At 35.7% G+C, this 141971-nt stretch overlaps 14 protein-coding genes across 17 annotated transcripts; 11 read left to right on the top strand and 3 right to left on the bottom strand.

Annotated features, from left to right (window-relative positions):
- Window positions 1-11966: 11966 nt before the first annotated feature.
- LOC110377138 (pro-corazonin) lies at window positions 11967-22090 on the bottom strand. Its single transcript, XM_021335843.3, has 3 exons — window positions 21953-22090; window positions 13512-13738; window positions 11967-12663 (listed from the first exon to the last, which is right to left on the bottom strand). The coding sequence occupies exons 2-3, from the start codon at window positions 13728-13730 to the stop codon at window positions 12571-12573; spliced, it is 312 nt and encodes a 103-aa protein (XP_021191518.1). The 5' UTR covers window positions 13731-13738; window positions 21953-22090; the 3' UTR covers window positions 11967-12570.
- A 13246-nt stretch (window positions 22091-35336) lies between these two features.
- On the top strand, window positions 35337-77311 carry LOC110377121 (lateral signaling target protein 2 homolog). Of its 3 annotated transcripts, XM_064040059.1 has the most exons (14): window positions 35337-35576; window positions 52273-52413; window positions 63431-63568; window positions 66076-66266; window positions 68120-68267; window positions 68765-68870; window positions 69288-69443; window positions 70090-70198; window positions 70420-72006; window positions 72321-72425; window positions 72891-73093; window positions 73637-73838; window positions 74266-74390; window positions 74869-77311. In XM_064040059.1, exons 1-14 carry the CDS (start codon window positions 35514-35516, stop codon window positions 75009-75011), a joined length of 3417 nt encoding a protein of 1138 aa, XP_063896129.1. In that variant the 5' UTR covers window positions 35337-35513; the 3' UTR covers window positions 75012-77311. The 3 variants fall into 3 exon arrangements, with proteins under 3 accessions (XP_063896129.1, XP_063896130.1, XP_049705082.2); XM_064040060.1 differs by lacking the exons at window positions 35337-35576; window positions 52273-52413; window positions 63431-63568; window positions 66076-66266 and adding an exon at window positions 66656-66858; XM_049849125.2 differs by lacking the exons at window positions 35337-35576; window positions 52273-52413; window positions 63431-63568; window positions 66076-66266 and adding an exon at window positions 67006-67154.
- A 165-nt stretch (window positions 77312-77476) lies between these two features.
- LOC110377150 (uncharacterized) lies at window positions 77477-82920 on the top strand. Of its 2 annotated transcripts, none has more exons than XM_064040192.1 (8): window positions 77477-77658; window positions 77733-77794; window positions 78191-78419; window positions 80563-80786; window positions 81124-81360; window positions 81497-81649; window positions 82116-82300; window positions 82542-82920. In XM_064040192.1, exons 1-8 carry the CDS (start codon window positions 77607-77609, stop codon window positions 82687-82689), a joined length of 1290 nt encoding a protein of 429 aa, XP_063896262.1. In that variant the 5' UTR covers window positions 77477-77606; the 3' UTR covers window positions 82690-82920. The 2 variants fall into 2 exon arrangements, with proteins under 2 accessions (XP_063896262.1, XP_063896263.1); XM_064040193.1 differs by having other exon boundaries at window positions 82128-82300; window positions 82542-82917.
- On the top strand, window positions 79008-79786 carry LOC110377156 (glutathione S-transferase 1). Its single transcript, XM_021335859.3, has one exon. It carries the CDS (start codon window positions 79101-79103, stop codon window positions 79746-79748), a length of 648 nt encoding a protein of 215 aa, XP_021191534.3. The 5' UTR covers window positions 79008-79100; the 3' UTR covers window positions 79749-79786.
- Window positions 82921-83199: 279 nt separating the features above from the next.
- LOC110377133 (uncharacterized) lies at window positions 83200-88611 on the top strand. Its single transcript, XM_049849141.2, has 9 exons — window positions 83200-83532; window positions 83686-83747; window positions 84093-84321; window positions 84719-84915; window positions 85170-85370; window positions 85653-85811; window positions 87438-87610; window positions 87837-87932; window positions 88434-88611. Exons 5-9 carry the CDS (start codon window positions 85206-85208, stop codon window positions 88504-88506), a joined length of 666 nt encoding a protein of 221 aa, XP_049705098.2. The 5' UTR covers window positions 83200-83532; window positions 83686-83747; window positions 84093-84321; window positions 84719-84915; window positions 85170-85205; the 3' UTR covers window positions 88507-88611.
- A 354-nt stretch (window positions 88612-88965) lies between these two features.
- On the bottom strand, window positions 88966-94077 carry LOC110377159 (uncharacterized). Its single transcript, XM_021335863.3, has 9 exons — window positions 93671-94077; window positions 93337-93392; window positions 92862-93090; window positions 92476-92684; window positions 92183-92395; window positions 91706-91798; window positions 91359-91531; window positions 89410-91263; window positions 88966-89217 (listed from the first exon to the last, which is right to left on the bottom strand). Exons 1-9 carry the CDS (start codon window positions 93714-93716, stop codon window positions 89133-89135), a joined length of 2958 nt encoding a protein of 985 aa, XP_021191538.3. The 5' UTR covers window positions 93717-94077; the 3' UTR covers window positions 88966-89132.
- A 553-nt stretch (window positions 94078-94630) lies between these two features.
- LOC110377136 (uncharacterized) lies at window positions 94631-98348 on the bottom strand. The gene is made up of 9 exons (XM_021335840.3): window positions 98213-98348; window positions 98013-98074; window positions 97695-97923; window positions 97323-97543; window positions 97004-97240; window positions 96770-96841; window positions 96023-96183; window positions 95387-95485; window positions 94631-94773 (listed from the first exon to the last, which is right to left on the bottom strand). The coding sequence occupies exons 1-9, from the start codon at window positions 98259-98261 to the stop codon at window positions 94668-94670; spliced, it is 1236 nt and encodes a 411-aa protein (XP_021191515.3). The 5' UTR covers window positions 98262-98348; the 3' UTR covers window positions 94631-94667.
- A 628-nt stretch (window positions 98349-98976) lies between these two features.
- On the top strand, window positions 98977-102969 carry LOC110377137 (uncharacterized). Its single transcript, XM_021335841.3, has 9 exons — window positions 98977-99137; window positions 99329-99390; window positions 99472-99700; window positions 99930-100144; window positions 100235-100483; window positions 100978-101130; window positions 101504-101691; window positions 101875-101976; window positions 102239-102969. Exons 1-9 carry the CDS (start codon window positions 99089-99091, stop codon window positions 102804-102806), a joined length of 1815 nt encoding a protein of 604 aa, XP_021191516.3. The 5' UTR covers window positions 98977-99088; the 3' UTR covers window positions 102807-102969.
- Window positions 102970-103401: 432 nt separating this feature from the next.
- LOC110377142 (uncharacterized) lies at window positions 103402-108335 on the top strand. Its single transcript, XM_049849129.2, has 9 exons — window positions 103402-103524; window positions 103621-103688; window positions 104633-104861; window positions 105048-105262; window positions 105467-105709; window positions 105942-106091; window positions 106958-107154; window positions 107670-107756; window positions 107859-108335. The coding sequence occupies exons 1-9, from the start codon at window positions 103464-103466 to the stop codon at window positions 108166-108168; spliced, it is 1560 nt and encodes a 519-aa protein (XP_049705086.2). The 5' UTR covers window positions 103402-103463; the 3' UTR covers window positions 108169-108335.
- A 301-nt stretch (window positions 108336-108636) lies between these two features.
- On the top strand, window positions 108637-112622 carry LOC110377129 (uncharacterized). The gene is made up of 9 exons (XM_021335831.3): window positions 108637-108738; window positions 109152-109213; window positions 109626-109854; window positions 110113-110327; window positions 110513-110761; window positions 110982-111200; window positions 111356-111564; window positions 111666-111749; window positions 111883-112622. Exons 1-9 carry the CDS (start codon window positions 108690-108692, stop codon window positions 112580-112582), a joined length of 2016 nt encoding a protein of 671 aa, XP_021191506.3. The 5' UTR covers window positions 108637-108689; the 3' UTR covers window positions 112583-112622.
- A 635-nt stretch (window positions 112623-113257) lies between these two features.
- On the top strand, window positions 113258-122177 carry LOC110377135 (uncharacterized). Its single transcript, XM_064039953.1, has 9 exons — window positions 113258-113379; window positions 113495-113556; window positions 117887-118115; window positions 118342-118556; window positions 118996-119268; window positions 119721-119945; window positions 120274-120479; window positions 121142-121228; window positions 121464-122177. Exons 1-9 carry the CDS (start codon window positions 113331-113333, stop codon window positions 122149-122151), a joined length of 2034 nt encoding a protein of 677 aa, XP_063896023.1. The 5' UTR covers window positions 113258-113330; the 3' UTR covers window positions 122152-122177.
- Window positions 122178-122350: 173 nt separating this feature from the next.
- On the top strand, window positions 122351-126849 carry LOC110377139 (uncharacterized). The gene is made up of 9 exons (XM_021335844.3): window positions 122351-122479; window positions 122863-122924; window positions 123199-123427; window positions 123914-124128; window positions 124446-124709; window positions 124930-125040; window positions 125560-125747; window positions 126107-126190; window positions 126621-126849. Exons 1-9 carry the CDS (start codon window positions 122431-122433, stop codon window positions 126796-126798), a joined length of 1380 nt encoding a protein of 459 aa, XP_021191519.3. The 5' UTR covers window positions 122351-122430; the 3' UTR covers window positions 126799-126849.
- Window positions 126850-128191: 1342 nt separating this feature from the next.
- Window positions 128192-132295, top strand: LOC110377131 (uncharacterized). The gene is made up of 9 exons (XM_021335834.3): window positions 128192-128280; window positions 128496-128548; window positions 128688-128916; window positions 128992-129206; window positions 129504-129767; window positions 130026-130187; window positions 130787-130977; window positions 131142-131225; window positions 131844-132295. Exons 1-9 carry the CDS (start codon window positions 128232-128234, stop codon window positions 132001-132003), a joined length of 1407 nt encoding a protein of 468 aa, XP_021191509.3. The 5' UTR covers window positions 128192-128231; the 3' UTR covers window positions 132004-132295.
- Window positions 132296-133100: 805 nt separating this feature from the next.
- On the top strand, window positions 133101-138866 carry LOC110377158 (uncharacterized). Its single transcript, XM_064040251.1, has 9 exons — window positions 133101-133214; window positions 133941-134002; window positions 134856-135084; window positions 135480-135694; window positions 136099-136347; window positions 136509-136811; window positions 137006-137193; window positions 137298-137372; window positions 137663-138866. The coding sequence occupies exons 1-9, from the start codon at window positions 133166-133168 to the stop codon at window positions 138795-138797; spliced, it is 2505 nt and encodes an 834-aa protein (XP_063896321.1). The 5' UTR covers window positions 133101-133165; the 3' UTR covers window positions 138798-138866.
- The last annotated feature ends 3105 nt before the right edge of the window (window positions 138867-141971 follow it).

Below are 141971 nucleotides of genomic sequence, written 5' to 3'. Positions count from 1 at the left end.
CTCGGTCTAGTAATAGTGCTAAATTTAATACTGCTATTAATAGCAAGCACTACAGTTAATTACTTGAGCGTTATTGTGTTGGTGTTGTATCATCGAGTGCTGAATGCAGGGTGCTGTTGTGTTATGGAATATAGGCTGTGTTATGGTGGGTTATGGAATTATTACGATGATTTTTGAATGCTGTTATTGGTCTCACGGTAGTGACGGATTGTCAAAGAAATCCTTCACTAAGGAATGGCTTAAGTAACCATTCAATGTGTCTGAGCGCGGGGGTCTGACTTAAAAACACTTGAAACATGTTCAAATGATAGCTGGTCCTAGTTCCGAAATACGAAGAAAGCCGCCATGTCATACTTTACACCGATCCAAGGACACACAGTAATATGGTAATATCAATAAAAAAAAATGTCTTTTGAAAGCAAAAGAAGGAATGTATTTTAATCTAAACATTATCAAACTACTACCTAAATAATCACCACATACATCTTCTATCTAAAACAATAAACATTCAGTAAGTACCTTCACCATAAAACCGAATAAACATATTGTAAACACAGAGAACTTCAATATTAATATTCCATTTCTCGACGCCAAGACACTTCGAAGATATAAGCAGAGAATAAATTTGTCCGCCCAAATAAAATTTGAAATAACATCTTTCCCTAACACTCCCACTCTAGACGATAGTCATATAAAATCAGGGTACCAATAAAGTGCACGAAAAACCCCTCGGTTCCAAGCACGTACGGAACCAATCGAAATCACTGCATCGGTGTTCTCATCAAAATTTCATACATCGATATTGCAACTGAATATCAATTCGGTATTAGTATTCTATTCTAGAATATTTTGTGGGTCTGCGCTAGTTTAATGGGATTGGACAAATACATATTTATAATGCCTATGATGTATTTTAAGCTATTGTTAATCAAATTCAAAAAGAATTTCAGTCGGAAAAAACAGTACATACCTACAATGATCGATTTATTTGGGATATTTTAGGGTATGACATTTTATAGTGGAGGTTATGTATAAACTCTGTAACTTACTATGATGCGGGGATGCTGGCATACTAAGTACTCCAGAAGAAACATGGATGTGTATTAGTCAGTAAGAGTCTGATACTGCGTCCACTGCGTCCCTGCAACTGTTTGTATTACATTGCGTTAGTTAAAAAGTCCTGCTGTACCAATAGAAAGCTGCATTACTCGTAAGTGTCATAAGGCTGTATTTCATACGAGTACGGGAAGCAGTTTTGTCAAGATCGGATACATTATATTTTAACTAAATTAATATGACTTGACCCTATCAAAGAACACCTTAAGCAAACTACAAGCAAACATACAACAAAACCATCCAATTGCTATAAAACCCGGCTTCCGAAAGCTTCAAAGAACCATGTAACTACCTACATCGCATAAGGAATGGTTACCGCATGCTCATAAACGTGCCTGACAAATTACATAACAATAAGAACCGCACGCGATCCGGATCCGAGCCGTTTGTAAACCGGTCACGTTCCTATTGCGTTTCGGATGGTGGTTCTACGGTGGGCGGTTTTGATACTTGCGATGTTCAACTTTTTATGTAGGTAGTATGCTTTTGTATGTAAGTAAGAAGTGGTAAACTGTCATGGTATATCAAAGTTCGAAAGCTCTAAAGATTAATTTGTTTAAGGAATAGGGCAAAATTATGCATCAATATCAAAAGCCATACATATGTAATAAGAATTTAAGTTTAAAATTTTAATTCCATATTTAAGAATTAAGCAATACTTACTTACTTAAAATTGTCACTCTCAACTAAGTCTACATAATCAAATAGGTATATTTAAGTACACAAATTCAGTCGATCAGAAGAATTTCAAAAAAACTACAACACTAGAGCTCATTAGATAATTAACCCTGCAACTCACTCCATAAAGAAAAGTAGTTCAAAAATAATAGACCAAAAAGTATCAAAACCACACCATCCTCATACGAAGAAAGATGAGAGATCTCATAAAAATTATATCGAAGTGGGCACCGCGTTTGTACGAATGTCATATCGATATTGAACAGCGCTCCACTATTCTGTGCTATTGCGTCAGTATAGCAAATATACGGAGAAAAATATATCGATAGAGTGGGCAAAAGTTACGAAGAAGTGATGGAATGTGAAAACAAAAGAATAGTAGGTTTGAAATCGCTTAAAAACAGTTGAATTGAGAACCTTCGAAATTCGAAATTTGAAAACGGTTAAAAATTGGATTTGCATACCTAGATGATTTTTGAACAATAGATTGGGTAACAAAATATATCGATGATGTAAAGATATCTAGAGAACATACCTTTAGGGACACAGGACTCACAAGTATAGTAAAGTATTTATGTTTTCTAAAGAAACGGCAGGAAAAAATTAGATATGAATAAGGGATAGATTTAAAAGTTAGATATAAAGAAGGGATAGATATAAACCCTTATTTATTTGTAACTTTTTCCTGCGGTAGAAGAAAGAAAAACTACGACAAAAAGTTACCAATTTATAAATATTTTTTCAGAATCCTTTAAAGTAGTCCTTTCTACATAACCATTTATTAACAAAAGAGGAATTAATGGAATGCAAAATAATACCGCAAGGGAGTTATGTAAGTAATTATTCTGTCTTAATAGTTATTTCAAAGAAGACATTCAACCAGTTAGTAAATAGAAAACATCACTTCACAAAATGGAACACGAACAAAATCATAAACAACCACAAAACCTACTAATCTGACGACAAAAAAATGATTCTATTTAATACGTCCAATTAATTACAAGTTTATAACAATTTTATCAAGACTCTTATCCAACTTAAAAGGTTTTAAAACATTCAATATGTGCGGGTTGCCCTCACAAATCACTTGGGCTTTACGGAATGTATTAAGTGCATACGACAATATGGGTTCTGTAGAAAAGATTTTTAGGAAAAACGAAAAATAAAATTTTACCATTAACCTTATTATTGTAATGAAATCATTGGCTATAACGAGTCATTCAATTTGCATGTTAAGCATAAAAATATAAATGGAAATATATATGGGTGAAACTTTGAGATTAAGGTTTGGATTAGAAGCCTTTCTGCCTCATTGTACAATACTAGACTAACTACTTACTGATAGAATATTTACGACCTGAAGTTTTGCTATATTAATGCTTAGGTACGTTAATTAAAAGAAAACACAACCTCTAGAACGGTAAAAAGAATTAGAACTATTTTCCAAAAAAAAAAAATCTAGAATCTAATATTTTATAAGCCTCTTTACACACAAAAAACTTTTTCCCTATACTAGAATCACAGAAAAGGGATTTCCCATCCAATCCCGACGACCAACGACAGCCACCAACCAAGATTTTCAAACCCTTTCGAAATTCGAACGCAGAAAAAAAATGACGCTCAAACTCCTTTCGCGAAACAATGTAACCTTTTTTTCGCCACAGATCCCAAAAGATGGCATAAAAAAAGAAAAAAGGAAAAAGGTAAAGATAAAGAGGCAGAAAGGTAAACATTGAACACGTAGACGACTAAATATAAATGTCTCGGGAGAACATTAAGATAGCAAGTGGAATGTTAAAAGCTATTTAATATTATGTTCTGGTCGAACTTTATTATCGAGTTTTGTTTGGTGTGTGGAAAGTACTGCGAGTGAGGAAAAAAAATTGTAACTTTCTTAAATTTTTTGAGCGTCAAAAATCTGTTCGTGTGAAACCGTATTTAATCATATAGTTAATGGTATTTTTTTTTAATGTATGTCTAGTTTGCTATTTCTGCATAGAGTGTTACTTGAGAGATGACATCATATAACAAAGTGTGGAGGACGCTGAGATGCTGCACTAACTCGAAATAATAAATCGAGGTAAGTACAGAGGAATGATAATGTCTAGTTTTAAAGTAGTGAATATATAAAATGAAGCATAACGCATTTCTAAGACCCAGTTGCACAGTTTTAACTGTAATGATTAACAAACCAAAACCAGCCATTGGTCAAATCGTCAGTTTGACAACTGAAAATGGTTCGTCGCAATTCACCGTATGAATGGCAGAACTAAAACGATAATGTAATATGTAGACAATTAATGATCACCTTGATATAAATATTTTTGCTTTTAGCTTTGCTTTTAGCTTTTAGCTTCTTTTTGCTTTTATTCATCCCCCTTAAAATGAAACTAACACTAACTCAATTTTTTTCTTTAAATAATCAGACATCAGTACTTTCGTACACCCATACTGGGGTCGTCTTTTACAAGACGAAGGCATTTAAATGAAAGCGCGATAAACGGCCCTGTATTAATGAATGTGCTTTGAGCACTCCTACACTCGTGTAGTACTTGTAACATACTATATTATACTTAGTGAATGCATAGTGATCATGTGGGATATTGTGTTTCTAACTTTAAGAGTTGTGGATTCTTTTGTTTCTGTAACTTAGAAAAATAATGATATTAAATGAAAGCGCGATAAACGGCCCTGTATTAATGAATGTGCTTTGAGCACCACTCCTACACTCGTGTAGTACTTGTAACATACTATATCTATACTTGCTTATACATGGTGAATGTATGTATAGTGATCATATGGGATATTATATCTCTAAGCTGTGGGTTTTTAGAGGATAGGGATTCTTTTGTTTCTATAAGTTTCTATAAATTGACAAAATAATGATATTAAATGAAAGCGCGATAAACGGCCCTGTATTAATGAATGTGCTTTGAGCACGACTCCTACACTCGTGTAGTACTTGTAACACACTATATCTATACTTAGTGAATGTATAGTATGGAATAGGGATCATGTGGGATATTGTAAATTGTTTAGAGGTTTCATGGATTCTTTTGATTCTGTAATTTAGAAAAATGAGGACCAATCCTACTCTAGTGTGGTACTTGTAAAACACTATACTATACTTGCTTATACATATAGTGAATGTATAGTGATCATGTGGGATTTAGGGTTTAGGTATAGGTATTCTTTTGTTTGTGTATCTTAGAAAATAATGATATTAAATGAAAGCGCGATAAACGGCCCTGTATTAATGAATGTGCTTTGAGCACCACTCCTACACTCGTGTAGTACTTGTAACATACTATATATATGTATACTTAGTATAGTGATCATGTGGGATATTATATTTCTAATCTTTAGGGTTAAGAGTTTACACGGATTTTTGTCTCTGTAACTTATAAAATTAAGAAAATTATTATATTAATGTAAGCGCGATAGACGACCTTTACTTGCCCCCGCTTGCTTGTACATAATAGTGAATGTATAGTGATAATATGGGATATTGTATTTCTAACTTAGAAATTTATATGGATTCTCTTGTTTCTGTAACTTAAAAAAATAATGATATTAAATGAAAGCGCGATAAACGGCCCTGTATTAATGAATGTGCTTTGAGCACCACTCCTACACTCGTGTAGTACTTGTGACATATTATATTATACTTAGTGAATGTATAGTATGGAATAGGGATCATGTGGGATATTGTATCTCTAAACATTAGGGGTAACTTAGAAAAATCTGATAAAATATATGGTATATATGTATTTATATGTACGGACTATGGGCTGTTTTAATGTCTTTTTTTATTTGTGCTGCTTGCATTAGAACATTTCTTTGAAGTGAAAATGACCATGATTGATTTACAGGTGACAATTATTCGCATAAAACTCTAAAACAAACGAAGACCATTTTTTGTGCTTTTTTTTCGGTAATGACAAATGTTTAATTATGAAAAATACTGATTTCGGTTTTGTCTCCCCACTAAGACCCACCATGTTCCTTCTTAAGCCCTTTACGTACCAGGGCTCTTTTTCGAACGATCCCACTGCCCAGTGACGTCGGTAACATGCAGTAGGAAAATAAAAAAAGGCTTAAGATGATGTTAATGAATGACAAGCTTATCAAGCGATTAGTTAAGCACTAAGTATATCTATCTAGGTACTAATACTAACATCCTATGGGGGTGCTTTTTTTACTCACTATCCAGGTACCTATTTAAGTGGTTTGCACACCTTGTCTTCACTTACCTGATAGTTAGATATAGATCCTATTAACAGATGTGTAATTTCCACTTATCCTATCTACCACTAGCGTTTTCTCGCGGATTCTCCTGCTTTCTGAGGTCATTAATTGCTGAAATAGGGACAGATACAGACATCAGATTAGCCTACTTCAATTTAACCTTCTTCAATAGATTTTCAACCTTATCACAATTGTGGAAAGTTAATGTTTGATTGGTGAAATTCTAATTTTCAGCAGGGGAGCCTATCCGGATCGGTCTTTAGATTCGGATAGGCTGCATCCTGGCTCTATACTGGTAGAAATTCCTTTCTACAAAATAGCCTAATAAACAAAACCATACAACAAAAAACAAGGAAGAATTTACAAAAACAAAATCCAATAGCATCAAAAGTCATAGAGATTGTTGGCAAGCCGACTCAATCTGAGGCGTACACGTTCAATTCAGATTAGCTATCTGCGACATTGTGGAATAAATCGCAGGACTCGTCGCAGAATAAAGTCGTCACTATATCGTATCGGTATCGCTGCGCCCACGGGGTCTTACGACTGGTATACGGTCCTCGCGACGGTAAAGTTTGAGGTGTAGTAAGTGATTTTTGTGCCTTCTCACCTATCAGTTATTTGTATGTGCCTTCTCATCTATAAGTTATATGTTAATTTTATAAATTGCTCCTTAGTTCTAAAATCAAAATTCTGGTCAAGAACAAGAATAATTATTATTTTAATTAGTGTTTTCCAAATTAATATAGAGACATGTTACTTGTTTCAGATATCAGCAAAAGCTGACATACCTACATATTTTGCTGTGATCTCACGTGCCTCCATAATCCAAACATGTAAAATTTTGGTTGGGCATCAATACAGTCAACTTCAGGTCAGTGGTAACAGTTTTATAGGAAAATCGTACTTATTACTATTGAGTTAAGGTGCATGACAGTTACCACGGATGTGCGGTCTACCGTACAATCCTCTAATCTTCGGTTTTTTCCTAAAAGAACTTTCTCAACTTCTGAAAAATAGTCACAATTAGGTACTTACCTCTAAAACCATCTATGGCCAACATTAAAAACTAGGCTTTTCAACACTTCACGCTTAAAAATTGCTCTTCCTAACTCAGTGTGCCCCAGCCCTAACCGTCAACGTCTGTATTCAAGTTATCCGGCGAGGTAAGTTAGGCGCAAGTTCACGGCGACGCGTATCTCGCTAAAATAAATTGCGCAAGTAATCAAATGTTAGAGCGAATTGTTACGGCTTGTATCACAGGCCCTGTATTGTTCCAATGACATTCTACAAGTTTAAGTAGGAGCTCAAAGTTGTTGGGTGACATTTGTACCCAGTAAAAAAAGAATTAAAGTAAGGTTTGAATTTAAGTGTGTTGTTTCCAGATAACTAGGTACAACCTGGGAGTCTTCATAACCCAAGAGTAAATTAATTTCTAGGTGAGTGTGCTAGTGGTCAAAACGTGTGCCAATATAGATAGATAGATAGATAAGATAGATTAAACCTTTATTTAGACAAACCAAAAGATACCACAAAAATACACAATAAGAAAAATAAAACAAAACAAGAAGTGGGTAGAAAGAGAAACATGAAATACAATCAGAGATTAACGGCGCGCAGTGTCTTACGTTTGCACCGAATGGGAGTCCAACTCAGCATGTGTCAGGTAGAATACCTGACGCTGGTATTCTGCTGGATCCCTAAAAATGACGCACGGACGTCGAGTAGACTATTGGTGTGTGTGCACAGTGCTGTGTGTATTTGAAGTAAGTGTTTTATGTTCTGTGTGTGTGTTGTGTTTGTGTTACCGAAACGGAATCTAAAATCTTCGATTAACTTACCTATTTCAGCCCTAGTAACCATTTCAAGCCTCAACCTCAACAACCAAGTGTCGGTAACTCGGTAACGCAACTGACCAATCAGACAGTCAGTAACCGTTACCGAAATCACCAAATTACCGAATGTCGTGCGACAGGGTGTCACGGTAAACGGTACTAACTAGCTCGGTGTCATTAACTGGGCTTGTATCGATTGAGTGGGGGTTTCAGTTGACCGGTATTGTGAGTTCTTGAGGTATTTTAGAGGTAACTATTTAAAGATGTAGCTTTTTAAGGTCTGGTGCTAAAAGGGCGTTAGAAGTTTGATAGCTAAGTAGGTATGTGTGTCTGTCCGTGGCACCGTAGGTATATCTTAAATAGATGAATCAATCACTCAATCGTTAAAACGATTCAAAGTTTCGCTCAATCGTTTTAACGAAACTTTAAAAAGTTAGGTATTAGCTATTCCGTTCGGAATTCTATCTATCTGGGCCCGGTGATTTATCCAGTTTTAGCTGTTTATGGCTACTTCTACTTCCCGTTTTAATATTTCTGGTACTTCTTTCATATCTCATGGTTTCACTGTCTTGGTCTTCTTTCAGGTGACAATTGGTTTCGCTGCTTTGAATATAACAGGCGATAGTAATCTGTAGCTATGTTCTGTATTGAGCTCCGTTTATTGATCGGCTGTCCATTGTTTTTTTTTATGCTATTCCATCAATGGAGTTGTAAGGATCTTTTATTTATGCTGAATTTCAGAAATGCTGATCAAGACTTTAATTAGGTACTTACAAACATTGTAATTGGCTTACTGTTTTATTTAGGTAACAAAGTAGATAGGTAGATACCTATTGTAGAAACTTCTATGTATTTCATTTTTGAGCTCATAATATTAGCACCAATAATTACAACACACCCACATTTCATCAAAACACTCATAACAAGCCCCAAAGCAAACATTACCAAGAACTGGAAATTATTCTATGTAAATCTATATTCTTGAAAGGCCAGAAATTACATGCTTATAACTGGCATAACCTTTAACTTTTTTAGGACTGCGTAGGTACAGAGTTCAAAGACATTACTTGTGGGTAGAAACCTAAATAGAATGATTAAAAATATATCTAAGTTCAATTAAGTCGTTATTTCCTCGTATTTTAGTACTTAAATCCTTAGAAAATAAGAAACACGTTACCACTTAACAATTGAAAAGTAACTCGTCGGAGTCAGTCTCATGCCAAAAAGTACTGGACCGATTTAAATGACATTCGGTGCAAAGATAGTCTGAACCGTGAGGAAAACATAAGATACTTTTTATCCGGATGCGGAAAGCGGCTGTCTGAGGACCCGGATGGAACTGCGGGGAACGACAAATTTATGATAAGTTAAATTCTAAAGGCTCATAAATAAATGCAAAGTCTCTTAGTTAGACCTCTGCCTAAGTAAGATTGACACAATCTATTCCCATCTTCAGCCATTAAATATTCACGAATATAACGCGCCGATTATTCCCTTAATAGAATTTGACGTTACAGAAATGTGCATAAAATAAAAACCCTTTATAATATTTTACAGCGTCCATTTCAGTCACAGCGAAATAAAATTAGATAAATTGACAGAAAAATCTGACACTTCTGCATAAATGGAACGGCACAATAAAAACTTATTTGCAATCGAACGCTGCATTAAATTCTCAAAATTAGAATATCCAAACTGGCAACACAACGTCTATAAATAAAAAAAAGCTCGACGAATTTTTAAAAATAACGTGCAAAATCAAAAGTCATTAATGTCCAATAAGTTAAAAAGTTGTGAGACGGCTGTAATAAATCATTTTGTATTACATCTCTGTACCAATTTTTCCTAGTCTTTTTTCATCAATTTAACACGAGCAAAAAGTGGCACTCAATTGTAAGGTTTACGCTGCGATACATTTTTTTCTTTTTTATTATGAGCAACCCGTTTAATATTTTGGGCCAATTAGCGGCGGCGGTTGGCGGTCGAACAACGCCCTCCGCGCACACTATTGGTCGGTTCACGGTACGGATTGTGCGATGGCGGGAAACGGATTTAAGTCTATGGCATCTCATTCTTACAATCGACAGGGCAGTGGGGCAGATTTGGTATCGATATCGATTTTTCTAACTCAATTAAAAAGTTTGGTTAACCATTGAATAGGCTTTACGTCGTCGATGTGTACGATTTATTGTTTAAATTATTTATTAACCCAATTTGAATAGTTATTTTTAATTTGAATTGTTCAGTAATGGAGAATGTTTGGATTATAAAATTATCTTTAGATTATTAATTTAAAAAAATGTTGATTCTTTCAGAACTTTTTATAGAAAACAACTAAGTAATGTATGTAAATAATTATCTACTTATTGACGTATCGTCATAATACATGGAATGACACACCATGTAAAATGAAACGTAGGAATATATAGCCTTCATCATCATCATCATCATCATCAGCTTATCGCAGTCCACTGCTGGACATAGGCCTCTCCAAGTATCTCTATAGCCTTAAGGATACCCAAATAATTTCAGTTATTCTTTTAAGGACTTCATCTTCTCATTACCGAAATAATCTAATTCAAACAAACGTACTTAACTCACTCATACTTAGGTACTAAATTCATCGACAGACCCCCATCACTAGCTTATAAACGTCTCAACGTTCGTCTTCACGCAGACGACCAATTTCATCAGGCATACATTGTGGCCATCATTACTCGCTCGTTGAGGCCGAATCGACGTAATTTACTTGTAATCACGCATAACATCGGAACGTAATTGGATCTCAAGTAATTATGGTTTAAGTAGTTTTGTACTAAATAGGTTTTGATGTGCGGGATGGTTTTTATAGATATGTGTATTTTATAGATTATGTACCTACTTAGTTGTAGTTTTATTGGGTCTATGTGTCCTGTATTAATAGGTAGATAGTGTATTTATGATTTTATTTAATAAAATTACTGCTCATAAAAAGTGGGTACGTCTGGAAAAAATAAAATGTTATTTCGCCCTTAATAAACATTGATTCTAATTTATAACGAATTTTAGTGTGTTTGAATGACTAGAGGACTTATTTGTTCCGAAAGCTAGAAAAAGCCTTTACTTACGCGCGAATAAATATTATTTAAGTGAAAAAAAAAATGGTTCTTACCATAATCCAATGTTTTAATTTTAAAACATCTAGTGTGCCATATGCCTAACATTATAGCATACATAAAGTTTCTGTATCTAATCGTTAATGTAAAAATAATACCAATGCAATTACAATGGACGTTAGTTGGAGTTAATTTACTTTTAAATGATTCCACACGATTTGTTGCCCACTAAAGTCTAATGATACTTGTTAAACTACGAATGATAGATGAACCACAAAATTGCCGTAAAGTGTAGACAATTTTGGACCTTGTTACTATTAATTTTAAGTCCATTTTTGTAGGGGAACAGGTTTTCTTGAAAACCTAACAACTGAGTACGTAGGTAGGGTAATACTATTTACGAAAGTACCTAGATAACCGAAGACCTAGGTTACTACTTAACGGTACCACATAAAAATAAACATTATCTAAAACCATAACTTCGCAACAAAAATTTTAAAATAAAGAGATTTACGAAAGTTAATTGAATCTTTTCATTACTCGTATGAAGTGTATTTTAAACATGTTTTGCCACCTAGCGGCCAATGGCAGAACTAAGTTACAAAGTTGTCCTTTACGTATTGTAGTAATATCGCTACTCCTCCCTAGATGGCGCTGGTTTAAATTTCGAAACGTATGACTTTTAGTTACTCACTCGGAGTATAGATGGCGTTTAATATTTATTTGAAGAGAAAATGTATTGAACCAATTATTTTTCTGTTGTTTTGCCTAGCACAACATATTTTTTCTAGCATGCCTCAGGGAGGTTTATGTTTGCTAATTTGATTGTTTCTCCTTAGTTGAGTTTTTCGGTAATCACAGATAGGTAGGTATCTAATGAAATCTTTGGAAGTATTTTTCTTTCATTTTGAATGTACTATTCTAGAGTTTGAAACTTGAAACAGTAGGTAACTATTTTGAGAACTAAATAATATAGGGAATCAAACCAGATACATCAATTTCCACCTTTTTATTTATAATATAAGTTACAATACAATATTGTTGTCAACATTTTTAACATTGTTATACGTTATTCTATAATTTAGTTTCATTTTTTAAGGTCTGCACCTCAAAATAGCACAAATTACATTTATTAAGCCAAATAGGTATCTTGAAATCACTATACATACATACATAATTATACTTTTAATTTTGTTATAACTATTTTATACTATCAAAAACATAAGAAAATTCTTTTGCATTAAATCTTCCATATTATGAAGAGTCTTAACCATTAATTGTTTTATTTCGAGACAGGGATAGGGCCACTATTCTCTTCTCAGAACAAAACTTTTTTACGGTCAGAGCTATTCACAATATGAATTACAGAGCAGAAAAAAAACAAAAACATTTTTGGTATAATCTGACTATGAGTAGTAATGCACTTATCCAGCCATGAATGCATTACATAAAATAAATTACTTACAAACATTTAATTAACAATATTACAATAATAAAATCTATCAAAATGGTCCTTGTATCACCTAACTATAAAATAAAATATAATTTAATCTCATTTTCTGTTGGCACATTATAATTAGACAATTAAATTAGAACTTTCAGTGAAATGCTTCGACGAGCGCGTCCAGGGTTCGTTCGGTGTATCTTTTTGGAGATTCTTCGTCGTCTAAGATGTCGCACGGCACCAGCAGCTGCGAAAATAATTGTAATTAGAAAATCATTTATATCTGCAGTAGGTATCATCATGCATCATTGTAGAACGCATCCAGTATATATTACAGATATGTGTTACGTGGCTTTGTTACTCAGAGGGCTTCAAAAGGAACAAAGATGAATTTTGATTTCCCAAAAGCTTCAAATAAAGTATGAAGAATTTTTGAACCGGGATAGAATTGAACACAACAAAACTTGTAGGTATAGACAAACTGGCCAGCAGCTTTTCGACTAAGAGTGAGTACAGATCGTATTCTAAACTTCATGGAAACCACTTCTGTCATCTTTGAGAACAAGACGATTGTGTTTTCTTTTATGTGTTTGGCAAACACATTCAACTTTTACTAGAATATGCGTAACTACAACGTGCGTGCTTTGCTAACGGAGGCTATATTTATGTTATATGTTATTCTTACATCAGGCTGGAAAATTGTCGTATACTGAATTCAGACAAACGACACACAGGAGTTTACGGAATAGTGTAGAACTTACATAGCCTATCCTGCGTGATGTTTTTTTATAACACACGAGTTTTTCGGTTTTTGATCTGAATCTAAATTAGACAGCCATAACAACATTAAAATATTTCTTCCGTTAATCCAGTAAAGCAAGTCAATCGAAAAAGGGAAGAAGATGACATACTTAACCGTGGATTGATAGGTACAAAGTGAGTGTCACGCTTTAACTAACTAAACATGACCTAACTAACGAAACAGTCATGCTTAGAGTTACTTAGTGGTTACCCTTTTTAACAGTCTCGTACACTTAACATTACAAAAACCCAGTTTTCAAGCCCACATCAACATTCAAACTGATAGGCACGTACCTTTTCAGTAACCGGCTTTCCTTCCAACAGATACTTGAGCTTGTTAATCTGGCACGGCGAGAGGAACTTGTCGATATTCATGGCTATCTCCCTGATGTCATCAGTTCTCTTGTGGCCGTCTCTCTTGCCATTCGTCCAGCCTCGGGAGTACTGGAAGGTCTGTGCCGTGACTGATGCTATGGTCACGAAGATCAGGAGTAGTGTCGTGTTGGTTACCATTGTGGTGGCTGGAACAAGGGATTGGTTGTTAGGCTTCATTTGGAGTATTTGTAATGGTAGTCCATATCATCATAATCTGAGCCTTTTCCTAACTATGTTGGGGTCGGCTTCCAGTCTAACCGGATGTAATGGTAGTCCATATAAACTTCTATATTGAAGTCATACGATTTCGTGCCTAAGGGACAGTGGCTATCAGAATAGAGAAGACATAATATGTCTATCAGAAAAAAAATCTTCTGAGCTTTACGTGGTATTACGCAGCATTTGGTAAGAATGATTCCATAGTTGGAAAAAATATGTCAATCAGATACCTGACATTATTATTCAAAAATAATATATAGGTTCAGTTATTTTTATTTGATTATGGCGATCTAAGAACTGAATAGCTAGTTACCTAGGTATTGCTAAATAATTAAGTGTAATGTAAAATCATTCTGTCTGGTTGTATTCGAACTCATTGAAGCTCCTGAACAGTTTTATAGATGTCAGCTGCACTCGGATTTTATTGACGCAATTTAAAGACGTTTAATTCATTTTATTGCACTTTTTTAAGTCTGGACGCGGTATTATAACCCATCTACGCCTTCACTTGCACTTTTGGGTTTGTTCTCAAAGAGGAAAAACAAAAGAACATTCAAGCGATGTTATTTTGTTATCTTTATTCAAATCTTCATCCGCAGTAGTCCAAAAAGTTCCTTTGATGCAAAATCAAGATTAAAGACTTGAACTTGCATAAAAAACATTTTATCCTTTTCAAGTGTTAGTTGATATCGAGAATAATAAAGTGCGTGTTTTATAATCCTCATAACAAATACTTTGCAACAGTATAAACGGCAGTTCGACGCATAAAGTCTGATATCTACTGCATGCTATTTCACAGCCCATAGACGACTACTAAGCTAGAAAATCAAGTACTAGGGCATTAGGTAAAGTGCATACTACCAATCTATTTGCAACCTTGAAACGAAGAGCTGAAAGTTAAAATTTCAATGATGAGAAAAAGTACTTGAAATTGATGGATTGTCGTTACGACCGTGGGAAGTTAGAAGACATGTAAACTGTGTTTGATGTATTAAGAATGTTATAGTCTAAATATGAAAGAGCATTGACTGACATTAAAATTAGGCTTTTTTCTAAGTGATAATTTGTTGAGTAAGAAGAACGAAAGAACATATCATATAGTCTCATTTTTTGTGTGATGTGACTAGAAGAAGGTTCAGCGTAATCAAGTATTAGGTATATCCCAGAATGTTTACCAAAAATGACCATTGTTGATTTCAAGTAAATTATTGAGGGAAGGAAGAAGGATCTTGCAAGGCAAAGATATTTGTGCAAGACTATCAACACCTGCTTTCTAAGCATAAACACACCCACAATATCAACTTACGTGATGAAAAGTTTAATTTTGAAATGAACTCAAGTACATATTTTTCTTCCATATACGTTTCATATTATGCCGTCGAACGAGTTATGTGCATATTGCCACCTGATCCAAATCATCATAAATGATAAAGTAAAATGTCATGTAAAAGTAGGACTAGGTACATTTTCTTAATCAATCAATATGCACCTACCTATAGAAAATACCATGGTGGTAACGCAAAAACCTTGAAAACAATGAAATGCTTGGTATAAATAAATAATTTTCAAAACAATGTGTATGATGGTTAATGAAAAAACTTTTTGATTTATTTCTCGTGTGCTGGCAACCCTATGGGGATGCACTAGCTTGATTAATTAAGGGTACCTATGCAATGAGTAAAGTTAAACTTATTTTAAGTGATTTTGACTTTTTAACTTTAGCTTAAGATTTTCAACTTTAAGTGTTAACAATAAAATTATATTGAAAGTCATCTGGAAGCTATGTGAACATTTCAATAGGCTTAACTATCTCTCACTTTCAAGATAGTTGAGATGTTATATCAATTATCACCGTCCTTTTGGGCAACAGTGTTAACACCAATTTAGCATACATAATAAACTTAACTCAAAATCAAGCAAGCATCCTTTTACCTATACAATATTACTTCTCAGTCATTATGAAGCCCTCTATACCAATACCTAGTAATCACTATGAAGTCAGTAAATACTTCACAACTATTATCGTACATCGCTAATACTCTTAACTTTAGTTGATGGCTAATAATCATGATCAGCCAAAAATATAAGCTCTTGAACGAAACTATGACACTCTGATCCTGTGTCTAATAACTTTCAGAGCAATTCGTCACTAGACTTAGTGACTCAATTTATAGGAAAAGTGAGAATATTGCTTTTCACAGGCTTTTACAAGTTAGCTTTTGCTTGTGGTTTCATAAACCTACAGTTTTTTTTTCAAGCCATGATATTGGCTACACGCACATTCCCAAAACAATATAAAGAAAGACTCATATTATTTATTAATTTCTAAATTAAAATAAATTTTAACAGTTAACTATCAATAACAATAAGAGGGTTATGTCACGGGTGTAACAAAAACTATATTGTACGTAGTACAAATCTAGTCAGCTGTCTAGCCGAATAATAAAAAGTAAATAAGTTTATTATATGAATCCTATCTTCTGCACAAAAATGCCAATATGTAAGGTTGGCAGACATGACGTGTGTTTATATAATGTGTCTAGGTGTTTACGCTTATTGCAACGAACTATTCTTAGTTTTACCTTATTATGCGAAAGTATCTCTGTCTGGCTTTTACGCCAAAACTACTGAACTGATTTGAATTTAAGATACACAGACAGGTGCGGGAATTAGTTTCCTCGAGATGAGGGAATGTGTATTTAATTTTATGTTATTCTACAAACTACTAAAGGTATAGGCAAAGCCTTTAAAACACTTGGGGATACTTATAATATCTTATGTATTCCGGGAAGAATAGTCTTGGGGATAGCCTTTAGGTCCCTTGAATGAATATCCCTCTTAATCGGATTACTAAGATCTTGTAATACAATTAGGATGTCACATCAAAAGTGGGAAACAAATTATAAATAGTCAGCAAAAAATCTTGCTGATATAAAGAACGCCAGATTTACCAAGGGGTACCTACCTACTATATCGTGTAGCCCACTTTGGGTTGAGATACTCCGATGGGCAGTAAAACTTTGATCCTCAGCCGCTACAAAAACCGGAAGCTGATGCCAACATACATAGTTGGGAAAAGGCTAGGCAGAAGATGATAAGTTAGTTTCAAAAGGCATGTTAAATACCTTCCCAATGACCAGAATGAGAATTAAGAAGGACACCACTAGATAGACCATCACGTCTTCCCAAAATCTTGCATTTAGCAAATTCTTGCAGTGTAGAAGACTGCAGTTCAGACGTTGATACATCAACCATTTGGGCAGTAAAATTAAGCAATGGCTGCCTGTGTGCCTGTGAGCAATGTGTAAAGTTAAATTGCAGAAGGACTTGACAGTCGTCGTCAAATCTCACACATGGAATTTTGTAGATGTTACTCAAGTTTGTAGGATTCTTGATATCACAATTTTGACTTAGAGACAGGTTGCAAAGAGCACGTTCTAGTAAATATTATTAAGAAAAGAAAGACATGATTTGCCACGTCAGAAAGGTTAAACTACTTCGCCGAATTAAAAATCTTAGTATTTCCACCAATTTTTGAATAGTCACGTCTGTCTACAAAGCAACATGTTGTTAATATGAAAATTCAGTTTGTGCATGAGCACATATATTCATGTATAGTTTTGCATTTATTTTCATAAAACTCAGGGTTGCTGAAGGAAATCAGTCTGATATTAGAAACGTGTAAGTTTGACTGGATTTACCTATATGCAAGTTTGATAATAACGCCACCGAATCACGGGAAGGAAATAACTTATTCGGTATATTGATCCAACTTTAAAGACACTTGATTCCGACACAAAGTTTGAATTGTCTGTAAATCATCATGGACCATCAACAACATATCTACATGGACATAACCTAGTATTCTAGTCTGTCTAACTAAAATTGCTAAAGTGACTCTGACTTTCTGTTCGTCACGCTAAAACTGCTGACCCGAAACAAATAAAACTCGGTATGCGGATAGTCCAGAGGCTGAGAAAGGATATACCAAAAGGGCAACCGACAAACCGAGGGGCAGCTAATAGTACAATAATTAAAACATTCACAAACTATTTCTCGTCAAATAGAAACTCGGTCACGTTAAGTTACATAACCACTATAACCAGCCGAAATGTAATTAATGTTCACTTTTATACGGCAAAAACTAAAACTGAATGAATCTCGATTAACCTTTACGACGGACTGACATATTTACTTTTTGAGTTTCGTTTAATCAAACAAAATCAATAATCATGGGGCAAAAATAAATATTGTTCAAAAGTTTGCTTTGGGTTCCGATCAAATAATATAAACGACAATATTATATACTGACTTTAACTATAAGTTAAATTAAACTAATATCTGCAATGGATTTTCATTTTAAAGAACCTCATGTGATGACGCCCTACCCTTTTGCCATTATGTTCCGTCATTGACTATGCTTGTTCATAATTTTATTATAATCCTCGAATTAATACATAGACTGGTCTATGACAATTTTAAACCCACAAAACTATTTCGGCCCGACCAAGGACTCGAACCCGTGATCCCAAAAACGGCAGTCGCTCTTTCGATCACTGCTACCGAGGCATTAAAGAAAACACATACCTACATGGATTTGTAACCAACTTATTTTACCAATATATATATTTATGATATCTTCCGTATATTTACTTGTTGCTTTAAAACAAATTAGTTAACAATCATTGTTTTGGTCGGTCCCTTTCCGTCTTCCTATAATTGTGTATCCTTTTGTCTACTACAATTGTTTAGACAGTAATTGTCCTGTAGAAAACGTAAATACAAATTACATAATGCTCCTGCTATTAAGTTACCTCATAATGATAAATAATTTTGTTAGAAGCTGGTTGTGTTACACACCCGTTTGGGTAAAGTCGGTATCTCTGAATGCTACTCAGCAGCAGTCGTTGTTACAATTCCACGTCAGAGGCCGTCAGGCGGATTTGGGAAAACTTTGACACAAGAGCTTGTAAGGTGATGAAACCTACAGCTCGTTCTATAAGAAGACGTGTTTTCTATGCCTTAATGTAAACTACCACCGTGATTGCAAAACGTGGTTTGATAAAAGCTTACGTACATTGTTTGTGACTTTAAAAGACTTTGCAAGACTTCCGTCAAACCGCATATGGTAATTAGTACCTTGAAAGAACGTGTACCTTGTTTGTGACTTAGAGTATAAATATATGTGTGCATACATATCAAGGCAATATTATATGGACATCAACATTAACAAGCGGATAACATTTTAAATGATAAAAGCCTATTTACGTAAACTATGTAATCAAAACTTTCAGCAACATTTAACATAGCCAGGAACATGACATTTAAAACAACTGATCCTAAACTTCATAAATAACAACAGTCGGGTTGAGTCGCAATACTTTAATTAAACTATAACAATAACCGAATCTAAACCAGACGTATTCTTGCCGTCCATTGGTCAAATCGGTGATTTGACAACTGAAAATGGTTCGGTTATCGTAAGGGTCCGTTCAAACAGACTGGCTCGGAAAGCATCGTCGCGCATTTTTCTGGTGTCAAACGTCAAGAAAAAATACAGGATCGGAGCCGGTCGGCTCCTCTTATTATTTCACACCGAGCGCCTTCGAGCATTCTTAATGACAAAAGCAGTGCACATCCAAAAATAAATCTTACTACAAATACTAAATACTCGATTTTCAACGTATTAAGAATTTGCTCTTCTCTCCGAGCCGGTCTGTCTGAACGGACCCTTAAATGGTGCAACTCACCGTAAAACAAATGAAAACTCCGTACAAGAGTACAGCATATAATTAGTTCACAGGTTACGCAGTTAATTTCTTCCGGACATCTAAGGCGCAATGAAGTGATCAAGTTTCCAACCAGGAAAGAAAAGGGCTAAGGATTAAACGTACTCACGGAGCAAGAAAAGATGTCATATTGCAGGTAGGTCAGGCGGCTTTCTTCTGGGTGAAATAGGTATGGCGACCATAACCAAAATACCAGTGATGAGTAAACTAACGACGCTTTCAGATTCTTTGAGACATCTGTCAACGATATTTGGTATCACAAAAAAAAAATATTGTCCAAAGAAGATGCTTAAGGACAAAAACAGTCACGTTGCTCGTCCCCCGCGAGATTTTCCGTTATGGCACCTCCGCTAGTCATTTTATTCTCCATGAGCGTACTATGCTGTACGTACGTATTGTACTGAATGTTAGGTTGTGTGGTGAATAGTTCTTTATTATTAGCTGGCAATCCTAACCCTTAATGGTTGTATGGAATGTGATCTTCAGCAGGATATTTCTTATGTGGGAGTTGTGACATCATAACTTTTATTTTTTTTCTAGATGGCACAAATTTTCACCTGCCTTATAACGAGTTTCAGAAATTCAAAGTTCATTCGGCATGCGGCAGTCAGCTCTTCAGAGATTTTTTATTTATACCAAAAATGAATGGGATGATTGGCTATGATTGTTGGAGCTCTACGTTCAGCTAAGACGGCAATGGGCTGATATGATGATGACGATGATATCACAAAGGGGATGCTTATGAGAATTTGTATTAGAATATGTCGTTGATGAAATACTGGCAATTTCTGAAGTACGAAAAATAATAGTTGTTGCAAACTAGAATCTGAACATTTTGCTCGCGGAGTACTTAATATAAATGTGCGTCACTCACTTACATGTTTTTATTAAATGCAAATCTTAGATACTGCTACTAATACTTCAATGTTTTTTGGAATACTATTAAATGATCACTCAGCTACACAAAAATTGGCAGCAATACAGCTACTATCTAATAAATTATTCATTTTCAATCACTTCATGAATGTATTTTTTATGGTAACTGGTTAAATTGGCGATTACTAATACAAAAAGAATTGAAGTAGGTACTTTCGATTAAAGAGTCAAATATACAGGTGGCTCGAACAGACCTTTAACAGAGGCTCCGGGTAAAATACCCGATTACGGATAGTGGTTCTTCCGGGATGTTGGTAAAACCCCAGGGAACAAATACTACAAAAACTACTTATCATAAAAAAGTCAGTGACGGATCTATTTATTTAACTCTTGTTTAACTCGAACTAAAATATAAATTCAATGCGTTCTGAGAGCGGAAAATTACTACCCGTACTTAGTAAAATATCATACTCTATTTGTAACGCGACTGGGCAGAGTTGTGCTAACTCTTATAAATGACCGCTCCAATATAAACTAGTGGTGATGTACATGAATATTAGATTTACAACTAATGTTTAAAGTTACTACTAACTGTCCCCCATGTTTCGCGTAGCGCTACGAACTACGAGATTTTATGAAAGTATGCTACACTACGCAAATACATTCGTAGCGTCCGTAGTAGGTGCTACGAGAATTGTAGCTTTGAGTTTTTGAGTTCATGGTGGTTTAATACTTATCAAATGTATGGAAAACTAATTTGATATTTAACTGTATACGTAATTAAAATAGTCATTGGAATTGTCCACGATATTATATTGCTTGCGGACATTTTGTCATTTTCATTAATATTGGATCAGATGATGAAGTTTTGAACTGATCAAATAAATGAACAGTGGACCAATGTATTTTGGTAGATAAGTTATATGTACGGTTAGCATAAAAATTGACTAGTACCTAATGTAAAGATTTTGTATTAAATTATTTATTTTCTGTTTAGACTGATGATTTTAATAGTCAAAATTGTTGATGGTTAATTCATAGTTTGTTTATTTCTCCATCCCGATGTAAATTATAATGTTTTCGTTGCGTTAAAATTGCCGAATGCAAATATTTAAATTGGCTTCGGATCAGTGGCATGTAATACATTTCCTCTGGTTATTACAATGCAACGAAATATCTTTACTTTGTTTTTTTTAACTAGAACTTATTTTGTAAAAAAAGAATGATTAACATTAAGTAAAAGTATCAATAAGATATCTTTTGCTATAATTATTAGATTTTCAGGGATATAAAGTAATTTAAAAAAAATTAAACGATAATAAACTTTACAAAATATTCATGAAATAATTCGAATTCAATTTTTCAAAAAAAATTTTTTTTTTTTAAATCCCTACCTTCCAAAATAAAAGGTCCAAAATAGACCACAACTAAAATTAATTACTGAAATAATACCTTTGATCTAAAAAAAAAACTCACCGTTCAATGACTGGCCAATCAGAACTCTCTACGTCACAAACTCCACAGAATGGAATGTAATTTAAAAAAACAATTGATGTGTTCCAAAAAATCAAAATTGATTGAGACTTCGACCTGATTCCTCGGAAGGTATGGCTTGACTACGGTCCTCGCTGTTCTGTCATCCCCTTATATATGAAGCGGGGCGTTATACAATGAGCGTAGGTTGCTTATAATTTGACTGTGAATTTTACACGTTTTCAGTTTATGACTCCTGTTTGGATTATAGTAATGGTTTATTGAAATAATATGTTAATTTTGCTAGATATTGAATGTATTATTTTTTAAATTAGAGAATAGTTTTTAATTATGCTTTACATTTCGTTTTTTCAACTAAAAGATTGAGACTCATTATACTCATAGGATGACTTAAGATATAATTGCAAAACTTTTTTTTATTTAGGATTGCTTTGAAATATTAGTATGGAAATGTTTAGTACGCATTCGTTGTCAAGGCTAAACCTTTTTAATTTAATGAACTCTATAAAGAAGTGCACCAGAAATGTTTCATTCCATGACTCAATACTTTAACTTTAAAGGATCGTAACTTAATTTACGATAGTTCTTTTGAACTTGTCAACCTTCAAGCAAACTATTTTGTTTTGGGTATAATTTAGGCGGTCACCAAAAATATTTTTAAGAATCTAAGCTGAAGCACCAAATAAAATAAACAACACCAAAAAAAATAAATTGACTTTATTAAAAGGGCACTAAAGTATATAATACACTCTTTTGCAAAAAAAACGGGCACCTATGCGAAATCTTAGTTTTAAGGACTTTACGTGTATTTCAAAGGGTTTTAATGATTGTAATATGTTTATAGCATCAAAAGAGTTAGCCGAGCATGCGTGAGAGTGTATTCTAAATTTGAATTTTGTACAATTGCTAAGAAATTGGTTAAACCTTGTTTTGGACTAATTGCTAGCAGAAAGTTCGTCGGTGTTTTGAACAGTTTTTGATGTGATTTTCAGAAAAATGAAAATGCAGTTTTAATTAATGATTAATGTACTTTTTTGTTAGATCAAAACATTTTTGAAAAACTATGCTTATTTGATAAAATTTTCACCTGCTCTAAATGGGCTATACTGATGATTGATGGCAATGTTAAGAGTTTCGGTATTTTAGTGTAAAGCGTTCTATTGTTTAGATATTGTACCCACGTGTTTTAAAATATCGCTTTTTCATAAATAAACACTATTTAGAAGAGTATCAGTACCTTTGGCTGCGACAAAACCAATTTAAATTAAGCAGTGCCGATCACAAATCGTCTTCTATCGAACTTTGACATTTAAAAAATACCAAATTTTGTGATAAATGTTAAAATTAACCACATGAAAAATGATAAGGAGGGTTAAAGCTATCTAAAATGTCAAATTATTGCCGCGTTCAAGCTCTCGATAACTCCATAGGTATCGGGTTACTAAACGACGATTTAGCTGAAAGGGAGTCAAGAATTCAAAATTATTGGCCAAACGCATGGTTCTTAAGAAATGAGCAGATAGCCAATTATTGATATGATTTAAGCAAGAAAGTGCTGTAGATGCTAGAAAATCTCATTGTAGGCAAGTTTATTTAATAAAATGTCCGTGGGATGAAAACACGCTATTTGAACGCTCAGACTCTTACATCTTCAGAAGTCTACGGAGTTTCCCAAGAGACGAGATTGTTTAAAAATCAGTGATTACGAGACCTTAAGACCTCGTGCTCACAGTCTATGCGCTATTTTCTGTATTTTGTAGAATTTCAAGAATTTTAAAAATGTCAAAGTCTGATAGGAGACGATTTGTGATCGGCACTGCTTAATTTAAATTGGTTTTGTCGCAGCCAAAGGTACTGATACTCTTCTAAATAGTGTTTATTTATGAAAAAGCGATATTTTAAAACACGTGGGTACAATATCTAAACAATAGAACGCTTTACATTAAAATACCGAAACTCTTAACATTGCCATCAATCATCAGTATAGCCCATTTAGAGCAGGTGAAAATTTTATCAAATAAGCATAGTTTTTCAAAAATGTTTTGATCTAACAAAAAAGTACATTAATCATTAATTAAAACTGCATTTTCATTTTTCTGAAAATCACATCAAAAACTTTTCAAAACACCGACGAACTTTCTGCTAGCAATTAGTCCAAAACAAGGTTTAACCAATTTCTTAGCAATTGTACAAAATTCAAATTTAGAATACACTCTCACGCATGCTCGGCTAACTCTTTTGATGCTATAAACATATTACAATCATTAAAACCCTTTGAAATACACGGAAAGTCCTTAAAACTAAGATTTCGCATAGGTGCCCGTTTTTTTTGCAAAAGAGTTTATTATGATCCAAAAAAAAATAAAATAACATCAGAAAAATCGCAAATCTCGCACAAATATTATTTTTGGTTCCCAAAATGGATTAATGGTCACCAAATTCTATCCAACTAAAAGATTAATATTACAACCAAAAATCAAAGTCAGTGACGAAAACGAATCGCTGCAAAACCGACTCCACGTAGTCTTGTCTGCCCTACCCCTAGAGTGCAATTCAAAACCGCGTAGGCGCGGAGGGGCGAGGCGGCCTGCGAGCTGAGGCGCAGGTAGTTTAAGGCTCGCCGCCGCGGCTGAGGCTGGCCGGCCGAGCCGGCCAGCAAGCCGAAGCTGCGGTGGTGAGCGTGAAAACCATCTGCGACGATAAGCTCGCATGGGACCGCCGGAGCCCCGCAGCGCCGGAGCCGTGACAAAAGCCATGCTTGCTGCATGTTGCGTGCTTACATTTTAAACATACTGAGTTACACACAAATTCTTATAACAACAAGCGACGTACGTTTGGGAACCCCAGTATATTAATTGGTATTTGGGAAATATTCTAGCGATCGTTAGCTTTTTTAGTCTAACAAAAATGACCAAATTAGGAGTCATGGTATTACATAATTGGTTACATCTAAGTAGTGACAATATATAATATTTGGTCTAAAGTGTATTTTAAAGGCGTCCATATATTTTTTTAGTAGTCAATAATACGAAAAAATGGTTTTATGTAATAATATTTTTGGAAACGTTATTTGGTGACCATTTATCCATTTTGGTAACCGTTTAGAATTTTTTTGGTAGTAAAATATGTACTTTTTGGGTGGTGTTTAAACACAAGCCTTTTGTTTTACGTTCATACTTTATTTTGCGTTTTTGTGATATGTTGGAATCATTAATGTATGCATTTTTATATATAGTGCTAATTTTATTGAATAAGCCACCTAAGCTAGATGAATGACATATAGGTATTATTTGTCAAGAAAAAAGTTATTGAAAACCAACGAAAAGTAGCATACCCCATAACACTTTCCTCACATAAGCCTACAACAAGGTAATAAAAATATTAGAAAAGCAATATTAAGACGCATAAAAAAGTACACAAACTGATCTTATAGGCTACATAGTACGTGCAGGAAAAACAATTTAATATAACAATATTAGTGCGTTTTATGACACCACTGTGGAACGCGTCGCGAGTACGCGGTGATCGCCATACTACGCGCCCAAACGTGAAATAATAATTCGTATTAAAACTGATTAAACACTTTTATCTTAAAAATATTAAAAAAGGAATATGTAAAACCTTATTTCCTTAAAACACTAATATAGGCAACTGGCCAGTTTGAAGTGTTAAGTTGGGTTTGAGTTCAAAAATTCATGCATTCATCATCTTAATACTAATTTTAGAGCGATTAGAAAAGATAAGATATATGTATTCGTGATTTATTTGATCTGATCAAAACAGTTATTTTGCGTATATTACTTATTCTATTGTTGTTCTAGGCCTATGTGTACATCAGAATGGCTGTCACGCCTCCTTACTTCGGTCAAAATATATTTTAACATAACGCAAACACCATTGTAACATTTCAAAATTAAGCAAAGGTTGACGTTAATAAAAATAATACCTGTTTAAAATTATTTTCTTTTCGTCCCTTAATGCATTTTTATTACAGATCAAATTACCAAAAATAAGGAAGAATGAACGAAATATTCTTAACAGGACATCCGGGACTTTTAACATGGACCCATTAATTTAAAACCTTCAACCAACAGTTGAATGAACGAAATGATATGAATGAATGATTAAAGTAGATCAGTAAGTGGTGTTAATAACTTTACTCTTACGCTCAATAAATAAGCAATTTTCCGCAAATTTTCTTCGTTATAAATAAGTTATACGTATTTATACAAAATAATAATGTTTACTTGATACCCAATTTTACTCTTGTTTTTATTTATATGTATAAATAAAAGGGAATTCGTCATGCTGACTTTTAAATTAGTATGCGTATATTTTAAACTTGCAAATAAGTGAATAACTTAAAGTTATGCAAAATATTTTTTGTACTTTTTCATCTTTCTCTTTTAACAAACTATATTTTTTTGTTTTTTAGTGTCGTTCTCTAATTTAAGAAAAATATAAAACAAAAGATGTCCTTTGCAGCAGTTGTACATTTGCCTAATGAAGGGAAATTGGTCCCTTCCAAAATTAGGGGTGACCAACTTTTTGAAATGATCCCTCTGTGATGATATGTATAATCAGGCATAATGTTCGCGCTCTAGTGAGTCAGATACAGATTCTTGGTATAGTGCAGTAGTTTTGCATCACAGATTCTAGATATGCATATAGATGCTTAGGTACCTACTAATGGTAACTCACATATTTATTTGACACACTTATCGTAATTTACTAAGGGTGTTTAGTTCTCTATACTCGATTTAAATATCAGTGTATGCTTTAAAAAGTAAGTACCCATATGTATTTCTTAAGTAAATATATGCAGGTATCTTAAACACCCTTGGTTGAAGGAAAACATCTTGAGGAAACTTGGATTTTTTTTTCTAAACGAAGTTAAAAATCATCAAATGAATCCCGCTATGGGTTAGCAGCTATGAGGGAGTGTCAGACTCTTACTGACTAAAAACCGTCGTGTTCCGTCATAGGCCTTTTATGTACCAGGGCCGCGGTATCTCTTTCGAACAACCCGCAGCCCCGGAGGAAACTTGGAATTGAGCAATGATTTCACACCATTCTTTCTCTGTGTGAGATGAGACCTGATTTCTTTGAAATTTTGCTTCTGTTCAGCTTTGCAATAAAAATGTTTTGTATGTAAAAGTAGCAACAAATTAAATTAAAGTAAGTGGTTTACAAGCCGTGACATGGTATTTTGGACTGTTGTCAATATTCTCTTGTGTTGTCATACATAACATTGTAAGTTGATCTTCTGTCGCTTTACATATCCCACGCAAATGGCTTGAAATAGTTCAGCAAACTGTGGAAATGTTGAATTTGATGATTCCGTTTTTGAAACAAAGTTAGTGGTTCTATTGTTGAATAAAAAAGGATTGAGAATGTCCCTGGTCCGCATTGAGCAAGCGTGGTGATTAACGCTCATACTTTCTCAGTGTGAGACGGGCCATGTGATCAGCAATGGGACAATAAGAAAGGCCGATGATGATGAAATAAAGCCATTGTCTATTTGGTTGTCTTATTTGGCTTTCAGGAGTATATTTTGTTACATAGCTTGTGTTACTTGCAATGTAAATTAAGTGCAGTGCGTTTAGAACTTAATTCTCTTGTATTTTATAGCCAATAGGAAAAAGAGGAAAATGATGTCTTTTCCATTTGAGTTTTATACATGTGTTCCTGAAAAACCTGAAAAGCTTTTGGTATTTTTGCCTCAAATGAAGACTATATTTGTTGTATAAAGTGCAACAGGTTACGTCCCAAAGAAAATACGTTGCAAACCAAAACGTAGGTGTTTTATCTTCTGTTTATTTTCAGATAGTAACATGTAGATGCACGCTTTTCATTATTGCAAAACTGCATGCGTCATCGACATGATTCAGTTGCGAATGAGCATCCTATTAGCACCAATATTGAGAAAAGTAACATGTATTATGTATTCTTCTTAGCTGAGGTAGAATAATCTGACGAGAAAAGTATTTTTGAAAAACCCTCCCACATAAATACGTAGTTTATTTTAAGAAACGTCTTTAAACGTCGTATCTTTAAACGTCTGGGCGGTACTCAAACACAGCTTTGCGGAAACCAAGATGTTTATGCGTTTTTTGTGATACTTTATATTGTAAAGTGAATGAATCAATCGTTTGGCAGTATTCAAATGAAGGATATTTATCAATCGTGGAAAGAAAAATGGATACATATGTCACGGTTTTCTTATTTTTCTTTGAGTTTTACATAACTTTGATGCAACAGTGAATGTATAAGTAGAATTTAACGACTCTGTCTGTTGGTCTGTCGCGCTTCCACGCCGAAACTACTAAACTAATTTAAATGATATTTGGTACACAGATAGTTAAGAGCCTAAGAAAGGGCGCAGGTTACTTCTTATCTTAGTATGCGAAGCAATTCCCTTGTGACGTAGGTGAAACCTCGAAAAACTATTGCTGTTCTAACTAGATCATAGCTAGAATAGCCGACTGGTTCAAAATATTTTGACATCCTAATTTCTTAATTTTTGCGAGAAACATTAGTTTTTGAAATCCGCTTAGTCAAGAACACGTACACGAATGTTTTTGTTTAATTTCCAGATTAACATGAAGAATCTTACCTTGAAATTAACAAGAAGAAAACACACATTAAAACCTGAAATAAATACTTAATTTTTTTCAGGGACTTTAAAATTCTGTGCTTAGGTTTATTTTACTAGTCTAATTAACTATGTGGATCCTAGACTGGTTTTAACTGAAAGAAAGAAAGAAAACCACGCTAGCTCAATTAGGGTTGGTGATTTCCGACTTTATAGTCCAGGTTTCCTCAAGATGTTTTCCTTCACCTTTTTATCAGCCATCGGTGTAAACATACATATCTGTGTGTCGAATGTATCCTGTCTCTTACACGCCTCTACAAATTCAATGGGGTAGTCATACATGAGCATAAGTACATTTTCTGCAACACCACAAAATGTGAACTAAATTCAGTTACTTTCAATCAACTATTACGAAGAATAAACGTGCCGTAGTGCATGTATGTAGTTTTAATTAGACCACCTGTTTCTAGTAGAAGCCTTATTATGGCTGCACCAATTATCGAGTCGGTCCAATGTGTTACGTAGGTCTGTTACAAGCATAAATGAGTACCCATAGTGCACTCATTTGCCGTCTACGACCCATAAAGCGTGATGTATTTTTTGTAGACGTGTTTTGAATTTTGAAAGTGGAAGACACTTTTGTTTAACTTTTTTGTTTTGCAATCATTTTTTTGGTATTATACCTAAGGTATTTGTAATGTTGTTTGGACCAGTAATCCGAATGTCTGCCTTCCTTTGTATTTACTCTACGATACTATCACCTAATATACTAGCTTCCGCCAGCGGTTTCACCCTTGTCCAGAGCGAACTAGGTACTTGACGCATCCGGATAAAGAGTAGCCTAGGTATACCATTCCTTAGTAAAATGGGCAGTCTTTTGTTTAAATCCAAATCTTCAGCTTTATAATATTAGTGTAGATTTGAACACTGCATCTTTTAGATAACACTATCAATTTAATTATTCAATTACGTACATACCTACCTACTTATGATTCGCCCACGTCATAACTCCTTAAAATAATTAATTAGTTTCATGAAAGGGATCTAAATTAATACACTGAGCAAACTATAACTCTCCCTTATAATTATTTATTCTCATGGAATTGATAATAACATAGATGTTATTATCATTCTGGATTTCTTGGATATGTATAGGGGTGACACGGATGTATATGCAAACAAAATGTGGCAGTAATAATTTTAGTGGGAATTACTTGATGATGTGATCTGCATGACACTGTCTAGTCTGACACACTAGTGTCAGACTAGACAGTGCGGGCAACCCAACACCCCTTGGTTAGACTACTAACCAAGGGGTGTTGGGTTGCCCGGGTAACTGGGTTGAGGAGATCAGATAGGGCAGTCGCTCCTTGTAAAGCGCTGGTACTCAGCTACAGCTCAGGTGAGACTGGAAGCCGACCCCAACATAGTTGGGAAAAAGGCTCGGAGGATGATGACTTGATCTGCATGACACTATGTTACTGAAGTGATACACGAAGCTAGTTTTTCAAGCTAGAGTGGCGAACTGCTATCTGTATTAGTAAGCTACTAGGGTACTTATTTAGTAACTACAGTACTATACACCGCGATTATCTGTGGTAACTGTTACCCTAATCCCACGCTGGTTAAGCCCACACATTTGAAGATTTATGTTTAAATAAAAGCACAAAACTTTTGAAATTTAAATAAATATATGGACATACATTTTACTTTACAACCGGTAATGGAAGATTCGAAAACTTTATCTGTTAACCTGGGCACCTCGATACTCATTGGTAAAGACTTGTGGTCTTAGTTTCTGGTTTCTGACTCCCCGTATCGACAGCTAATGATGATCAAGTGTCATTTGATCATCATGTCATGTTAGCATGACAAGGTAAATAGATGATAGTGCGTTTCGCAGACTGTGATGCTGTCCCTTCTAGAACCTTCTATATCAATATGAAGAGAGTTGTTAATGATCTGTAGGGACGGCTACTAATCTTCTAATCATTCCGCAGTGTATAATTTGTGACATTGTACGCGTTATATTAATTAATAACTGTGCGTGTCGGGGTTGATATCTCTTCAGAGAATACGCAAGAAGCTGGGAATTACTTTAAAGTTGAGTTGTGGCCACATCTTACGTCTGTACACTGCTTGAGTTGCAAGTTTTGGGCTGAATGCTGTCACTGGCCTATTTGAGTAAGTAGAGTTATGTATACTGGAGTAAATTAAGGAGCTGTTGCCCTGCATTTAAAGACACACCAACTGCCATCAGCGGTTTTACCCGGGTCCTGTAGTAACTACATATCGCTATCGGATATAGATAAAATAGTCTTCCTCGGTAAATGGAGTATTTAACACTGAGATATTTTTTTCAAATCGGTACGCAGTTCCTGAGACTCTTCTTTCAAACTTTTCAGCTTCATGATTTAATATTATTACCCATAGATTATTTTTCCATACAAAAAAGGTCATAACTGAACATAAAAGTACCTATTGAATGCCTTGTGTAGGCCACCCTTCATAAATAAACTGGCGTAGGTATAAGTTGTCTTAAAGAATTAAATAATAATTCAGCGATTATGGATCAAAATTCACTCTTCTCGAAAGATAACCAAAAGTTACTTGTAGGAAAAGAAACGTTCTGCAACGGAAAAGTATTTTTGAGACGTTTCCTCAAATGGATTTAAAGGGTAGGTTAGGGTCGCAGCCTAACTTTCCTCTCAAATAATTATTTTGGCGAATTACGTACTTATGTAGATAATAAATTAAATAAATTTTAGTTTTCACTGTGCCTACCTAGTACCTACTTAAAATTTTAAATGCCCCAAAATTATGGATTAGGTAAATGACCGATAAATCAAACTATGTGGCACCCTACCACCCTACCCACTTCATATTTGTGTTTAGAATAAATTGCTTAGATTTTGACATAAAAAAACATTTGAATTTAGAACGGAAAGGGTTCAACGCCACTTCTGAAATAACTAACAACAGGTGAGTAATGCATTAAATTACCACTTCAATGAACAACTCTTCGAGAACACACGATGGCAGTTACAAACTTCTCTAACGACAACCTTAAAACATAACACCTTACTAAAACTTTTCCATTTATCACCTCCAGGGAAACAGAACTTTTCGCAGTATACCATAGCTAATTTAATTTCATTTAGGAGCACCCACGTGGCATTCGAATTTTAAAAACGATGAAAGAAAAAAAAATAACGTTCGTCCTCTAGCGAATTGCCCCTCTAGATGGTCGATCAATTTACATTGAAATTCGGCTCATCTTTTAACTGTTATTGTTGTTTTAATCCTTGAGGGCTGGTTCGTCACTTTGTGCCGCCAAAGGTCTCTTATTATTCATAATTATGCCCTGAGCAAATTATCTGACATCTTTTAGGAAAGTACGTCTATTACGCCGTTAGTTCCTAGGTTTGTATTTGTTAAATTTGCTTAACTAGGCCACTAAACATGACATGCGTAGGTATTCAAATCAAATCAAATACCTTTATTTTCAGGCTGCATTGGCCCATAGATATATACCTTAATGACTTACATACATAATTATTATATTATACAAAAATATTGATATGTATAGGTATTAATTTCTCATTACGATTAACACTACATGATAGCTACAATATTGTAATTTGTATCAGACTGATCTTTATGTTATTATATTTAGTCTTATCGTTTAAGTATATTATTGTTATATTGTTAACAAATGCATAACACCTATCGATCTACCTATCTAATTAGAAGATATCAAAGTAATACAAATCTTTTAAATACACTAAGCACAATTTACTCTAGGCTTTTCTTTGAACATTCTCAAAACTTAACCACGAAGGTAAGAAACAATTTGGCAATAAAAAAAAAGTAAAAAAAAAAAACATAGACGCGACAAACGAGCGACACAATCTTCTATTTGAAATAGATACGGCTGTGCCGATCAAAGGAGAATTGTATCTCTAGGTTTCGGCATTGGTTGAACCTATTGTCATTATTTTGGCATTACCCACCTACGATGTAGTGGGTAACTAAATATCCAGTAACATATACCTACTACATACAGCCCTTAAAATAGTAAAACGTAAAAAAAAATTGTAATTGCGTAAGCCTTAATGGTATTCTCAAGTGTCAATTAATTTTAAAGTTATGTTATCTATACTAATATTATAAAGCTGAAGAGTTTGTTTGTTTGAGCGCGCTAATCTCAGGAACTACTGGTCCGATTTGAAAATGTACTTATTAAGTTCTTTCAGTGTTAGATAGCCCATTTATCGAGGATGGCTATAGGCTACGGTTTTTATCACGGCACGGGAAGTAGTTCCCACGGGATGCGGGGGAAACCGCTGGCAGAAGCTAGTCTATGATAATAATTACACTCTCCTTTGTTTTTATTTTTATAGATCAAAAGAAGGTCAAACAGCACGTTAAATTGGCAAATAAACTATTGACTGTGAAAAAAAAAACTTTAGCATTATAAAAAGGAGGACATTAAAATTCTATTTGCACATTCTCATTATTAATTTATACCATTTAAAACAATTATGATTGCTCCTTCAGTACTATTTAGAATAGTCCCTTGATACGCATTTATACTGTACATCCCCGATGAGAAGTTAATCTTTCATACGAAGTTTGACCGCCAAACTTTGCTTATGTAGGTGGGTGGTAATATCAACTCGTTAAATACGGACGTCATGTGAGATCGACTAGTCTTTTTATTTAAATAGATATTTACAGCACTATAAATAGTTACAAGAAAACTGAAAAATATCTACTATTAAATCCTAGTTAAAAGCTGCCTGTCTGTGTTTCGGATGGCACGTTAAACTGTAGGTCCGGGCTGTCATTGAACAATGAACATCCTTGGCAGTCGTTGCGGGTAGTCAGAAGCCATTAAGTCTGACACCAGTCTAACGAAGAGGTATTGCGTTGCCCTGGTAACTGGGTTGAGGGGGTCAGATAGGGCAGTCGCTCCTTGTAAAGCACTGGTACTCAGCTACATCCAGTTAGACTGGAAGCCAACCCCAACATAGTTGGTTGGGAAAAAGGCTCGGAGGATGTGAAATCCTACTTAAAAGCTGAAACTAAAAAGAGCCAAAAAATCAACCCCATTGCTATCGATTAGCGTGCCAAAGACTATGACGTCACTATTTTATGCCAACTTCTAAATGATTATTTTTCATTTTTACAAATGAATACTTTTTAATGAACAACAAAGGCACGCCGGATATCTAACCAAAAGAATAAAGACAGTTGGTAGAATAATAAAATCCAGGTTTAGGAATTTCGGTCTCATGACGTCATTTTGTCGTCCTTTTGGAATTGAATCTTTTGTTACTAAATAAAAGATATAATCGTTCTTTTCGTTAATTTTGAAAGCAAAGAGATTGTCTTTGACTTTGTAGTACGGCCTACGTAAAAAGAGGCCGATTGCAAAAGGGGTGAATAAGGTGATTTTATATTCGATATAATAGACAATATTCTTCTCCCACATAGCTAAACTTACTAAGTAGTATACCTCAAAGGAGGTACTATAGTCCGTATGGAAATGTATGGAACACACACATGGATCTTCATAATTGTTTCCACAATTTAAGTGGTCGAAAAGACATCAACCCTTTTCGAACTTCTAAGTGATTGAAATTATCTGCTAGGTACATTTTGAACCCTTTAAAAGGTTGCCCAGCTTCTAGGCAGGTGTTTTGGAAGGCGCTATAAATTGTTGAGTCCCGGCTGTCTCTAATTTTTTATCGTTATGGGTAGTCAGAAGCCAGGAAGCCAAAACCAGTCTTATCAACGGTTGCCCGGGTAACTCGGTTGAGGAGGTCAGATAATCAGTCTCTATATGTACCTAAAACACTGATACTCATCTGCATGCGGTGCAGATTGACAGCCGAGTGCAACATAGTTCGGAAAAGGTTAGGCAGATGATGATGATGATGACCTTTTTCAGGTTGCCAAATTATAAGTACCTTAGGTATATTATTAAGAGATAATTATATTAGCGTAGAGTATAAGTACATACTAGGTATTACATTAAAAATATTACAGCGTAGGTAGCCGCTAACATAGCAGAACCAAGAACGCATAAGTCCACTACGACGACGCAAGATAGCAAGCATTCTACAAAGTCTAATTCTGTCTAGTTCAACCATATCGTAAGAGATGGCGCCACACGTACTAAATTGAGTAAACGAGTTGTGTTTCATGTTTATTTTTCTCATTTACGCAACGTTGAAAGTTTACGAAATATGTTCAGAAATAAGTGAAGAATAATTTATCCCGTTCTAAATCCCGTTTTAGGTGTTTTGAAAGATCATTTTTAAAATTAAATTGCTGTCCGAATGTACATGGTACAATGCAAAATCATGAGCTTATTAGATTATGCAATTAGGTCCTTATACTTTGAAAACACCGTACGCGAAAGAATCTTTTATCATTTTCATATATAACTTGAAATGAGTTCAAGTAAGTATAGAGGTCAGTGGTTCAAGTTCGTCCCGCCATAAACAAAAGACTCATTCATCACAAACAATTATCGATTCTAAAAATCGACTATTTGTAATGAGATCATATCTACTACAGAGATAAAAATTGTTTACCTGATGAATAAATCACCGAATTTATTTAAGGGCAAAATTATAATATTTTTTGAGCTAGAATATTATCTTAATCTTAGTCTTTCTATAACACACATTCAATAAAAGAATGAATGGAGTGATCTTTTGCCCAACACTATTATTTCGTTCGGTCGCATCGCCCAATCGTCATAATCATTCACTCATTCCGTAACGTGAACGGAACGCGGATAGTGGAAACATGTCTGCCGTTTGTGTTATTTGACGTAAATATTGACGAAAATCAAGTTTCTGTTTTCATATGCGTAGTGATTATCGGTGCTATTTCATTTTTATAATGTGTGTGGATGTGCAGTGATCCGTTCATATGAGGCTGCTATACAAAACAGGTCCAATGGAGTCACTAAGAAAGTGGTTCTATAAACCGAAGGTACGTCAACATGATATTTTGATAATTATCCTTGTAACTGTGCTAATTTCCTCGTCAAATTCAACTTTAAAACATTACAAAGGATATTAAAAGATAAACAGACGATGTATATCTGTTTCGTAGGTGTGGTATTTATGATTCGCCTAGAAGTTGTCATTCTTTGTTGGCATATATTGGGATGATTCAGGCGATGTTTCTGTTTGATTTTCCTACTACCTACCATTGTTCTGATTGTTAACGTGTTCAGTACAATTTCCTATTACTATAGTGGTCATATTAAATCGCTAGGGTATGATTGTTGTGCCTTACGTCATAAAGTACAAGTTTTGTATTGTCTGGTCAGTCATGCAAATTACTGTTCAAATAGTAAATATTTTAGTATGAAAATGTAATGTAGCGAGCGCCTCGGTGGTCGCGTTTAATGTGATGCTGTTGCAAACATAGAGTTGTTATGTTAAATAGTTGCTTAAAGATTAGCTGGTCATACTGGTTTGTTTTGCGATGTCTCTTGTTGTTTAAACGTCGTCATTAATTTGTCTGCATACATTTTCGTGTTGTGATTGCCAGCTGTCAGGTTCATAATATATTTTAAGTCTATTGAGCAAAGTATTAACATTTTAATGTTTTTCTTTGTGTTCTTTATCACAATACAACAAATGAAGGTCATGTACTGTGTGATAATATTACCCAAAGAGCTAACTATCAGTCATTTGATAATGTTAGCATATGATTAAACTGTAGCGTTCGAAGACTTCCTATTCTTATCAATAATAATCAAAATACAATAGTCTGACTCAATGTTATCAGTTTCACAGCAAAAACTAAAATAATCTATCATTTGTTTTTTTTCTTCTATTGCTGTCTCATGTTATTTTGATATATCAGACAGAGAGGCGTTCATTGAGTAATCAATTTCGGTAGTTTTAAGAAATGAAGGTTACAATACTTTTTGGTCCCCGTTATTATTTAAATACTTCACACTCCCAGAGAAAATGGATAATTGTGCTATTGAATTATTTTTGGAATCTATTCAGTATGAAATATGTAGACTGTTTGTTTGAATCTACTAATGTCAAGAACATTAGCAAGTTCAAACAAATAAATTCTTCAGCTTTATTGTTATTCTTATAGACACATGTATTAGGAATTTCCAAACTAAATATTGTCATTATCGTATGTAAACTGCTATTTATAATAAATTAAATGTTGTAATGTCTTGTGCTAACAAACTTTGGGATTTCCTAATCACCATCCCTATACTAAATAATGTATGTTTTATGTTGGAAATACTAACAACATTAACTTATATTTAAATGATTTATAGGCCTCGGTAAGTAATTCTACGAATGGTCAGTGCTTAAGAGTATTCCTGTGCGTAATGCATAATAACAAAAAATGCATTCATCCATATTTCACATAATTTGCAAGAAAATAGAATATCAATATATTGCTAGTAAAAGTCATTCAATAATGTCCATTGGTTAACACAGGTACAAAAACACCTTCACATTTTATAGCATGTTAATAAACTAATTAGACATTCAAATGAACGGTCATTGATTTGACAATTCAGATCATGCACAAGAATTAATTTACAATACACGAACATAGCTCGCTTTATACTTACATATGTGTTGACTGACTAGTTGTGTCTTATGGTCATCTGTAATGTTACTGAGACCCCCGGTTTTGGTCACAGGCACTCATTCTATTCAAAATTTAATCTATACTTCTGCACTGGGCTTAATAAAGAGTTTTTTTGCTCTCTAGATGCTCTGAAACTACTGGGTCGATTAAACCAAAAAAATATTTAGAGCTAGATTATCCCTGAGTTACATAGGCTATATTTTATTTGGGCATGGACAGTAGTTCTCACGGGACACAGGTGATACTGTAGGAAAATGGGTAAAATTTAAAACAATGTGTAGAGTAAAAACATACTTTAATACATATTAGTGCCTGTGTATATTGGCATCCCAACATACATGATTCCCGCACCATCTCACTGTCTTAGTTTTGATTTTCCATTTCTGGCTGCAGATATCTCAACTAATTCATCATCATCCTCTAAGCCTTTTTCCCAACTATATTGGCGCCTGCTTCCAGTCTAACCGGATTTAGCTGAGTACTAGTGGTTTACAAGGAGCGACTGCCCTACCTGACCCCCTTAACCCAGTTACCCGGGAAACCCATTACCCCTTGCTTAGACTGGTGTCAGGCTTACTGGCTTCTGACTACCTGTAACGACTGCCAAGGATGTTCAGTGACAGCCGGGACCTACAGTTTAACGTGCCATTCAAAATACAGTCATTGCAGAAATCTCAAGTAATTAGGTAATCATAATGTGAATATATTAATTATTGTTAACAATATTTATTTGTTTTCATCATTCATTTAATTTTATTGCTATCCATTGTTATTGCATTCAATTGCTATTTATGTTTTCATTCATTATGCTAATAATTTTGTTTATTTGTAGAAAAATGTTATGAATGATTTTTTCCTGGTTTCTTAGCCTTTTATTTTTTGTTATGTTTGAACTTCTTGTAAAGTTAAAAATATGTTATTCAGATTATTTAATTTAATTTATGGGGCTGTATGAAGTTAGGTAAACAATACAAATGATTCATTCTATAGCTCACTTAGACTAGGCGGGTTGAACGCTATCTACATACATATGTACTTCCTATCAAATATTACTCAAGCTATGAACTAACCAAGTATCTAAAACAATAATTAACAAAATATGTGTATTGTATTTATCTCTGTTTTTCCTTATCTCATAAGCAGCAATGATTCATAAATTACTGTCATAAGTTAATTTCCATTTCTAAAAGGCATGTATTTAACGCGGCGACTAAGTAAAACGAATAAAGGTTTAAAAAAATAATAGAGTGGGTACCATTTATAATGGGTTGGCAGCTAAAAAGGAGTATCATAATAAGTCAAAGGAAGCATATTAATATATAAGTTATGAGGTCCGTTTTAATTTAAACTAGCATCAAGTTTTTCTTTTGGCGACTGAATTAATATCTAAGCGAAAACTTAATGATGACAATAAAATAGAAAATGGGCATTCATAAATAATACAAATCAGGTTCTATTTAAAATTGTTCGGATGAAGAATAAATATAAACTAGCTCATATTATAAATATATTGTGCGACTTTTTAATAGCTTTAAATAAAGTCTAAAATGGCATGAAGAAAAAATATTTTGCGGCTGTTATTTTCAAAATTATAGGTGAAAAGCATGGAAGTAAGCATGCAACATGCAGCAAGCATGACTTCTGTCACGGCTCCGGCGCTGCGGGGTTCCGGCGGTCCCATGCGAGCTTATAGTCGCAGATGGTTTTCATGCTCACCACCTCCGCTCCGCGCCTACGCGGTTTTGAATTGCACTCTAGGGGTAGTTCAGACAAGACTACGTGGAGTCGGTTTTGCATCATGCATGGCAATGTGCTAAATAAAATGAATCCAAATTAAATTCTACCATCTTCATAGTGCGCCAAGTGAGATAATACCACCGCACCTTCCGCCGTTTTCATGAAATTATGATACACAATATTAATAATTAACTCTTATTCCTTTTTATTGTACTCCTTTTAATATTTAGAGCTATCCGCAAAGCGAAGCCTAAAACTGGGTTTTTAGTCGGCACGAAATAGTTGGTAACATATTATCTTTGCCACCCAACTAACATTATTAGTCGCCAAGTCATTATAAACAGCTCCTCACCTAATATTTCAATTGACTGGTATAGTTTATTTGCTACCCAAACGCAGCTGCTAGTTTTTAGTTTTTATAACACCCTTAATTTTGAACCTTACATATTATAATAGTCGCGTAAATATTTAATCGCTGGCAAGTTATTTTATTTGTTGCCAACATTTGTCGACTTTTAAGTTATTTATTAGTCACCAGGAATATAATAAAGCCTTTCTAAAAGGTACCTGATGACTGGTGAGATTTACTAATTTGTGTGTATTGTTTAAATAAATGTTTTGAGAAATTAACAAGGTAATTAACAGACTTACATAAAGGCTAATAATAAATATTTCAATAATTTGGCTGTCTTAACTTTCTCTTAATTCAGACTGGTATTTTTAATAGTGAGTAAATTCCAATGTGATGTAATACAGGCTTTAGGACTACTTTTAAAAACAGAAACAGTTTTTTACAATGTCCATTTTATCTTAAGACCATCCCTTGGGCGTCTGATATTGTCAATTAAAAACTTAATAATTGCAGGTAAGTCGGAATTACTATACTACTTACGCCACCTGCTATGACTTAAAAAATGCCTAAAATATAAAAACACCTACCTAATAGTTCATAGGTATTAAGCGAAACGACGCCTGGGCCACTATAGACAAATTGTATATACTCTGACAAAGGCCTTTGTCCCACTGTGACACGAATTGACACGATTATTTTACAATTAGATGACAAATACGGATCAGTGGAACGATCTACACCGGTACCTGAGCCTAGTTTTGTGTGGTTTACCTATGTGTTGGCTGTGACGTCATGCTAACCATTAAAGGTAATTGAGAATCGTAAGTACTTGTACCTGAAGGCCAAAGCCTTATGAATTAATGTAGAATGTGAATGTAAAAGCGACGAAGACTTATCTGGGAGGTAGGTAGGATAATTTGGACTTACACCTCATAGTCTACATGGATATCTTGAGGTCTCGTTCGTGGAACTAGTAATAAAATAAACTAGCATCGGACAATGTAATAGAGATGAGTGCAGAGTCTATCATTCAATTGAAAAAGCTAATCTCATAACAATTTATCGCAAACCTCAAGTACTCTACATCTATATCATTAACAACAATTTTGCAACCATAAACAATTTTATCCAAGAATCGATTTTATATTGACATCCTTAATCCGCGTTATCGGATTGTGACGTCACATCCCGCGTCTCGTTTTAACAAGGCCAATTTATTCGTTCGTCTCGCTTGCTCACTTTCACTTTTTTTCACCGCTTTCCCAATGGCGAAACTCGGTCGTCTTTGCCAAATCTTTTGCGAATGGATGCAGTCGGTCGGCCATTCAACATTAAGTTTGTGGGTGTCTTAAGTTTATGAACCGATTTCTTTTGGCATTGTTTTGATTTTTTTTTTAACCATTGTTCTTGGACGTGGCAACCGTTATACTAAGTATTGTTGGTAAACAGTTAATTTTTGGCACTCAACTTTTTACCGTATTCTCTTGGTTCTGTTAGCTGGGGTTGTGTATTTCGATCTATGCTCTAGATTTATATTACTATCTCGAAATAAACAAATGGAACACAAGCACAACATCTTTTAATACATTTGTGTGTCACGTTTTCTCGCGGCAGTCTCTGTAGATTGGAGCCGTTCTATTGGCAATTAACTTAGCTGTAGCAAATCGTCGAACTAATAAAATCCTTGTAATGACTGCATGGCCTGTTGTGGCATGACCATGCGGTTATCAGTACGACAGATACCTAATTGACGTAAACACCACGCCTGCTCTTTGGGTCATCGCGTTACATTCTAGTACTGTGAGCACTATTAGTAAACATTGATTCGTTATTTATCTCATTATTCGACTTTCGAAGATTTGACTATACTGTAAAGGCAATGCTTCGTATACCTACCAGCGGTGTCGCTCGCATCTGAGCATATCTGAGTCATGTCAATATTACGGTGCTAAACTGCTAGGTTAATATTAATACAGCATCAGTTTTTGCGGGACCAATAAGACAACAAACAGGATTTGTGTCAATTTTTCTATTCGTAGTGCTTCTAATGCAGAGTATTATTGAGATGTCTTCAGCCTTGTGTTTGTCATAAATAAATAATTTATGAACAAACATAGTGCTGATTTAATTAGATGTAGATAGGCTATCTAAAGTAAAAATTTCGTAATATTTCAACATTAAACTTCGTATCATCGAATGCAAGATAATGTATCATTCAAGATATGTATTTTTACATATTGTAGGTTCTTATGTTCGTGTGCATCAGGTTTTATAGAAAGTATAAGTTCAGACGTACCTTTCACATACTTATTTTTTGGATAATGTCTAGCTTTCTGTCAGTTGTCCTACTTAGTAAAAGTTCATAAAATGATGGAAAGGTCACTAGATCATAGAAGACTGTAGACGCTATACAGACAGGCCGACAGTTTGTCACGCCATGAACTTTGTCTCATCTTTTGTTGCTAGTCTGTCCCTGACTTTTTCATGTCATGGTAACAAATGTAAGAATAGTATGGACTTGCCTATCTATGGAGTTGCGAATTTGCGAAACTATGGAGTTTTGAGTTAAGTGTATTTTGCGAAACGTTTTATAAACATCTGGAATTTATTTTTGGGGTACAAGAAGTAAAAGTCATCATTACAATCAAACCAGCGCGATGACTATGAAAAGGCCAAATGTTATCTAAGATAAGACTCCCGATGATTGATGACTGTAGGTAGGAATTTAGGTACCTATCGGATATGATGATTCATTAAATCAACTGTTTCAAGTTAGGCACCATCAACTGATTGTCGATTGAACAAAAATCAGAATGATCATACTACCAAGTTGACTGCAACTAAAAATGTTCTTAGAAGTAAACGAGTCCTGTTACGTACTTTTTAAAATTAAAAATGTCTAGTGACTACATTAAGTTTGGTTGACCATAAACATCCGTTTGTTTACTGAAAGAAAACTGTTTTCGTTACCCACTTAATTAGAAATTAATAACTTGCCCTGGTAGAAGTTTTGACGCTTATTTGGCCTTAAATGTTAAATAGAAATACCCCCTTGGTTAACTATGTACTTTCCTACTTATTATTTTAGGTACTTCAATAGATTTTCAACCTTATCACAATAGTTGAAGGGAATGATAGAGAATAATGTTCGATTGGTAAATTTTGACAGATTCGGATAGGTTGACCTGCTGGCGTCTGTTCACTGTTTTGTAATTATTTATTATAGGCTCAAATGATTCATTCAAATATCAGAATTGATAAAAAGTAACCAATTAGGTATTTGTCACCCTGTATTTTTTGTTGATAAAATTGTTTAGGGGACCCAACATGGCTTTGCTTTTGAAACATAGGTATTGACATTTATTGAAGCATGAATAAAAGATCAATCAAACGCAGACCGAAAATAATGCCTATCATATGTATTAGAATAACTAAGTATAGCTACGTGGGTGCGGAAAATGTGCGATTCTATAAAGATTTTTGGTAGCGATGTAAGTAACATTTATGCCAACGATATAACATTCATTGAAATCTAAATAGTTACCTACTCCAACTATATTAAGCTACTATCAGAAAGTTTTTAGAGTCTAGATAAATTCAACATCAGTTCAGGTATTCTAGATATTTACTTACTGGACTACTTGGACGATGTAATCTAGTTAGAATCGCTCAGTTTGCTACATAACCGCAGAGGCTGCTTGTAACTGGATCTTTGCACGAGAGGTTTTGTAAATCGAGAATACTAAAAGCATACGTTTGAGAGAATATAACTAATCATCCAATTTTCCATTCGATGATGTTGCTTTGTTGATGACGGCAGATAGAAGAGTATGGAAGAAGAAAACAAGCTGCGCCGACCCCAAATAAAATTGGGATAAGGGCAGGAGGATGATGAATGATGATGTTGCTTTGTTGATGTCTAAACGAGTATCAATTGTCTTTTTACATCCTAATCTGCCTAAATCTGAAAATAAACCAGTTCAATTACCAGGTGAAGTCGAAAAGCAAATGTTACTATTTTAATTTATCAATAGCACCTGCAACTATAATTTACTATTGTGCGGAAAATAGTCATAACACAATTAGTTTCGAATTGTGCAATCTTGCCATTCCGATTAAAATCTCCCAGAGTGCCCACGTAAGATGAAGTCATTGTAAACTAACCAATTATTTGCTTCCTGTATCAAGTTTCTTTATTTGTAGTGCGATAAGATTCTGCATTGTGGATGCTGTTCAATGAATGCCTAGCGAGCTGTTTCCTAGGCTAGTCGTTGTGTTCTGAGTAATACACGAATGCCACAGTTGACAGGCGCATCAGTGCGCGGACGCAGCACCTATTATGTCATCGACTGTTAAGTAATAGTCGGAAATTGAATTCAATTCTGCGTTATCAAGAAGTTTACTAAGTTCAAAATATATTGTGTAGCATGCAGCAAACGCGATTCAATCGGTAATTCTCAATCAGTATGATTGTCTTTGCAGCTTTATGATTTTGTTATTCGATCGTCCCCAAAATTTCCATGACAAATAATATCGCACTTTGTCCTTTGAAGATGACCTACTCTCGTTTCACCCACACCGTTTTGCCTAGGAGTAACGCCCTTACATTGTCCCTAAGTGTCATTGCTTTCATAAAATGTCGAGTGTTATTGTCAATTGAGACTTTGACGTCACATGGCACCCTTGTTCCTTATAACCTCGTGCTATGATTCCAATGTTATTTTCCTTCTCTGATGTTTGCGATCTTCAAGAGCTCTAATTGATAAGTTATTAGGATCTAATTGCCGGAAGAATTAATCTTCAATGCAGATTGTCGGCCGTTGCCCACTGTTGGCGAGGTCTACTCAAGGTTTTTTGTCCCCATCCGAACCGTCATGTGATCTCATAGTCGGTTATTTCATTGCTTTCCATGTTTTATTAAGATAAGACGTGCATGTCAGTTGTGTTTTGTAAATAACTGGAAATGAGGCCGATGTTTCACGGTTGTCAAAATGTTGGCCCTGTAATGAGCGGTTCCGATAGACGTCAATGCCGTTTCGAATGACGTATGCAGAAATAATGTTCGTAAATGGAAAATTTTGTGGTAATGTGGAGATTAATTCCGAGATATTTATGTTTTGTCTCTCTTATTGTAATCTAAAGAAAACTCAAACAACAGTGTATTTAGATTCATACAATAATCTTTAGCTATCACATACCATTGGCGTGATCTCACTCATCTCGTATTGATAGTGAAATCGCTCTAATCTAAGTTTCGAAAGTACCTAGGTCACTATGTCGGAATGTACACGATTTTGGTGACTAGACATGTTTTTTTCTAACTTCTTCAGTACGATAGACGTATAAAAACTTTCATTGTGTGAATAAAGCATTGCTTGGTAACGTTCACTTAACCGTAGAGAAATATCTACTTAAAATAAACTTGAAAGAACGGGTGTACTGAATGCACTAAAGCAAGGTTTTAATTTTGTAGCCAGGCTGTTTGGTTTTTATTGTGCTCTAAGTAAACATGTCTTCTTTGTAATAAAATTCTCGTATATGAAAAATCTTTGTTATTATAGGTACGGTAGACCGCACATCAGTGGTAACTGTCATGCACCTTAACTCAATAGTAATAAGTACGATTTTCCTATAAAACTGTTACCACTGACCTGAAGTTGACTGTACCTACGTATGGTATGGAAGCATGGCTTATGAAAATTGTATTATTATGGCGTTTAATATTCATCTCACGTACTTTTATTACATGTTTGTTTTATTAAGTTCGTGTCTGGCTATAGGCTTCGGTAATACAAAGTTTGATATTTCATATTTCGGACGCAAATGGTAAGTATACAATATTACAGATAAGTACCGATGTTTTCCAAAAAAAATGCTATATTTAACCTTTCCGGGGTGGACAATAATGAATAAGTAATAGAAACTTACTGTATCCGCGGATAGTTTTTATCTAACTGCAAATGAAAAAATAGTGCCCATTTAAAATTGTCTCCACACAAAACTGTCAAAATCCATTCACCCGACAAACTTGAAAGCGTAACAGACAGCCAAATATCTAGATAGACAGATAGACACAAAGACAGACGGCTAGTCTACTGATCCAAATAGATAATCCTATTCCTGACTGACTGAAGACGAATCTAGAATCAGAGATATCTAACCTACATGTGTACATTCGATTCAATTACAGCTTGCTTGTGAGTCACAACACTAGTCTGCATTGATTATAAAAAGTAATTTTGGAACGAACGTCTAGTAATTAAGTACTGTGAATGCCAATGTCGAGGTTAATTGGTTTTAAGAATGCTTAAATAGGTACTGCTTGTAGGCCGCGTTTCAGTGTACATTCGTAGACTGTATGTTTTGTAATTAGTGAAAGAATTTTAGGATCTGATTAAACTGAACCATACATACATCTGACCGAGATCCCTCCGTTTTGAGGAGTCTTTGAAAATACTTTCTCGAAAGAAGTAACTATGTACAACAGTATTGAGCTCGCAAATCGAGTCGTAATAAATGAATGGCTTTTATTTTTGTTGCACCTTTTAGTAAATGTCTTTACCTCATCGTTGCTTACCTCTTTTGCGTTAAAGGGAATCCCGGCAGTTTTCCTCATCGCGTTTCAACGCCAAGCCATTACGATTTAGAACAAGTTCTACACAGAATGTTAAAATTGCTATAAACGATATCATTTTATTCTTTGTTAGCGTATAATCAAAATGTAAAAAAATCGTTTCGGCAATAATAAGCTTCCAAGCTGCAAAGTTGATTTTCAATCCACAAAAATGTATGCGTAAACAATCCGCAACAATCTGCAAGTGATTGCGTTTCCATTGCATTGCACTGTTGCATCAGTTGCATCCACTTGCGAACCCTAGCCACTGAACCACGTCATAAATTGGTAAATTGCAATGAATTTAATAGACACAAATCACAATAGAGCTGTCTACAGTGAGGCTGGTAGATTCAAGGTGTCGTTGTTAACTGCATACCGGAAAATTGCTCTGGTAGTCATCTGGTCGGAGTAGTGGCAACTTTCCGGCAATTGTTCGGAATATTACCTCATATTCAGTTTAGCAGGATAGTTTGCCAACATATTTTGTCAACATTAGACTTAGATACAAATACTTCAAAGCAATTTTCCTTACGGAGACATTGATAAATTTTCTTGCGAGAAATGCAAAGACATCTACGTAGTTTATCGAATGAATACTTATAGCGTATGTATGTAGTTACACCAAATACCATTGGAAGTTAAATGAAACCAGTTGCAGTTACGCTCTGTTTTTACAGCGCCATACCCATGACCTATTTTGTTTAACCAGTTGAGCAAGAACGCGTCAAATAGTTGTTGCCTGCGTATGATGATAAGCCGTTACATTCGCATGTTTTTCTTCAAATTTTACATTTACAAAATGATTCCATTATGTTAACAGGTCCTCTCAATGCCAGTCAATTATGGACAGGTTGCCATATTTGCAAAGATTTCGCACAACAAAAAACTCGTTCGCTGGCAGATGACGGGTCTCAACAAGCCGTCTCGGTGTGCGCATTGCGAAACCAATGTGTTTACATCTCAAATGAGTCATTGCTCCGTATCGCTTATTCTGATGTCGATGATATATTGCTCTACTTAGTACCCCCTAATTAAATCAGTTTCTTGGTCAATTTCATCTACAATATTTAGTTTGTTAGTGCAGTTCGAATATGTATGTGCTTTTCACAATTTGTTGAAGCTGGCACGCTTGGCCCCCGTCCAATCGTCTTGACCTAGTACGGAACCCTCGTCGAATGATTCTCGATAACTGATAATACATTGTGTTTCAGATTTATAATCGATACTTTCGATCACGGGATCTTTTATTTTATTTATTTACGTTCTAACATGGCATTTTCAGCTGCCAATATTTCATTTAGAAGTGTCGTATCAATACACGTGTTGTGTCGTACCTTTTACTGGGAAAATACCGTTTCCTATGGTATTCTCTATTATTGTTTAATTTATATTTCCATTATTATATTCAGTATTGTCCGTGTGACTGCGTCATTTTTTATAAACGACAGTAAAATGCAATCAAATAAACGTGACAAAGAATTTCCACTATGATTATCATGTTCGTATCAGAAATATGATCATGTTATCACATACATTTTTATCGTTTCTGTGTTCTTATAGAAATACGAATGCATACAATATGATAAGACAACTTTTTGTTGCATTATATTTTAATTTATTTATCTTCTCAATTAATGAGTAAATTACGAATGTTGCGTCACACACTTGAAATTAATATCAATTTTATTTATTTGCACAGGTTTTTGTTTATAAGGTATATTTGCATTACGTTAACACTAAAACGTTGGCTGTTTTGTAGAACTTTATTACAACGCACTAAGGTAGAGATTGCAATGCGATTGGGTTACATAAAGTGTTCGGATGAAAGTGAAGGAGGCGACAAACTTAGCGTGGTGTGACGTCTGTCACCTTGATCTCATGCCATTCACTTAATCCTGGGGTTTATTTAACATTGTAGAGATTTTTCTTCACTTAGAATTGAAATGGACTGGACTGCTAATTGATATAATGTGATTAGATAACTTACATCTTCGGTTTACGCAATCGAGTCACGCTACGCAGTAAAAAAGTTAATTGATGTAATTATGTGCCTGTACCATAATATTATCATCTTAAGTGCGTGGAAATTGCAATGAATTATCCATATTCTTCTTGGCTGTTGGTAACGTAGTTATTACCAGGAGATGAGAACCGTCGAACCGTATACAGATATACCTATGTTTAAGTTTTTTTTAAATGAAACTTTTTCATTTCTTTGCTAACTTCCATTTTGTACCTTCCAAAATAAAATGAAAACCATTCCCAAAATGACGACATGCTTAAAATCCATTAGCAAAATTCTACTTGGCCAATAAATTTTTGGCGATGTCGCATTGGAGGTCGTTCTGCAAAGATTTAAAGGCTCGTTTACATTAAACCAGTGACTTGGGCGAGTAACTAGAAAAATTGCTTTCTGAAAACCATTTTCATATATTTAAAATATCAACAAAGCATTATTGACTGTCGTGAATGAGGTAAATAAGGTTTCCTAGTCATTTTTGTGTTTGTGTTTTAAACAATAAAATAAGTATAGTTGATACAGTTATTATACCTAACAAACCGGTAGTCGTTATTACGTACGTGGTATGTTTGTCATAATAATTTAATTTCATAATATTCTCAAGGAAAAACATGTTTTATGTCCTAGCTCATAGTCAAGATGAATAAGTTTACGTAATGAATGACCTTTGGAATTTTCTTAAGAAAAACAAAATTACTTAACCCACCTAATAAGAAATGTGATACGGAAAATGAAAAAATATAAAATGAAAACTACTAAGAGTGGGTGCCATTAAACGATACCCAAACCATAACAAGCAGTGAAATTGCCCATTGCCCAGCAGACAAATAGTGGATTTGACAACTTAATATGCTCAAATTGTCTATTGAACCCTCCTAAATATTTTTAGGCCACCATCTAAGCAAGTGAGCTAAAACGTGCGTAAGTTTTGAATTCAAATTGCTCCTGCCTCAGATGTCCTACCTTTGTCCTACCAAGGTTCATTCTCAGGTTGGGACTTAAGTTTTTACTAACGACTGGCAGATATAATATTTTTGTGTTCATTTGCATCTCATTAACAAATCGCATTTGGTCCCAAATTGTTTGTTGTTATTATTAACGTGCGTCATATACATTCGTGTTGGAACCCTTTAGCGTCGGGCCAGGGTATAACAGATTTGAAAAAATAATTTTAAAATCGCATATAAAGTGCTGGAGTGGAGACCACGGACTAGCAAGCGCAGCGTAGGACGTCCACCAACGAGGAGGACAGACGACCTTATAAAGGTCGCCGGAAGACGCTGGATGCAGGTCGCTTCCATCAGGTATCTGTGGAGATCAAAGGGGGAGGCCTATGTTCAGCAGTGGACGTCCTATGGCTGAGATGATGATGATGATGATATAAAATTTTGATTCACGGATTTAATATGACTTCCTGCAAATTGGATCTCCTGTCCTTGCTAATTTGTCTATCGCCAACGTTAAAGTGACATTAATAGCATTTTATAAATAAGAGTGAGTCAAAATGTTAGTGACGTTTGAGTACCAGTCTTCAAGTACTCTCGATAATAATATATCTTTTTTTAATTTTCGATTTCTTTAGGTAGGTAAATGTATGTTTGCTTTGAAACCATGACTCATTTAGTTTTATACAATGACCGGGAAACATGGCTCCTAAGACTGTAATTTACCTATCAGGCCAATCATTTATTACATCACATTGTTGTCACTACACTATAGTCAGTTATTACCTGTTTACATGAAAAGCGCTTTTATAACTTGTGTTTGCCATGGATTATATTATGTACCGTCTATTGTTAGTCCCCTAACATAATAGAGATTATATTGAACAAAATTAACAAAGGTGAACTTCCCTGATCATTTTAACGAATAGGAGCTAAATAATGGAAATTATATGAAAAGCTAGCGATGGTTGAGTACCTCTCAAATACAAGTACGGGGAAGTCCTTAGTACACCGTACAGACTTAAGTATTTTGCTGAATCTGAGGGCACGGCAGTGCCCCAGCCAAGACTCGAGCAAAGCGGGCACGGCCGTACCATCTTTTCTCGAAGCGTTTCGCGGCTATTTCAGCCCCCTGTATCTTCCATGTGAACAAAGCTAGGAGTTTAGGTTTTCGATGACCAAGAGTAAGTATTAGAACAAGCTCAGTCCCAAAATTACAAGAAATTTGAATAAATAGTTTACGAGTTATGAGCGATCAAAGTTACACCATTTTGTCACTGACTCACTCACTGACCGATCATCAAAAGTCTAAGGTACTTCTAGCAAACTTAGAACCTTCAAATTTGGCACCAAGATAGGTTATTAGCTACATATAAAGGGAAAATTATAAAAATCTTAAAACTTAATAAAAAAATAGGAAACAAATTTACATTTGCGGTTTTTCAAGAACATTGTGTATGAATTTTGACTGCATTGATAACTTTGTTTTTTATTTATGTACAAAATGTTACTATTTGTTTTATTGTTACGTAGTGTGGTATATTGTTATTATGTATTAAATATACATACATATGAATAAAAAAGCTAGGTTAAAATAAAATGAATAATGATAAAATCTTTCATATTAATGCAGTGCGATAAATACTGCATGCTCGCTCGATAGATGGCGTTGTCCTGGTCTAAATCGCGCTACGGTTTTTAGTTAAAAAAAAAACAATTTCATGTGATAGCGCCTTCTACCTCTGAAATAAATCTCTTTTATTCTAAAAGATATTCGATTAAAAAATTCGACAATTTCGAAATTGTTTAATATTTAAAAAAATGTTGTTTACGTGCTAGTTTAGGTCTACATATTTAGTTTGTTATATATTTAGTTAGTTGCATGTAAGTTAATTTAATTTGTTATATACTTAGAGAAGAAGGAGACCTACAAAAAATAAATTAGATCCCACCAAAAACATTAAATGTAAAAAAAGCCAATCCTCTACGCAATTCCTCCACCGTAAAAAGTTTTGAGATCGCATAGAAGCCAAGTCCTGTTCAACTTTCTTTGTAATAATAAATCAATATTTTGTGACTATATCAATAGTCTTGTTCACATTACAATAATATTGTCTTGGCCATGAGCACAAGTTAATAGTCGCTCCCTGAAATAATGTGTAAATACCATTGAATTGATACATTCTATATGGACATGATTTTACGATTGGACTGATTGGAATTTGAGATCACCATGGACTAAACATGCGCCATAGTAAATGTGCAGTTCATGATTTTGGATGATACTCACTGTCGGTCATTTAGTAACAATTGAAAAAACTAAAAGTATTTAATTCTGTGATATTAAACTTCATGACTGACTTTCACCTCTTCAAGATATGCTGTATTATATTTGTAGTTTATTGTGCTCATGGCCAAGTCAATATTATTGTAAAGTGAACGAAACTATTGATATGGTCACAAAATATTGATTTATTATTACAAAGAAAGTTGAACAGGACTTGGCTTCTATGCGATCTCAAAACTTTTTACGGTGGAGGAATTGCGTAGAGGATTGGCTTTTTTTACATTTAATGTTTTTGGTGGGATGCATTTTAGCCGATCTTAAAATAAATTCCTACACGTTGTTTCGTTGTCTGGTAGATAATAATAGACTACTGATAAAGCACTGTTTGTGTCGGTTACAATGCCCTGTGAAGTGAGCTATCTGTCTGTTTACTTACCGTCAAACAACATTAATAAATGATCTTCTCGACCCACCTCAACATAGATCTTGTGGCCTTCTTACTGTTTGACCAACGCCTTATGAAATTACCGTTAAATAGTTGTACCAAAAAGTTGCCAATCGACTAGTTACTTGCACACGTGTTGGCATTTCTTTGGTAATAGAAATATATCCATTTACCTCACGTATATTAAGGGAAAGTAGCCTCTATGGTCACTGATTGATTATTGTGGTTTAAAAATACTTGACACGCATTCTCATATGTTTGAAACGTTAACGAAAGGTTTTTTTAACTCTGCCCTTATAGTCGATCAAATATTCTGACGTCTCAATCTCTGATCGCATCTGCATCGTCTTGCCCTCGTTGCTCTGGACGTTTTGCTACGTGTCCCGAAATATTCTTATTGTTTATTGATTTTGCTGAGGCAGATACTGAAAACGACCCCTCCCGCTGTGTCAGTGTCTGACTCTTACTAACTAAAACCCACCTTGTTTCTCCTAGAGCCTTTTTTGCACCAGTTCTGCGGTAACTCTCGAACAATCCCGCAGCCATATACGATAGACCTGGGTGCAATCTAAGTTGACAGAAAACGTATCCTTTCTAAGTAAGTACAGATATGGTAAATGGTCCTAACATAATATTTCTTTGTTCCAGAGGGACGACCGGTCGCTTCTGGCGCAGTTCTTCTTCGCCGACGACGCTCTCAACATGGTCGCGGCTGAGTTGGACTCGTTTGACGGCCGGAAAGACCCGGAGAGGTGTTCCACGCTCGTCAACCAGCTAAGACATGCACAGGTTTGTACTTCCTTCAACGGTAGTAAAAACAATCAACGGGTTTTTTGAGGATCCACAAAATAGAGAAGGTACGAAATGTTTAACGTCAGAGGGAAAATTAATCTACAATTCTTGTGTTAGCACAAATGACTGTTGGACAGTATTGAGCCCTTATCATCAGCTTGACTAGTAAATGTTACAAGTGTCTCTCAAGTTTTGTAAGTACATCCATCCAGAGCTGGAACTACTTAAAGATGGTGGGTGTTAAGGCGAATAATGGCAGGTATATTCAGGTTTCGAAAACGATTAAAGGATCTACATTTAAAATGTGAATGTTAATTAGCTACAAATATTGCGGTATCAGTTTCGACATTGAAATTCAAGCCTATTGCAAGAGAATTAATTTGTGTCACCACTGTTTCAATAATAGCTCTTTCATCAGTACCTAATCCTGATAGCTAAACCTGTTTCCAATAATGTACTACTTTCGATAAAATATCGTACAATAAGGAAGAGAAGATAAGTTCATTGTTATTATTATCAGTTCTATGAGTAAGTTACTCGGAACGTAGTTTATCGTTCTAGTGGTTAACGGTCTTTGTTTAGAGTGGACAATAATAGAAGTTTTATTCTAAAATAAACACAACATAATTGATTTGTCGTTTCTCTGTGAAAATGGCCTGTGGGATTTCCAACGTTGTTATAGGTCAACACAAAATGATTGTCGTGTTTGTCTTTTTAAACGGCAATATAAGTTGTATCTATACGCCTATGTATTTCTATCTTGGATCGCTACACATGTCAAGTTTATTATTCAAAACATAAACGACCTTGTTTTTTTGCGTACTTGCTTGCTAGCTGGTCATTTGGTCCCAAAGTACTTGTAAACTAGTTTTGACATAACTTACAATTATTGAATTAAATGATCCTGAACGGTAACTTGAAGAGATAGTACGACCTATAATTCTATTGCTTTTGTAATCCTTTCACCATCTGATCTGTTCACCTTATTTTAAACTCAGCTAAAAGAAGAGTAGATGAAAGCCAGCCTCGGTTAGTCCATAGCTAGCTGAGCATTTTAATAACGTAGTATGATATCCTCCCTCGTGCCTTTTAGCACTTAAGCTGTCAGTACTGCTCTTGATCTGTCGCCTCTTTTTCCGTGCCATCGGTTCTTGTATTAAATTTTTCTAGGAAAAAGTAGGTGGATCTTTTTTACTAGGGCTGTCAGAGATCTAAAGAATGTATTCATAATTATAATTATCATGTTAAGAGGGAACAGTAATCCTCAAGAATTTTGCTTTCACAAAAGTGCCAATCGAGAGCTTATTATTTTGTAGTTTCAATCAAAATATGTTTTGTTGGTGGGCGAACCTGCTTAATATAATGAATAACACAAGGTGTTTAATGAAGATGCCGAAACAGTGAACTCTATTACCACCTTTTAGTATAAACAGCTTTTCTAGAGTTATATAGTAAAGATGACAGAAGTACCCGGAGTCTTTTAGCTGTTTGCAAATGTCTCCTATAACCCATTGTATAAGACCCTTCTCTTAAGATCATAATGGGAAAAACAGTTTTCAAGAACGTTGTGAATGATTTAATTACGTAACAGTAATACAAAAAAACAATCGTTAACCCAGAAATTTAAATGGTGGGAAGTAATAAATTTATTTATCTTGGTGTTTAAATGAACAAAAAAATAAATGTTTCTTGTTACCATACATAGGTGTATATTGTGAGTACTTACTAGGTACTTTATGTGCGTGTAGAGAAATTCAAGGACGCTTGTTGTACCTACATAAAATTGAGGTCAGATTTTTTACTTTAGATTATGTACGAAAGGAAACTAAAGTTAGCCTTTCATAATACCCCAGTGATTAAGTTTAAAATAAAACAAATTAAAAACCCACACTTACTAACCGATTTCTTAGTTTTTGCAGCAGATAATCAAGTTTCAACTAAGTAAAAATAAATAAGTGAAAAAAATATTTTTTTACGAACACTAGACAAGAACTACTTCTAGTATAATTCCGCTAAGTTGTGAGACGCAAGTCCGTACATTGAGCGGTCCGATTGGAGTTTTGCGTAGTTTTTGTTGTTCATTATGAATCATATGACTCATGCGCATGCATGCCGCTTTGATAGCGTCATTGTACGCAATGCCATGAGGATACCGCGATATTTTTGCACGAAATGTGCGTAAATTCAATGCATTTACGTCTCCAGTCTATTCTTTATATTTTTCTACAGCTGTTAGAGTCATTATTGTGGCTTTTTTGACTGTTTTTAGTGGAAAACCCGTCTTCAAAATGTAGCTATATTTCTCCGACCATCCGACCAAAATGATTCCACTCCTCTGCCTAGCGAAGTGTTATTTGAGGAAAAGCATTATTAAACCATATCTTTTTCAATTCCCAAATCTGAGAATTCTGTGAAACCTATGTGTTTCTAAGGAAATGAGCAACGACTCATTCATTTGTTACGTTATTATTAGTTAGTAATTAAATGTGTATTCTAAATCGGTACAGTCTACCATTGACGGAATGCCTGATAAAAAAACATGTAATTGTTTCAGTATCATTGTTTGGGTGAATTTCAATGAGCGATAGGTATTTAAATGAAGTATTTTGTTTTTCCTTGAACTGGTTTTTCCTTTTTAACTGAATACCTATTTGAAGCGGCTTTACTTTAGTAACCCAATTTCCCGTTGATGTTCAGCTTTTCTATACATACATTTCTTATCTGTATACATATAAAAGCCTATGTTCTGCTTGCCTATTAATATAGGAAATAAGCTCTCTTTATTCATCTTTTGTTGTGGTTGGTATATGGCCTCATACATAATAAAGCCTCTGGCATCTGGTAAGCAATAAAGACCAGTTTTCTATTGAATTATCAAACAATATTTCAGAGACTTTTCCTTATAATTATATATTTTTTATTAATAAACAATATTAAACGTATCACTAGCCTGTAATTTGGTTACAAACAATATTTCTGTTAAAAGTGGCAAAATTGAGTTTCATTTTCAATTATTGTTTGAGGTCTCGGTGCAAGTATGACTCATACAAGGACAACAAACAACCCAATTATGATGCGATGAATGTCTGCTGACCCAAATCTTTAATATCCTTAATAAAGTTCGGTAACTCACACTAATCAAGTATTTTCTATAGAAGAGAAAATAACCGGGCCCAATAACAGAGAGTTAAGAATGAATCCAGATTTGGTCCCCAATACTCTTACGTACATTTTAGAATCACCACATATTCTAGAGGTTGATTAAGTAAGGATCAGAGTCCTTACATCAAACAGGAAAGGCTAGTTCCTTGAGCAATGCATACGTAGCTATTGGTCTACGAAGCTCGGTCACTGGGACATCGAGATTCCATTAGCGGATTACAGACTCAAATGCTAAAACGGTTGATGCAATACAGAGGTGTACGTATGGGGATAGAATATCCTTGTCTTCCTAGTTTATTGAGGTTAAGAGCGTGTACGTCAACCGCGCGCCATTTGGCCTAAAATGGTACTTTTCAAACCACTGTTTCTCAGTAACTACTTATCCTATAACTATGTTATTTTTTAATAACGCAAGGTAATTTCACTGTCTATATAGTTAATTGAACATAAATTTCAATTTGTGTAGTTTAAATACTTAAAACCCCTATAACGTAACAGATGTTTTATAAAATTCCCGTTCAGCGTCTATTTCGAAGCTTAAATTCATGTGAAAACAGTAGCAAATCTAATCATATTTATTTTTTTACTCATAGACGAAATCCCCATGCCTATAGTTAGTTGAAAACATTTTTTGATTTAGGTCTCTATCTTTCAGAAAAAAATATTTTAACAATGTGAAAAATTGTGAATTTCAAATGCTTTTTTTACCTATCTATCTTACTTAATTTAATATAACAATTATTTACTATAGTAATATAACTCTTTCTTTAAAACATAAACTTTATATTATAATTTAATCTCTCGTTTTTATTTTTTTATAAATTATTTAAAAACTACTATAAAACGCTGCACGCGAGTCAACTCAAACCAGACCGCCGCAAGGCTTCACAGAGAGAGGACGTGTCGCTCCGTCACATCGCGTAGGGTGAATAACCTCTGCCGTGGATACCGAGAATAGAGTACATTTCAAGCGCGACCAACAAATCTTGATACATTACTATTTTATTTAAAGCTCAATTTTGAAGCATATTTTTTTTATCGATTGAGTTGAAATTTTGTTTGAATGTTTAATGACATAATTTTTTGTTTAATGACAATGTATGATTCTATATCCAATATGGCGGTATACCCAAGATGGAGAAAAAAATATTTTTAATGCATTCCTACGATATGGGTATCAAATGAAAGGGCTTGCTATGAATAACTCGAAAAAAAATGTGTCGCGAGTCTAAATCCAATATGGCGGACTCCTTAGGCTAGAAATCACTTATTGCAGATGTCTGTTACCAATCGAGCTATAATTTTTTTTTTTTCATTTTGGATGTACCCAAATTTTGACTTTTGATCTCGAATAACTTTTGAAGCATATAGGATAGATAACTTAAAACTTTATTTGCAATGGTAAACCCAAGCTCTTCACCAATATATGGCTTTCCGGCAATTGTTGTTATTTGACCACAATTTTTCGGTCTGGATGGACTGGACCATTCATATAAACAATCAATTTTTCAAATCGGTCCAGGCGTCTTTGAGAAATCGAGAACAGTCACAAAACAATCTAATTGAAACCTCCTCCTTTCTTTTTTTGAAATCGGTTAAAATACAGAAACTCTTAACATTGTCATTAATCATCAGTCGACTATTTAGTACTGTTGAAAATTGTATGTATTATACAGAAAGTCCTCAAAACCAAGGTTTTCATAGGTGCCCGATTTTTTTGCAAAAGAGTGTAAGTATTAACGACTTATTTTCATGCTTTTATATTTTAGACATCCATAGACTTACACTATTTTCCCGCTATTAACTATTTACTAAATAATATATTTTTTGTTCTACCAATTTCACTCGAAAGGATCAAAATGGTTTGTGTGACTATACGTGAAGTATGATAGGCACGCACACAGCCGCGACGCTAGTCTGCGCGGTTTTTTGCGTTGAATTACCTAAAGTTGACATCGCGCGCCGAGCGTACACGCTCTTAAGGGAACGAAGTTTTGAAGGAGAGAACGGTTCCGTGCCTTTACTTAGTTTTGAATTCTGGATCGCGTTGCATTTACCTATATTCTGTTTCTCGTTTTGAATAAGCACTGCACCAGTTCTATTCAATCTAGCAGTAACCAATGATTATATAATGACCAGCATATTATATTACCTGCACTAAACGATGGAAATATCCTCACAGATATGCCGTGTTTGTACTTGATTTCAATTAGCGTTATTGCTAAAATATTCACAGTGCAGAAAATTGATCTAATTTCAAGCATCGGCAGGGCAATTGTGAAGTTGGTTTAAATACAATTTACGATACACAGACTGGTTGAGTTGCGCCACTTTCGTCGGCGACAAATAGACCACTACCTCTTGTTGACTTTCTGGTTTGCAAGAAAGCAGACGACGAAGAAGGTGAAGAATTAAAAGGAACTTTTTACGATACAGATCTCGTAAATACTGACGTTTTGAGAAGAATAAGTCTTTTAATTGAAGCAATGGCTACATCCTTAGATAATAACAATTAACTTGACAATACTAATTGTCAATTAGCATGGGAACATGTTGACCCAGGTCTTGCTAAGAAATTCTTAAACTAGAGTATAGCATCACAAGTTTGATAACGTAGGTAATGTTTTTATCCTTCGAAGTTTTTGTCCAAAAGTTTCATGTATTGTGCAAAGTGGATCTTCTAATCAATTTATTCATTCTGAGTAAGTACAAGTACCAAGCCTTCCTTGTATAGAAAGTTCATTATTTCATTCAAGTGTAGCCCTTTCTAATAATTTCGACTATCAATGTTTTTATTTTATTGGTACCTCACCTGTTCAGGTTTTTTGGAGTTATTTTCTCTACTTGACAGCTCTTCTTCTTTGCTTTTTTCTATGGAGTTAGTAAAATAACAGTATTCTATAATTAGAGAACAATTATTGCAGTCACGTAACTTTGTCAGCTGATGCAATCGACCCTAAAGTGATGCAACTTGTCCCGGGCCCTGATTATTTCAAGGGAAGGAGGGTACTTCATTAAGGCCAAGAGTAGTAGCCTGACCTTTAATGATTTCCTTTCATAAATAATTTGCAGTTCTTCCTCCTCGTAAATAAGCCAAAGTAAAAATTAAAAATTTCCAGTTTTAAATGAATTAATTAGTAAGACAAAATATTGAGTAAGTTTTGGTTGTAAAACTTGTGTTCTTGCTACTTCTCACGACGTTATACCACATACTAATGCATTCACACTAAAAGGTGATTTGAACGAGATGTTTCTGATATCTCCCAATCTGCAGTACTTACTTGCAGTTTTATATCAACACCACAAACATTGCAATTTAATTCATAAAATTATGCATGCATACTTGTAACAGTAGTACACAAAACCTGAAAGAATCGACCTAATAAAGCATGCAAATGAACGGAAGACAGGAAAAAAACAATGACATTCAGCCCAAATAATAATTTCATAAACACAAACTCGGTCAAGTAATGTGCATGCGTAACGGGCGGGTTCAGACCTAATTAGTGGTTACGAAAACCGATCGAGCTGCAACGTGACTGAGGAACGTCACTCAATAAATTGACGCAGAAGGCCAAGGGCTCTATTGTGACACGTGGAAATACAGGTCTGTGTCGATAAGAGAGACACTTTAGCTACTAAAGTATTAAAGTTAGTTAGTAGCTATCTGGATGACTTGTGAAGCCAAACTTCGGCTACACTGCCAATTCTGAAGTCATATAGATGTCTATAAGGATCAATGAAAATGCAAGGGACGCATAAAGAAGCATATTGCTGACCTCTAAAGTCAGTAATTAGAAGCGAAGAAACCATATTTTGCTATGCACAATTTTGTTGCTCTTTTCATTTTTGTTGGTTGATATATCGATAGGTTTTCATCAAATAACAGTAGTGTAACCTATTGCATAGACTGAAACTTCTTTACCATACATTATGAACAAAACTATGCCACCGTGTTACCAGTGGTACTATGTTTAGCTTTAATTGCTGCCACTCAATTTAAATATGGAGATCGTTTTGATTTGAAACCTAATTAACAAGCCGGATATTTTATGGGGAAAGGGAGTTAATTAAGGTTCGCATAATTTCCTTTTTGAAAGGTCAAAGGTTAACGAGATTCCGTCTGCTAAATCCTTAGTACTTAACAGACCTTTATTGTTTTGGACGAGAATGAAATTTTTGTAAATAGGCGAAACGTTTCATCTTCATGAAATCCGAATGGGTCCTCTTTCATCATCTACGTAGCTTTCTTCTCAATGTTGGGAACGGCTTCCATTCTAACCAAACACAGATCAGTACCAGTGTTTTCTGGTTCTCTTTGATTTGTTATAAATGTTATTTTAAGCGAATTAGACCTATAATCTACGAAAAATAAAGTCAAGTGACTTATTTTCATATGCAACCCCATTTTAGCTACATTTATGACTGATAAGTTGGCCGTGCTGAAGCATACGGGTATAATTTATAGCACTGTCGCCTGGCTTGCTAATAACTTACCTTGTTTACATAGATTAGTATGTATTATATGTATGTATGTTTGCACTAATTTCCTGCTCCAAGAATCAACGCACAAAGAATTTTAAATGTCACTTTACTTAAATGTTATATAATACTGTTAGATGTATATTTTTCTGTTGCTGATAAAGTTTTATTTAGTAACAGAATATTAATGTTAAGGAGAAGGTTTTTCATAATTTCTCAGCACACAAGCCCATTAATTTAACATGGTAAAAGTAGATTTGAAAATATGGGTCTCCAGTAACCGTTAAATTTTTTCCTTCCTCAATTTCCAATTTATTTTCTTATCTTTACCCTTTGGTTTTGTGACCTCTCGCTGGTTGTATTACGTAATTAAACTATCTCATCAATACTGCTCGGTTTTCCTTCCTCACCACTGGCGGAAAGACTTAACTTTACTGTCTTTGTCATAATCACTATTAAAACCATATTTAAACACGTGTTTAGTGTTAACAAGCACAATCTTATTAATTCTACTAAAGCAGAGGCGCTTGAAATACTAATTTCATTATATTAACACGAATCCATTAGAAACTGCGGTTAGATCACGAACAGACCAAATGAAGTTATTTGCGTGTTTAAAAGCATTTACCAAGTGGAACGCTCACTCGACTATCTGTAGCTAGAATAATTCACAAAAGATTCATAACACTACATCACTCAATAGTTTTATCAGTGCAGGCGAACGTGGAAAATAACGCTGTTTTAGGACATAACAAATATCATACAATGTTTTAGAACAGTTGTACGGTAGACTGCACATCAGTGGTAACTGTCATGCACCTTAACTCAATAGCAATAAGTACGATTCTCCTATAAAACTGTTACCACTGACCTGAAGTTGACTGTACAGCTGGTATCTGCGACCACGTGTGGTCTATGCTTATCAGTATGCATGTGTATGTACTGTAGACAAAATAGTAAGTGTGTCAGTAATCAATCATGACTTTGTGGGACTTTGTAGTGTCTTAAAATCGTCGATCGTATTGGCTTGGGTTGGTTCGTCATCTATGACAACTCTTTGATTGATTTGTAATAAAAACTTCTTATTAACCATATAATATGAAACGTGATTTGGACTTGGTTTGGATTTATTTGTTGGTAGGTATTGTATTTGTTGAATGATGGTTGGGTCCATTGTACAACAAAATTGTCGTTTGAGATGTTGTCATGCCTCATTTCAAATCAATGTTTCAAAGCAGTCTACTAATACAAAGCTGCAGCATAAGTTACTACTTACGCGGAATGCCTGGCGCCAGTTTTATTATCTCTAGTCTAAAACAAATCTTATTTAGCTGTGTGTACAATATGTTTATGTCATAATACATTGTTGTTATCTCTCTCATTACAATTTAAGTACTGGGCTGAGAGCTCATTACGAAGTACAAGGTGAGCGAGATTTTAGTGTAAGAAAGATAATACGAGCTCTGATATTTCTAGTACCTCGCTAAATCTAACTTCTCAGTACATACGGCCTATGTTCATTAAGTACTTTACATGTACGTAAGTGTTCTCCCGAACTCATTCATACTTTGGAAAGCACTATTATTAGTAAGGGCTTTGAGCTACGTTTTACAGTCTGTTACCAATCGGTTGGCTTCACCCAGTCTTTGGAAGATTCGGTTCGCATAACAGGTGTTTGTGTGACTAAGTAGTGTTTGCATATAATTATAGGTTGGTTACATATTATTTATAGGTACTTCCTTGTAGGTACATTACTAAGTACGATGTTCTTTGTTTTTGTCTTGGCTTCGATTCCTGTTCGACTAGATAAGTTTGTAAGTTGGAAGACGGACCACAGTGTTGAAACTACGTTGGTATTTCATACTAACCATAAAATTGGCTTACAATCGCCAACGACTTGACACCATAGTGTGGCAATAAACCTAATAAAATAACTTGAATTCACACAAAACTTAACGACATAGCAGCTGCATAGTATATTGTTTATATAATAACTATAAAATTTATCGCGTGAACACGTAATGTGGTGTAGCACGCTTATGTTTCGACTTTATACGTTCTAGTCTGATCGTAGCGGGTAAGATTTCATGCTCATTAGTTCTCTACAGTTTTCTGTAACGACCTCTTTCATGCAGATCATTATGAAACGCTTCGTGCTTTAAATTAAATATAAAATGTTCGATGTAAGCGATTTTGTATGATACCCTAGTTGATTTTCAATCTCTTCCTAGTTACACTTAAATCTAAGCTTTTCTCCCAAGTTACTTGGCTTACCAGTTTCTATTAATATCCTGAGTCATTAAAGTTTCTCTTTGTATTAATGACTTAGCATTTAATTTTGTTTTAGCAATTCCGCCCGGAGACCTTTAGTGGTCATAAAATGTATCCTTTGGCGAATAAAAATATAAACCTGTCTAAACATGGTATAATTTACGAGTTCGTATAGATTGTTTCGTCTCACCACAAAAAGCGAAAGTTGATGCGTGTAAAATTGAGGATTTTAAAGCTATTAAAGTATTAGATGACTATCGAGTAACAGTTAAAGCCTCTGAAACACATGTAACACGTGTGACCGGATTTGACGCTTGACCTTTCGAGGCGACCTGTTCGTGCCAAAGTCGCGTGCATACTGAATTGAATGGTGACAGGTTGTTAACCCACCCAGCTGTAATACCACCTTCTATAACCTTAGCACTTCATTTTATTCGCGTGATAATCCAGTTTTTAGAATGAGGTTCGTAAAGATTTTGGGTTTTAATTTTGTTTGTTTTTATGACCTGATAAGTTGGTTCGTGTTTTTTTTGAAAACTTGAAATAATAACGTTGAAATATGGTTATGTGGTTAAGCACACCCTGACGTGTCACCATTAATGCTTATATTAGTTATAATAATAGAACAGTTCCCATTTAGAAATAGCGTTGTTTTATTAGTCAACTTCCTTAGTAGGTTCGTCATCTGTTAACAAGTCTCTATGATTTTCATTAGGGAAACCCATGATTGTGATGGAGTTTCCAGAACTCAGGCGGCATTTGGCAAATCCTTAGGTAGATATCTTTCCTTCCTTACTTATATTCATATTGTAGATGATACAAGTCATTAATCTTAAGTAAACAATATCTGTCTTGTTCTGTACTTGGCCCGAGTGAGTTTGGTTTACATCATTAACAAAATTACAGAAGTTGTTTCAATTGTTCGAAATTCATACCTGAAGCAGTGAATTACAAAATAAGTGTTAATAGCCGGGCCTCAAACAAAAGATCTGAAAGCCCGCAAACTGTCTTCTTCCTTTCTGTCACCATTAAAGGATATTAATAGATTATGTTCTAGTTCAGCCTTTCACTTACTTACCTCATGTTTTATTGTTTCCAGGACCGCGTACTAAACATCACAAGTCAGATAATGGACCAGTTGCTGGGTGACGAGCGGGTGGCGCGTGGCTTCCGAGTCAAGTTCCCAGAAGACGTGCTGCAAGACAACCTGGCTGGACAGCTTTGGTTTGGAGCTGAGGTTGGTACCATGGAGGTGGCTATCACAACATAAACGTGCTTTTATCATAAAACTACCGTTTACTTTTAAATTCATAGGGAACCAATTGTTTTAAGAATACTGACGTTTATGTTGTCGATGAACTTGGGCTTAAGTCGCATAGATGAAACTCATTTGTTTTAATAATTGTTTGGAGTTATTTTAGTTTTAGAGATTTTGCATAAGTACAGGTGCACTTACGGCCGTATCCAATATGTTATCTAAGTATCAGTTGTTTAGCTTACTAGAAATTGGAACTTGAACTTTTTATGGGGTAATATCAAAATTCTATCTCTAGTATGAAAACAAGAGGTAGAATATTGAGAACGTCCCCTAATGGGGAAGTCCTGTCCATCATCATATGTTCAGCAGATAATGTTGATAGGTATTTGAATCTAGAGCATTCTTTCTTGATCCGCTATAGAATCTTTGAGGAAGCAAAGAGAACAATTAAAATATTTTGCGTCTGTTTACTTAAAGTATACAACATAACAATATGATGATACATATGTGCATGATAAACAAAAAATATAAATTATCGAGGGGTAACTAAAGGGTCTTCTACATTAAAATTAATATTGTGATGGTCACGCAATCTTACAAACATTGCCAAATCATAGTGACGGCATTCAAGCGACAACAAAAACATATGATTAAGATCTTTTAAGCCACATAGTTCATTGTACTTGATAAATAAATTGATGCAAAATCATACAGGCAGGACGATTCGTCATTGTCAAATATCAATTGATAGAAGAAATAAAACTATTTTGGTTATTTGCTATCATATTGTCCCCATTTTAAGTAGCTCTTTGTAACTAATACAAGACATCATTTCGGTTCCTCTCTTTTGAAAAATGTAGCGTTATTCAACAAATTTAGATTTTTTCCTTTTATTCTATGTCGGATATTCAGGATGCAATAAGACTAAGCTCATAGTTTAATCATAACTTTAGGTAAAGATCTTGTAAAGGTCTTGTTAAGTTATTTTTCCTTAGTATCCTCAGAGGCCTTTCGAAACATAGGAATATGTTAGCTATAGCAAAACAATACTCACGTACTTAATAAACTATGTCACGCCTACTTCCTAAGTAAATATCGATTATTTACCGTATAACAACATTCTGTGCTTAATATTTGGGTACCTATTACGTTTAGAAATAGAATCCGGTGTTCTTTCAAGGTCAGACTTGATTATTAATTAACTCTTGAGGAGGTTGGTATTTGAGTTACCTATTTCTGTTTCAAAATGTAATCGCTGAAAAGTTCCAGTTGCGGTTTTTTGGAAAGAATTTGGAAAAAGATTCCACCATTGCCTACTTTTGCTTTACACAGCTAGAAATAAGTTATTATCCAAATTGGTGAGCCGATAGTCATCTATTCATACGAACTAAGTTTTCTTATTTATAGTTTATGAGTAAGAAAGAACCTTTCATGGGCGTAACATTGATGACCCACCAACTGTAACGCACAACCTTATGCCCATCCTATTTGATTATATTGTAAGAAAATGGCGGCCTTAGTAGTTATGTTGGTACCAGTAGTAATTAAAATATGAGTCACGCAAACTGAGTAAGCATAGGTACACAAACACGCACTTTGATATTAGTTTATGTATGTATATTTAAACTGCCCATTGACATGTAGGTGCGTACGTTTATGTTATAATTTAAGTTCCATTTTGCTGACTAACTTATCATTTGACGTTCTAATGGATTAAGGGTTAAGGAAAAAAGGGTAGGCAAAGACGGGTTTCCGTCACAAGGGTGTATCGCGTCTGCCGTGGAAGAATACTTTAAATATGCAGGTATTGAGTGAAATGAGGTCGGTCAATATCGTCAAAGGTTATAAAGTTCTTTCAGCCTTATGGTCAACTATTGTGCTAGCTTACAATAGATTCTCTTCACAAAAAGATTATGCCCCACGTTCACCCTAGACGAAAATAGAAGCAATAATATTTTTATTAAGGTATTGATTGACCTTTATTTCGTATGTTTATGTAAGAAAGACCGCGTTATTTTTAGGACTTACGTGACTCAGTATTTCGCAGAATATTTTACTAAGATATTGTTTGATATCCATAAAAATACAATACAGCTGTGCCTTATTCGATACGCCTACATTACCTTACCTATATGTACAAAAGTAATTGTACTCGAAAGCTTTGCAAATGCTTTTACTTTCAACCTTTTTAAGACCTAGACTAACCAAATCTGGATGTGGCATAAAAGCCACATTCTTAGAATTGTGAATTGCCTTAACTTCTCTTTGCTCTTAATACTTCACTCCCATAAGTGGTCTAAAATCCTAGAAGTGTTTTAGGAACAGAATCACAATAATGAGCCTTAGGTGCGCCATTAAAGGTGCTCAAGATACGCCATCATACCCAACTAATTTCCTGCACTTACCTACCTTATTTTTATTTACTTCTATTTAGGACTATGTTTATAACTAAAAAGTTAGTAACACAATGCATTTTATCATTCCAGTGCCTAGCCGCGGGCTCCTCGATAATGAATCGCGAGGAGGAATCAGCGGCCATGCGTCCGTTGGCAAAGGCGCTCACTCGAAGCTTGGAGACTGTTCGCTCTCTGCTGCGTGAGCAGTGCCTCAGGCCTCGAGGCATGGCACTGTCGCAGCATGACGATATGCTGCACGAGAGCCTTAGGATATTTGACAGGTTTGTTCTTCATTACCTATTCAAAGGCCCTAACTCGAAGCTTGGAGACGGTTCGCTCTCTGCTGCGGGAGCAGTGCCTCAGGCCTCGAGGCATGGCACTGTCGCAGCATGACGATATGCTGCACGAGAGCCTTAGGATATTTGACAGGTTTGTTCTTCATTACCTATCTGAAGGGGCTCTCTCGAAGCCTGGAGACTGTTCGCTCTCTGCTACGGGAGCAGTGCCTCAGGCCTCGAAGCATGGCGCTGTCGCAGCATGACGATATGCTGCACGAGAGCCTTAGGATATTTGACAGGTTTGTTCTTCATTACCTATCTAAAGGCGCTCACTCGAAGCCTGGAGACTGTTCGCTCTCTGCTGCGGGAGCAGTGCCTCAGGCCTCGAGGCATGGCACTGTCGCAGCATGACGATATGCTGCACGAGAGCCTTAGGATATTTGACAGGTTTGTTCTTCATTACCTATCTTAAAGCGCTCACTCGAAGCTTGGAGACTGTTCGCTCTCTGCTACGGGAGCAGTGCCTCAGGCCTCGAGGCATGGCACTGTCGCAGCATGACGATATGCTGCACGAGAGCCTTAGGATATTTGACAGGTTTGTTCTTCATTACCCATCTAAAGGCGCTCACTCTAAGCTTGGAGACTGTTCGCTCTCTGCTGCGAGAGCAGTGCCTCAGGCCTCGAGGCATGGCGCTGTCGCAGCATGACGATATGCTGCACGAGAGCCTTAGGATATTTGACAGGTTTGTTCTTCATTACCCATCTAAAGGCGCTCACTCTAAGCTTGTAGACTGTTCGCTCTCTGCTGCGAGAGCAGTGCCTCAGGCCTCGAGGCATGGCGCTGTCGCAGCATGACGATATGCTGCACGAGAGCCTTAGGATATTTGACAGGTTTGTTCTTCGATTTCTCTTATTTCATTCCCTTCTAGAGGTGCTGTAGTTAGGTTATTTTGAGCAGTGCAATAAATGTCACCGTTCAGAGACGGGGCTTGAAGTCACTGAAAATTACATCGTTCACATTCGAGAACCATATTTGACAGGTTTCCTATCTTAATCCTCTTAATTTTTGTTAATACCTAGAGAAACTACCTTCATTGTTCAGAGACGGGGCTTGCATTCACTAAAGATTACAGGAGATATCTATCTAGAAACCAACGACTAAAAGAATCCTATTCAGCCAAATATTTCCTCAAAATGTTCAAAGGGACCTAGAAGTCAGTTTGTTAAACTTCTGCTCGGAATTCTATTACAACACTTTTCCACAGCAAAAGCACACGTGCACTAGAATATTATGCGGCCTTCTTTGAGTAATTGAAACGATATCTATAGTAGCATTCAGCAGGTAATTCAACTACATCACGTTTATTGAAATCACGTGCTCCAATCTAGATAAGAGTAGGGGTCATCTTAAGATAATTTTACGTCACAGATGTGAACTTTAATAGTATTGAAATTGCTTGACATGTGCTTCCATCGTGGTGACCGATAGGCAAACGATAGGAATTAGAAATACTAACAGTATAGATAATTTTAGCGCTCTGTGTATTAACTCAGAATGTGTAAATATTAACTCAAATTTCAGAAGGCAATTTTGATTTGCATATTTTTTTTTAAGTCCATTTATATGCCTAAAACCTAGATCCATACGAGACAACAATATATCATCAATTGTTATACATATTTGAAATACGAGTACTGCAGCATATGAGAAGTGTATAAGTTTTTAGGTACCTGAAAAAATAGGTACCTATTAATCCTAAAACATCCAATTTCCTCCAGAAATTCCGTACAATCATTAATTGTTGATGTAATTTATTAATATGCACCAATTTTAAAATTTAACTTGTTATTTCCAGGTTGTTCGCGGAGTTCGAACTATGCTACGTCAGCGCTATGGTGAATGTTAAGACCCCGCACGAGTTTGAAGCACAACAGCTGATCTGTGTTCTGTTTTCCGAGAGCTTGAGGCGGGCGCTTAAACAGAACTTGCTCACTCAAGAACAGGTTGGTAAAACTGATAGGTCATCTAATAAAAACTTCATGTGTACCAGCTATGAAGATTGTCCATGGAGTTTCTTGTCGGTTCTTCCCCATGAGACCAACCCTTGAGACCGTGCATTAGGTATATTTGAAATAAATGAATATGACTGATTTTATAAATTAGAGAAATGTCAAGCATAATTGGCTAAACGAAATAATAACGGATCATAAGTTGCTAGAATGCGTGATGTTTCGCACTTGAAAGTCTTACTATATAGGTCAGACAGGCAGTCACTTAATTTAAAACACTCATACTCAGCTGCATGCGGTTAGACTGAAAGCCAAGCCCAATATAATTGGCAAAAGACTGGGCAGATAAGGGATGATGACTCGCAAGATGAGATGACTTATTTTGGCTGAAATAGTTTTGGATACCTAATATCTTGCTATTATTTACTTGATGTTAAACCAAGATGAAAGTTTTGTACCTGCATTAAAAATATTTATTTATCCGTTTCCAGGTGGATTCATACGACCCTGCCCTCATGTTCGCTGTGCCGAGGCTGGCTATAGTCAGCGGATTGCTGATATACTCCAGCGGACCACTCAGCATTGATAAATCACCAGGTAACATATTTTAATGCTTATTATTTAACACATAAAATATTCTTAGACACACAGTTAGAACTCCGGGATCCTTGTATGCCATTGCGTGGGATTACTTTTACTCAAATCACAGTCATTTGTTCAAGCATTGATTATAAGCAATTCTGTTGAGTATATGCTTGCGAGTTGGATAGTTTACCTCGGCCATACTAGTATATTAGTACCGTACCACAATTAGGTAATATTGTTTCTGACATGTCTACTGATTGACAGACTTTAAATTGTATAAAGACCGTCATTTGAGTGATGTATGGCACCTTATGTTATAGCCCTAATGTCTTTGCAATATTGTCTCGTGCAAAATACCTTATTGATATTTGACTTACAATTTTGATAAGGTCTTAATGTAATTTTACCATTTGTTTGTCCATATTCCAGAGGAGATGTCGGACATGTTCCGTCCGTTCCGCACTCTGCTGCACAAGATCCGGTCGCTGCTGTGGACGCTGGACCGCCGCGAGCTGCTCGCGCTCGAGCGGCTGCTCTGCACCAACGAGGACATCTCCAACCTGGCCGCGTTGGACCTGCCCAACGGTATGTTGTCATCTGCCAAGCCTTTTCCTAATATATTCGACTCCAATTTAGTTGAGAAAAGGCAAGCCAGATGGTGATGTCGAAGCTCAACCATTCTGTAAGACCTGGTCCTCAGTAGCCTCATACTCTATAGCGGGCGGCTTTTCGTCCGCCGGCTCGGGCGGGTCGGGCGACTGGTTCATTAAGAAGACAGACTTCAGTATGTTTCGCAAGTCTGCTGCTGTCTTTCCAATATATTCGACCCCAACATAGTTGAGAAAAGGATACGGAGGACATCCTTTTCCCTACTATGTTAGGGTCGGCCTCCAGTCTAAACGGATACGGCTGTGTACCAATGTTTTCCATGGAGCGATTGTCTATCTGACTCACTCAACCCATTTACCCGCATGGTCCCTTGTCAAACTTTCTGGGTTCTGACTACCCGTAACTTAAATAATTTAACGGATTTTCTGAAACATAGAGGAAGTCGATATGACATAGATGGTCACCCATCCACAGAAAGACTGTGGTGAACGTTGCGTTACGTTATGATTGATCGACCCGTGCGGCTTTTAATTTAGCCACAAGCTTTTGCTGTAAAATTGTGCAATGATTACCTATGTCCTGCGTTATCACTATTTCAATGATGCATCCTTTAATTTTCCAGACCCTGAATCGTCGAACGACTGGTCATGTCCCTACCCAGACTTGGGAGAGTTCGTGTCGAGATTCTACGCCGACCACGCTAACTGCCGCGACTTATACTCGCATCAAAGGTACGCACAGTATTTTAACTCAAAACTTATTTATTTCTGCGAATATGGGTACATGTGGATCTTATTTATTCTATTTATCATTGTATACAATTCTTTCTAACACAATGGAATAGTTCAATATGAAAATAAAAACATCGTATTTGTGTTTTGGTAATCCTACTCTTTTGAATAAATTGCTATTTTACATTCGCTATTCTAAATCTCATCTCTTTACTTCACAGCTCAACAGAACCAATAATAACAGACGGCGACTATCTCCCCGACAACATAGAAGTGATGACTCCCATTATAGACGGTCTACGTCGTCTCAGCGAGGGCACTGACCCTACCGACCATCTCTCCGAACACGACACCAACAAGACTTCCCGACACTACTCTGACACAACCAGCACTGACACATTCCAGACCACAGACAGCAGAGAATACATCGACAGAACAAGAAAAACTAGCAAAGCAGAAAGCAGCGACCTCTCTTCTCTAAGAAACTTGTCCACAAACGGCCTAATGATGTTCGATCCTTTAGTTATTAACGCCGTCTCTGCCTCAACTAGTGATACAAACAGACAGTTGCCAGATCATGATCTAGTGACGTCATTAAACGAACAAGTCACAGAAATCGCTGATCGATTGTCCTCGATAGCTGCTAGTGATGTCGATATTATCGATCACAATCACTCGTTTTCCACAAATGATGTCCCTACACTCATATCGACTGATGATTCGGAGGCGTACGGGTTTTCTGGTCCGAGAAATGAGCAGTTGAGTTGTTTGCCTTCAACGAGTCACGGGTATTTGATACCAAATGCTATCAGCCACGAACCAGCGGTACTGTCCTCTCTATCACATAATAACTCTGCGGTTTTTAACCAAGAAGATGAATCCGGCAGCGAACTTAACGGTGCAATGCTAAACTCTGATCTCCCGCTCATTATCCCTGACAATATTGACGCGGACATTGTAAATACTAATATATCGATAGCTAACGCCAATTTAAGTTCGCTTCTACTAACCAATGAGGAGTATAATACTTTAGAAAGTGAAGCGGCCGATGATGATAATACAAGTTTCCATTCAGCTAAGAGGACGATAGACGCGGAGGATGAAAGAGTTAAGTTTATGTTAGGTTACGAAAGCGACCACGAGTCCCCGGTCGACTCGGGCGTCAGTACTGAGAACACTAGTTTAGATAGATCGCCCGACACCGACCAGAGTAAAGATATCAAAGACAATCATTTCATGCAACAAAACAGGGTACTAAAAAGTCCGGATGCGGAAGCGGATGATGACAAACACACCAAAAACACGCTAGAGAGTTCCTTTTCCGATGTAAATAATGACGTTACTGTAAATATTAATTATGTGGAAGACGAGAGCAGTAAGAACGAAGCTGGGGCGTCTTCATCTATAATGGATAAGGTTATCAATAGGTTAAGTTCTGACGAGGAAGGGTTGAATGAGGCGACTAATGTAAATAGCGAGGCAAGAAGAGTTCTCCATGATTGGGGTGCAAACGCTACTGAAGAAGAATATAGAACGATCGATGAAGTGATTACAGAGTTGAGAAGACATAGAGAGTCTGATAAGAAGATTAGTTCGCTAGTTGACGAAGACAATAATGTTAGTTCTAACGCCGATGTTGGCCCGTCCCAATGTAGCAGCCGGCCCAAGAAGAGTCGGAAGGCTAATACTAAGATTAAGAAGAAAAAGAGTAAGATATGGTCGCGTGGCATGGTGATATTAGATAATCGCTCGGCACAGAACGAAAATAGCCCTTTGAGATTGAATTTGGATCATTTTGTTGATGAGAGGTGAGTTTTTTTATTCATTACGTATTTTATTTAATTTTGATGATATTTGGCTCAGTAAATCATCGTGACATTTTGTCAGAGATTCATCAATTTTACACAAATAAACAAAAGGTCTTGTGCAGATTCTAAAGACACTCTTTAATTACATTGCTACATTCTTTAATTTATTTATTAATAGCCAAAACTTATCAAAATATATGTATGTTCTATTTATTATCAGAGCCACGCTTCTAGCTGTAAAGGCATATGTTGAAGTTATTAAAATACTATGCTAGTTCTTCAGCTTAATTTAATAGTAATATGTTTGATTTCAGTGGTACATCTTGCGGTGCGTCAGAATGCGCGGACGACGAACAAATAGCTCTCGCTTTACAAGCGCAGGAACTCGCCGCCAGACAACATGCAAGAGGGAAGTTCAAGTGAGTATATAAACAAAACAAACAGGAAAATAACCATAGCTAAGATATATAATATTGATGTTCTTAGTACATAGAGAGGTGTTACAAGCCCTGCAAATAACCTAAACCCTACATACAATATTAATAGTTGTCGCCAAACTTTTTGTCGTCTCGGTAAATTGCAAGAGTCTCTATGCAAAAACCAATTTTGAGTATTAGAGGGGGTCGGGGAGAAATATGGTGAAACATGAACAAGAAACGTACTTTTGCTTAGAATATAGTGGCAAACCGCCTTTGAATTTTGCGAAAAATATACTAAGCTTCTATGTGAAAAAGTATAATGTATATGCGAGAGACACCTGAAAGTGCATACTCAATTTATACGATACATATTTCTAGTATAGGTACTTTAAATCCATCTACATATTATATATTTCACATTATCCCCAAAAACTCACTAACATTACCCATGTTTCATTCTTTCAGATCAAGCGAAGACCTGATCCACCGTCTCTTCGTATGTATAGCGGGAGTCGCGGACCAGTTACAGACGAATTTCGCGGCCGACTTGCGAAACATACTGAAGTCTGTGTTCCTGATGAACCAGTCGCCCGACCCGCCTGAACCGGTGGATGAGAAGCCGCCCGCTATTGAGTATGAAGCTACTGAGGACCAGGTTATACAGAATGGTGAGTTTTGACAGTGTTTTGTGTAGTTTATACACCATTTATTACCAGTTGTGTGGTGGTTGGGAGATCGTGGCTAAGTCAAAGTTGCGTCGATCGATTGTTTGTAAAGGGAATGCAATGCTTGGCGCGTTCGGTCCTTGGATAGGTGAACATCTTGACATGACGAGTTCTTCCGTGTTTCGGAAGCCACGATAAACTGGTGGGTGCCGGCTGTTACTCAAATATCTTTGACAGTCACAACCAGTGCTACCAAAGGCTGCCTGGGTAATTCAGTTAGGTCAGATAGACCGTCGCTCCTTTTAAAACACTGTTACTCACCTTTATTTGTTTAGATTGGAAGCCGACCTCAAAATAGTTGAGAAAAGGCTGGAGTAGTGGAGCAATGCGGGGTGTTGCGGTGCCGCACCTGGTCCTAACGTGCTTCAATTTTTGCTGCGTCCTTATATTGCGACCTATAAATTGTACACTTTGACCAACAAACTCTTCACTGTATTACCTATAAATACTTTATGTTTACACAAACATTGTTATTTACATTTCCAGGCAGCTCATTCGACAGCGTGTACTCAGCAGAGGAGGTATACGCTGACAGTGCATCAGACAGCACGTCGGACGGCAGCGGCCGCGTTCCGCGACGGAGCGCGGACGCCGAGCCCGCCGCGCCGCCCGAGCCGCAGCGACGCAAGAGTGTGGATGCGGGACATAACTTGCAAGCTTCTGTGTCTACTGGAGATCTTACTTATAGGTAATGTGGCTAAACAGTCTTATATGTAAAGCAGATTCATTGATTCGAAGATTTTGAAAAAAAAAAAATTGTTATACGTAAAAGAGAAGAGTTTTATATGACGTGGCGAATTCGCGTTTCTGTACTTCGTAGATAAAATTATATTTTTCTTAGACTTTAACATCAAAACATTCTGTCAACATCATATTAAGATTTCTTAGTATTCCGGGTATATATTAATTCATTTTTACCCTAGACTTGGCCCTAGAAATTTCCAATCTATGTAAGTTGTAACCAGACCCTTGCCGTTATTACCGCAAACTTACCTGGTCCATGTCAACAGGCTGGCATAAACCTGCTTGTCATGCCAACAGCATAAACCCGTAGGCACTGCCGTCGGCACTCTGTATAGAAAACCTATAGTTATACTTATATAATGTGTATGCAGGGAGGAGCGAGCGCCAGCCCCAGAGCGTCTCCCCGAGTGGGTGCCCGACATCGCGGCGCCCGCCTGCATGCGATGTGCCGCACACTTCACCGCCTTCCGACGCCGACACCACTGCCGCAACTGTGGTATGTATATCCGTCTTTTACAAACATTTCAGAATATTCCACGGTAGAAAATACAGAAACAGAGCCTGTAAACATCTAATACGGCTAGCCATTGCACGGATTTTGATGTAGTTTTCACCAAGCAATAGAAATAACGCAAAACATTTGTATTGCGAAATTGTTGCCAATGCAAGGAATTATAGCTATCCTGGACACATCATAGCGCTAGAAGCTTTCAGAAAATGTACTCCCAATAATAATGTTAAAAATCAGTGGTCATAAACCATTTTACATAAACCCGTTTCAAATCACATTGTATTAGCGAGCATGTGGACACCTTGCCTAAACTGCCTACCGCATAATCTTTTCCCTCTCGTCTCAATTCATCCTAACGTCGTCTGGAAGAGATCACTCTCAGCGATAAGACTGCCCATTATGTCACATACTTTAATTTCTAAATTCTAACTTCTTCTAACTAAACAACAATTACCACTTACAGGGAAAGTATTCTGCGCATCATGCAGCTCAAACTCAATTCCTTTACCCCGCTACGGCCAGTTAAAACCGGTTCGCGTCTGTGACGAGTGCTTTCGCTCCATCGCCAGCCACTGCCGCCGGCCGCAGCCCTCGCAGTATCGGTGAAATATTATGATATACACGCTAGCTGTTTATCGGCAGACTTATAGATGTCAGTGAGGTAAGCGTCAATCGTAGAGGTATGTATTTTTATTTCAAAGTCAAAGTCTTTAAAAGCTCTTTCGAAATGTCTGTCACGGTTCTTTGCTGTGGAAATGTAGTGCGTTGATCTTACTGGTCATTAAAAGACGTAACGGGGATAAAAAGTAGTGATGGTAATTAGTCTGTCTTTTAGATTAGCTGAAATCTTTTTATTTCAGCATAACCTAAAAACATAACTGAGATATAGCGCATTAAAGTTTGGAAGATTGTGACGTTACGGTTAAGATTCTACAAATTAAAATGTACTGTAACTTATTTTTTTTTTAGATTGTGGGGAAAAGATAAATATGAGTAATTTTTTTTGGCTAATCTAAAAAATGGAGTATTTACATGTTGTCATCTATTTTAAATCGGTCTTATGCCTGTAGTTTCATCCTATTAATACAATAATTAGGCCAAGTACGATTAAACTGCAGTATGCTCGAAGTGAGCTTTCAACCAAAAAAAGGAAATTCTCTTTCGTCATTCACATCTACATTTCTGCGAACCTCATACAATTGACGCTTACGCTCTACCGACGATAAAAGTTTGTTTAAGGCTAGTGTTGTTCATGAACTTTCTAGTTGTTATCATACTGTTGGAGTTAACCTTGTTTTTAAAAGATGGTCAAATTACGTCACGGTGAGGTATGATGTATCTAAGAAAAAATACAAGAATTTTACCGTCAGTTCGTTCTAAGAATATGTTCATATGGCGCTTCTTTGCGCAAAATTTGCGCAAACATATGGCTGGTATGTATGCGCAATATTATCTTTGCGCAAAAGGCATCATATGGATTATATCTTAATATTTCTGGATTGCCATTCTTCCAAAAAACATGACCTCTATAAAAACCAGGTTAGCGCCAGACATTTATATTCTTAACTATAAAGGTGAATTTATTCGTCTGATTTGTTTTATACTTATAACAATTGTTTATCAGACAGTGCATGATGGTTTAACAAAATGCCAAAATCTATGTTGAGTTCAAGTAAATTGTTAAATTAATTCTCCTTTGTATTCGTCCAAATAATGTATATTTACTATCATCCACGTGATATTTGAAATGTTATTCCAAAATACATTTTATTACCATTATATAGGGCGTATATTTGAATCGCAAGTAAGTTTCACTCATTTTGTTTATATTAACGAGTAGAAATATTAATTATTTTGCTTAGTTTGACTTATTTTTACTATTTTGTAGTTATATAAACGATATTGTTTTAGTTTCGATTCAAATATACGCCAATTATATTCCCCAAGTTTGTTGATAGCGGTGTTTAATAAATAAATAAAAATATGTATAGTTTGTTTCATATTGACTGATATAAATTTTCGTGTAAGGAATTTCCATATTTTGTTAGGTAGCTCTCTAAAATATTAATGTTGTTTGCTACGTGTTTTATTGTATAAGTTGTGTTGCTTGCAAATATCAATATGACGCGAACACCATTTCCTTAAAGACATTAGTGAATTGAACTATCATCACAAAACAAGTTTGATAACTGTCTTCCTTTCACAGAAAACAGGTTGTGTTTTAATATTTCTCAAAATTTTGTAGACCATAGAACTTAATTATTTCTCAAAAAGCTTTATAATAATTCAGATATTCTTGAACAGTCTTCCTTATTGCTCATATTTTTTAAGAACATAATTTGACCATCACAATCCGCCTCTGTTATGTGTATTTGTAAATAAACTTGGCATTTTAATGTTTCATAACTAGATGTGTCATTTCATCGCGTCTGCAAGCAACACATCGACATCGCCCCAAGATAAATAATGGAAATTGTTTCGTTTTAGAGTAGTTAGGGACATTCGAAAAATATATTTTTAAGAATACTATTGTCTGATTGAATTGTTAGGTCATTACTTTATTTAGTACTCCGAAGTGTTGGGACAGAAACTTCGCAAATATCGACATCGATATTCTGTCCCAACCCTACGGCCTACGAACCTAATATTAATCTACGACTTTAAATAAAAAATAAAACTTTAAAAAGATTCCATAATTTTTATATCCAACACTTTAGATTTTTAAGCATTCTTTTAATGTTAAGGTATAACGTTGAATGTTTGTAAATTTTGTAAAGCTAATGAGTGTATCCACGTACCCCATAGATTTTGTATATTGCAAATGGTGAATTATGATAGCTATTTTCAAAAAATGTTATAAGTGATAGGTATGATATTTTAACGTGTAAATAAATTTCGTTATTAGATATCAATGGTTTTATTTTGGTTCCCAACCTTGATAGACGAACTACGTTGTAGTTTATTGCACAGCTTTGGAAGAAAGTGACGATTTGAAAACCAATTTCAGTATAACACGCTTGGCTGCAATTTTTTGATTACTGAAATGACATTCAGTTTTCTACTTATTTCATTGTTTCAGAATTGTGTCCATTGATTCGGAAATAACATTTTTTTCTCCAATAAATGTAAATTATGTATATAAAATCTGATTGCAAATAAGGTGCTAATAAGCGCTCATAAAATTAAATACCAATTAAATAAATGTGCAATGTCAGTCAAGCATCTTTACGTATTTATACTTATATTTATAAATGTTAAGTATCTATTACGATTGTTTTAAATTCCGTACGTTAATGTCATTGAATAACATTAATTTGAACATTACAGTCAGTGTGTGCCAACGCAGAATAGTAAAAGGTACTCGCACACATGCGCAGAAGAGGTACATGGTAAGAAAGTTTTATAATAAGTAGAGTACTCCATTATTCTCATCAAGTAGCTTGACTGCAAAACATCCAACATTTTTGGTTATCTGCTAAAGTCGACTTTCATACGAACTTCAGGGCAGTAAGTTGAGGCTATGACAAAAATATTTGGGCAAAACAATTCGTGGTACAAAAATATGTATCTCCTTCAGCAAGGCTTACTGACGCCGATATCCTGGATCCTGAATTGATGCTTATATTATAAAGCAGAGTTTGTTCAAACGGATCCCAAAAACAGTGTTAGAAAGTACATTTACTGACGTAAATCCGTTTGCTGGGAGTTCCAAAAGAACGGCCGGCAGGTTTTCCCATTTTAACCACTTCTTTACACCAAAAATGGCTGAATTATTCCTTTTACAGGTGTACCTAGTAAAAGCTAGATCCTCAACGGAAACGAACGACAATTTTCTCTGCGGTGGTACATTAGTCACCACCTCTCAAATACTGACTTCAGCTGCGTGTATCATACGCCTGGATAACTTATACGCTATAGCTGGATATAGGAAATATGTCAATGGCATGGATCTCGAAAATGATAACTGTACGAAGCATAAGAAAGAAAGGATTGTTAAGATTCGGGTGCCAAGAGGTGAGTTTTACATTTTAAATTAGCCTATACTGTCCCACTGCTGGGCAAAGGCCTCCCCCGTAGCATTCCATCTTTCTCTATCGGTCGATGTTTGTGGCCAGTCCTTGAGGAAGCTGTCTCAGTCTTCTGTCCAGCGTTTCCTTGGTCTTCCTCTCGGTCGCCTTCCATCATCAGGGATCCATTTTATGGTGATGTAGGCCCACTTGTCCAGGCGCATTCGGCAGGGATGAGTTATGTATTATGATATTGGTTTATTGTCGATGGCATTTGCGTTGTCCATCCGTCGTAAAAGTGTGGCTTCTTCTAATAATTTTCTTTCTTTTATTTATTTTTTAACCAATAGTTACCTAATGCACCAGAATAAATGAATGCCAATGAATTAGTAACAGTACGCGGTAGGAATTCTGAATATTCCGATTAGATAGGTACCTAAGTACAGTAGGTAATTCAGTGCGTTTGCAAACCGAACGTAGTAACAATTCGTAAACAGAGTTGCACTCAAAATGCCAGTCATGTGGCGTCATTTGCATCCCGACCAATAGGCAACTAGTACTGACACTATGACGATTTAGAAACTCATTATAGATATCTCTAAAGTATCAGATATCACTGCGATAAGTGAACGCTAGTGGTATCGTGCAAATCAGTAAATACAAACTCGCAGTAGACGCAAGTCGCATCATGTCGATAATAATCCACAAAACTGATATCAGCCCACCGGCCCGCGCAACTTTGATAGTTGCCGACTTACTCGGCCTCAAAATCGAGACCAGAGAAATCAATTTGCCAACGAGAGAACAATTCAAACCGGATTATGTGGCAAAGAACCCGCTACACACAGTACCATTATTAGAAGACGGTGACTTTATTCTACCGGACAGCCATGCCATCATGACGTACCTGGTCTCCAAGTATGGGAGTGAACAACAGACTTTGTACCCTAAAGATGTGAGAACAAGAGCTATAGTCGACCAGCGCTTATACTTCGATGCTTCGATACTCTTTCCGAGACTTCGAGCAGTTATTTACAGTGTTGTGAAGTTCAGAGCTCCGGGACCCAATGAGGTTCAGATTGCGGATATTGTGGAATGCTATGAAGTGACGGAGAAGTACCTTGAAGGGAAGACTTATATTGCAGGGGAAGGGTTTACTTTGGCCGATATTTCGTGTGTGGCGACAATATCTGCGTTGGACTGCATTGTTGCTGTTGACAAAAAGTATGCGAAACTCCATGCTTGGTGGGAACTTCTGCAGAAGGAAGATTGGTATCAGAAGATCAATGAACCCGGATTGAGACAGTTTGATCGTTTTATCAAACAGTTTATTTAAAATGTTAAATAATTAAACCTATTTAGTAATAGTAAAAACCTGAGTATCGTTATGTGGTACATGAGATGCATCTATTTGTTAAATATAAGCTGAAACAAAACTTGTACGTACATTTTTATTTTTTAGTTAGTTACATCCCTATCTTACATAGATTCCCATCAGCAATCTGTACTTATGATTAACATTCCGCTTTTTTTATCAAAGGCGTTTAAACGTTAACAAACGACATATTTTTGGTGATTGTCCCAAAAGTAATATTTTCATACTTAGACCCAACCCCATGTGAATCAGTTACAATACTCGTATAAATGGGGCACCCACACGTCTAACCCACGCTTGAAGTACCTACTCCATTGATAAATAAACATTATGTAGGTAAGTGCTTAGAATAGAGTGCTTCTTATCTTAAAATGCAAGTAAATACTTATTATAATGGAACAATGTTGTGCTACTAATTATCATAGATAACATTGTTTAATTTGCAATCGCTCTAATAGAAGCATCAATGTATGCAAACCACGATATTTAACGTACTTATGTATTTGATGTCAATGAACTTATGGACGTAAAATCCGAAGGGATGACTTAGAAGTTAATAATGACTTCAAAAATGAGAATGATGTTCATTCGTTGTTTTCGAGACATCGAATTCTAAAGCGACGTAAAACTTATACTACTAACTTTCCAATGATCCTGCCAAATTGTTGTAAAGGGATTTTTCTGGACCTAATTATCCGGCAGGTTTACTTTTATTTTTCACGCACGACAATGAAGAATAAGACTTAACCAATCCACGTCATTCTTCAACTCGCAGGTCATTTGTCACATCTTCGCGAATATGCCAACACCAGCCGGTGGATGGCCCTAGATATCGGCGTGGCTACCGTTGAGAAACCGTACGATTTTCAAGACGTAACCTTCAAGATATACTGCTCATATATACCAGCTGCCATTCAAATTAATTATGATACAAATCTGGATAAGAAAATTGGGACTAATGTTGTCGCTTTGGGATGGGGACGCGATCGAGGTTCGAGGGTAAGTACGCTGAAGCGGGATTATAGTTTGGTTACCGTAGTCCTTTGTACTCAAAGGGTGAAGAAGGAACATGGGTTTTAGTCGGTAAGAGACAGGCAGGAGGACATTTGATGATCCACCAAAAAAGGGTGTAAAAACGTGCACATAACATGCCATGTGTATTTATAAGCCGCCGTAGGTCTAAGTTTCCCTCAGCATCCAATAATACAATGACACACCTGATAGGTGATTGAGCAAGCGTGGTGCTCAATTCTTCTCCGTGTGAGAGGGGACCTGTGCCCAGCAGTGGGACGATAAAAAAAAGGCTGTAACAGTAAGGATACAATTTTATTCTCAGATTCGCGATCTAGTCGACCGCAACTCCGAAACTCTTAAGGAAGTGTCTATAGTGATACAAAAGAAAGACGATTGCATAAAGAAATTCAGAGGGAACGGCTTGGCAGTACTGATAGAGAAGTTCATGCTATGCACCCACGGCACAGGGATTTTAGACGGCGAGGGGAATGTCATCAACGAACTGGATAAGGCCATTTACAATGCTTGCGCGGACGGACAAAGACCTGGCCACGATCAGGTCAGTTCACTTCAATTCTAGAATTTTCTTTCTTTAACTACTTAAGTAGGTAGGTCATTTCATTGCCAACCTTTCCTAAATATTCGTGGCATGCACGTTTGAACACTGGCTTTTTCATAAGAATTATAAATTTTAGTGTAAGGATTTCGACGATAAGGTCTACGCAAATAGACGCATACGAAGACCGAGTGTTAAACAAAACGAGACCGGCGACATAAACCATTTGGATCGAAAAATAAATGGAAGCAATGTAAAGCATGTATTCTCTAGAAGACAAGGAATTTGTCAGGTATTAGATAATTTAATTTTAAAACAGTTGTTCTAATTGTTCTCCCATATTTAACAAATATGGGAAGCTTAAGCCGAAAATCGATCTCAGTGGCGTGCACTTGGAGAGGCCTTTGCCCAGCAGTGGACTGCGATAGGCTGATGATGATGATGATGATTTAACAAAAAGTTTAACAATGCCAGTCCATCTTTAGGTTCTATTCCTTAGCTACAATACCCGTGTAGGTACCCGCCGTTCTAACCACCTCCAGAGAGAACTAAATTCCCATACCGGAAAAAAAGTAGCCCAAATCCTTTCTCAGGCCCTAGCATATTAAAATAATTCGTTTAAGTCGATTCAGTAGTTGTGGCATGAAAGTCCTGCAGACGCGCAGAGACTGACTGACTTTCGCATTAACAATATCAGTGAGGATAGGTATAAAAAGAGTACGTAAGTGCAAAATTCTCATTTTAATGTTTCAATGGAGTTTATTTTCCAGAACGACCATGGAGGTCCATTGGTCACGTGGGTTGGTACTACAGAATTAGTTATAGGAGTCGCAGTTAACGGTCTTTATGATGTAGAGTACAACTGCGTTGGGCCCTACATATTTGTCAGCACGTCTGCCGCTGGTCTCATATTGAAGTGCTTGTTATCTGACAATGTTGCCACGTGAGTATTCTAGTTTAAAGTTCTTTTTACCCGGTTTTCCAAAGAGACTCTCGATTCAGGTGTTTGTATGTTTTCTTTCTGAGTGACTAAACTTATGGTAAAGCTGTACGTAACTAGATTCATTACACACCATTGTAAGTTCAAAACATCTTAATCAACCGAATGGCCTATTATAACATTAAATTAACACTATAATAAGAATTATTGATTCTTCCGAGTTTCAAGGAAATTATATTTTCAGAGGTAAAAGTTGTACCCACGAAACGACGGGTGGCTTTGACATTTTCGAAAATGTTACACGTGGATATGGCGACGAAGCTTTGTTAAGAGCTCAAGAACTAACATCAGATTATGATTATTCTTCTGTCCCACAAGTTGTTACTTTATAATATGTTTTTATTTAATCACATTTTCTTTCCTTTTTATCTCCTAGAATTAGGTTTTTAGATCCCACCTAATTATTCTTTATGTTAAAACCCTAAAACAAATTTGGTATCGGTAAAGACCACTGTGGCACTGGCAGTTTTAAAAATAGCGAGTTGTAGGGCTGATAAAATGACCGGGTCGGCAGAACCTGAATCCTACTACCTATATTAGGTAGGTACTTTTGGATGAAATAGCACGAAACTGGTTAAGGAAAACAGCAAAAATATTATTAATAATATTCATTTATTTGCTTAACAATAAGGTGGTTATAGAAATGTTGAGGAAATTCTTTACATTATAGTAGACTACCGAGCCGGCTTCACACGGCGCACACTATTTCTCCACTATTTAATGGAGGTTATAAGACAATATGTAAACCTTAAGCCTCAATCAATCTAGAGGTATAAATTATTATACTTCTATTTTTATTATATATCTAGGTATATATATTAATCTATTTAAAAAACTGCATCATAATCCGTTGGGTTTTAGTCAGTAAGTCTGACACTCCCTCATCGCTGCTAACCCACTGCGGAAGGGGTCATTTGATGATTTTTGACGTCGTTAAAAAAAAGAGAGAGAGAATGAGATAGGCAGAACACACTACCACGGTTCCAAGTCTACAATAATAATAATTGATATTCGTATGTAATCAAATTTTTCTTCGCCTGAATGCATTTGTAAATTGAATTCGAAAAACTTTTTTTTATTTATCTTACACGACTGTGTAGTGTAATAGTTACTTTAACCCAGTCATGTTGTACAAGTCTCTTATTTATTCATTAATGTGGTTAATTAGCTTTAAAGTTAAGTATGCATTGTGTGAATTTAATATTTTTGATCCATGGTTACTTTTTTCAATATATTATCTTAGCTTTATAAGAATTGCTGGCATATATATATATATATGCAGAATAGATGAAATTATGATTTTAAATAAGTTTCTTATTGTAAAACAGTTTGTCTGTTCGAGCGAAGAATAACTAACGGACAAGTTGAAAGCAAAGGGAAGAGGTATGTGGTAAGTATTTTCTAACCCTAGTGTTTAAAACAGAAAGTTTGACCAAAAAAACTATGGATTGTTTAAAAGAGGATTATGTGAGATGCAGTCAAATGGATATATATGAAGATGAAATGAGAGCCCAAATAAATTGGGGATAAGAGAATGATGACGATGAAAATGAAATAATAATAATTCATGTCTTATTAATTACTAAGAGGAGATGAATAAGATGGGAGTGGATGTTAGTATGACGTCTGGCAAAGAGGTATGGAAGAAGTATACTTACATATTGCGCCGACCCCAAATGACTAGAGAACAGGGCAGGAAAAAGAATAGCTTAGTTCCTGCACACTCAAATTGCAGGTGTACCTTCTAAATTCACCATATTCAGAATACCAGCCAGAAGCCTGGCTCTGTGGTGGAGTTCTTATTTCAACAACCAAAGTTTTGACATCAGCGGCATGCCTTACCGAAGTCAGTCATATTTATGTGATAGCTGGCTATAAGAAATACGTCAGTGGTATCAGTATACAAGACAATGATTGCACACGGTTTAAGAAGAATAAGATTATCAGGATTATTATTCCTAAAGGTCAGTAAGTTACTTAGGTAGTTCTTGGCAATGCATTGCGTTACGTCACGGAGTTAACTTTGTCATCGTTTTTTGGCACTCAATGTAGTACTCAGAAATTGTTGAGAAGTAAGTGCATTGTAAGTATCAAGTGGCCTGAGCCACACACTTCAGTACTAATCCTGTAAAAAGTTTTAGTTGCCTAACTTACATACTTTGATAGTAACTCTAAAGAACACCCATAAAGAAAATAGAGAAACAGAGGAACAACAATAAATAACATAAGTTTATTTAAATAATTCTAAGAATTTCGAAGGACGCCAAATAGAAGAGCAGAGGAAAACTACTGAACAGTATTATGTTGTCCGAGACATTAAAAAAATCCAGTGCAATTCTAAGCATCAAAATTCTATTGCAGCATTTAAATCAGAAACGTGGATAAAATTCGACATAGGCGTTGGTGTTGTCGAAAAACCGTACGACTTTCTCGATATAACGTATCGTTCGATATGTTCGTACGAACCAGAAGCTGTAGCGATAAATTACGATGTCAATCTGGAGGTCCCTAATACTGCTGCTGTGGCATTTGGTTGGGGAGGGTCGAGAGCTCGCGAGGTAAGAACCGTATCAAAAAGAAATAGACAGAAAAGCAATACTTATAGTTGTTAAGACCGAATTAATTTCGTCAGTTATATGGAAAACAATATTAGCTACATACTGTGACACAAACTTATTTTGAACTTATTTGCTCCCTGCATCATTTTTTATGATAACACTTTTTTCCCTATCATGATACTGTTTCCGGAAATCTATTTACTAGGAAGTTTTCTTTGCTATGCTAATAGAACTAAAAGGAAAAAAAATTACAGCCCGGCGTAGATGGTGACCTAAACTCAAACTACTTGATGTCAGCTCAAACACTTATAACGCACAAAGAAGTATGCCAAAAGCTGTTCCCAGATAGTGTGGATTATTACTTCCTTTGTACTACAGCGTCAACTGCATCCGAAGACATTTTTTCTAACGTTAAATGTAACCAGACTGATTCCAATGGCAGTCTTCCTAAAGAGGTAAGTCTTGGCATTCGTTGATAGTCAGTAAGACGAATAATAAAGTCTAACAACCAATCGATTCAAGGAGTTGTCTTGCAACAAGAGGTTGATAGGCAGTTACTCCATGTCAAACACTGATAATCAGATCAGCTGCATACGGTTAGACTGGTAGCTGACTCCAACTTAGTAGCAGAAGGGTTTGGTGGGTTAGAAAGATGATACGAGACAACTTTCCTATCTGAAACGTTGTTTTTATGTTTAACGTAATGCCAATAACTGCCAAACAGGATTCCGTTTCAGTGCTTGGATCCTGTCGAAGTAAACATCAGTAGAAAATCTCTATCTGACAGTAATTACACTACTACTACGACGATGGACGAGAAAAATGTAACGCTTGGTGATTTTAATAGAACGAGCAGAAAACAAGGGGATGAGAATATCTATGGCGGGATTTGTCAGGTAAGTGTATTATTTGTACTAGAAAGGAGGCCTTTGCCTCATATACCTACGCGTTTTTGTATCACAGCGTTAACTTTCACCTGATCGCCACCACGTTCATTTCTGCGTTACACACTAGAGCAAAAGCGTTCTCCAGGTTCGTTAATACGTTGACCATTTTTTTATGGGATATCATCGAATGACTCCTCCCGCTGAGGGTTAGCAGCGTGAGGGAGTGTCAGACACTTACTCATCATGTTCGTTCATAGATCTTTATGTACCAGGTCCGCGGTAACTTTTTCGAACAACGCAGCTAATAAATTGACCTTGAATAGACATTACTTCTCTTTCCAAATAGCTTTAAGCTGCGTGCCAGATTTAAGTATATTCGCAAGATTTAGGCTCAGAAGAGACCGCTATAGTACCCGGGTACTTAATACAGGTAATATGAACCCACCCAAAACAAAAATGTGAAAGACTGCCAAGTTCGATAATATGGGAATGCTTCGCCTATAAAAGAAGTGAGATCTGAATAAGTACCAAGTTCCATACACATACCCCAGTTAAAAATAGTTACTTTTTAATGATGTTACTTGGCAAGTTTTCACACACCTTGTTATAAACCTACTAAACGCAATGAATCAAGTATTTAATTTTCTTTTAAAACTTGCCAAGTAACATCATTAAAAAGTAACTATTTTTAACTGAGGTATGTGTATGGAACTTGGTACTTATTCAGATCTCACTTCTTTTATAGGCGAAGCATTCCCATATTATCGAACTTGGCAGTCTTTCACATTTTTGTTTTGGGTGGGATTTCATTTATTTTTGTAAGGTTGTTTAATTTTTTTCTTATGATGAAGTTAGTTAAAGAAATGTCTCATTTATACTATCTTTCAGATTTTTTAATATGCACTATGTTTCTTACAAAGAAATGAACTAGATTAACTAAATGGACTAGATTTACCAACTGACTGACATGACATGTTATCATATATTATGTTCGTGGGTCAAAGTTACACATTCGTTATTTTCGAAAGTGATTCACACTTGGCCGTTTTCAGATTTTTATTTTACTTTGACTAAATACAAACTTTTGTAACGAATTTCAGATCGGTACGACCATTCGAAGATATATTATATAAATATAGATAAATTTAGTTCGTTTTAGTTCCTTAGAGGTATAAATTTACACCTTCATTATTTTGAAACCGACTCACACTTGGCCATTTTCAGATTTTTCCCTTTACCTTGACATAAAAACCTACCTCCATGCCAAATTTCAAGTCAATACGACCATTGGAAGTGGTCTAGGTTTTTGATGAGTGAGTCAGTCAGTCAGTGAGTGTATAGTAAAAATAGCGATTTTCTGACGTCAATATCTCAAGACCTACAATAGGTATATTAATGAAATTTTGTATTTTAGATAAGTGAGGGGGTCTCAACAGATACTAAAAATTTGATATGCGTAAATAAAATAGATTTTGAGTTACAGGGGGGTCGAATTTGGCCCGAAATGGTTCGTGTAATATAACCCACGGCAGGTGTGTCGCTTTTTTTGCTCGAACTTGGCGGACACACTGCCGTGTGTCTAGACCATTTTGATAAAACTGGAAACACAGTCAAGTATCACATGTTTATTTTCAGAATGACCACGGTGGACCTTTAATAGCATTCTCAGGTGACAAAGAGGTGGTTATAGGAATTGCGTTGAATAGCGTTTACGATGAAGAATATCAATGCAAAGGCCCCTTCTTATATCTGAGCACAGCTCATTCTAAAGTACTCATTAAATGTTTGCTTGCTTCTGTCGATGAAACGTAAGTAATCTGGACTTAATATTGAAAGATGAAGAATTTGTTCCTTTGGTTGAATGAGCCTTTCAAGAAGTAATGGTCTGATTTGGAATAATTCAGTCTAAGATGGCCCAATTTTCGATTGAAGTGGAATGTTTTAGGCTGCTTTTTATCTAGGATATGTCTCATTGCTATCATTCATTATTAATGAAAACAGTAACTTCTTTACGTAGTATCCTTTCCGTTGCAGACGTAAGGTATGTGAATCAATGAATTACGCGGTAGATGAACGAATTATTAAGTGGCCAGATGTCAAAAGTAAAGTACCAAAGGAATGTGAAGATGGGTAAGCATTTGACTTGACAATTGTGACCTATGTATGTATATCTCATTTCTGGCGAACTTACTTTAGATAATAATTTCTCTTATAGTTATCGGCACGAATCTTGAGCTCTGACCTACATCTGCGCAGAAGTGATTTATTAGCAAAGAACCAATCCCGGGTGACGGCTATGACGCGATGCACTGCAGGCCAATCACCGCTTTAGCCCGCCCCCGCGCCTCACTTCATACCACAAAAGGGACCTAATAAATTACTTCTGCGGAGGTGAAGGTCAGAGCTCAAGATTCGTGCCGATAACTATAGTATAATAACGCAAGGTAACCGGACTTTTTTTCTTTAAAATCCGAAAGTAAGTTGTTTTTTTGGCGAGATTTGACCAAACAAAGCTCTTGTCACATCTTTTACAAACTGTGGGAGTCTACTCGAAGCTAGAAATGTCTTCACGCAATTGGAATTATTTCTGGATGAAGATCTATCTCAGTATCATTGTATTTTATTTTACAGGGGATGTCAGGCTGTGCGGATCCGACCACAAGTGAGATTATTAGACTTGATAGATGATGCTATAGAACAGTGAACACCATTTAATATTTATTTATTGAGCTTGAAAAATACGAAAATATTATTGTTTCAATTAGATTCGTTAATTAGATACATTATATTTCATCATCATCATCATTTATAAAACGTTTTTTTTAATGAAAGTCTTGTTGTTTCATTTTATTTTCCATGGATTTTTATTAACGACTTCTAAGAGAATGATGATGATTTTGTCCTCCTAGCCGATTATCGGCTACGGCGGCTGTTCTCATGTAAGGAGATCAGCCAGCTGCGCAGGACATATTATAGTGCACAAGCATTTGCGCAGTCACAGGTGCACTCACTATTCCTTCTCTCTCATAGTCCGATGGAACGGCAATCCTTCAAGACCAGAAAGAGATCAGGCGCAGGACACACAAAAGTTGACGTTCAAACTCATTTCTCTTCGTTGACGTTCACCTCATCAATATTGAAATAAAAAAATCCAGTGGGTCATTGTAATTATTTAATTTTATACAAAAATTAACAATGTGAAATCATCTTTCAGATACGTTAGTATATTATTTACAAATCAACTGTTACATTTTGAAAGGATTCCGTCCGTACCTAACCATATATGAAACTACTACTAGGAGCACTATTTTCAAACGAGTTCTTATATTTTTAAATATCCTTCCTTCTTTGGTTATTATAAGTTATGTAATCTGGGTATTCCAAAGGCATTTGGGGTCGAACCTTGACTTCACCGCTGTAAAATTTTAAAGATAAATACTATTTAATATATGGGTATAAGATATACATATACATAAATAATATACATATAAGAATAGCTTAGCAAAGTTTCGTATCTATTTTCCTTACTGTGAAGGAGTTCCTTTCAACCGACAGTAAAAGTGGAAAATGAATAATATTAATTGTAACTCTGTTGAACAGTACTTACCGGTCTTCGGCTGCTTGAGGCACGTTACTATTTCGATCATATTGTTGTTCGGGTTGTTTGTTTTGAAATGATTGTTGGTCAACCGCGGGTTGATTCAATGTGGGCGGATCAAACTGAGGTATATTAAGTGGGAGCTGACCAATCTGTGGTTCATTAAACGAAGGCTGACCATACTGGGGTCGATCAGACGAGGGCTGACCAAACTGTCTTTCGGGTTGACTAGCCGAGGGCTGCTCCATCGTAGGCTGATTAAAGTCTTCTTGATACGTTGGCTGATCAGCATTTTTCATGCCAAATGATTGCTCTCCTTTCGGCTCCCTTTCTGCGTCTTGAGACCCATCATCATGAAGAGTTTTGTACATTTCCTCAAAGGTTTGCTCGGTTACTGGTGCATTTTCAGAGAATGATGACGATCCTCCCGCATGAAGTTGTGAATACATTTGCTCGAAAGTTTGTGAATTATCCTGAGAGGGATCTTGTTCCATACGCATGTCGCTTCCCTGCTGCTGGTAACGAAGAAAACTGCGAGATTGACTCGGATCGGTTGTTGTCGGAGTTTCCTGCATTTGCAGCTGGCCAAATGGTTCCACGTGTTGTTGTTCTCCGGGCTGCACATGCGTTTGGTCAAAAGGCCGTCCAGAATCAACTTGATGCACATTCGGCTGTCCGTAGGGTTCCACAGGTGCGGGCTTGAATGGTTCTTGCTTCTTGTAAGAAGAATCGGAACTCGGGTGTTTATACGGTTCCACTGGTGAGGCTTTGAATGGTTCATCCACTGGAATTTTAAACGGATCGAGTTCATCAGGTTGGTTTTCTGATATGATAGATAGTGGGTTATACGTGTCAGATGCAGCAGATTGTTTAAAAGGTTCTATGTCAGGGTTATTGAACGGTGATTGAATAGGTGGGTCCTGAAATGAATTTTTTGTTTGACTGAAAGGTTCTATTTTTGGTTCTGATTCTGCTTGTGGTTGTTTAAATTGCGTTTGTGGCTGATTACCATGGCTATACAAATCCCTTTGTGCTTGCTTGTATGCGTCCATTTCTGGTTTAATATTTCCATTTCCTAGCGCTGGTTTAAATGAAGCCGTCTGTTGTTGATTATATGAATCGACTTGTGGTGGTTGCTGTGCATCTGGTTGATTGTAAAAATCTTGAGGTGGGTTAAAAGAGGACTGGCTTTGGTATTGTGGTTGATTATTTAAATCTACCGGAGGTTGATTTTGTGTTTCCATCGGAGATTGATTATATGAGTCCATCGATGGCGGATTAAACGAATCCATTGGTTGTGTATTAAAAGGATCAGCTGGTTGTTGATTAAAGGATTCCATTTGTGGTTGATTGAATGATTGTGATTGGCCATAAGGGTCATTTTGTTGAGCATACGTGTCCACTTTAGGTGGATTGTAGGGTGCAATTTGTTGATTATAAGCATCAGCTGGTGGTTGATTGAAGGACCCCACTTGTGCTTGATTATATGGGTCCGCTACCGGTTGATTTTGCAGATCAGTTGGTGATTGCTGCATTTGTCCTTGTTGATTTCCATATTGTGCGCTTGGCGCTTCTTGTCCTTGGTCTTGATTAATGTAGAATGAGTCTGCCGGCTTTTGGTCATTTTGGTTATATACCGGCTCTCGTAGCTGGCTTGGGTTTCCTTGATCTCCATTCTTAACCAGGTCTTTAGTAGGCCGCACTTGCAAAGGTTGTTCCTCATTTCGTTTTCTTAGAAATAAAGAGCCTTTTGGTTTGGTTAGTAACGTTGATAAATTAAATGCTACATCTTCGGGCCACTTCATAACTATGTCCACGACTTGATACTTTTGGTCTTCTGTTTTTTCATTGCAGGTATTCCGTCTAAAACACATTGAATCATTAACAACTTCTTCTATAAAGCATTTTGATAGAGATTTACTGTATGAGAAAGGAAATATATATCAATTGTTACTTACCTCATTTCGTTTTGCTCTAATAAGCATTTTATTATGGTCTCTGTTTCTGCCGTACTAACGTACATGCGGGGACCAGTGCAGTGAAAGCCTGCCTTAGCCACGCCATTCAATGCGACTCCTAATATGACCTCTTGTGTACCAATCCATGAAATAAGTGGTCCACCATGATCATACTAAAAAATATATTATACATAGCACACATTAATATTTAACGCGTTTAAATTAATACTACAAAATAAATTTGAAATAAAGAACAAAAATTTTAAGAAATATTTAAACTTTAATTGCATCTTTTATGATTAGGTACTGAAATAATAAATAATAGTAAGGGTCTATTCTGCTTTTACCTGACACGATTTTACAGTTGACCTTCTTGAAATAATCTCTCTTAGGCTGGTTGAGTTGATGTCCAATCTCCTAAACTTAAAATCATCGAAGCACTGGAATTACAAAATGAAAACAAATGATTTACAGGACTACTAACATTGCTGTGAAAATTTTAACAAATCATACCTTAGTGTGGATGAGGTGTTAACTGTTGTATCTCATCCGTTAAAATTTATCGTAACGCCACTATAAAAGTGACAGTACAAAAGTAACTATTAGTAGCAGAAGCCGGTATCAGACCGACTGCAAACTTTGATAGGAATCAAGATCTTCGTAAAAAAGAATTTCCGGCCATCGGGTCAACTGTCGAATAACCGACTCTTTAGTCTGTAATGTGCTGGAGCGCTAAATGTTTCAAATCTATGCCGTTGTTCAACTAAAAGAGAACGCCAATCAACGATTCTAAGTGCAGAAATAGGATTATTTATGTAACTTACTATGGGATCACTACTGTCGGGAGGACAGTCATCTGAAACAGAAACTGCTGTGGTCCCTAAACCATCTTCTGCTTCCTGTCCTTCGCCTGATGCACACAACATATATTTTTCTATAAGCTCCATAGATTCGGGACTGGATAAAAGATTTGAACACATCCTTTTCTCTATTATAGTCGTGTTTGCTTCTTGCAGAAATATGTCTTTCGATGACTCCTTGAGATAAGTGTAAATAGAAATTAAAACCTACGAACAGTATTCCAGAAGACATTAAAAAATAAATCCCTCACGCTTACATCTTGCTTCCCTCCCCAGCCAAGTGCCACGGCTTGATTTGTTTCTAACATATTATTTTTTTCAAAGTTAATTATAATACTCTGAGGTACATAGGAGCAATACATTCGGTAAGACATGTCGGAGAACCTATACGGTTCCTGAACATGCGCGATTCCAATGTCTATGCTGATCCAATCAGGTTGTTTCGCAGTAGCATCTATAGTATATTCTGCAAAGAAAATATATTGCATAGTGATATTATCCATGTACTTGTATTTTCTTACTTTGAATCCTGAATTTTCTGTCTAAATTAATTGCTAAATATCTTATTGTTAATGCCTCATGCTGACAGATGGCTTCCGTGGTATAGCCTAAAAATAAGAAAATTTTCAATTTTCAATAATACCTTTTGGAACGGAAATCTTGACGACCTTCTTCTTATAACGGCTTGTGCAATTATCTTTATCGATATCTACACCATGTACGTATTTCTTATAGCCGGCTATAGCATATATTTTCTGCATCTCGGTCAGACAAGATGCTGCCGTCAGAATTTGCGTAGGCGTCACGATTGCCCCGGCGCAAATCCATGATTTGTCATCTATTTTTGTATACGGAGATTTGACAAAATACACCTGTAAAAATGATTATGTTGTGATATAAATAAATCTGATAGAAGTAAAATTGCTGTGTAGTGCAGGTTTTCTTAACTTGGTGAGGTTATCAAACTAATTAAGATGCTATAGAACTTACATATTATAACACCGAAAGGTTGCATGGAGGAAAAGGGGAACGAAATATACTTAATTGAATTGAAACTCAAAGCATTAAAGAAAAATTTCACATCGTCTAAGAACCTCTATTAAGTTGGAAACTCTTACCAGGTAATTCTTTCCAGCCACACTTTCATGGCCCGTTCTTTGTTGACAAAAAGACACTAAAGAAATAAACCGTTCCATTTTATTATTACTGTTACTGTTACAGCCTTTTTATGTCCCACTGCTGGGCACAGACCTGCTCTCACACGGAGAAGGATTGAGTGTTAATCACCAAGCTTGCTCAATGCGGGTTGGTGATTTCAGCTTTAATAGTCCAGGTTTCCTCAAGATGTTTTCCTTCACCTTTTTATCAGCCAGCCTGTGCCCAGCAGTGGGACGATAAAAAGGCTGTAACAGTAAGACCAGACAATCCAAACACTAAACGTTAGATACTAACACTTGAAAACTGCTATCCAAATCAATATGTAAAAACACTTCAGCATCGTAGAGACATTGATTCATTTTTCCATTAAATTTATTTGCAAGCTCAATTTCGAGAGAGCGATCAACCGTTGAATTGATTTAACAAATAAAATACTCGATTGCAAATACATATCACATACTCATACAAAACTTTTCTTTCATAGTTTTATGCTCTTTTGATTGCAATTCAAATAATTACAATAAACTTTTGGGATATATTTTTTGTTACCTATAATGTGGTTGACTCAATTTTTTAAACAGAAGAGGACGACCACAATCCTTCCATCGTTTATCGATACTAATATTATAAATCTGAAGTTTGTTTGCTTGAACGCGCTTAGGAACTACAGGTCCAATGTGAAAAAATATTTTAGTGTGAGGTAGCCCATTTACTGAGGAAGGTTCATCATCCTCCGAGCCTTTTTCCCAACTACGTTGGGGTCGGCTTCTGAGGAAGATTATAGACTTTTTGTCCAGGGTCGTGCAGAATTTTCCATGGGATGCGGGTGAAACCGCTGGCTGAAGCTTGTCTGGTATAATCATCCATCGTGGATGTATTGTTTGAAAGACGATATGGCAGTAAAGAGTGTTCCTTATGAACAGATAGGAAGGAATGGAAGAAGATGAGGATTGCGTAGATTCTAAGATTTTCTGCAGGGCAGGGCATAATGATGATGAATAAAATGATTTTGGATTTAAATAGTACGTATTCAATTAAAGGTAGGTATCTCTGTATGTTGTAGCCTAGCCGAGCTTACTATTTCATGTTTTATTTATGTTTCATAGTATTTTACCAAGGTCTTTTTAGAGTTTAAAATTAATGTAACTTTAAAAGCTTTTATAGATGATTAAAAATATGTATGCCAAAATTAGGATTATATTTTTAATCGAATACAAAAAACCCTTGGTTTAATTCAATAATTAAATGTAAATGTAATAAAACAATGTCAATGATTTATTTTTTCAAAATTTTACACTCCTGCATTTTCACTCAATAAAACTATTTCAGGTTTCAGCGTGGTTTTGGTTATATTTCCTTTAATTTCATGCTTCAAAGTCGTTGTGGTGTTACTCCGACTGCAAAAGAAAAGGTATTAATATACTGCTGCTACTTTCGTGGTTTCACAGGGCCCCAGGGGGACTTCTTCCCGCTCCCGGATAAAAAATATATTTTCTATCTATCTTTGCTTCCCAGCGAAAAAAAAAAACAAATCGGTTCAGTGACTTCAAAGCCTTTACTGTGTTTTTTATTGCATCAATTTAGAATAAGATTGTCAACTGAAATGAATAAGTTCTTTCCTACCGTGGATTGCTGAATCCACTGCAGATAAAGGATTACTAACAGCCAGTTTCTTCATCAAAAGTTAAAGCCAAAGTAAAAGTCAAAGTAATGTCTAAAATAAAAGTAACGGTTAAATTCAAATTTTCTATGAATTTTGCTGTCACTTTAGCCTTGAAAATACGAATTTGTCCGTTACTTTAACTTTAGACATTACTTTAACTTTAACTTTTGATGAAGAAACTGGCCGTTAGAGAGGTTATAAGCAATTAAAATCTAATACAAGTACTTACTTACTTCATCCTTAAATATACCTTATTGCCCAATTAAGTATTGTTCAAAGATTAAGTAATTCAGTTTTGCTCGAAGTTTTAATATAATATAGTAACGATAAGGATTTGTTAGTGTCACCTTTTAACGATATAAGTATCCGGCCATATAATTTCTTCTTCAACTATTTGATAACCTTTTTGTTCAGGTGCTATGTCGCAAAGTCTTGAACGTCTGGTACTGAGAAATAATAAAACATTATCATAATATATAATTCAGGTCAAGATCATATTATACTGCTGCTAAAAGTACCTACTAACGAAAAGATGGTTGCTAAAAAAGCTCACTGCTTAAACACCATTATTTTTTGGTCACACCTTCATGCTTTAACTTCTGCGACAGGAATACTTATGTAGGGCTTAAAGTTAAGACTCTTAAATCTATACTTATATTATGTTGAATATATGTATTATGAAATACATTATGACAGTTCATCATCATCATCATCATCATCTCGGCCATAGGACGTCCACTACTGAACATAGGCCTCCCCCTTAGATCTCTACAGATACCTGTTGGAGGCGACCTAAAACCAGCGTCTTTCGATGACCTTAATAAGGTCGTCGTGTAATGACAGTTGGTCCTTGTGAAACACTGGTACTCAGCTGCATCCGGTTAAACTGGAAGCCGACCCCAGTATAGTTGGAAAAAGGCTCGGGAGATGATAACATGAAAAACTAAATGAGCACTTATCACAAAACTAAAATGAAAACTCACTAGCGTAACATGCAGTAGATAAATTCTCCGTTGCTAAACGTGCTAGTGTAGAGATAAGGACCCACGCATTCCATCTGGCCGTTCACTTGAAACCCACAGGCGACACCGATCACGTACTCCCGACCCCCAATCCAAGTGATTAGGGGACCACCGTGATCATTCTTTAGAAAAGCAATAGTATTTGATAAATAAATATTAACAACGAAATTGATAGTTTTTAAAAACTAAAAAACACGCATTAAAAAAATTGTATTCATTGGATTTGTAATAACGTTTCTTAACTGGTCATGCATTGCCATCAGAACTCAGAACGTGTGCAAAATTTAATCCTAATCGAAGACCGGGAAGTAGTTCAAATTAAGATTCTAAGATTTTCTTTCATACCTACATAGTTGCAAGTGAAGCTAATAATAAGCATGTTAAAAAGAATGAACATCAAGCACACGATGTTAGAAACCAAGGCGAAGATTACATGTTTCAGTTGACAAGTTACAAGATACATCGCTGTGCTGACATCTAATCCCGAGTAGTGGAGAGCTACCCGAAGAGGATTACAAATATTAAAAGAAAGAGTAAAAAGTCGGACTTTGTTGCAAAAAATTTAAAGTCTTGCAGGATCTATAATTTGCATTCATAAGATATCTATGAGTCAAGGCAGATTCATATTGCAGTTCTTAAGCATATCAAAGTTATGATTTGCCTCATGTTTAATCTTAGAATTTACATAAAACATACAAATACACAAACCTGACATGGCCCATGTTTTCTGTAGTCCTTGATTTCGTCTTTGAAGTAATCTAAAGTAGCTCTCGAACGTAACTAAAAAGATACAATAACTTTATAGTGAAAAGTATTAACAAGTAGTCGTTTTGCTGAATTGAAATTCGTTTGTATCTTATGTTGTAGTATTACCCTTAGCAAGTGGGTTAACCCACCGGCAATGGATAGTTTAATATGATATAAAGAGTTAACACAACTTACTGATTTACCCAGTTTTAGATTTACATGTTTTGTTTTATTTAGGGGTCCAATAGAGGAAGTAGCAAATTTTCCTCCTTCATCCAGACTCCCGTTTCCAGAGGCACATAAGAGATAATTATGCACATGCACTTTCATTTCAGAATGTCCTATTAGCATAGTTTTACAAAGTTCCTTATCAATAACTACAGTTGATGCATAGTTCACGTATTCTTCATTATGATCTTTTAAGTCGTCTTCCTTAAATGGATAAAAATATTTATCAAGTAGGCGTAAGATTTTCTTGGATTGCTAGGAACTAGAAAATAGGACGTATACAAACCAATCGAAAATAATGTCTGTGACCCCATCCAAAAGTGACAGCTTCCGTCCCAGGTTGTTCAAAAACTCTATTGAAGTTAACTTTTACAGATGCCGGGAAATAAGAACAGTATTTTGTGTAGACTGGATCCCTGAAATTGATCGGTGATTCCACTCTAGCTACACTTATGTCTCTGTAATTCCACTTGTGCGGCCCTGGATCGCTTGGTTTTTGTCTATATTCTGGAAATCATAATTATATAGGTTTTATAAATAGTATGTTTTATCTGGTAAGGAACTGCGTTATGATACCAAATACCAACTCAAACACCGATTGCACAGTTGCTTTGCCAAACTAAATGCGGTAAAAAGTATTCCTTATACAAATACAAACCTTTTTGAAAAGAATTAGAAATAACTCTCTTTTTGATGCGTTTAGTACATTCATCTTTGTCTATGTCTTCACTTCGAACATATTTGTTGTAGCCAACGATAGCATAGACATGTTTCACATCTACGAGGCATGCAGACGAAGTTAATATATACAATGGATGAATTATGCAACCTCCGCATATCCATCCCACGTACTTTTTCATTGATTGTGGAGCTTTTACAAAGTATGCCTGCAAAATAGATTTTTTGTAATTAATATATTATTACCTATTACTATTAAAGAAGTTACTATTAAAACATAACAATAAAAGTGACTAACCAGATACCTGGGTTCACCAATGGCCAAAGTCCCGTTAACAATTCTGCGTTCACAGTGTGTCACTAAAACAGCAAACGAATGATAATGAGACGGATTTTTAAAATCAAATAGTTTTATTAGCACAAAACATTGAAATAATTGAAGAAACTGGACAGGGTTCTGTTCAAGGAATTTAAGTAACATCTCACAAAGCAACTCACATTTTATCAAACATGGAAGAAATAAGGCGCACGTAAATAAAGAAAACATAATTATTTCATTTGAATGTCGTAGGAGAAAATTGAAAACATATTTTATGAATCCATATTGGATTACATGAATGCCATTAAAGCGTTACAGCTGAAATGAAAGAAGATTCCATTAAAAAAAGAAAACCAATACTTAAAGTTTAAAATTTATCCAAAATCAACATTTTCTGATCTTAACGCTAACACAATAATTGTGAGCTCACTTAGGCGTTTGATTGCATGTATATTTTATACACGCTGAATATTTTGGTACCTACCTATTTACTTTTTTCAAAGCAAGGTGTCCCTATATAGCGAAGTGATCCCTAATGGGGTGACTTTGACTACTTTTAAAGAAAAGGGTACTTAGAATGTAAACGATTTGACTTATATTCAGGGGTATGCCGCTAGGTTCAATCTCGGGTCCAAAAATTTGCAGGGAAATTGAGATAGTTGCGTTGATAGTGTCTAAAGTAAAACTAAAAAAATGCTCATACATTTTTCAATGATCTTGTGAATGTGGTTATTGTAATTAATTTATATTTATAATTTTAAAAGAAAATCTTACTATCAATCTATTAACTTTACACATATTTATTATTGAGAATAACTTTATTTCAAAGCTTAAAAAAGTACCTGCATTTGGTTTATAAAATAGTTTGCTAAAATGTCCTGAAAAGAAAATAAAAAAAAAACATAGGAAAATTAAGATTAATTTCACGAAAAGGCTACAAAATAATGAAAATTCCATAAAGAAATAATCATTGCTATTCAATTATTCCGTTCCATTCCGTCAAACTATAATTATTTGGCCACGTAGTTCGCAATCAATCAAGGCTAGATTTTAAAATGTTTGCCAAAGACATAGAGTTACTGATATTTTTTATGATTATTTACGGTAAGGAGCCAAGTTGCATCCTTGAATAACTAACTTTTAAAATGTATCTCTAGGAGATAGTGATACACAATTGCTTACATTTCAATTCAACGACATTTATATAATTGTTGAAAATAAACAACTTAGTTTTTTTAGAAAAAAAAATAACGAGTTTCTAAAACAACATCTTAAAAAGTTCTGTTTTTTCTTAGTGTCGCAGTGCCAAAGAAGAATCAAAGATGGTGTAGAAGTTGTGGAAAGCAAGACATACGTGGTAAGTTTTACACCTTCTTAGAGTTGAGCTTTGCAAAATTAGGTTGTAACAGAACTGTATAAAGTTGAAAATATATTTCAGGTATATTTAGTGAAGGCACCAATATCTCTAGTTGCATATGACTACTGGCTATGTGGGGGCGCTATAGTCAGCAGTGAATTTGTGATAACTTCAGCGGCCTGCGTTCATGATGTGGATTACCTATACGTTGTGGCAGGGTACAAAAAATACGTTCAGGATAGCGAACTGGAGACTGATAAGTGTACCTCAAAAATGAAAAAGAAAATCATTTATACTTGTTCACCTAAACGTAATTCAATTTATTTTTCTTTGCCATCAATTAGTTAAGGTTAAGATGACTAAACCCTAAGGACGGACTATATAGCACTCGTTGAACGAGGTCTTAATCTGTAATAGGCTGTAAGCTATAATTTACACAGATGCAGCATGTCCAGATTTCCATTGTTGTAAAATTTTTAGAATTCAGATTATCCCTTGAAATAGATTGCAACGAACTTAAAAAAAATATATTATTCCAGACTACGAGTTGAAATACGGTGAACTAGATTACTGGTCGCATATAGACGTGGCTCTAGTGAGGGTTGAATCGCCGTTTAATTTCAACGATACCAACTATGAAACGTTGTGTTCGTACAGACCAACGACTATACCCATCAACTATGAATTGAAATATCAGGAGCCTGGCACTGATGCTCTTGTGTTGGGATGGGGACACAAAGAAAAATGGCGAAAGGTAACGTTGCTAAGTATAGTATAAACTAAAAGAAATGTTAATGAAACTATCATTACAGAAGGCAAGTCTGTATAACCTACCTACTTTCAGCCAGGTGACAACACCAACTACAATTCAGAATTTTTAAGATATGCTCCAACGTTGTTACTGAATAAAACTGAATGCAATCAACATTACGAAGATTACAAGAACATGAGTGACGTCATCGATCGATATATGATTTGTTCTCTAGGGAAAGGCAATATAGATGATGGGGGCAATACTATTCAGAAGAGTTTGCCAGTAGAAAATGGGTGTACCTCCAAGCAACAAAAGGTTTTAGGCTTTGAAGGTGTATCGGTAAGCATCGATTTTCGATGAAAAACCCCACATTCATCAGAAAGTTAACTTAAAACTGTGTATTTTTGAAAATCTTAAAATATTTTTTGGTTTCATTAAAATGATAGACACAGGATTATTATCTACTTAGACCTTGTCTGCAGTGTAGGTGATAATGTTCCTCCTAGCTAATTATCGGCTAGAGCGGCTGTCGTCATATAAGGAGATTAACGAACTGCGCAGGACATATAATAGTGCACAAGCATTTACGAAGATACAGGTGCACTCACTGTTCTTTCACTCTCATAACCTGATGGAACGTTAATCCGACACGACCGGAGAGCAATCAGGCGAAGGACCGATATTAACGTGCACTCCGATGCACGATGTATCGATGACCAACTTTCAGGCTCCGGGCTGCTTTGTGAAAGTTACTAAAACCCACAAAGCGATTTCGACCCGAGTAGTACGTATGCAATAGATATACATTAAAATTAAATTAGCTCCCTATTTAGTGTGAACTACCGAGTACAGAGGACGTTTCGGAAGAAGATGGTCGGAGAAACGCCAAAAAGCTGAAGCAAATAAACGGCTCCTCGACTGAAGTTCTAAACGACACATATTTACTAGACATGATAGACGATCCTAGAAGATCTGGAATTTGTCAGGTACTTTAAACATTATTTTTAGTTCTGGAGGTTTCTTTATTTATCTCAGTAGTTTTTTTTTTGAGGAATGAGAAATATCAGACAAAATACAGGGTCTATTTACCCCATCTTTTTATCAGACACACTACTTGTTGCATCATTTAACTTAAACGCAACATCTTATTTATCGTGCTCACTAATAAGTTCCGGCTAATAAACTGGTGGTGGCTTCAAAATATTTCTCTAAAGAAGAGGTACATAGCATTGAGAATCAAAGTTAATTTTATGTACTTTACTCCTCTGCTGTCTCTTCACTCATCTTTCTTGCCATCTATATTGCCCCATCTTTCAAAATTATTTTGTCAATTGATTGCTATTCTTTGTAATTATACAGAATGACCATGGCGGGCCTCTAGTCACGTGGGCAGGTGCACGTGAAATCCTCATTGGCATAGCATCGGTATTCAAGGTTTCCGATGAGTTGGAATGTATGGGACCGTACTTATACACCAGTACTCTTTGTGTAGGAGCATTCTTAGAGTGTATACTGGTCTCCGAATCTTTACCAGACATGAAGAAAACGTAAGTTTTATTGATAAATTGAATCGTGCCCTCAAATTGGGTCTGCAAATGATTAAAAACATAAAGATAAATAAGAGAGGTACTAAAATTCCAAAAATCATAGTAGAGTTTGACGATGACTTCTCATGTGCCTTCCCAGAACATAGTTGTTTAGCTAAAAATAAATTAAGTTTTTTTTTCAAGGAGCCGACGGAGTCGACGGAACGATATGTGTGACAAACCCCCAAGTGAGAGAGGATATGACACTGTCGAAAAATACATATCATGGAAAGACCACCCTGCAGGGTAAGTTATTAACCATGTGAACCGACTTAACAAATCTCTGTTTACCAAAATAAAGTTTAAATTAATATTAGTTTATAACAATTATATACCTACCTAGGGGGTACCTAGGGGGTAGGTATATAATTAAGCATTTATTAAAACAAACTTCGTTTAGTAATGTTTGGAGCTACCCATCTCGCGATTCTTAAAAGGTTACATTCCTTCTTAAATACAATAATTCCTTGTATTTTTACGAAAATAATGAATCAAACCCTTTTTCCAGACCTGCAGACAATGAAAGAGTTGGCAGGGCTTCAATTCCAAAGCCTTTCAATAAATACTCAGCTGGAGCACAGAGTGACGGTCAATCAGATTATGAATCAAATGAAATGCATCACAAATTATCAGCATTACGTGAACATAATGTAGGATATCATTTCGATATGTTTAGGAATCCGCCAAAAGTTGATAGGTATCCTAAGAAGGAAGAGTATCCTCCGAAACAAGAGTATCCTCAGTATAATCAACCTCCACAAAGCATGGGAATCCCACCACCAAATGTGAGGAACCCTCCACATACTGTGAGAAACCCACCACTGAATTATGGGAATCAACAATCCAATTCGTGGAATCCACCAGCTAATGTCAGATATACAGGAACGAACTATTATCCAGCGAATGTAAGATACACGACTCGGAATCCTCGGGGAATAAATGTTATGGTCCCACCGAAGGCGCCAGGAGGAAAAATGTACCCAGGAACTGGTTGGCATCCAGCGAATCGAGCTCCACAAAAAGCACCACCCAAAAATCCTTATCCAATGCGAGCTCTGCGGCCTTTACGAAATTGAGTCATCATCGTTACAACATTTGACTGTCTCACTTTCGTCAAGCCCTGCTGTGGGACAGTTAAGCCAGAATTAAGGAGCGTTACACCACACTTCCTCAACGCGGGTTAGGGGTCATTTATACTTTATTACTCAGTAGATATTTATGTTGTTGTTAAAATTAAAATGTAGCTTAAAATGTAAATATTTTTTCACAAATTCTTGTTTATTTCTGTCGACTCGGTGGCTTTCAATTCATCGTAAACTTTTGCCTGTATTTTGGGATAAAATCAATTCTGCCTTGTATGGTATTGTAGATAGGTTTGCCTAATATACAGGGTAAATGATTTTGAGGGTTATCCGAACATGGGATTTTCGAATAAAATCCAATTAAACTTCCTCACATGATTCTTGCTACAAACTCAAGCCGACCAAGATATTACGATATTTCCAAAGTTCAAGTAACGAAAGCTAAAATTCATACAATATTTTTCATATCATGAAAGTAGCAGCAGAAACAGAAAAGTCGAAACTTATATTATAGATAAGCTTATCGGAACATTGAGAAATAATTCAAAACAATAAAAAGTAATCATTCACATACATTCAATTACTTGGTTAGACAATCAAATCATAATTTACTTTGTTACGTGTTTTTAAAGAGACGAGGTGTAAATCACGATGTTCGTATTCACAAATACATTGGAGCTTTTGTTATTTTTTATTTTTATATTTTGTGACGGTAAGTAGATGATTAATCCAATTGAGTAATGAAGCTTGAAACTTATTTCTCGAGTGAAAAAATACGTTTATTTCTACCATTCTAATTTGTTTTTAGTGTGTTATTGTCAAAGAAGAATTGAAGAAGGCATGAATTTAACTACTTCTTCGCCTAAGCCTTACGTTGTAAGTTATTTCACGTTTCATAATTACAACTATACTACTTCATACTCAAACATGACTAAAACGTTACAATTAAAACACATTTAAATGTAATTCTGGATTCTACACATGGGAACCTACTCAGTCTAGGATGTGCAAGATATACCTAATGCCCGGTTTACACTTTGTTAAGTTAACACTGCAGGTGATTAGTGCAGGTGTTTAGTAATCAAGGTGTGAACGGAAGCGTAAAGTGATTAGTGTTAAGTGATACGTGCGATTAGTACTTATTGATTAGTGCGAGTGAATAGAATCAAGGTCTATTTTTGTTGTTAAGTGACTACCCCCTCTCAACTTTTCTACTACCCTCTCTCGCAATTTGCCTGTACTAATCAGTGTGTAAATAGGTGTGTGTGTGTCAAGTTCAAAGCGAAAATGAAGTGGACGGAACAACATACTTTAAAATTCGTACAAGAATACCTACATAAAGTTTGAATGCCTATACAATGTAAAGTGCGCAGAATTTAAAAACAAACAGTTGAGAGATGCGGCCCTATTGAAACTAAGTGAAGCGATGGGAATTCCCGATTTCAAAATTGAGTTCATTTTCTATATCAGATACCACAACAGATACAATCTCCTTAATTATTTGTCTCAATATTAGGCTCTGTTCATCTTCCATTTCTAGAGACACTATGCACAACGGACAGTACCACTATGAGCTTCTTCCTAAACACTGTGTAAACGGAGATGGAAAAGACTACTTAACACTTGAGACTTATCGCGTAAAGTTAACGCTTAACACTTATCACTTCACACTTCGCAAAGTGTAAACCGGCCTTTATATGAAAGTAGGTATATACAACTTAGATGACTCTATCGTTGGTACTTGCCTGACAGGGATTCGAGCCCCCAGTCTTGTTCTTGTGTGTCTAGTGCTTTAACCAATGAGAATATTTTACCTCCAGGTATATTTAACCAAAGCAGAAATATCTAAAAGGAATTATGACTTCTGGCTATGTGGCGGTGCTCTAGTAACCAAGGATTTTATCCTGACGTCAGCTGCATGCGTATCTGACGTAAACTACTTGTATGCCATTGCTGGATACGACAAATATGTCATCGATGAAGATATCGAAAAAGATGAGTGTACAAAAAAGATGAAAAAGAAAGTGATTTTTACTTGTGTTCCCGTATGTAAGTACGTATAGTTCGTCAGTATTTAACTAGACTACACTTTACTAACTTATACAGTATGTAGTACCTCTAGGATATTAAGAATTCACCGAGTGACCAGACCTCTCACATTCAAGACTAAATTACAAAAATATGTCTCTTGTGTTTTGTACCTGATCTTTTTAATATTTGAATCCGTTTTTTCAGCTTACAACTTTGATTTTGATCTGCTAGAAAAGTGGTCATATATAGACATCGCATTGGTAAAAGTGGAATCACCTTATGATTTCACAGACACAACTTATACAGAAATATGTTCATATATTCCGACTACGATACCTATTAATTATGATCCTAAATATCAAATGGCTGATATAGATGCTATCGTTTTGGGATGGGGGCATGACTTACTGTGGCGAAAGGTAAACTTTTCAACTATGATTATCTATACTTAGCAAATAGCAGTTCTAAGCGACAGAAAGAGAAAGGGCGACGAAAAAAGGCGATTCCGTGCTGCCAGATGTGGTCCAACCCTAATTAGGCAGGATGACAGATGAACATCTGGCTGGAAGTTTTCAACAGACGTCCAACTAGTCCTAACTTTAGTCATAGTTTATTTCTTCCAGCACGGAGACATTATAAATTACAACGCCGAAAAGATCGAATACGCACCAACCTTAGTGATGGACAAGCGAGACTGCATGAAGTCTTATGAAGTTTATCCAAACATGACGTATATTATAGAGCAGTATATGATATGTACTTTAGAAGAAGGCAATTTAAATGATAAAGGTGATCCAATAGTAAAGTCTCTGCCCACTGCAGAAGGATGTACCGGAACACAAAAAGCAGGTCGTGAGGGTGAAGATGTAAGTGATTTATTTTTTACCCGTTATTTCAGCAGCCGTCTCTAGAAAACTTTTTTTCTTTTTCTATCCTGCGACTTAGCAATCTGTTTCTACAGAAGCAATAATCTAATTTGATGTCAGATTTACATCTGAGGAAATTGATTAGCTGAGATGTGTCCTCAGTGGTACCATTCCCAATTCTCATCTCTTGTCAGTATCCCTAGAAAACTAGAAATTAATTCCTTTATTTCAGTGTGAAGAGCAGAATGATGCGAATCAATTTTCACGAAGAGACATTTCGAACGACAATAGAACATACTATAACTATACTACATACGAATACATTAAGAAAGCTGCTCGAGAAAGGAGATTCAATCGCACTAGGCGGAGTGGAATCTGTCAGGTACGTGGGTATGTATAGTATATCGGGTGTGTCGTTCATAATCATATTAAATTAAATGCGTTAATATACTGGTTAATATATGTCGATTAACATAAAGATAAAAGAAAAATACGTAAAAATAAAAAAATGATTTTTTCTAACAAAGTAAATGGAATAAAAATGTGCAAAAATTAGAACACCATATAAAAGTCAGTCATTACAAACAACTGAAATTCTCCCTTGAAAACTGACAGCTGTCAACTGATCAAAACATACGATACTCCTAAATTTAGCTCTGCTTTACACATGGTGTTGTAAATTATAAAAACGAAAAATGACTCCTGTGGTTAAACCACTGAATGGATTAGGTTATTTTTTTTACAATTCGCCATAGAATATCATAAAGTATATGCGATATGATTTAATGTGATTGTGAACGACACACCCGATATATCGGGTGTGTTGTACTGTTACTGTTACAGCCTTTTTATCGTCCCATTGCTGGGCACAGGCCTCCTCTCACACGGAGAAGGATTGAGCGTTAATCACCACGTTTGCTCAATGCGGGTTGGTGATTTCAGACTTGGAGTCTCAGTTTCCTCAAGATGTTTTCCTTCACCTTTTTATCAGCCATTGGTGTCTAAGGTATAATTAGAAAGTACATACAAATTTAGAAAAGTTGCATTGGTACTAGCCTGACCTGAAATCGAACCCACACACTCATACAAGAGAGGTTAGTTGTTTACCCACTAGGGCACCACGACTTGGCTGGGGCCACACTAACGTTTAACATCAATGCCCATTACCTATTTTATTGACAGATTCTTTGTCATCTATATATGGTTCCTGGGTGGCTCTTTGACCTATTTCTTCACTTCTGTCCACAGAACGACCACGGTGGACCACTCGTCACTTGGGTGGGTACAAGAGAAGTAGTCATAGGCGTTGCTTCAGTTTTCAAAATAAATGAAGCTAGTGAATGCATTGGACCCTTCCTATATACAAGTACACAATGTAATGGAGCGTTCTTGGATTGTGTTTTAAACGCTGACATTGATCAGAAAAATAAGAAACGAAAGTCACGGTTAGCATGCTTTCCTTTCTTTTACTATTTATCTTTTATATAAAAATGCATTGCTGTTCGTTAGTCTCACTAAAACTCGAGAAAGGCTGGACCGATTTGGTTTCTTTTGGTTTTAAAATATTTATAAAGGTTTAAACGATACGAAGTTCGCGGGATCAGCTAAACCCTATTCACGGAGCCATGAGCCAAATGGTAAACAAACCATGAAAAGGGTTCTTTATGAGTCACGATTGAAGTACTGAACTTATTTTATACAACATATTACATAAAAATGTGTCGTTTTGTCTTCGGCCGGGTTATACCCGCCATCTTAAAAAAACATCATTCTTCGTTCACATTTTGGCTCACGGCTCGGTGAATAGGGTATAGTTTAAGACAGATTTGAGGTAAAGTTCTCTCCAAATTGGCCACTGCTGAGCGCTCCCGAGCTCACGCATACAAAGAAAATGTGCATATACATTAACAAACACAAGTATGTCTCATCCACTTGTATCTAAATATCTTTGTCTGAATAGGCGAATGCTGCTCTGCGACAGTCCACCCAGCGTAAAGGGCTTTGATATGGTGAAAAACCACATATCTTGGAAAAATCACCCAGCTGGGTAAGTGTTTTAATGTTCTTTACGAGCTCTCATCTTAGTACTAGTGCAAGTAATTTTTTTTTATGTTTTAGATAACCTTAACATATATTTTCATTTTTCCAGTCCTGCACACAATGAAATGCCTCACAACAATATCCCGATAAAACCTGTGGTACCACATTATCAACCGAATCCAAATACATATCAAAATTACAAAAATCCACAGTATTCGTCACGTGTGACTCCTCATCCTCAATATGGAAGTAACGGCTTACGTGGCAATAGGTACCATGAGTATGGAGCTTACCCAGAACATTATAAACCACCTTTAGCAAGATACCAAGGAAATAGACTGATACCTGGCTTCGAAAATCTAGATGAGCCTACATACTCAATGCGACCACAGAACCCTTACTATGAACCTCAAGCATAATCTTCTTCTTCTTGGAGATTCGATGGCACACGACTTCGCCTGCAAAAATGCCCAATGTTTCAACATCCACAAGGCATTTTTATATTGGTCTTGGGTATAATAATCATCATCTTACTCAATCCAGTTACAGGGGCAAAACTAATAAGATAGCTATTATTAATTTATTAAAAAAGTCAAATAGTTAAGTTATGACTTGTTTTATTTTTATTCTATTACACATTTTCAGTGTTCTTAGCAATTTCCATTAATTGTATTTTTTTACGTCAATGTGCATGTATATTGATGATTTAGTTACCGGAATTAAGTAAATGAAGTTATTTTATTATTATTTTTTTCATCTCTCTTTAGCGAGAGAGTCCTTTCGCAATCAGAGAAAGCATCAATTTCTGTGATAAAACTGTAAAATAAGAAAAGTAATGACGTATAACAATAAACCCTGATTCATTTATTTCGCCATTTTGATTTGGCATACCGGCAAATTGAAACTTCGAGACTTATAATGAGCAAGGATAGACGTAAAAATGGTTGTAATAAAATGGGAATTTGCGTTGTTATTAATTTATTTTCATGGTAAGTAAGCAGTGTCATGTGTTGTTGTACCCCCTGTTTATTTAGTTAATAATGTTAATCTCATTTTAAGTGATCCATTTTCTTATCTATACTAATATTATAAAGAGGAAAACTTTGTTTGTTTGGTTGTAATGGATAAACTCAAAAACTCCTGGACCGATTTTAAATATTCTTTCACCATTAGAAAGCTATATTATCTGCGAGTAACATAGGCTATATTTTATCCCGGTGCGGGCAATAGCACCCACGGGACGCGGGTGAAACCGCCGGAAAACGGCTAGTAAGAAATAAAGTTCTTTAAACCTAAGTAGTATGAAGTGAGGATGATAACACTGTTGAAATTGTTCGAGTCTATCTTTGTTATATGTTATTATTCTATTCTATTGTCATAGTTACATATTTTTGTATTTTAGAGTGTCATTGCCAAAGAAGAATAATTGATGGTTCTATCGTATCATCTAACAAACCTTATGTGGTGAGTTCATTCTGCAATAACGGGAGATTTTTTGGTACGATAGACTGCACATCAGTGGTAACTGTCATGCACCTTAACTCGATAGTAAGAAGAACGATTTTCCTATAAAACTGTTACCACTGACCTATAATTGACTGTACCAATGTTTACTAAGAACGACCCTAGAATATAAATGCCTAAAATGAAAACATGGGTACTTTAAAATAACACCACGAGCAAGTAAATGTCACATGTTTGTGTGTACACAAATGCTTGTGCCCTATAACATGTCCTGCGCAGATGGTTGATCTCCTTAAATGAGAACAGCTGCCGTAGCCGACAATCGGACTTGACCTGGTTTTAAATAAATGACTTTTTATATTTTATCTTTGTCCCCATCTTCATATACATATAATAATACCGATGACCTCAGGTATATCTAGTAAGAGCCACAATGTCAGATCGAAGGTATGATACCTGGATTTGTGGCGGCGCCCTGGTCACCAAAGAATTTATCATAACGTCAGCAGCTTGCGTTGAAGATGTCAAATACATGTATGCTATAGCTGGATACGACACATATGTTAACGACAAGTTTATACCTTTCAACGACTGCACCAAAACTATGAGGAAAAGAATCGTTTATACGTGCGTCCCCGTGAGTAAGTACTTATCAAAGAAATTAATATAAAGTAAATTATCATCTGCCGAGCCTTTTCCCATCTATGTTGTGGCGGCTTCAAGTATGACCAGATGTAGCTGGAACCAGCGCTTTACAGCGATTAACTGTCTAACCTTAGTTACCCAACCAACCCGATACCCTTGGGTACGACGGGCAGCCGGGACCCACCAAAACGTGCCCTACCATTCGTCATGATACCATGGTATTTGATAATTTAAACATTTAACTTTATTTTCAGGCTACGAATTTTCCTACGACGAATTAGAAAAGTGGTCTTACATAGACATAGCATTGGTTAAAGTGGAATCGCCTTACAATTTAGAAGATGCTAGGTTCCAAGTAATGTGCTCCTATGTACCGCAAATAATCACTATAAATTATGATGTTAAACGTCAAGCGCCAAATACCGATGCTATTGTTATGGGGTGGGGACATAAGCAATATTGGCGAAAGGTAATTCAGGAAAACTGTCACCCACATTTATTACTTACTTTAAAACATAGTTACCGAAGCCTTTACAACATGTGTATACTTATGTTGTTACCTTTCTTAGTATATAATGTCTGCTGTCCCGTTTCGTATATTGTAATGAACACCAAGCTCGTAGCTTTCATTAATCTATATTTCTCTATTTCTAGCGAAGTGATAAAATGAATTACAACCAAAAGTCTCTTCACTACACCCCAGTATCGTTAATGGAGAAAGAAGAATGTAAAGCTGCTTATACAAGCTATCCTGAAGTGTTAAAAACTATAGATAAATATATGATATGTTCAATGCTGCCCGGTAACCTAAATGATGAGGGGACACCCATTGAGACAAAACCCTCCTTAGCTGATGGTTGTGTTACGTCTAAACAGAGATTGAGTGGTGCTGCTGGACCTTCTGTAAGTAACTTCATATTTAACGAGATAAATAAACCGGTTAATCATAGTCTTTATCATCATCTATGTAGTTGACGGTTTATTTAAATTATCATCAAAATCAAAGGTCGTCTGTTCAAAGTAGGCGGTAAAACAGTACTTTTCGAAAATATACAGACAATTACCTACACACTTGAGTTTATTAGAATAAATTATATTTAAAGAAACCGACTTTCGTTTTTAGTGTGAAGTTGAAGTCGTTGAAGAGGAATATCCAATGGAAAATAATCCTGTTGTATTAGAAGTAGATCCTGGAAAAGATCCCACACGCAGACATACTAGCTTAAATGAAACAAATGATGATGGTTTCACAAACCAAACCGATTATAACAATGGAACTAATTTCGAAGATGGAAATGATGACAGTGATGAAGTGAACGGAAGAAGAAATGGCATTTGTCAAGTAAGTAAGACTTCTTTTTCGTGAATTAAACTCTTATACTAAAACAATAATTGTGTTCGTGCAAAATAGTGTAAGTAGTGGTATATTCGAAATGAATTCGTGTGTTCTCTGTTACTGTATTGTATAGTAAAGTGGATAGGTGATTTCTTTCTCAGAATGACCATGGCGGACCACTTGTCACTTGGGTCGGGAAGAGAGAGGTTCTGATTGGCATCGCTTCTGTGTTTAAAATAACTGCAGATAATGAATGCGTTGGACCTTTCCTATATACCAGCACAATGTGTAACGGCGCATTTATAGATTGTGTTTTGAATGAAAAGGCAAAAAGTAAAAATGCACCCGTTCAAAATCTGAGTCACGTCCCGTAAGTATCTGGCCTCTTTCGCATTTCAAAAACTTTAAAGTAAATAAGCTTGAGATTTGGAATATTTATGATATCGCATAATTCTTAAACTCTTTCGACAGTCGAGAACTTTGTGACAGTCCTGCCAGCGTAAAGGGTTTTGATATAATTGAATCCTATGTTTCATGGAGGGATCATCCGGATGGGTAAGTTTATAAAAACAAAAACTATTATTGAAAAAAAAACACGAAGAAAGAGAGAGAAAGAACGGTTAGAAGAAAGGTATCTAAAATATATTGACTCATACATAGAACTGTATCGCATTTTTAATAATTGCAGGCCTGCAGAAAATGAACTTGGACGAAAAAAGAAAAGAGTTGATAAGTATGCTACACGTAATAATACGGCCAAGAATAAACGTCTTGATCCCAGCAATCCATTAAGCGACAGATTTAAACCAAAGATAGGCTTTCCAATAATAAAAAAACGACCGCCTAAACATAAACCAGAAAAAAAAGTAGTAACTGAACCACACACAGATAGGCTTGATGTTAGAATTGGGCCTCCTCAACTAAGTGATAAGAAACCAAAACCTAAATTAGACAGTGAAGGGAGCATGGCAGCTCAAAATGATGAATTTTTGAAATCAGCTCAAAATGATGAATTTCTGAAATCAGCTCAAAATGCAGAATTTGTAAGTCCAGCTCAAAATAATGATTTTTTGAAATCAGCTCAAAATGCAGCATTTGGAAATCCAGTTCAAAATACTGCATTTGTAAATCCAGCTCAAAATCCAGCTCAAAGTAATGCGTTTGGGAGACCTGCACAAACCGATCCATTTGATCCATTTGCTAATATTCCATATCATAGTGATATTTTTTCGAAGCCTGCAAGGACGAATGTTGCTCCCGCACTACCCCCTTTAAATAATCCTGCGTTTGGAGCAACAGTGAATGATCCAAAAGTTATGCAGAGTCAATCTAACTCTGATGCGGGGGAACTTAAAGCGCGACCAATGCGTCCTCTTCGCAATGCTTGAAGCTTTTGTTATTTGTTAAATAATGTCATAATAAATACTTTGAAACAATGCTACCATCAATTTATTTACCCTTTTCCCAACTTTGTCATTCATTATAATAAAATTGACTGTGTACTATAATTATAGTATATTGCTTTACTTCGGATTTTATTATAGGGAAATCGTAATAGTTTGCTCTTTTAGTGATACTGAAAAAAAAAAACATCCGTTGAAATATTTTTGTAATTTATAAAACCTATGTAATTGAAAAATCAAGGATCTGAAAATTATGCGACATAAACTGAAAAACCCTGATTGGTGGGAGGGCTCAAAAGATCGAGAGGTGTGGAGGCAAAATGGGGAGGCCTTTGCCTAGCAATGGGACAGTGCAGGCTAAGAAAACAAAAAAAAAAAACACTTTATATTAAAAAAAATATGAGCTATTCCGGTATACAACCAAGTAGGTCTAATATTATTTTAAGGTTTTTTTTCTTTGCGAAAAATTACTACGATATTGAAAATGCTAAACTATTTTTTTTATCAATCGTAATCTATCTCTGTAAATAGAAACTTAGTATACTAATATGTGAATAATAATCTGAGAAAAATATCAGCAAAATGGCGTTCGGCTAAAGATTTCTAAGTATCTCCTTCCATATAAAAATCCAAAAGAAACACTGTTTGTATTAACAAAAAAGGGCATTACCACTCACCGTCAAATTAAAATTTTAATTAAATCTCAATCATTTTTCCAAGGCCAGTTTTCAAAATGGTTGGTTTTCGATTAAGTGTCCTGTTGCTTTTTGTAATATTCGATGGTACGTTAAGTTTGCAGTGTCCTTGTCATGCTTTCGTTGCGTTGATTGTGATTCGTATAACAAAACACGTGCATGATCTAGATAAGGTTAAATATCATTTATGTATTTATTTTAGTTTCGCTTTGCACTAGAAGGATCCAGGAAGGTGAAGTAGTGACATCACAAAAACCTTATGTGGTGAGTAATGATTCGTTAGTGAGGACACGTCCCATTGTTTCTGCCTAACCTCTTCTTGCTTTTGAATCCACGTGTTTGTCATTTTCATGAAATATGCTGTGACGATTGCAAAAGATAATGTTCAGACATTTGATATTCCTAGCAGTGGCGAAGGGTGGTTTAATGAAATAGGGAAGCCGCAGCAAAAAAAAACACTGGGGGGGGGAGTACTCAGGGATGGGAGGGGGGAGAGGTAATGGAGGTAATTTCTCAGTCCACCTTTTAGCTCTGACTGAGAGACTGATAGTTTGAACATGTTTTCTCGAGGAATTCGGCAGATTATTAATATTTATAAAACTTTATTATCTTTAGTTAGGTACCTATATTAACTACTAGAATCTGAGAAAACTTGGCACTAGAAACAATACATTTTAAGTATTTAATTTACAACGGCCTGTTAGCCATTGATATTTATCGTAGGTATTTATCCGTCAGGACGTTAGTAATTTTAATATAGACGTAATATTGGTAGGTAATTCACCCGAGCGGCGTGCCCGAGTTTTATAACACGTTTTTATTCTCAAAACTTAACCTTGAAAAATAAGTTCATTCCCAAAGTAAATAATCTGTCGGATCGGAAAACAGTCTAATGCGATAAATGCTATAGGTACATTAGGTACATTAAAAAGAAACCTGATGCCAACTGTCTACTAGAGATGGGTAACTCAGGAGTGATAGATAAAAAAGATATGTATCTTTCCGTTCTGATCACTCACTCTTTGTATCAGTTCAAATCCGAATGTATCAGTGTATCTTTAACAACTCATTCAATCGTCGTCCGTTTGTATCTGTGTTGCACTCGCACACACAGCGTTGAGCGGCTCGCGTCACGGTTTCTCATCGGAAAGTCCAGACATCTCTTTCGCACTTCCCTACTTAGAATGTTCTGTCTCACTTTCTCGATACCGAGTATAAGTGTTTGACCATTATTTTTATTTATTTATTCGATTTACACGCCTTTAACAGCCAATTACATAAATCGTAAACTTAAATTTAAAATGAAAAATAAAAACTTAAAAATAAAAAAAATAAACTTAAAAATATTATAAACTGATATACGAATCTATCTATCCTAAACGAATCTATCACTCTTAGTTCGTACTGATTTAGTGATACATAGGATTGAATTGAAAGAAGCGTGACTACTCTGAGCAACAGTACAATATCACTCGCGGATACGAAAGGATATAGAGATACAAAAGAGTGATACATATCCCAGCAGTGGCGAAGGGTGGTTTAATGAAATAGGGAAGCCGCAGCAAAAAAAAACACTGGGGGGGGGAGTACTCAGGGATGGGAGGGGGGAGAGGTAATGGAGGTAATTTCTCAGTCCACCTTTTAGCTCTGACTGAGAGACTGATAGTTTGAACATGTTTTCTCGAGGAATTCGGCAGATTATTAATATTTATAAAACTTTATTATCTTTAGTTAGGTACCTATATTAACTACTAGAATCTGAGAAAACTTGGCACTAGAAACAATACATTTTAAGTATTTAATTTACAACGGCCTGTTAGCCATTGATATTTATCGTAGGTATTTATCCGTCAGGACGTTAGTAATTTTAATATAGACGTAATATTGGTAGGTAATTCACCCGAGCGGCGTGCCCGAGTTTTATAACACGTTTTTATTCTCAAAACTTAACCTTGAAAAATAAGTTCATTCCCAAAGTAAATAATCTGTCGGATCGGAAAACAGTCTAATGCGATAAATGCTATAGGTACATTAGGTACATTAAAAAGAAACCTGATGCCAACTGTCTACTAGAGATGGGTAACTCAGGAGTGATAGATAAAAAAGATATGTATCTTTCCGTTCTGATCACTCACTCTTTGTATCAGTTCAAATCCGAATGTATCAGTGTATCTTTAACAACTCATTCAATCGTCGTCCGTTTGTATCTGTGTTGCACTCGCACACACAGCGTTGAGCGGCTCGCGTCACGGTTTCTCATCGGAAAGTCCAGACATCTCTTTCGCACTTCCCTACTTAGAATGTTCTGTCTCACTTTCTCGATACCGAGTATAAGTGTTTGACCATTATTTTTATTTATTTATTCGATTTACACGCCTTTAACAGCCAATTACATAAATCGTAAACTTAAATTTAAAATGAAAAATAAAAACTTAAAAATAAAAAAAATAAACTTAAAAATATTATAAACTGATATACGAATCTATCTATCCTAAACGAATCTATCACTCTTAGTTCGTACTGATTTAGTGATACATAGGATTGAATTGAAAGAAGCGTGACTACTCTGAGCAACAGTACAATATCACTCGCGGATACGAAAGGATATAGAGATACAAAAGAGTGATACATATCCCAGTGATCAAAAGATACATATCAATCTTTTCTTTTCAATGATACGTTTGTCCCATGTCTACTGTCTACGTTTCAAAATAACTCATTTTAACGTAGATATCTCTATTTTCACTAGGTACACACACACTGCAGTACGGTACTTGTACTGAGTACCATATTATCACACAGTGCGATCGCGGGGATTTGTGGGGAGTAATGATACTGCCAACTATTTAATCAAAATTATAAACTTGGTATAGTCGTAAAAATATAAATTTCCAACTAGGGTCATTAAATCGCGGAGAATCTTAACACCGCGATTCAGGATTTGCATAAAAATGCACAACGCCATCTATGTTGACATAATGTAACTAAAACACTTTAACATAAAATATTGTACACACACGAACTATGTTATTTCCAAATGATACACACACTAATAAATTCAATTAAGTAATACAAAGAACAAATTGTTAATGGTATCTATTATCTAAAACAAAATAAGAACAATGAGAGTGAATTTGTCTGATTTATTTGTTTACATATTTCAGAGTTCTTAAGCGCTGTCACTCGCGCGTAGACAGATATAGCTACTCTACTCTTGACGCGTTCTTTCTCGTTCACTCGCGAGTTTTGATTGGTGGAACCCGCTCCGTGAGCCGGCTTACCGCTCGCCCTTATTTTGCGAACATCGCGCGGCGCGGCGTGGATGACGTCACGCAAGCGTAGTTTTGTATGGAGGAGGAAGCCGCGGCTTGTTTAGTAGGAGCAAAATGTTTCAAGTAATTTATAGACAATTTTTTTTACGGTGGTAGGCGTTTTGTTATACCTACATATTTAAATTGTGTGGTTTAAATGATTATATTAATTATACCTATACCTATATTATAACTTATACCTATGCTTCTTTCTTGAAATTCGAAAGGGAAGCCGATGGGAATCGGCTTATAAGGACGCCTCGCCACTGTATCCCAGTGATCAAAAGATACATATCAATCTTTTCTTTTCAATGATACGTTTGTCCCATGTCTACTGTCTACGTTTCAAAATAACTCATTTTAACGTAGATATCTCTATTTTCACTAGGTACACACACACTGCAGTACGGTACTTGTACTGAGTACCATATTATCACACAGTGCGATCGCGGGGATTTGTGGGGAGTAATGATACTGCCAACTATTTAATCAAAATTATAAACTTGGTATAGTCGTAAAAATATAAATTTCCAACTAGGGTCATTAAATCGCGGAGAATCTTAACACCGCGATTCAGGATTTGCATAAAAATGCACAACGCCATCTATGTTGACATAATGTAACTAAAACACTTTAACATAAAATATTGTACACACACGAACTATGTTATTTCCAAATGATACACACACTAATAAATTCAATTAAGTAATACAAAGAACAAATTGTTAATGGTATCTATTATCTAAAACAAAATAAGAACAATGAGAGTGAATTTGTCTGATTTATTTGTTTACATATTTCAGAGTTCTTAAGCGCTGTCACTCGCGCGTAGACAGATATAGCTACTCTACTCTTGACGCGTTCTTTCTCGTTCACTCGCGAGTTTTGATTGGTGGAACCCGCTCCGTGAGCCGGCTTACCGCTCGCCCTTATTTTGCGAACATCGCGCGGCGCGGCGTGGATGACGTCACGCAAGCGTAGTTTTGTATGGAGGAGGAAGCCGCGGCTTGTTTAGTAGGAGCAAAATGTTTCAAGTAATTTATAGACAATTTTTTTTACGGTGGTAGGCGTTTTGTTATACCTACATATTTAAATTGTGTGGTTTAAATGATTATATTAATTATACCTATACCTATATTATAACTTATACCTATGCTTCTTTCTTGAAATTCGAAAGGGAAGCCGATGGGAATCGGCTTATAAGGACGCCTCGCCACTGATTCCTAGCTAAGCTTTTTCGAACGATGTACAAATATTCACAATCTTCATTGATACATTTGCAGGTATACATTGTAAAAGCACCGACGGCATCGGTCAAGTATGACTCCTGGCTTTGCGGAGGTGCTTTAGTCTCAAGCCTATTCGTGGTCACGTCAGCCGCTTGCATCAAAGATGTAAATTACTTGTATGTAATAGCAGGATACGATAAATACGTCATTGACGATGAAATAGAACTTGATCCGTGTACTAAGGAGAAAAAAAAGAAAGTTATATACACGTGTTTTCCGTCTGGTGAGTTTTGTATACACAATATAGAGCTTGAAACTGATCGACATGGGAGCAAACTTTTAGAACGAAACAAGGTGGTTGCAAAACAGGTGCAGTTTATAAAAAATCTTCTCTACTTACTTACCCTAATGGAGGCCAATCCCAGACAAGCACCATAAGTGAAAAAGCAAATTATTAAAATTTATCCAAACACATAGGAAACACTATTCATACATATCTACTTTTTCAGACTACGAAATACATTACGATAAATTAGACAAATGGGCCCTTATAGACATAGGCGTGGTGAAAGTGGAATCCCCATACGATTTTGCAGACGAATCATATAAAACAGTATGTTCTTACATACCGTCAGTGATTCCCATCAGCTATGAAGCTAAGTACCAGGAACCAGGTACTGATGCTATAGTCATGGGATGGGGACATTTGTTACTTTGGCGAAAGGTACCATAATAATTAATATTTACTAATAAACACGTGACTAACGTCTGTGTAACTTTTTTGCGGTAGAGTAAAATATATTAAAGCATGTGACAACTCTACTGCTTTAACAGAGCATATGTCTTCATATGCATCTTTACATGGTCATTGCAGTAGCCGGATGGTCAAAAAATCCTATGTCCATCTCCTGGGTCTAAACTAACTCCTCTCTAACTTTCAGCTTAAACGTTTCAGCCATTCTCAGCCATAAAATGTGTAACTAACACAACTTTCTTTTATTTATATAGAAGAAAGAAGAAGATATTATGAAATATCTGTGTTCGAGGGAGTCGCCGATCCCGATACAAACGGAGCGCTAAGCGACGAAATAATAGCATTAAGAAAAAATAATAATAATAATAGAGTTTGTACATATAATAATTAAACAAAATCACACTTTCAGGAAAGTGACACAAAAAATCTTAATCAAAAACAGTTAAACTATGCTCCTGTCATAATCTATGATAAGGAAAAGTGTAAGAAACATTATGAAGATTATCCAAATATGGGCGATGTGATCGACAAGTATATGATATGTTCGATGGGGGGAGGTAACATAAATGACGAGGGGGAAGCTATAAAAGTCAATGAAGACAGGCACGAAGGATGCCGTCCACCGGCGTCAGACCCCAATATTGATAAGAGCTTATCCTTGAAGTATGTAGAGGAAGACCCAGTAAGTTTAATTTCGATGTTCACTACCTGACCTTTACTAACATAAGTAAAAATAAAACCGGCCTAGCGTGGCGGGTTACAATCAATGGAGAGTACCGTAGGTCCCCGATTACATATTCATCATATGGTCATAATTATCCCGACCTCTTCAAATCAGAAAAAATCCTAAGAGCGCGAAGTAGCCCAAAGTTCAGTGATATAAGTTCACTGCAAAATGGCAAAAACTATAATTTTTGCATTGCGTGAAACGATTTTAATGATTCTTTTTTACTTCAAAGTCCAGATTCAGAATTATACAATAAACTAAGTCTTTATGTATTCTACATTTGAGCTTTTTTTCATATTTCTTAAACTACTACTGATTGAGTTATTTGCTGTTTCCGCGATTCTTATCAAAGATGAGAAAATAAATTGGTTATTCTTGAGAAATATTCAAGTTAGCTCTAATTTAAGGAATGTTCAGATGGAGAGTTCAGTGAGGAAGACAGGCGCAGACGAAATAATTACTCTAATGATTCCCTTAGTCACGATAACGGCACAATGAAAAATGATAAAACTGCATTGAAGAATATATCTAGTAATAACGGAAAGGTATCTAACAAAGCAAGTTTATCCAACATAAGTACATCATCCTCAAATAAAACTCACAAACAAACACGACGTTCTGGCATTTGTCAGGTATGTTTGCTTATTATCAAACTAGCTTTTTATAACTTTCCGCAGCCTGAAGAAAAGTAGTCCATGTCCTTACTTAGATTGTATAAAATTTTACTAAAATTGGTTCGGTAATTTGAAAGGGCAAGTCTGACAGGCAGAGCTATTTTTATATTTGTAATGATAGTAAGCATAATCATCTGCCTCTTGCTAGCTTAGGTATTTCTGAATTATGACAAAAATATTATTGCGTTGTGTTAATAACGAATCATCAACAACACAGTTAGATGCAAATCAGTGCTACCCAAAAGACAGAATTAAAAGATCACTAAAGTTATTTTTCTTGTCGTAGAATGATCATGGAGGACCCTTAGTGACCTGGGTAGGATCCCATGAGATTCTGATTGGTATTGCTTCCGTGTTTAAAGTATCGCAAGACTCAGAATGCCAAGGTCCTTATTTATATACAAGTACGCAGTGTAATGGAGCCTTTCTAGATTGTGTATTAGAACGAGCAGAATGGCCTCAATCATCATCCAAAAACAGGAGTGCTGGGAGGTGAATATAAGTTTACTTTGTCAGTCCCTCTGTCTTCTTCTTCTTGTAGTTTAATCTTACAGATTACTGTTACTGTTACACCCTCTTTGTCGTCCCACTGCTGGGCACAGGCCTCCTCTCACACAGAGAAGGATTGAGCATTAATCACCACGCTTGCTCAATGCGGGTTGGTGATTTCTGAGTTTATAGGCCAGGTTTCCTGATGTTTTCCTTCACCTTTTGACCAGCCATTGGTGTCCAAGATATACTTATAAAGTACATACAAACTTTGAAAAGTTGCATTGGTACTTGCCTGACCTGGAATCGAACCCACACCTTCATACTCGAGAGGTTGGTTCTTTACCCACTAGGCCACCACGTCTTTTTTCTCAATCTCACACATTGCATTTACAGAATCTTATAAATTAAACTCAAGACAATGTTGCTTAAATTAAAAGTCTTTACAGGACATTTATTTGTTACTTGACTATGTGACGAAAGTGAGTTTGATGTAGTGTAAATCTAATGTGTTCATTACTTTCTGTACCTACTCCTCTTACTCAGTTTAAAAATTGATTCGCTTTTATAGAATCACAAGTTAGAAATGTACGTAAAAAAAACCTTCTTGGTAGTAAAACAGTCCATAGCTTAGTTAGAGTTCATAGAAAACATTTTCTTTATAGTCGACGGGCGCTGTGTAAGAAGGATGTAAATGATCCGGGACAAAGTACGATTGAAAGACACATATCATGGTTGTATCATCCACACGGGTAAGTTATAGCAAATAGTACGTTAGGTCACATAAAAGTAATGGTGCTATTATTCCTTGTAAAGTAGTTAGTTTCTCTCATTTAAAAAAAAGATTGAGTAAAAAGTTGTTGTCGAATTTTCTTCGGTGATGTCCTAAAAAATAAGATTCCAAAAATATCCTAACCGAATTTATTTGGATCATATATGTGAATCCAGTATTCTTTAAATTTCACAATAATATTCAATTATTTCCAGAGCCGCAGATAATGAAGTAGAAAAGAAAGCAGATGCAGTAACTGTATCAAAACCTAAAAAATACGGGATATCAGCACCAACTACTACGGCGTATCCGTCAAATAGAGGAAACCCGGAGAGTCTCAGATACCAACAAAACGGTGGATACGCATCAAATATGGCACAAAATCCACCTAACGACGGATATGCTGATGGAGGATATCCGCCAAATGTCGGATACCCACCAAATAGTGGATACCCAACAAATGAAGGATATCAAGCAAATAATGGATACCCACCAAATTATAGAAACCCACAAATTGGAGGATACCAACCAAATGAGGGATACTCACCAAATCAGGGATACAATCCAAATGGAGAATATCCGCCACCTGAATACCTACCAAATGAAGGTTACCCGCCTTCAGATATGGCCTATCAACCTAACGGTGGATATCCCCCTAATATGGCACCACCTTCTATGTCAGTAGCAAATCAAATGCATGGCGACAATATTAACAATTTTCCACCAAATATCAGGATGCCGGCTGGAGGCCAGACATTTAATAATGAATTACAAAACAGGTATCAGCCAAATAGTAGAAATCCACAGAATAGTATGACAGCAGAAAACAGTATGCCCGGTCACAGTGGTATGAGTCCTTTACTAAAGCGACCACAGAAGCCCTTATATAAAAGCCAAAATTGAGTAAAATTAAATCGTTATGTACCTATATTTTCACGTTTATAAATTATTTTTTACTGTTTTTCTGTCTTATTTTGATCATTACCCAATTTACATCGAAAAACTCTCGTAGTTCGACAGTCTTATTAAGAAATCATATTTTTCATGACTTTATCAGAAAATTCACAAAGCAATTAAATTGTTCATTCAACTGCAACTTTCATAAACGTGCTGCCTGCCCTTGAGTTTATATTGACGATATCTTTACTGGTGCACTTTTGATATTCAAAGTATGAATTTAAAATGGTTTCTGTGAAGTTAGATTTAGTGTTATTGTTAAATATTTTTTATGGTGAGTTGTATATTAATTAATTCATTTGAGTGATCCTTATGGGCTACGTGGTGAATGTGTCTTTGGTGGCAGTCGTTACGGGTAGTCAGAAGCCAGTAAGCCTGACAACAGTCTAAGGGGTATTGGGTTGCCCGGGTAACTGGGTTGAGGAGGTCAGCTGAATCCGGTTAGACTGGAAGCCGACCCCAACATGGTTGGGAAAAAGGCTCGGAGGATGATGATGATGGTAATTGATTAAGATACGACTACTGGAATATTTTACTTAGTTTACTTGAAAATTTTATGGTATTGGTTGCTGACATAGTCACATTTACAACTGATTTATTACCAAAGAAAATAATATTGTTCGTGTAAGTGGTGTAAGTTGCTTCTGTTCGTTATAGTGTATGAATGCAGTAGAAGAATAACTGGTGGTGAAGTCGTGACTACAGAGAAAAGATATGTGGTAAGATATCTATTTTTGCCAAATTTTTTTTATTTTGGAATTTTAGTCTCAGTGTGGTGCTAGTTGGTTTATTTTGCAGACTATTATACTTAATTTTTTATGCGTCATCGTTATTTCAGCCGAAAGGCGTCCATTGCTGGACAAACCCCTCAAGAATTCACTGCTTCTCGGCGACCCTGGCCATATAATTTTCTACTTTCGTATATTCTTATGTCCCAAAGATTTTCTAAGGAATTATTTTGGAATAAAATATGCATCCATAATTTAATTCCAGGTTTACTTATTAAAAGCGCCATTATCAAACAAAATATACGATTCCTGGGTATGTGGCGGTGCTCTGGTCTCAACTTTATTCATAGTGACATCAGCAGCTTGTGTAGATGATGTTGAGTTCCTATACGCCATAGCCGGTTACAAAAACTACGTGCCAGATACGGAAATAGAAAATAACGAATGCACTAAGGCGAAGAAAAAGAAAGTGATTTACACTTGTATCCCAATGAGTAAGTAATTTATGAATCACTAACGATTAAGGGTATATCAAGTCTACTTCCCAAACAGGCTGACTTGACAACGATAAGCCATTTAAATGGCGTCAAAAATGTATTAGGGACAGCTAATAATGAGTCTTAAGACATAGGACCCAATATAGTGGCTAGCGCTGGCCCTTTTGCTAGCTAAATGAAATCAAAGGAATTGTCGCAATAAGATCCGATTCTGCCTTTATGTAATGATAAGGGTCTTCACAGTCGTTACTTAAAGTTACAAGCCGGTAGGTTTGACTACCACTCTAGGGGTATTGGCTTGCCCGGGTAACTGAGTTTAGGAGATTAGATAGACAATCGCTCCTTGTACAGCACTAGTACTGTACTGTAGTACTTCCAGTTTGAGTGGAAGTTGACCCCAACGGAGTTGTAAAAAGACTAGGCTGATAATGAGTGGCCTTCACAGAGTCAATTATGTAAATTATGTAATTTTCGTTTTTTCAGGATATGACTTAAAGTATGATAAAATCGAAAAGTGGTCTTTCATTGATATAGCTCTGGTGAAGGTAGAATCTCCATATGATTTCAGTGACGAATCATATAAAGAAGTTTGTTCTTATATACCAGCTGCAATTCCAATTAATTATGAAACCAGATTTCAAAACCCTGGTACTGATGGTTTGGTGTTTGGTTGGGGACATACAGAAATATGGCGAAAGGTAATTTTTACAAAAGTTTAAGATCAGTCAACAAAAAAAAATGCTTTGGTTTTGAAGTGAATAGAGAAAAAATACAGTATCCTGTGTTAATAGGAGAAGAGAACGTTAAAAACATAAGCATGCTTGCTTAGTTTATAGAATGTTTTCTCTAAATCCAGATTCTAAACTAAGTTTCATTCACCGTTCGGTACAAGAATCATGGTATCAAAACTCATGCCTTGAGTCATTAGAATTGCTTGTGCCTGTAGTTGATGCTAGCCCAGATAATATTCTATCTATTTATTTATTTTTAATTGTGTTTATTGCTGATTTTTTAGCCTGGAGATACTAGAAATTACAACCAAGAAGTTCTACGGTATGCACCCGTTAAGATACTGGATAAACAGAAATGCAAAACTTCTTATGCTTCAATTGCTAATATGAATGATGTAATAGATCAATTTATGATATGTTCAGAAGAAAGGGGTGAAATGGACGAAAATGGCAATGTTGACATGAATGGCCCAAATCAAGCCCCTAAGATGGATGGTTGCGGTGGCCGACAGTTGTCAGCAGATGTGTTGACCATAGATGAAATATTAGTAAGTATTTGATTTTTTAGCCTTTGAAGGAAGCTAAGCACGCAGAATTCGTCAATTTTATCGTCCTGTTTAAGATCTTGTTACGCTATTATGACTAAGTTCACCGTTTAAAGTTCTACGTAACGTTAACTAATGTATTTTTTTCATAATATATTGTATCGCATACCTATGTACATATATTTATGCAATAATTAACATTTATCAATTTTCTTTATTCAAGTGTGAAGAAAATAGACTATCATTACGCTCAAATCAAAGTTCTAGTTTTTCTTCGAACAAAAACGGAACTGTATTTAACCAAACGCGGAGAGCTGGAGCTGGAATTTGTCAGGTGGGATATTTTTTTTATCAGCTTTGATTAATTTATTATTGGCAACTTTAACCTTTTCAAACTAAAGGTGCTTACATATTATAGACACAGGTTACCGGTACAGATACCCGTTCCTTTTTGTAAGCACCCTTACACTTATCATCATCCTCCGAGCCTTTTCCCAATCACGTTGGGGTCGGCTTCCAGTCTAACCGGATTCAGCTGAGTACCAGTGCTTATACCCTTACACTTATAAGTTAAAAAATATTTACACACAATATATAAAAATTCAACTATCTTTAAAATCTAAAATATTTTACATATACATATACTAAAAAAATAAAAAGGTATAGGTATAAAAGAGCATCAATAATAAGTTAGTTACATAGTTCGGCCGGTGTATTTTCCTTAATATCAAATGCACTCGTACATTGACTCGTAGGTTGCATTTAGTTGAAGAACTCAATAACCGTCACGGGTTTTGAATTTGCTTTTTAGTTAAATTAAATTTAGTGAAATAATTAACTTTTCTGTTCTCAGAATGACCACGGAGGTCCACTCATCACTTGGGTGGGGGCAAATGAGGTTCTCATTGGAGTGGCCTCAGTGTTCCAAGTAGATGATGACTCTAATTGTATGGGGCCTTTCTTGTACACAAGCACTCAATGTAATGGTGCATTTCTCGACTGTATACTTGCTGGTTCTAGTAGTACAGGACTGAACGGAGGGTGAGTTCAAGTTTCTCCTTAAATCCAACAAGATGATGATATATCTTTTTTTTTAAGTTTGGATGCATCTACCCGGTGAAAGAAGCTTGCGCATGTTGAGTCACATGCGTAGCTTACATGCATAAAAACGTGCGGGTTCAAAGCGAAATACCCACCCGCGAGCTCTTGTCACTTGGCACTTACTGCATGCACTGTGAAGATGCACCTTTTATAAGCATGTTCAATCAAAGATCACATGCTACCTTGGTCGAACAGACCTGTTGAACCTTTCTTTTACTCAGTGAAACTAGTCTTTATCGTCAATATTTAAATGAGAATTTTATGTACAACATATACTAATTGTTTTTTTAAAATTAAAGGAGATCTATATGTGACCTGCCTCCGATACAGAGGGGTTATGACACATTTGAACGATTTATATCGTGGATAAATCATCCTGCAGGGTACGTTTCTTTTATTAGCTCTTACAGCCAGTTTCTTCATCAAAAGTAAAAGTCAAAGTAATGTCTAAAGAAAAAGTAACGGTCAAATTCGTTTTTTCAAGGCTAAAGTAACAGTAAAACTAATAGAAAAAACGAATTTGACCGTTACTTTTACTTTACTTTGGCTTTTACTTTTCATGAAGAAATTGGCTGTTAGTATATATCACACAACTTATCGATTTTGTAGTTAGCCATTTTCTCTTTGTGTTGTTGTACAGATAGTGAGATAGAAACTAAAAAAGCTTTCATCCGCGTTTTGAAGGAATTACCTACATGTTATTCTAATGTTAAAGTTATTTGACTGCCAAGTTTCTCTGAAATCCGGCCAGCCGTTTGTACATGAAGAATTAACAAATACACCCAATCAACTTTCGCATTTTATTGATTACAGAGCGGCAGAAAACGAATTTGATTATGGTAATTCCACTGAAGCTGAAACAGAAAATAGACCAACCCCTCAATATCAGTCAGAGGCTTTTAAACAATTTGTGAAAATGAAAAAAAAATCACAAAACAACACAATTTCAACACGACCGCAGCGACCTCTATATTCCAGACTGAATGTTTAACATTTCTATAACTAGTTATATTTAAAGATTGTAGTTAAGTTGTAAGTTCCGTTCTTTTTTCAAATAAATAAGTTTCTAATAAAGTTTATTTATTTACCAGTTTCACTCGCTTAGGCTGCCTGTCCACCGGAGCGGAGCTAGGCTGCGGAGTGGAGAAACTGAGAAATATTAACCAATAGGAGTGCGCAAAATCTCCGCTCCTCAATCCTATTAGTTTATATTTCTCAGTTTCTCCACTCCGCAGCCTAGCTCCGCTCCGGTGGACATTCAGCCTTACAGAGAGGTCTACTCGACCAAAAAAAACTTACATAGATACCCACATAAAAGGAACCATATTTAGATACTTAAAAATACCTTCAAGGAGCGGACGGTAATTTTTTTACATATTGCTTAACCTTATTACAGCCAATTTTCATCAAAATCCATTTAGCTGTTTGCGGGTGATGAAGTGCCAGTAAAACTCGATCACAAACTTTTGCTTTTCTATAGTCTATACTTAATATTATAAAGAGGAAAACTTTGTTTGTTTGGTTGTAATGAATAGGCTCAAAAACTACTGGACCGTTTTTAAACATTCTTTCACCATTAGAAAGCGATATTATCTGCGAGTAACATAGGCTATATTTTATCCCGGTGCGGGCAGTAGCTCCCACGGGACGCGGGTGAAACCGCGGGAAAACGCCTAGGAATATTGTGTAATATTAACAAAATGCTAAATTCAAAGCTAACTCAATGATTCTAGGATTAAATATCCATTTAATTCTGAGGTCACGTAAAATGTTCGCATGTTTGAAGTAATGTTTGATGTAGTATAATACCGCACACTGAAAACTTGTTGTCGATCGATAGTGTCTTTGGGCTCATCAATCAGTTTTTGTGATGAACGGTAGGTATGAAGTTGACAAATATCAGGTATTTAGTATTTCGTAATAGACTGACCGAAAACTTTGATTGAAATCAAGATTTTGTTTAATAAAAATTGACTGTTTATAGCCAGCTTCTTCATCAAAAGTAAAAGCCAAAGTAATGTCATAAAGTAAAAGTAACGGTCAAATTCGTTTTTTCAAGGCGTTTTTTAAAGTAACAGCAAATCTAATAGAAAAATCGAATTTGACCGTTACTTTTACTTTATGACATTACTTTGGCTGTTACTTTTGATGAAGAAACTGGCTGTTAGTCTGCAGTATGCAGTCTATTATATAGTATGATGCCCTTTTTAGATAAATAGAATACATAAAATAATTAAAATACATATTCAATGCTCCTTGATAAGGATTTTTTTTCATTAGTTAATAGTTACCAAGTTATGACAATCAATCACAAAATATTTACGATAACTGATCAAATTTTATTACCAAAACTCAATTTCATACTTCTAAAATTCAATTTATTTCGAAGACGTTATTTAAAAAAAAACAGCCCGAGTTTGTGAAATGGTGGTATCAAAATTATGTTTAGTGTTTCTTGTTGTTTTCGTTTTCAGTGAGTAGTAGTCTTACTCCCAACTTATATTTATTATCGCTTTGAATATTGTACTCATTTATTTACTTGTTTGTTGCTGTATGTCTGCTTTGCTTCAAATGTATCGTAGGCAAATAACAACGTTTGAGTACTGAGTTAGCAGTGTCATGGCTAATACTAAGAAGGCGGATACAAAAATGTGTGTTACTGAACGCGTTTTGAATCTTTTGTTTTAGGTTCTGATTGCATTAAAGATGGTAAACCTGTATCTACGGATAAAAGATACGTGGTAAGAAGAAATGTATTTTGAAATTGCAATTCGTAGTCTACTTAGTGATTCGGACTGGCACACTTCTTCTTGAGAATCGGTGCCTTAGACACTTCCACAACTTTGTTCCACATTATGAATACCTTACTCATTCTTGCAGGTATACTTAGTGAAAGCACCAAAGTCAGCCAAAGTATACGACTTTTGGCTGTGTGGGGGTGCCATAGTGTCAACTTTATTTATAGTGACATCAGCAGCATGCGTTGATGATGTGGAGTTCATGTATGCTATAGCGGGGTACAAAAACTACGTCATCGACAAAGATATTGAGAAAGATGCTTGTATAAAAGCAAAGAAAAAGAAAATTGTATACACTTGTGTTCCTATGAGTAAGTAAATTAGACACAGCTGTAACTGTAAAGTATCCTGTGCTGAAAGTTACTACTAATGAGTTTTCTTTTCAGAATATGAACTAAATTACTTAAAAGTTGAGAAATGGTCATTCATAGACATAGCTTTGGTGAAAGTAGAATCACCATACGATTTCAATGATCAGTCATATACTAAAGTATGTTCGTATATACCAAATGCAATTGCTATAAACTATGAGCCTAAATTTCAACGTCCTGATCTTGATGCCTTAGTATATGGATGGGGACATACAGAAAAATGGAGGGAAGTAAGAATTCGTAGCCCGTATGCCTTTTGTTCTGTACTGTTTATTTGTTTGAGGACTTTTGTCATTCTAACTCGTAGTGCAGCTTAGCGATATCTGCTTCTGGCAAGTCCAAATGCCTTCTCCCTAGCGGGATTATCTATGAAATCTTGTCTTACATGTCAACTATCCTTAAAGTAGTATGACTAACCCAATTGCTTTGCACGCTTTTTGAAATTGAGGAACTGAAAGTATGTAAAATAATTTGGTCATGAATATTAATATATTCATGGCCCTATTTTAATACCCCAAAAATTCCAGGTAGGCGACCACGCTAATTACAATCAAAAAGAACTGCGATATGCTGCTACAAAAATTATAGACAAAACAACGTGCAAACAACATTACAAAGTTTATCCAAATATGAATGAAGTGATAGACAGCTTCATGATATGCACTCTAGCTCAAGGTGAACTCAGTGACAAGGGTGAACTCATTCTAATTGGACCACCTCAACCAAAAGCTGATGGGTGTGGGACGCAACAACTGTCGGGTCCCACGAATCTCAATGAATACTCACCACCAGTAAGTATCCAGTGTAACGTATTCCCATTTTTCTTTTGTCGGAATTACAAATCTTAACATACTAACGTTGGATTGCCCCATTAAACACACATACAACGAAAATTGAAGCATTTTCAGTTCTGTTTTGGTTGTCCTTTAAGTGATGTGACTCACCCACAGCTATCACACCTATTTTGTAAAATGAGCTCTGATGGTTATAACTTTATAAGTATAAGTATGAAAATATAAGTATAAAATCTAACTTTGAATGTTTACAAGTGCGAAAAAAATGGACAAGATGATTTAGCTGATGGTTTGCTCGACGTCACACGCAGAAAAGATACACTCAATGTAACAGTTGATAACAAACCTGCAGAAAAAATAAACAAAACCAATTATGAACCCAATAATCACCAATCAAGGAAACATGGCATTTGTCAGGTCAGTCTATTAGCAAAAGCACAATACACATAGAAGTAGGCGTAACAAACTCATTCAAGAATTACGCAGATTTAAATACTTTAAAAAATCTGAGGAATTTTAAGTATGGAACATAATAATTTATTGGGTACACATTTGTCCAGCAGTTGACTTAATTGCAGATGATATTGATAAAGGTGCTCTCTCTATTCCCCTCATAGTCCGTAGGTGTGGCAATCCGACTTGACTCGAAAGAGATCAGGCAAAGGAATAACATTTACCTGCTCTTCAATGCACAATCAATCACCAATTTCCAGACTTCGATATGCGTTGTGAACTTTGCGATAGCTAGACCAACGAGACTAACAAAGATGGAATTCATCCTTAACTAGCGACCCGCTCCGGCTTCGCACGGAATTACAGTGTTTCCCCACTATTTAAAGTATGTTATTATTTATATAAACTTACCTCTTTAATCACTCTATTTATTAAACATACCGCATGAAAATCGGTTGCGTAGTTTTAAATATTTAAGTGTACAAAGGGACAGTGATATAGGGACATAGGGAAAGCGACTTTGTTTTATACTATGTAGGTAGTGATCATGACAAATTTTCCAGAATGACCACGGAGGACCACTGGTCACTTGGGTTGGAGGTAATGAGGTTCTCATAGGAGTAGCCTCAGTGTTCAAAGTGTCAGATGATTACAAATGCATGGGTCCATACTTGTTTACAAGTACACAGTGTAATGGTGCCTTTTTAGATTGCATATTGTCTGGTGGTACTCCAAATACAGAAAAAAGAGCGAGGTGGGTTCAACCATTTTACGTATGTTTGATAGTCATGTCATGTACCTTTTTTTTCCACTCGTTGACAATTTGACGTTTTCGTCAGAAGTATGTGTGGAAGCTTGTTATTTGTTCAGTCGATGGCAGAGCATTCTCTGATACATGTGTTTTTTTTAATACTGCAGTCGTGCTATTTGTGACATGCCACCGATACAGAGGGGCTACGATACAGTCGAACGATTTATATCCTGGAAAAATCATCCTGCAGGGTAAGATTTTTGAAAATACTGCTACTGAGGCAAAAAGTCGTGGTGGCCTAGTAGGTAAAGAACCAATCTCTCGAGTATGAGAGTTTGGGTTCGATTCTAGGTTAGGCAAATAGAAATGCAACTTTTCTAAGTTTGTATGTATTTTCTATGTACATCTTGGACACCAATGACTGCGTTACGGGTAGTCAGAAGCCAGTCTTACCAAGGGGTATTGGGTTGCCCAGGTTACTGGGCTTAGGAAGTCAGATAGGGCAATCGCTCCTTGTAAAACACTGGTACTCAGCTGCGTCCGGTTAGTTAGACGGATAGCCGACCCCAATTAAGTTGGAAAAAGGCTCGGGAGATAATGAAAATGAGGCAATTATCATTTCGACATCAAGTCATGCATGGGTCTATTTGATCCGTGTCTAGTCAAATAATTTGATTGAAATGCCACTAATATTATATTGAATCTTGTTGTTTCTAGTTGATGCATTTAACCAGTAGAGTTATAAAATCTGTGTACAATAGACCAAAATGTATAAAAAGTGATATAAGAATACACATAATACTTTGGCCCATATAAGGAAAGAGAATTAAATAACCGAAGGTAGGTTAATAATATAATGAATTTTACAGACCCGCTGAAAACGAAAGGACCAGTGAAGAAAATACAAGGCCTAAGAAAAAAAACAATTTTGCAAACTTTGTAAAGTTAGCGGTGGCTTCTTTGGCTGTGAATAGCTCAGTGGCAGTCAGACCACAAAAACCTATACATGATGATAGTGATGGTACATAAAACAACTCAAATATTTTTTAATGTTCATTAAGGGTGCATCTACACGGTGCAAGTAGGTCGCGCATGTTGAGGCACATGCGCAGTTTACATGCATTTTAAAAACGTGTGGGTCCAGCGACTCGCGCATGTACCAAAACAAAATACCTACCCGCGTGCTCTTGTCAATTGTCACATGTCATGTTAACTTGCTCCAGCTACATGCTCCGTGTAGACACACCCTTATATTTGGCAAGAAAGATCATTTTGTGAGTCATTGTCAGGGGTTAAATTAAATATTAAATTAAAGTAAATTGTTATATTTTTTATTTTTGTGTTTTCTTGATACATACTATTATGATTGATCTTCAGCCATTCGACATACGACTTTTTTGATCCACCAAATGACTTCCCTCGTATAAATGGAGCTTACTTGAATCCCTATATTATTGGCTAATTGATATCTATCTATCCATCCATTTTAACGCAATAACTCTTTTGCCCAATAGATTATGGATATTTAATTCTGTTACCGACTCCTGTTTAAATCTACATTTATATAATAAAGAGAAACATTTTTTGTTTGTTTGTGTGTACCCTAAAGCCTTCGAAACTACTGACCTGATTTGAAAAATTGTTGCTCAGTTGAAAAGCTACACTCTTCTTGAGCAACATAGAATATATTTTAATTCGGTACGGACAGTATTTCTGAAGGGGCGAAACCGCAGGAAATTAGCTAGTTTTAAATAAATATCGACCATTGTGCCGTCGCGACGTGAGAGAAACTTCTTCCTCCGAGCCTTTTTCCCAACCACGTTGGGGTCGGCTTCCAGTCTAACCGGATTCAGCTGAGTACCAGTGCTTTACAAGAAGCGACTGCCTATCTGACCTCCTCAACTCAGTTACCCGGGCAACAAGATACCCCTTGGTTAGACGTGAGACAAACGCTTCTGCAGAATTATTTTACAAAGTAAGTTTCTAACACAATATCGTTTATCCACGTGCTTATTCCGTTATTCCCGTATATGTTTAACTGAATCGATTGTTAATATCAACTTCGAATGAAGTCAACCTGCAAATTAATTTATTTTCATTCAACTCATTTATGTAGCGTAAAATTGTGATTTCTGGTCAGGTTTAAAATTTTTGTGGGTAGATAAAGCCAAAACAATGTGTCGATTCGAAAATGTTTGCATATAAATTACATCAGGTTTTGTTTATATTTATTGTTAATGGTAAGAAGTGAAATAAATTTAATATTATATAGGTAGCAGTTGTAAGTAAATAGTAACCTAAAAATATTCATCATCGGCCCAGTCTTTTCCCAGCTATGTTTGGGTCGGCTTCCAGTCTAACTGGATGCAGCTGAGTACCAGTGTTCTACAAGGAGCGACTGCCTACCTGTCATAAGACTGGTTGTCAGACTTACTGGCTTCTGTCTATCCGTAACGAATTCCAACCATGTTCAAATAACAGCTGAGATCTACAGTAATCCGTGCCTTTAAAGTATCAATTTTAAAGGATAATATTTTAAGGGATTGTTGAAAAATTTACCGCGACCCAAAAACACAAACCCGCTGTATACGAACGCAGATATACGAGACACAATAGGGTAGTTTCCAGGGTCGAAATAATGAAATAATATTTAGTCCGCTTTTTAGATAATCAAAAAATATTGGATACGTATTTTTTCTTTTTTTAATTAAATATAAAACGACAAAGATAATACACTTCAAAAATTAGGAGTGGGGGCCTTTTACGTCACAGTGTCCTGAAAATTGTAGCAACTTGTGACGTCACACTCAACTTTAAGACGCTATATCTTAACAAGTTCTGATCCAATTTAAAAAAGAAAAAATACGTATCGCTTAATTTTGGACAATCTACAAGACGGACTAATTATTATTTTTTAGGAAACTAGCCTGCGACAAACAAACAGTTAAATCGTATTTAATTTATAGGTTGTTATTGTCAAAGGCGAATTAAAGATGGCGAAGCTGTGAAGGATCCTAAAAATTACATGGTAAGATCAAAATCTTGTTATAAACCTAGACCGTCGTACCACAGAAACTTTTAAACGTCAGTTTAACACTTGTCTAACAAAATGTCAGATTATGACGTTGAAATAAGGTCCATTTTGCAGCCACACTTTTTTAACACAAGTGTTCGACAGATGTTTAAGTTTTTGTAGTAAGACCGAGAGGGGTTAACTCTAGTATAATTAGGGTCAGATTTTCCTAGCGTCCTTTTCACTGAAGAATTGATGACTGCGAAATTTGATAGACCTGTGAGGTTTTGAAAGGAATAATTTAATATCTGAAGAATAAAACGTTGTTCAGTTTGACCAGCTCTTGTTCTCTGAGATCTTCAGGCCATCTCTATTATTAAAGGTAAACTTCATTCCAACAGTTACTTTTTATAGCCCAACTCAATTCTTGGTTGGCGCTGGCTTTCAATGTTCATGAATGTGTTTCAATGTTCATGTTCATGTTTGAAATCGTTTCACTGGAACGCATACAGATGGCGTTTATTTCAAGTTTCTATTAATTGTGTTTAAAAGTTCATCACAATAATATTATGAAAGCGACAGTTTGTATGTAAGTACGTATGTATGTATGTTTTCTACATATTCACTCTCAAACGGCTTTTGAAGAAATTTTGCAGTAATATAACTTGTATTTCTAAAACCATCAAATTACATGTGTATTACATGATATAATTTACTAAGATTGAAAATAAACAAAGTTTTAAAGTTTATGCTTGAATCGCAATAAACATACCCATACATATATTTAGACTGATTCAAGAAGAAGCATTTGAAGGTGTTAAACAACTGGTTGGCAGTAGGTATCTTATATACATAAAAAATGCCCTAGGTATACCTCGTCAAGTCACCAGTATCACCTCAAAACTACGATGGTTGGCTATGCGGTGGGGCGCTCGTCTCTCCTGAGTACATAGTGACGTCAGCGGCATGCGTCAGTGACGTCATACACCTATACGCTGTAGCCGGGTATGACAAGTATGTACGAGACACTGAGATCAACGTCGATCCTTGTACAAAGGCTAAGAAGAAGAAAGTTGTGCTCATTTGCACACCTCAGGGTAAGTTGGCTTGGCTGCGGGATTGTTCGAAAGTTTTACCGTGGCCCTGGCACATAAATGTCCTACGAAGGAACATGACGGGTTTTAGTCAGTAAGAGTGACACTCCGTCACGCTGCTAACCCACAGCGGGAGGAGTCATTTGATGATTTCCCATAAAAAGGGGGTTGCTTGATTTTAAGCAGATTGGTGGTAATTTGGAAACAGTTATAGTAGAAGATTCCATGTCTAGGTGCAAAAAGTGTTTTCGAAACTACGGTGGATCTGTTAATGGCCGGTGAGAAAATATGATTCATATTCCATGACTGCCTACTGTTAGACTTTTGTTTGTATTATTTATTTTATGTTGAAACAATTTGTTAGTAGTAAGGACCTAAATAGTGAAATTTGGTTTCAGCTTACGAGCTGAGTTACGAACAAGTTGAGAAATGGTCTTTCATCGATATCGCCGTGGTGAAAGTCGAAACGCCTTATGATTTTAATGACGCCACATACACGGTCACTTGCTCATACACGCCAAATGCTATTACCATCAACTATCAAACGAAATATCAGGAACCTAAAGTGGACGCTATAGTATTTGGTTGGGGTCATACAAAGAATTGGAGAAATGTAAGATTGGAAAAAAACTTTATTTTTAAGAAATGGGATTTGGAACAAAACTTTGAGAAAACCTCTAAGTGACAAATGTTTAGCAGTTATTAAAATGCCTTAAAATAATTTCTATGAACTTTCAACTTATTCTAATATGTAATTACTTATTGCTAGACATCTTATTGCAAGTTTTCCGTTTGTTTTGAGGTGCAAAACCCTACTGTTACCTACAGCTTTTTTTTTATTTATTTTTAACCTGAACTATTGTCTGTCACCAACCCGCATTGAGCAAGCGTGGTGATTAATGCTCAATCCTTCTCCTTGTGAGAGGAGGCCTGTGCCCAGCAGTGGGGCGATAAAAAAGGCTGTAACATGTAAAACCCTACTACAGCCTTAATATGTATGTAATATTTTTTTTCTAGCTAAATGACCCAACCGATTTGAACCAGGAGAGATTGATGTTCGCTCCTACGCTAATACAAGACAAAGAAGAATGCAAGAAAGGATACACAGCTTATAATGGAATGGATCAAATAATAGACAAGTATATGATCTGTACTTTCGAAAAGGGTAACATCAATGATGCGGGAATGACAATACTTAAGACACCACCCACAGCCGAAGGATGTGATACGAAAGTGAAAAGACTTAAGGGGAGCGAAACTACATACGTGAGTTCTAACTTTCAAAATAATACTAACAATGTGCAATTGTTTAAAAAATATATCTTCAACTATTTGCATATTCTTATATACTTCATTAATATATATATCTTGCCATCGCAGTTAGCAGTTTCAAACATTTACATGATTAATGACTGTAATTTTTACAGTGTGAAAATGCCAACAATCCTGAAGTAGCCTTGATTGAAACAAGAAAAGACATCAAACCTATCAATCAAACGATTCACAATTTAAACCAAACGCATAGAAGAAATCTTAACGATATAACAAATGTTGATGTAAAACTTATTGAGAACGTTGGCAAAAATATTAAGAAAAATAATGATCAAAAACTTACTTATCGTAGTAGCGATATTTATAAGCAGGCTTTGGATAGCAACAGTACCCATAATAACACTTTGCAAGATAAAGAACAGAGAAGATTTTTTTCAAGAAGACACGGAATTTGTCAGGTACGATGGAGCTCGTCTATACCGAAATGACATTAGCACTGCCGCATTGAAATTACGCCGTGCAACGTAAATGTGGTAGCGACCGTCATTTCAGCTAAGACGAGCAATAATATGACTTAATCACTCTTGGTTTCACTTTGAGTAAAGATTAAGAGTAACTCTAGTTCATTTGTAAATATAATTATTTCTTTTAGAATGACCATGGAGGTCCGTTAGTTACATGGGTAGGTTCTCATGAAGTTCTCATCGGTGTTGCATCCGTATTTAAGATAACAGAACAACGTGAATGCATCGGACCATACTTGTTTACAAGCACGCAATGCAATGGAGCTTTTTTGGACTGTATACTAAAAAATGATAACACTAAAGATCAACAACAAAGGTAATTTATTTTGACATAGGTACTAACTAACATTTTATAAATGAACAAAAGACGACATTAAATAAAGTTGAACTATTTGAAACTAAGTATTTATTATGTTATAGACGTGCAATATGTGATGCCGAATTCGGATTTAAGTTGGTTGAAACGCAAATATCTTGGAAAGATCACCCTGACGGGTAAGTTTGATTTTACATTCCTTAATAGATCTAAGTCACATGAAGAATGGTTTGCTTAAACTGAACGATTTCAGTGTTACTTGATATCCTTGTTTTGGTTCTGTTTATCGGCTGTAGATCATCACAATATACGTTAGATAAACAATATCAAAAGAGTTTCTGAAATCAACTCACCTAAAAGTAGAACCGACCTAACTTTAAATTAATGTGACTGTCAAGTGAACAACAAATCTATCATCAAATCATCTTTCATCAAATATCGTATTGATATTATTTCAATTAATTTGCAGGCCTGCGGAGAATGAAAACAACACAACTGATTCAAATTTAACCTATCAGGCAACAATCGATCTCAAGTTTGAAAAACAAAAACCAACTGATTTACACACTCTTACTAATATGTCTTCTCTTTCCAAAAACATAACATCTACGAACCAAGTTTCATTCAAAATAAATCCGCTTAGTACTGAAAAACCAACGAGAAACACAACAGATAAAAATTTTGCTGTTACTACTCCCGCAAATTTAACAAATACAACTTTGAATAAAAACGATTCTACTTTACTAACAAATATTGCGTTAAAACTATTAACTAACGTAACATCAATTCAAAATTTAAATGATCTGTCTTCTGAATTACACAAAGCTGCATCTACATTAGAACTAAAAAGTGCTTCTATAGATTTAAATAATGTTACAGCCCCAAATCTTACTTCTACTACAACTTCAAGTACAATAAAAGTAACATCTTCTGCTTCTGTTAAGTCCACTCCAGCGTCTATACAAAACGTCACTTCGTCAATATCTTTTAATTTAAGCAATACTACATTAAGTACTGTAACAAATGCAGTAACGACTACTGTTTCTGCAGACCTTAAGAATACCACAACTAGTAAACCAACATCTACGAACCAAGTTTCATTCAAAATAAATCCGCTAAACAATGATAAATCAACGAGAACCACAACAGATAAAAATTTTGCTGTTACCACTCCCACAAATTTAACAAATGCAACTTTGAATAAAGACGATTCTACTTTACTAACAAATATTGCGTTAAAACTATCAACTAATGTTACATCAATTAAAAATTTAAATGAACTGTCTTCTGAATTACACAAAGCTGCATCTACATTAGAACTTAAAAGTGCTTCATCTGTAGATTTAAATAGAACTACAGCTCTGAGTCTTACTTCTACTACAACTTCAAGTGCAATAAAAGTAACATCTTCTGCTTCAGTTAAGTCCACTCCAGCGTCTATACAAAACATCACTTCTTCAGTAACTTTTAATTTAAGCAATACTACATTAAGTACACTAGTACACATTAGTAAAGTAACAAATGCAGTAACGAGTACTGTTTCTGCAGACCTTAAGAATACGACAGTAGTTGTCGTAACACCAACATCTAAAACTGTAAGCTAATACATTGTCTTATAGGTTGTTTCTATTTTATGAAGACTATATTGTAAGCTTGCAATTCATGTAATTAAAGTCTGTTATTTTTAATTACATTCTTTTTTATTATCACCATAACCGTAAGATGTCCACTGTTGTACCCTGTTGTTGTTAGATTCATTATATATGCAGGTAGGTATTTGATTTCTATCTGTTTTTATTCCTTGCTAGGAAATTTCCGCTATGTTTCTTAGAGAGCTCTTCGTGTACCGGGCCGCGGTAACAGCTTCAAACTATATTTATTTGACCTTTAGGATATCCTCCAAGCCCTCACACTGCCACAAAATCTTAAGTAGTAATAAGAAATTCCTCTTAGAATCTCGACTAATAAGAGCATAGAAAGTAGAAACATTGTAGTTTTTATTATATCATAAAATATTCTACAGAGGACCGACATCGTTTTGGTAACTTGTTAGGTGTTTAATATGATACTTTCTAGAAAATATTTGTGACGTTCTAACGGTATGGGCTTTAGAGTTTTTTGACTCATTATTAAATCTCTAATGGTAACTTCAGAGAGAGTGCAGTTAGAATACTTACCTATACCAATAAGAAGAAAAGTTCAGGAGGTATCCGGCATAATTATGTGATATGTCTTATGTCAAAATCATTATTAAATAGCCAAAATGATATTAAAGTTGGTTCTAGACCGACCTATTCTCCTCATCTCTTACTAGAACGTAAAAATGTAATAGAATTATTTTGTCTTAATCCTTCTGTCCTTACCCCAATTTCATTTGGGGTCTTATTCTTGGGTAATATTATTCTTTTTCCATACTCTTCGAACATAAAAGAATTATTATCTTCGTATACGTTATTCATACTTACATGTACGCATCCGGGTAACCATGTTCTTTATTGAATTCGTTTTCAATCTCAACATTATCACGTTATGTATATTTTTATCGACGCCTGCCTATCCATGCCCGTGGTTAGGCTTGAAGGTAAAATGGAAAAATTTTAACATCGGATTAGAGGACAATATATTGACAGAATAATGAGCTCATCAATCTATTAATTAAATTCTCTAATGTGCACTTATAAAATTATATTTGTATGTTTGGAGTGGCATTAAAACTGACACATAAACCCAAAAAAACTACACAAGATCAAGCCCAAACAAACGATGTAAATTTTCACACGGTTGGAAAGGCGAAAAAAAGTAGGGGGTTAACGAGGTGAAATTTTTGCGTTTTTTTGGTATCACTGTCGTTAAAAGTTAGGTGGATTGCGACACTCCAATTAGTCGGACCCAAGGGTACCAAACATTTCACACGGTTCGTCCTGACTCTGACAAATTCAGATGTGACCCAACTTTCTGAATGCAATTAATGTTTACTGAAGCTGTGTTGTTTCTTTTAATGGTGTGCAAGGTATTTTGGCTCTTATGTGTAGTAATTTAAAGTTTTAAGTTGGTTTAATCCTGGGGTGAAGGAATTCTTTTCAGTAAGAAACTTTTTGCATTTATTATTTTCTAATTCAAATCAGTTCAGTTTTGACTTCTTGTCTATTTCAGCTTCATTTTATAAACTTGCTTTGACAGTTCATTGGTTAGACAAAGAAGATATGCAATAGTAAGTTTTAGTTTTATTTAGTTTTTCCATTATTCATTAGATTTATAGGTAATAATTGAGTAAAAAAAACATACCCCTTATTCTATTGACCTTCCTATCCCTATTTATACTTCCAGTTAATTTACCAAAATTTAGCAGAAAATGATCTCAAATTTTTGATAAGCAAGAAACTCTGAGGGCCAGTTAAACTTAGGCAACTAGTTAAACAGCTTATAAGATATTATCTACCAACTGACAATGACAGCTGAATTATTATAAGTTTTTGACAGCATCATTAATTGTTGATAGAAAACAATCATGAACTTAGCGAGCGAAACAAGTACCTCGTCTTTGATCTTACGAAATTTCGAAATTCAATCATGAATTACGTTCTCTGTTTATTTTAATGGCGTTAATTATTTTGTTACTAACCAAAATGTATTTAGCTATGAATAAATAATATCATCATTACACGAGCTAAGTATTCTTTTAGAAAATGACTTTTGAAATGGATGTATGAAATAGCATGTTTCAATGAAACGTGTTTAGTTCTTTCCTATTCCCTATTATTTCTTATTATATTATTCCTATTAGGGATATGTTCTTTTTATTACTTCTTTCTTATATTTAAATGCTCCTTTTGTTAATAATAATATAAGTTCCACATATACCCATATTCGCAAAAGTAAATGAGCTTTTAGAGAGAGCTATATTATTACAGGTATATTTTCCTAGTAGCTATTTTACTAGGTGTCGTATCTACACAAGGTACTCCGATGAAAATGTCTCTGAACAGCTGACCTCTGAGTTACTTACCTTTTTTTAGTTTCCTTCTTTTATTTATTTTTCATTCCTAACGTTTAAACTTGGTTAAGGTTGTCTGTAAGAGATCGCTCTTAGCGATAAGACCGCCCATTATGTCACCTACTTTAACTAGTTTAAGATCAAAATTGTAAAATTGGTGTATTTGGTGTAATTGGTGGATAAAGAATATCTATCTATTTTGGGCTTCATTAAAATCTATATGACAATGTCTCTTTACAAAAACTGTTAAACTTATAGTACTTACCTATCAAAGAAACACATACCTGTCTAACATATTACATTTAAAATATCCAGTATGCAAACCAACCAATGATTTTATCAAAATGGCAGAGAACAAATTGGATTTGTGTCCCGGTAGAAACATAACAAGCTTGGCTAGTTGTTTGTCAATCGGTGTGTAGTTTACACAAACCTGATTGGAACTAAAGCTCCATGTGTTTGTAGCAAATGTTGTGTCAATGTTTTATTAATTAATTTAATGGCCGCGGGTTTTGTTTTTTTAATGAAGATATTTTTTTAATTGTAATGTGTAATGGATTTTTTTTGGTACTTATACAAAATCCTTTGTCGTATTCGGTAAAGCATCTTTTTAAGCCTTTTATTGTTGTTAAATAAGCAAATTAAGTAGAAAGCTGTAGCTGTAATACGAGGTGAACATTTTGTGACGTCATAGTTACACAAATTGCATAGAATATACCCGTCTTTGACAGTTCAAAAAAATATTGTTTAGTGATCAAATACCGTATTAAGGAATTTTAATTTT

Source organism: Helicoverpa armigera, chromosome 21, assembly GCF_030705265.1.
Source record: "Helicoverpa armigera isolate CAAS_96S chromosome 21, ASM3070526v1, whole genome shotgun sequence".
NCBI classification, from domain to species: Eukaryota; Metazoa; Arthropoda; class Insecta; order Lepidoptera; family Noctuidae; genus Helicoverpa; species Helicoverpa armigera.
Note: the sequence above shows the minus strand (reverse complement) of the source record. Positions and strands in the feature narration are given on the sequence as shown.

What these genes read in the sequence shown, in the direction of transcription:
- LOC110377121 (XM_064040059.1), top strand. Translation starts at nt 35,514, where the DNA reads ATGAGGCTGCTATACAAAACAGGTCCAATGGAGTCACTAAGAAAGTGG. An exon ending in GACTTATACTCGCATCAAAG is followed by an intron (nt 70,199 to 70,419) that starts GTACGCACAGTA and finishes TTTACTTCACAG; the next exon opens with CTCAACAGAACCAATAATAA. An exon ending in GGACCAGGTTATACAGAATG is followed by an intron (nt 73,094 to 73,636) that starts GTGAGTTTTGAC and finishes TTACATTTCCAG; the next exon opens with GCAGCTCATTCGACAGCGTG.
- LOC110377136 (XM_021335840.3), bottom strand. Translation starts at nt 98,261, where the DNA reads ATGTTTTCTTTATTTACGTGCGCCTTATTTCTTCCATGTTTGATAAAA. An exon ending in TTGGTGAACCCAGGTATCTG is followed by an intron (nt 97,924 to 98,012) that starts GTTAGTCACTTT and finishes TCTATTTTGCAG; the next exon opens with GCATACTTTGTAAAAGCTCC. An exon ending in TTCTAATTCTTTTCAAAAAG is followed by an intron (nt 97,544 to 97,694) that starts GTTTGTATTTGT and finishes TATGATTTCCAG; the next exon opens with AATATAGACAAAAACCAAGC.
- LOC110377138 (XM_021335843.3), bottom strand. Translation starts at nt 13,730, where the DNA reads ATGGTAACCAACACGACACTACTCCTGATCTTCGTGACCATAGCATCA. An exon ending in GAAAGCCGGTTACTGAAAAG is followed by an intron (nt 12,664 to 13,511) that starts GTACGTGCCTAT and finishes TTATTTTCGCAG; the next exon opens with CTGCTGGTGCCGTGCGACAT.
- LOC110377158 (XM_064040251.1), top strand. Translation starts at nt 133,166, where the DNA reads ATGTTTGCATATAAATTACATCAGGTTTTGTTTATATTTATTGTTAAT. An exon ending in AGGATCCTAAAAATTACATG is followed by an intron (nt 134,003 to 134,855) that starts GTAAGATCAAAA and finishes AAAATGCCCTAG; the next exon opens with GTATACCTCGTCAAGTCACC. An exon ending in AGGGGAGCGAAACTACATAC is followed by an intron (nt 136,348 to 136,508) that starts GTGAGTTCTAAC and finishes TAATTTTTACAG; the next exon opens with TGTGAAAATGCCAACAATCC.
- LOC110377156 (XM_021335859.3), top strand. Translation starts at nt 79,101, where the DNA reads ATGTCGATAATAATCCACAAAACTGATATCAGCCCACCGGCCCGCGCA.
- LOC110377137 (XM_021335841.3), top strand. Translation starts at nt 99,089, where the DNA reads ATGTTTGCCAAAGACATAGAGTTACTGATATTTTTTATGATTATTTAC. An exon ending in ATTTTTTATGATTATTTACG is followed by an intron (nt 99,138 to 99,328) that starts GTAAGGAGCCAA and finishes GTTTTTTCTTAG; the next exon opens with TGTCGCAGTGCCAAAGAAGA. An exon ending in TAGGCTTTGAAGGTGTATCG is followed by an intron (nt 100,484 to 100,977) that starts GTAAGCATCGAT and finishes CTCCCTATTTAG; the next exon opens with TGTGAACTACCGAGTACAGA.
- LOC110377135 (XM_064039953.1), top strand. Translation starts at nt 113,331, where the DNA reads ATGGTTGGTTTTCGATTAAGTGTCCTGTTGCTTTTTGTAATATTCGAT. An exon ending in ATACACGTGTTTTCCGTCTG is followed by an intron (nt 118,116 to 118,341) that starts GTGAGTTTTGTA and finishes CTACTTTTTCAG; the next exon opens with ACTACGAAATACATTACGAT. An exon ending in AAAAACAGGAGTGCTGGGAG is followed by an intron (nt 120,480 to 121,141) that starts GTGAATATAAGT and finishes TTTTCTTTATAG; the next exon opens with TCGACGGGCGCTGTGTAAGA.
- LOC110377131 (XM_021335834.3), top strand. Translation starts at nt 128,232, where the DNA reads ATGGTGGTATCAAAATTATGTTTAGTGTTTCTTGTTGTTTTCGTTTTC. An exon ending in AATACAGAAAAAAGAGCGAG is followed by an intron (nt 130,978 to 131,141) that starts GTGGGTTCAACC and finishes TTAATACTGCAG; the next exon opens with TCGTGCTATTTGTGACATGC. An exon ending in TGGAAAAATCATCCTGCAGG is followed by an intron (nt 131,226 to 131,843) that starts GTAAGATTTTTG and finishes TGAATTTTACAG; the next exon opens with ACCCGCTGAAAACGAAAGGA.
- LOC110377129 (XM_021335831.3), top strand. Translation starts at nt 108,690, where the DNA reads ATGGTTGTAATAAAATGGGAATTTGCGTTGTTATTAATTTATTTTCAT. An exon ending in CAAAATCTGAGTCACGTCCC is followed by an intron (nt 111,565 to 111,665) that starts GTAAGTATCTGG and finishes CTCTTTCGACAG; the next exon opens with TCGAGAACTTTGTGACAGTC. An exon ending in TGGAGGGATCATCCGGATGG is followed by an intron (nt 111,750 to 111,882) that starts GTAAGTTTATAA and finishes TAATAATTGCAG; the next exon opens with GCCTGCAGAAAATGAACTTG.
- LOC110377133 (XM_049849141.2), top strand. Translation starts at nt 85,206, where the DNA reads ATGTCAGCTCAAACACTTATAACGCACAAAGAAGTATGCCAAAAGCTG. An exon ending in ATGGCAGTCTTCCTAAAGAG is followed by an intron (nt 85,371 to 85,652) that starts GTAAGTCTTGGC and finishes ATTCCGTTTCAG; the next exon opens with TGCTTGGATCCTGTCGAAGT. An exon ending in CTTGCTTCTGTCGATGAAAC is followed by an intron (nt 87,611 to 87,836) that starts GTAAGTAATCTG and finishes TTTCCGTTGCAG; the next exon opens with ACGTAAGGTATGTGAATCAA.
- LOC110377150 (XM_064040192.1), top strand. Translation starts at nt 77,607, where the DNA reads ATGTGCAATGTCAGTCAAGCATCTTTACGTATTTATACTTATATTTAT. An exon ending in TAAGATTCGGGTGCCAAGAG is followed by an intron (nt 78,420 to 80,562) that starts GTGAGTTTTACA and finishes TTCAACTCGCAG; the next exon opens with GTCATTTGTCACATCTTCGC. An exon ending in TTATCTGACAATGTTGCCAC is followed by an intron (nt 82,301 to 82,541) that starts GTGAGTATTCTA and finishes TTATATTTTCAG; the next exon opens with AGGTAAAAGTTGTACCCACG.
- LOC110377159 (XM_021335863.3), bottom strand. Translation starts at nt 93,716, where the DNA reads ATGCTGAAGTGTTTTTACATATTGATTTGGATAGCAGTTTTCAAGT. An exon ending in CAAGATTTCCGTTCCAAAAG is followed by an intron (nt 92,685 to 92,861) that starts GTATTATTGAAA and finishes TTTTCTTTGCAG; the next exon opens with AATATACTATAGATGCTACT. An exon ending in CCGACAGTAGTGATCCCATA is followed by an intron (nt 91,799 to 92,182) that starts GTAAGTTACATA and finishes TTGTAATTCCAG; the next exon opens with TGCTTCGATGATTTTAAGTT.
- LOC110377142 (XM_049849129.2), top strand. Translation starts at nt 103,464, where the DNA reads ATGTTCGTATTCACAAATACATTGGAGCTTTTGTTATTTTTTATTTTT. An exon ending in GGCGGAGTGGAATCTGTCAG is followed by an intron (nt 106,092 to 106,957) that starts GTACGTGGGTAT and finishes TTCTGTCCACAG; the next exon opens with AACGACCACGGTGGACCACT. An exon ending in TGGAAAAATCACCCAGCTGG is followed by an intron (nt 107,757 to 107,858) that starts GTAAGTGTTTTA and finishes TCATTTTTCCAG; the next exon opens with TCCTGCACACAATGAAATGC.
- LOC110377139 (XM_021335844.3), top strand. Translation starts at nt 122,431, where the DNA reads ATGGTTTCTGTGAAGTTAGATTTAGTGTTATTGTTAAATATTTTTTAT. An exon ending in CTACAGAGAAAAGATATGTG is followed by an intron (nt 122,925 to 123,198) that starts GTAAGATATCTA and finishes ATTTAATTCCAG; the next exon opens with GTTTACTTATTAAAAGCGCC. An exon ending in AGTACAGGACTGAACGGAGG is followed by an intron (nt 125,748 to 126,106) that starts GTGAGTTCAAGT and finishes TTAAAATTAAAG; the next exon opens with GAGATCTATATGTGACCTGC.